This window comes from Electrona antarctica (assembly GCF_951216825.1).
Source record: "Electrona antarctica genome assembly, chromosome: 23".
In the NCBI taxonomy this organism is placed as follows: Eukaryota; Metazoa; Chordata; class Actinopteri; order Myctophiformes; family Myctophidae; genus Electrona; species Electrona antarctica.
The window spans coordinates 10151973-10269472 of NC_136804.1; the positions used below are offsets into that span (position 1 = coordinate 10151973).

Consider the following 117500-nt stretch of genomic DNA (forward strand, 5'->3'; position numbering starts at 1 on the left):
GCGAAAATCAATCAATAGGCCCGAAAATTAAGGCCCGGCCCTACCTGGGCCCTCATTCAAACCTAGTACATTCAAGACACTGCCCCCGTTGCCACCTTTAGATCTCCATATATGGAGCTGACCTGTTCTGACATTCCATATGTTGATCTGACCTCATCACACCCTGTACACTCAATACACGCTCCATATATGGCCAGTGCACACGACAGATCCCTGATGTCATCAATATTGGCCATAGTAAATGCGACCTGCTGTCTCAGTTAAGCCCATATATGGAGATCCCTAATGTCATCAATATTGGCCAGCAACTCTACATCTGACTTCAAACCCTTATATCTCCATATATGGATATATGTCATAACCTGTTCTGACATTCCATATGTTGATCCTTCCCCATCCATCCTTCCTCTTCGATGTCTCCCTTTTGACTGATACCTGTCCATTTATGGCCTGCCGCAAAGTGATTTGTGCAGCCGCAAACTAGAGTTCTCAACAGGCCTGAAAATTAAGGCCTGGCCCTACCTGGGTCCTCGTCAAACCCTGTACATTCAAGATCTCCATATATGGAGCTGACCTGTTCTGACATTCTATATGTTGCTCATCACATTCTGTACACTCAAGATCCATATGGCCAGTGCAAGGGTGAGGTCCTTGCACAGGCTTCTTACTGGTAACATGTGTGTGAGTGTGTGAGTGTGTCTGTGTCTCTGTGTCTCTGTGTGTGTGTGTGTGTGTGTGTGTGTGTGTGTGTGTGTGTGTGTGTGCGCGCGCGTGCGTGCGTGCGTGCGTGCGTGCGTGCGTGCGTGCGTGCGTGCGTGTCATTTATGTAGGGGTATTTACTACTATTATTAATAATAATAATAATAATAATAATCGCCATATATATTCGAAGAGCGTAAACTGTGCACGGCATGCGTGCGTGTAATACGCAGGAATGCGCTATTTGGTGCGTCTCCCTTGTGCTGTGCGTAACGATGACAAGAGGTTGCCTACGTGAGAGAGAGAGAGAGAGAGAGAGAGAGAGAGAGCAGCTAGCTACGCAGAGGCGACTCCGTGGCAGTGTGTGTGCTGCTCCGCCGGAGGAAGGAGAGATGCGCGTAACGACACGCAGCGGAACAGAGAGCGCTGATCATTTTCTGCGTCTCCGCCGCGCGCTCAGAGACGCTCCGTGAGAGAGAGAGAGAGAGAGAGAGAGAGAGAGAGAGAGGGACCAAAACGAAGGCTGACTGGCTGGGGGGAAACGATCTGTAACAATGTCAGTCCTAGCCGAAGCGGCGGTGGAGGTCTGATCTCCCCCCACCCACCCACTCTCAAAGCCCCGTTACTCTGACTGGCTCCTACCCGTGGATTTTCCTCTGTGGCGCGTGGTGTGTCCTAATTCATCTCTGATCAAATCCAAATCGGACTATATTCGGGGATTTCTGTGTGTGCCTCTCGATCCTTTTCCCTCCACTTTCTGCGGTGTGTGTGCGTGTGCGTGTGTGTGTGTGTGTGTGTGTGTGTGTGTGTGTGTGGTCCATGCACTACCTGGCAGAATGGGAGTGTGCGTGTGTGCGTGCCAGCCTGCGTGCGTGAGTGAGTGAGTGAGTGAGTGAGTCGAGTCCCGATCAGGCCGTCACTCACACATCCCGTCGCATCCTCCTCCACGCGAGGATGCAGCTGCGAGGAGTCGCGTGGGCGCTCACCGGAGCAGCGCTGTGCTGCCTCCTAATCCTGCTCATCCACTCCCGTCTGCTGAAAGAAGGTAATTCTCTCTACAATGCGTCAAGCTGCTGCTGCTGCTGCTGTTGTTGTTAACATTAGTACTATTATTAGTCTATTATTATCAGTTATGAGTTATGACTAGTATACGAGCTCATTGGTTATAAAGTTTAATTCCGAGAGTGTAATGGGTTCCATTTGGTTCAAGGTGTACACTTTGCAGTTTAAGGTTTTTGGTGTATAGGCTATTCGTGAATTTCAAATGTAGTATACACCTGCCATGTTGGCGACCAACACAGGTGTTTCAATTTGTCTGAATGCCCTATAGATAGAACATTAGTTGGTTCTATGCCAGTCAGACAAACTGAAACACCTGTGTGTTGGTCCCCAACTACATTTGAAACTGTAGGCTATAGGCTATACTGTAGTGTATATTTAAAAAAAACAACAACAATACCATACAATAAAAATATATATTATGCAGAGCTCCTGCACAAGCATGGTTGTGTTGTAAGATATATGAGGCCGAAGCAAACCACAGTGCAAATGTTTTGGCCTCGACAAAGGTCCCCGTTTTTTAGCTGTAATTTCAGTGACCTGCTGACGTTTGTTACTTCAATCACACCTCACCAGACTCTATAGCCTACTCTATCAGAACCCTATCAACAAGTCATCATCCTTCCCCCCGAGGCTTATACGGATCCATTTCTGTGGGATTTACGCATGACAGATCTAAAATATTGCATTGGTATACCACACACACACACACACACACACACACACACACACACACACACACACACACACACACACACACACACACACACACACACACACACACACACACACACACACACACACACACACACACACACACACACACACACACACACACACACACACACACACACACACCACAAAATACAGCAGGCCCACTTTTTTAGGAACCAAATATTAGGACCCAAAAGGTTTCAATAGATGGCACTATATATATATAGGGTCTATATAGCATAAGGGTTAACATTGAGGTCAAGCACTTACAGGGGGTCCATTTAAGCCCCCTGCATGTCCCCAGTCCTCCTCAATTCCAAACCAGGGATAAACATTCACAGAACCTGCAGGGCTGATTCTATAATAGTGTTTAATGCTCTCTCCCAAGCATGCTCCCGCACTGGCTTGTCTGTGTGAGTGAATGGCATGCCTAGCTCCGCAGCATGGGACTCATGTGGTCGCTGATGCTATGGGGGGTAATTCATTGATTTTTCCCATCTTGCTGACAACCCCAGAATGGCCATTAATGACATGTAATTTGACGACTCCCGCAGTCATCAGAAAGCAAAAAATGTCACCCATAAAAAAAGAACTTCAGCGAACGCTGTGTGCCGTGCATATTCCCTCTCGTTGCTATGCGCCGTCAATATCCCCCCCCCCCCCCCCCCCCCCCCCCACACACACACACACACACACAGCCACCCCGTACAAACGCAAATTCCAATTTCCAATATCATATACTGTACGTGCCCTGCCCTGCTATAGGGGGGATGTGAAGGGGAGAGCGCTCCGCAGCGGCCATGCAACGCAGGCAGCCTCCTTGTGAAAGTCAAACGATTGAACCCCGAGCATTCGATAGGGTTTTTGTATTCGTGATGCATCCCAATGGGCCCGGCATGCAGAAACAGCTCTCTCTCTCTCTCTCTGTGTGTGTGTGGCGTGCGTGCGTGCGTGCGTGCGTGCGTGCGTGCGTGCGTGCGTGCGTGCGTGCGTGCGTGCGCATTCATGTCTCTCCCTCTCGCTCTGCACTTAAAAAAAACCTATACATTGGCTATTTAGAACTATAGCTGTTTGATTCTATAAACATATTGGCACATTCTAAAAAAAACAACTAATCTTGTGTGGGGGGTTCCTGGCACAAACTATTTTGGAATGAGTGTGTGTGTCCTTGAGATGAACCACCTGTTGCTGCGCCTGCTGTGTCTACTGTCTACCCACAGGAGTAATGCTAATTTAAAAAGATATTGTTACAGTAGGCATATATTCCTAAATGAATAACTTCGCCAACATACATATTGTTTTCGTTATGTTTTGTTTTACACAAACCTGCTCTGGTCGCATGATGCTGATTGCTTAAAGGAATCATTCACCCAATAAATGACTTCATTGCTATTGTGTACTTAAACCCTGTGAGGTCTTGAACACGAGGAGAATTCTCGTTTGTAAAACATCGCTTAACTCATTCTACTGCCAATCACGTGTATTGATGCGTTTTTATTCCAAAGCCCACACCGCCAAATCACATGCTTGCTATTGCTATTGCTATTGCTATTCACTAACCTATGAATCATTGTTTGAGTCTCATTGAAACCATGGAAGCAGGAAATCACAATGGTCGCAAAAACACAGCTGCCATCCACTCCCACGTTAGAGGATTTTCAGAAATGCTTCAAACGTTTTTACACACGTCGGGGGCATTTTATTTGTATTTTTTTTTGCATGACAGTTTAATGTGGAAGTGTTTAAAACAAATATTTTCTTCTTATTCTATGGCAGTGGTTCTCAACGCTTTTCATATCAAGGCCCATTTGTTATTTGACATCTGACCTACGGACCACCATTTGATAAGATTTTGCACCTCAGACTCAAAACTTAGAATATTTTGTTATTGTTGGATACATTGTTTGTCCACAATTCCATGCTGTATTGATGTGGTTATTTTGGTATACCATTGGGAGAGATAACAGGAAAACGTTCAAAATATTCTAACTCTTGAGGGCGTAAAATAAAACCAAATGGACCCATAATGGTCCATTTGGTTTCATTTTACGCCCTCAAGAGTAAAATATCTAGAAGGGTCCACTTGGTTACCAACTCTCCCATCATTTAGCTGGGGACCACCTGGAAGTTGGAACCCCCTCAAGGACCACTGGTGGTCCCCGGACCACTGGTTGAAAACCACTGTTCTATGGTCATATTTTGGAACGGTAAACGCCTCGACTCTATAGAATGCATACTGGACTAGTGGACGAGTGTTGATTTGATATTGTTGTGCTCATTTCCTTCGTCTTTGGATTATTCATTCACCATATGACCATTTAGGACTGACGCTGCATGGCTTCTGAATCTAAAGTTTTCTGAAAAACCTAAATAGTTAGGCATATTTACTTTGGTGTTTTAAGCATTATGTTATACTTCGGCTATTGAAAAATAGCAGATCTACAAGCTCATAGCGCAAGAGCTTGTAGGTCTGCTATTTTTGAAAAATCTTGAAAATGTGGCGCACATCTTTGCATACGTATATATATTCTTTCAGAGCGAACGTTTTTAACTCAAATCTTTGCTTCTGGGGGGTCCCTGCAACAACATAATATTTTCAGATGGGGGTCGCCCGGGTCGGTGGCCAATTTATAAGGTCCTTGACATTAAATATTGAGCACCACTGATATAGAAACATAGGTATTTCAGAAAACTGTCAGGATGTAGAAGACATTTTTTAAATTTCGACGTCAGGCCTAAATGGGAAGAATTTCCAAAATGTTATGCCCATGCTTTAGCAACAAGAACTCCCAAAATGGGCCCCCGTCTTGAAGGGTGAAAACAAAGTACTAAAAACCAACACGCAAAAACACCAAAAGGGATTCCCGTCCACAATGGTTGACGTTTAACAAACCGAGATACTCTGTGTGTCCAGGACGACACGGCCTAGTGAACGATAGAAATAAAGTCTTTTGTAGGGTGAACTGTTCCTTGCAGCAGGATATGGACTATAGGTCTCACTACACGGAGATGTCTCTCTGCATCCGTGCCCCGGGGCGGGCGCAATCTGCACGGGTCACGGACTTATTCTTCGCTTGTTTTAAAGAGAGCAACGGCTCAGAACACGGCTGGTGAGGCCCCGCCGTCTCTGCCGAGCGCATATTCAGGTCAAGCTGTGGCAAACATATTCTCTCTCTCTCTCTCTCCCTCTCTCCCTCTCTCCCTCTCTCTCTCTCTCTCTCTCTCTAGAATTAATCTAATTAATTCTATACCATTTTCTGTACACATGCCTTTAACACTAGACAAGCATGTTTATTGTTAACCCTCTTTTGCATTTCAAACACACCTATATTGCCTATGCACTTAGAAATGTTTTTGTTTTGTTTCTTTAAACCATTCACATTTTTTTTTTTTTTTGCCATATCGGCCCTTTACACTGACACTGACGGCATGGTACGAAGTGCATTGCAAATATCAGCCCAATATCAGATTGGCTCTGGCTACCCATGTCGCCCAGAGTCCCAGATTCAGTGGGTGTATTTGAATGGACTGAGCAGCTGAAGGATGCACGGGAACCTGAGGGGCTTTGGTTCAGGCCATCAGTGTTGTCGAGCTCGTCGGAGTGGCAAGGCAATCTTTTTGACCTTCGAGTTGTGTGTGTGCTGTGTTATTTGTCAGTATCATATTGTGCTGCCTTTATATATTTTTTTTTACAGAGAGGTGATTTGCTTTGCTTTGCTTTTTTTTTTTTTTTTTTTTAAGCCGGCATTTTCCTTTTGCTCCTACGGAATAGCGTTTAGCCCCGGGGCCTGGCGGCCTGGCGGGGGCCAATTTAAGTTCATTATACAATGTTACGAGAGTCGGCTCTCAATGAAATCTATTCAGGGGAGAGAGAGGGAGAGAGAGAGAGAGAGAGAGAGACGCAAGCGCACGCACACACGCACACACACACACACACACACACACACACACACACACACAAAGGAGGACAGAGAACATGCTCACTTTGGGCTGTAAGAGTTGCCAAGGTCACTGGCGGCTGTAAGGGGCTAAGACGTGTGCTGATATAATGAATTCAAAGGACTGCATTAGCGACAGTCTTTTGGGGATGGTGATAATAAAAGGCAACGCTGGCTGCTGCTGCTGCTGCTGCTGCTGCTGCTGCTGCTGCTGCTGCTGCTGCTGCTAGCACTGTTGCAATGTCTGCTTATTATAAGAGACTCTGGAATTGTTTCTCTGTAACGTTGCTTGTAAATTATAGGCAGTTTGTTGTGGGTTTGCGTGCGTGCGTGCGTGCGTGCGTGCGTGCGTGCGTGCGTGCGTGCATATATGCATGCTGGTGGTATATACTGTATATATATATATATATATTACACTCCCCCAATATGTTAATGAGACGAGCTATGGGCTCGGGCTGTCTCTAGAAAGAGCATGGCTACCACCAGCATGCATATATGCACGCACGCACGCACGCACGCACGCACGCACAGCACATACATTAATGCAAGGCTTCATTGCTTGTGTAATAGAGTGAACTAATCCCTTAAGGCAGCCAAGCAAAAGTCATGAATGGTGTACTGTACGGCCATTTTTGGGAGATCATCAGACTCCTTGAACTTGGAAGGTATAATCTGTGTCATTTTAGATTTGTGCGTTGGCTGTTCAACAATAGCTGATATACAAGCTCACAGCACGTCACATTGTGCCGTGCTGTGTTGTATATCTGCATTTTTGTTTTTACATTTTTTTTAAATATTTAAAGTGTGAGAACTACTTATTTAGAAGGCATTTGTAGAATTGTCCTCTGGTCTTATCTAAATGAACTCCACCTGCTGGTGGGAGCTACCACTCTAGGAGGGTGGACTAAACCAACAGGCCTTTTTAGCAGTATTTGTCACACAAAGGTGGAGGGGGCCCGGCCCGGCATTCAAATATTATGCATGGGGAACGGGGCTGGATTGAGCACCACGTCACATTTCTCAACTCCCCATTTCAATTATTCAAGCACTGGAGAGAATCTCATTTGTGGCGTTCATCGGCTGTGTTATTTGTCACATGGCGATAGAGTCCATTGACAGGCTTGTGAAGTAATAAGTATAGTTTGTGACATACCGAGAAATCACATTCACAGTCCCGTGAATGATGGTTAAATGCGAGGAAATATGGTACTGTTCATTTCATTAAAAGAAAACAATATCAGTCCTTCAATATCTGTATAAAGAAGATATACGCCTCATGGCATCATGCCTCATGACATCACAAGGTCCATATATGGGCATCCCCAGACAATGCCCTAATACAATTCCTGTTAAGCCCATATATGGGAATGCACTTCTCAAAACTCAGAGACATGCCACCACCCTTCAAACCCAACTCTTCAATATTGCTTTCCCCAGCCATCTCATTCCACCGTTTTAAATTCCTTAGTCGTAGTGTGTTTCCCCTAATAATGTTTGTATTTGTTTTCTCATGTTCCCCTTGTAAAGCATCTTTAGGTACTCAGAAAAGCATTTTATAAATGTGAGATATTAGTATAATTATAATTATTAGTGTTAGTTAGACTAGTTATTGCACACTTATTATTATTCTGGTTTGTCGTGCTGGTTTGCGAGCTGGATGGGGGTCTGATGAGGAGTACAGCTGATGTCCTTGACTCACTTGACTCTCACATGTCACAGTTTGAAAACATGTACAGTCAGTACTAGGCTACATCAATATTACACATTTTGATGGTTTGACTATTATCTAATATGTTGTAAATAGTACCACTGTATTCCTCATCCATGAAAATGTGTGATCAGTCACCAGAATAAAGATCCTAAGTTGTCTAGAACTTGAGTTATTGGTAAAATAACAGTAGGTTGGCGGCCATTTTGAAAAATGGCTGCAATGGTCACAGGACAAATCTAAATAGTACCAGTGTATCCTTGAAAATGTATGATTAGCCACCAGAATCAAGATCCTAGGTGGCTCTAACTGTGTGTCAGATTTCATACACTTATCGTAAAGTGCACGATTTTTGCCTGTAGGGCCTCCGCTAATATACATGCTGAGAACAGGGATACTGGTAAAAACTATTTATTTTCTTCTTTTCCTTTCGGCTTTTCCCTTCAGGGGTTGCCACAACGAATCATCTGCCTGGTTCCATCTCACCCTGTCCTCTGCCTCCTCACATTTGTCATGTCATAGAATCCCTTTAACATCTTTCAAGTGGACAGATCATTCTTTATTCTTTATCAAGTCCTGACCTGTGAAATATATAGGAGACCAGAAAGTAATGAATTGAATTGAATTGGAAAACAGAGATTTCCAACCCCGAGGTCTGGTTATCCAGTGAGCTGGTTGCGGGCACCGCTGATCTGGGAAACAATGAAATGGATTGAGATCCATGCTTTCAGATGCAATCACTGTCATCCTTGAATGATGAATAGCTCATAAGTTATGTATAACAATGTGTTAATCAATAATTGACCTTGTCCTTGGACCGCCAAATTGAACCATACACTATATCCATTATTGAGTTAGAGAGCTAATATGAGGCTTCATGGTGCTGTGGTTTGACAGCCATACAGTATTGAGTGATTGCGGACAGTGACGTACAGTGACACCGACAGACACAACACACTGCTCAACTATACTAACGGCTGGCATCCGTCTAACTAATTTATAGTCTTGCATCTTGGCCATTTGTAAAACATGTTGGATTATATCGTGCCAAACCTTGTGTGCACATTGCCAGTAGGCTACAGAAAATGTTTCATACTTATTAGCATTATTATTGATATATTTATAATGGAAGGCTGTGATCAGACTAAAGATGACACCAGTCATCATCGCAGGCATTATCGCAGCGTGACAAGTTTCGAGCTCTCTATTTTTGCTACTCTGGATTGAGTGTGGAAGTATATAGTGGCCCTCTCCATCTTCAAAGTTGCCCACCCCTGGACAGGGCCAAATTAGCCATTGGGCCGGTGGGGCTGTGGCCCAGGGGCCCTTTGAGGTACTGGGGTTGAGGCCCTGAAAAGGGCTCCTGGGGACCTTCAATGGCCATTGATTTTGTTAAAATTAGGTAAAAAAGATGATACAAACACGAAAAAAACGATTTTGACACGTTGTGAGCTTGTAGATTGGCTATATTCAGCATGCAAAGCAAGTGTAAAATGACTTATACTGGATCTCTTGTCCACTAATCCCTTCCTAATATGTTACTCTGGTTTTAATTTGTTGACGAAATTGTCAATATATTTAGTCTTAGTTTTAGTCAGCATTGTTGACGAAATTGTCAATATATTTAGTCTTAGTTTTAGTCAGCATTTTGTTTCCATTTCGTTTTCATCAGTTGAAAAAGGTAGTCGACGAGCATTTTTTGTCATAGTATTAGTCGACAAAATCAACACTTCAACTGCAACACCAGGCTGCATAACTAACTATACAGCCCACAATCCAGCTGATGGTAGAACTTGAGAATGGATGTGATGAGGGCCATCACATCCAACGTAAACAAAATATCATGTCTAGCCAAAATGTAATTCATTTAATGCATTCATACTTTCAAAAAACGTAGGCGATCTATACAAGCTCACAAAGCAGCACAATGCAATGTGTTGTATAAGGTTGTAGATTGGCTATTTTCATACATTTTCAACATATATTGATCATACAATATAATTGTGATTAGCTCAAATACTGGCTATCATTGCCATTATAATCATGTTGATATGTGACTCGAGAAGTGTCAGAACGTGGTCCCTACAGCTTAAATGGCATACAGACATGTGTGCTTAAGACGCCAATAGTGGGCTTGGGGTAGACGATTTATGATCGCAGCAAACACTTAGCCATGTCAAATCCCGCAACAGGCAAGCCAGGTCCCCCCCCCCCCCCCCCCACCCCCCACCCAGAGTAATCTGCTATAAACTGATTTCAATTGGGTGCAATTTATCTTTAATGGTTAGAATCAGCTGTAATCCATAAGGGCAACGCACATTAATCAATGGGCTTAATTGATTCATTACTTAAAAGGGCTTCGTTAATTAATTTGCTCGGATGAATCAATCACGGTCTGAGCGGAAAAGGCGCGGCCCGGTTTGTCAAGGTTTAATCTGAACCGCTTCCAAACTATACCCCCTCGTGTCTCGCCGTGGCCGCAGGGCAGTTTTTCATCACCACCTGTTTGAAATCTCCAATATTTACCTGCCCGCCTGTTCTTACGACGAGGCCCTATTGATTACACTTTGGTCTAAGACAGTAAAAACTGTTTGCACTGCCAGACGCACCCTGATGTCCTGGGGGTTCCTATTGATTACGTCCCCGGCCACGTCAAGGGACTGTAAAATAAAAGAAAAAAAGAAAAAGAAGAAAAAAATACACTGTCGAGGAAGTGGACGGTTAATGAAAAGCTGGCTGTACGTTGAATCTATCTGGGTTCCATTTGTCGGTTTATTGAAGAGCCTTGAAAGCCAGCAGTGGTGAACATTTATTTTAGGTACTTTTACTTGACTCGAGTAATTCCTGATATAATAATAATACATCTCAGAGGCAAATGTTGCAAGTTTTACTCCACTACAATTATTTTATATCAGTTACTAGATTATCATTATATGAAACGTATGCTTAAGCCCCGGCCTATATGTTACACTTTGGCTATTCAAAAATGTTTTTTTAAGCATCTTGATGGCAATACTCTTGAGTACTTTCACTCAAGTCAAGTGTCAAACACATATGTCTTTTACTTGGTTCCATGGTTCCACATTGTGGTATTAGCGTCTGTTTACATTTACTTCCACTGAAATCCAGTGCTGTTAAAGAGAAATATCTAACCACAATATTGTATACACCTCCTCCCAGTCATAAAGATATGATGAAACCCCCCGAGGCCCTGCAGTATAGGCTACCAATCAAAGCTTGGCAATGCATAAAATGAAGTCACAGCGAGGAAGGGAACACACAGGGTCACAGTGTCACACTGTGACCCTGTAAGCAGTGCTGTACTGTGGATTATATAGTGGAGTGCTGCATCGGGCCAACGCGCACATTGCTCGCGCACACACGTGCGCGTGGGTGATCACCGACTGAAATAACCTGTTTTATAATGTAGGCCTATGTATTAACTCACGGAAGGAGGTGGGGCCCGCACGCCATTCTTTAGGCAAAGGAAGTAGTTTAGAGAAGACAACGTTTCGATCTCACAGGATCTTCATCAGCTGGTCAGTATAAACAGATGCACACATGTTCCATCACTGTTATCCACATTAGCCCTCAGATTGATTGCAAGACGCTGTACTCTGTCGTCAACACTAAGCCATTCCAGCCTGTCAAAATGGACAGGGGTATACAGTTGGAGGCCATCGATATTGTCCTTTTCTTTTTGCTGAGGTTTGTGTGATCTGCGCAAAAGGAGAGTTAACCCATTTTGGGCGGGAACCCCTTTTGGTGTTTTAAACATTATGTTATAATTTAGCTATTGAAAAATAGCAGATCTACAAGCTCATAGCGCGCCACCGCGCTACGAGCTTGTAGGTCTGCTATTTTTTTTAAATCATGAAAATATTTATTTCAGAAAACTGGAGGATTTAGAAGATTTTTTTTTAAATGTTGAGGTCAGGCCTAAATGGGTCAAATGATAAGGGACAATATCGGTGGCACCCAACTGTATGAGGTGGGAAAAGGTTTGGGAACCACTGCTTTGTCGACCACTGCATGGCCCCTTTGCATCATATCTCACACAGGGCGGGAGGTTAGGGGCTCAATGATGTCATCACAGATTGGCCCCGGCTTCGTTGGGCTGCATGACTAACACACCGTGTCAGCGCCGTGCCCTTCCGCGTGGCGTAATGGCATTACGGAGTAAATAAGAGACACAGGTTATTGCCGCCGATAACGCTATCGCTCGTCCTTTACAGTGAGCTAACCAATTTAGACCTGAGATCAGATTCTACAAAATGTATTCTAAATCATGAGATGTTTTCTGAAAGAAAAAAAAACTATGCTTCTATGTCAGTGATTCTCAAACTATATGTATATATTTGCCATCTGAAAATATGTTGTTCCAGGGAACCCCCATAAGCAAAGATTTGAGTTAAAAACGTTCACTGTGAAAGAATATATATTCAAAGATTTGCACACATTTTCATGACTTTTCAAAAATAGCAGATCTACAAGCTCATACATAGCCCGGGCTACGAGCTTGTAGATCTGCTATTTCTCAACAGCTAAAGTTTAAAAGAATGGACAACGTGGTTAAAAGCTATAAGGTGACACAGATGCGTACTCAGGTCTAAATGGGCTAAGCCCATTATCTGGCATTGCATTAGACGTGGATTTGGAAATCGTGCACCTCGAGATGCAATTTATTCAAGGGCGCGTCGCGCTAAGGGGATGTGACGTGGCCAACGTTTCTCGTGCCTGCCTGCCTTCACAGAGCAATCACCGCTATCACAATCACATGCTAAGTATATACTTATAGCACGTGCCGGTGTTCCGGCGGTAAAATACCAGATCTACAGGCTCACCGCGTGTTGTGCTGCGATGTGTTGTGTTGTGAGCTTGTATAGATCTGGCATTTTGGAGCATGTGACACCACGAGTGCCCCACGAAAAGTAAGTCAGGCGTTAGAGTTTTTCATTAGGTGTCATTCCTGCTCTAATTCTTTCTTCTTTTTTGGGGGTGGGGGGCACGGTGAGGCTGCCACCGTGAGTGGTGGGATGAGGCAGGGAAGAGGGCTCTAGAAAAGAAAATAATGATCTTTATGAAATCGCCCTAGACACAATCTGACAGCATAGAGACCAAGCCAGGCCTTGTTAAAAATCAATAAAGCCTCCATTAGGTTCCTAAACAGAAAACATGCAATCGTTTGCCTCTTTCAGGCGCTAATTTACGGCAACGTCTATAAACCTGACCCGTGTTGCTGTCACGGTGGAAATGAAAAAGAAAAAAAACGGCGAGATATCATGAAGCACCACGGAGCCCGCTGGCACGGGGACACACATCACACGTCGGCGGGGCGGCTTTAGGGCCAAAAGAGGAAAAAAGCTGCTGGATTTCTTAATCCAATCCATTCAGATGAGACAGCGCTTTGGTGTGTGTGTGTGTGTGTGTGTGTGTGTGTGTGTGTGTGTGTGTGACTGTGTGTGTGTGTGCGCGCGCGCACGATCAAAAGCCTTTAACAGGCTATTGATCAGGTGGATGAAAACGGAGACAAAGACATTGATCCGGAGTGGATGGGAAGGAGGGGGTGACCTGCAAGGGGTTCGCCTTTTAGACACAACAGAAAACGTGCAACACATCTGCAGGGGCCGGTGGGCGGCCGTGTGGCTTGATTGGTTGGTTGGGTGGGTCGGTGGGTGTGGCCGTGTTCATCCCCCTTTTAGACCTGAGGACGCATCTGTGTCACCTTATAGCTTTTAATCACTACAACCATCATGTTAAACGTCAGCTGTTGAAAAATAGCAGAGCTACAAGCCTGTAGCGCGGCTTGTAGATCTGCTATTTCTTGTTTTTTTTGTTTTTTTTGCAAATCTTTGAATATATATATTCTTTCACAGTGAACCACATGTTTTCAGATGGGGGTCGGCGGCCAAATACATATACTTGTGTCAGTGGGTCCTTGACATGATTTAGAAGACATTTGTAGAATGTGGTCTCAGGGCTCAATGGGTTAACCACTTCCAACCTGGCGCCCCATGCCATTAACGAAACATATGTCAATTCAATTCAAAGGAGCTTTATTGGCATGAGAAAACATACGTTTAACATTGCCAAGCCAGTGTCAAAATATAATAAAAACTGGGAGGTATATACAGTTGGGGGTACAGCATTTTGTAAACAGAGCTATGTCACATTGCGTCGTTATATAAATGTTAAAAAGGGTATAAAGCATTTTTTGAAGTAGCAGCGATTTTTTTGCAGTCACTTTGGGACAAATAGCAAAAAAAATCCTCAGATTTAAGATGTGTTTAAAGGTAGCAGCTCTGATTACATGTGCAGTAGGTCTAGCTTGGTACAGATAGTAGTCCTTAGGGTGGTTGTATTCCATTGGCTGACCTTCTTTTGTCGCAACAGTTCACAAATCTTGCTGCTGTGTTTGCACATTGTTGTATGGGAGTTTTTTTGCTGTTGGTCATACAGTTTCAAACTCACTTTGGGTGTGTGTAATTTCTAATGTCAAAGACATTTTTAAAAACAAAACAAATCATTCCCCCGAAAAACGTTTCTTTATCAATTGTCATATACATTAAAAACATATGCATTTTCAAAACATGAAAATAGCTGACCTATACTAGCTCACAGTGTGAATTATGACGATGTCCATAGGGCTTAACTTTACCATTCTGGGGGGAACATTCACCCAAAATAGCAGATCTAAAAGCTCATAACATGTCGCATTAACGTGCGTCAGGGTAAGACTTTGTAGATCGGCTATTTTCGGCAGAGAGAGATTTGGTGTAGACGTAAAAGAAAAGGCGCTCCTGTCTGAAGTACAACTCTGGTCTGTTTGACTGTGAATAGAACCCATTCTGGGCAGGAACCCCTTTTGGTGTTAGCATTATGTTATGCTTTAGCTATTGAAAAATAGCAGATATACAAGCTCATAGCGCGCCACTGAGTGGCGCGCTACGAGCTTGTAGGTCTGCTATTTAAAAAAAATCGAAGAACGACTGACATAGAAACATATCTTTTTCAGAAAACTGTCAGGATGTAGAAGACATTTTCAGAATCTGATCTCAGGTCAAAATGGGTTAAGTGGTGAAGTTGGTACGTACGGGTCGCATAGACGCACTGGATCAAAAGTGAAGTCACAGACATTCCCAAAACTACCTCTTGAAGGATGCAGGTGCTGGCCCCGCGGTGAACTGACATCAAAGGAACCGAAGCAGGACTGCAGCACACTCTACCTCCCTAACGCTTATCAGTTAACAAGTGACATCTCGAGCCATGTCTTCTCCAGACATAGACGCATCACACGCCAAAGAGGGAGGCAATAAGGCCCCGGACCGGGCCTGTCCGTCCATCGATTGAACGATCGATCTTGGTCTTACGAACAAGACAGACGGCTTCGGAGGTCCTTCTCTTTTTGCTCCTAGATCAGCACCCCCGCCCCCACCACCCCTCTGCTCTCCAACGTGTAGACCTTGATAAATATGGAGTTTATGAGGCCCTGGAGCATTGCCATATTATTTACCCGGTTTGCGGGTGGGGGGGACAGGGGACGTGTACAATGTTGAGGTATACTCTTACTTTGCGTGAGTATTTCCAGATTTCTAGATGATTCATACATCCACTCCAAATTACAACTCAGACATTGCACTCCACTACAGTTATCTGACAGTTAGTTACTTTGTTTGTAGCTTTAGACTAGAATTACAAAACAGACATTAAGGACGACTCCACCCAATGTCTCCAAAATGTTACTGTATTTTGGGCTTTGTAAGGCAGAATATAGTTATGAGTTACGTTGTGAGCTTGTAGATTTTTTTGAAAAGATCACACATTTTGACCAAATGTCTTTATGTTTACTTTGGTAATGTATAGGTATATTTGGCCACCAGGATAAATTCATTATTCGTCAGGATTTTCCCCTGTTTTACCCATGGAGTGGATGATAGTTAAATAGAATTGTTTAAATCGGAGGGTGTTCACACTGATTCATAACCTGACTCCGCCAGATGGGGCAGGAGAGAGTACACTAGGTTCCCCCCTCCTGCTCCCATCTGGGAACTCTCAGGCAGACTTGATGCTCCGGCCACCAAACGGCCTGGCCAATCAGCGGCAGCTAGAGGCGGGATCAAGGCATACACAGTGCTGCCTTGATCCCGCCTCCCACTGTCCTGCAGGACCACTGCCTGCAGGGCATAGCGTTAAACTGCATCCGACAGGGCACAGCATGAGGGTATACCAGCTCACAGCACGTCGTGCCGCGAGGCATTATGAGCTTGTCGATAGGCTATCTTCATAGAACACCTTCCCCACAATAACAGAAAACCTGTACAGAGCCCTGAGGGACACCGTTCAACCATATTTAAGTGATTTTAAGTAAAACAAATATATAATAATATTAATCTGAATTCCACCACGTGTGGAACTGAGAGTGCAGATTAACCTTTTCTCTTGCTCCCTCACTTGTCTGGTTTTCTTTCTTCATCTCTCTCTCTACAGAGTTTTTTTTTTACGTGCTACGTTTTATAGCTCCGTCGATTCGACAGGGAGGGAGAGAGAAGGTAGAGGAGGCAGTGTTGCAGTTCCGTCAAAATCGTTACAGTCCCGCGCGCACGCGCGCACACACACACACACACACACACACACACACACACACACACACACACACACACACACACACACACACACACACACACACACACACACACACACACACACACACACACACACACACACACACACACACACACACACACACACACACACGGAGAGACTTCATTATTGGACCTGCAGGGCCTGTTAAAAAACAAACTCATGAATACAGAGAGCTGTTTCTTTTATCATGTCCTGTTGCCTCGCAGCACAACTGTGAGAGCGGAAAGCAGCGGCCCGCCTCACATAAAGATAACGCTATACGTACCGCACCGTACAAGTTAAACATGTTTAACCCATTTTGACCTGGGAACGATTCTACAAATGTCTTCTACATCCTGACAGTTTTCTGAAAAAGCTATGTTTCTATGTCAGTCGCTCTTCGATTATTCAAAAATAGCAGACCTACAAGCTCGTAGCTTGTAGATCTGCTATTTTTCAATAGCTAAAGCATAACATAATGCTTACACCAAAAGGGGTTCCCGCCCAGAATGGGTTAAAACCTTGTATGTCCATGTTTTGACTTCTATGCGTTTTCCTTTAAATCATCACCCTGCATTAATTCAGTGGCAAAAGTAGCAAATCCTTGCCAATCTGCAAGCTGTTGAGACGTCATGATGTGACATGTTGGGCTTTTATTTTGTGGATTTATTATTTCAATTGTTTTACCGTGAAAGTGTCTTGTGTGGATTGTATGAGTATGAACAAGTGCTTGTGACTAAATAAAACCTACACTGAAATAGGATAGTCATGGGTCTGCAACAATCATGAGTTATAGGAGTTTGAATGAATGTAGCCTACATTTGTGTGAAGGATGTAATTTGTAGATGTGAGTGGACTTCATTTAACTGACTAAACTTTTTTGGAATATTACATTTTTTTAAAACATTTTTTTTTTTTTTTTAAACAAAAACGTCTCTCTCTCTCTCTCTCACGTCTAAACGTCCAGTGGTGTAAAGCAACTAAGTACAATTACTTAAGTACTTGAGTACAGTTTTGAGTTGGACGTATTTGTACTTTAGTATTTCCAATTTCCTATACTTTTACTTCTACTCAATCATATCTCAGAGCCAAGACTTGTGCTTTGTACTGTACATTATTTGAAAACTTTAGTTATGAGTTTATTTTTGATTAGAAACTATTTTCATTAGAAACTATACATACTTCAACCCTATACACATTCCGGCCAATTGAAAATAGCCGATTTACAAGCTTGTAGATCGGCTATTTTCAAAAGATTGTGTACACATTTGGAACTTGTGAAATTAGACATTCTGCAATATGAGTACTTTAATTTTGAGTACATTTTGAATACGGGACTTATATGCTTGTAAACGAGTATACATCTACATTGCAGCATTGCGTTTACTTGAGTAAAACATTGTGTTTTTTCCACAACCGCAAGCTTGTTGGGCTATATTTTCACCCTCGGGACACCATTGTACGACAAAGCACAAATCAGGGTTTAGAGAGTGCCACATAACTCTCGTTAGGGTTGTCCCAATCGGATCGGGTGATCGGAAATCGGGGCCAATAACTCCATTTTCAAACGTGTTCTATGAAATATAAATATCGGATCGGAAAAATTGATATCGGCAGATGCACAAAATCAAATGATCAGGATCGGGAGCAAAAAAACGCGATCGGGACATCCTTAACTCTCGTGTCAAAAACATGTAGTTATCCTGGTCTCTAAACTGCCTCCCCATGGAGGGGAAACTCCCCCTCTGTCAGGTGAAAAGAAGCGGCTTGGAGTACTCATGCATTGAAGAGGTCAGTCCGTTGCTCTCCCCAGGTTGGCAGAGGGAGTGGATTACATATTGACACTGGGTGTAAAAATATATTATATATTATATTATATCGTGGTATAAACATTATGGAAACAAATAATAATAATAATAATAATTCCCATGTCAGCGGTTCACGTGCCGGGTGATAATGTGGGACATTTGGCTGTTTGTTATGCATTGATCCTGCCGACAATGCCCAACCGGATCTGCCGACGCCTTGCTCTCACAGCGTTGACTTTAGCCTGCCACTCCGCCTCCACACTGCATGCGATGTACACACACACACACACACACACACACACACACACACGCACACGCCCTGTGACATTTCATATTTCTGGAGGCTTGTTATCGCCAAGGCACTCGGGCGGCGGTCAGGACATGAATCAGATCATGGATACCTTTTTTTGGTTTCCACACGAAGCACACACACACACACACACACACACACACACACACACACACACACACACACACACACACACACACACACACACACACACACACACACACACACACACACACACACACACACACACACACACACACACACACACACACACGGGTGGGAAAAACTTCACATTTTAATAACGGTATGTATTCAGCGAATGAAATACGCCTGGCTTGCACATTTGCCTTGCTGAACAGACACTAAATTATACCTTGTGCGCCGCCACACAAGCCCAAGGATAATATCACATCCAATGAGTTGAAATAAACTAGGGCTTGTGGGATGCAGCATGTAGGGAGAGCGATGCCCTTGCTTAAATCAAAGTGTATTATGGTGGTTGCGTGGGTCGGTGGGGGCTCTGGGACAACGGACCAGAGGGTGGCACACGGGTACACAGCTGGTCCTCGTTGGTGCTTTTTACGTAACGATAGTATCAGTACAAGGTGGTCAAGGTGTGTAAACACGCAGGCGTGGCGAATGCACGCACACATGCACGCACGCACGCACACAGACACACAGACACACACACCGGCGGCGGACAAAGTATTGAACTCAAATACTTGAGTCCCATAATAATAATAATAATAACAATAACAATAATAATTGTAATAATTATAATAATAATAATAATTATTATTATCCTACTATACATGTGCCACGTCTCTGCGTGTCTGCGTACGGTTGTAATGGACGTAACTCAGTGCCCGGACTCGAGTCGGTCGGACCAACGGCTCTCCAGAACCACCACAAAAGGCTCTGCTCAGGCTCTGCCAGTGGACCTAATCAGCCTAAATCCCCTCACCTGTGCAATGTCCAGCCTCTGCCTCAATTGATTACCATGGCAACCCCACACCTGACAATTGATTAGCCTACTTAACCAGTCCACTTTTCACAGTCAGTCAGCCCTCTTCAGACACAGGCAGATACAGAGATCTCCATTTGGGACACAGACAGACAGTTAAAACGGGTGCTATGACAAGTTGACAACGGGTATTATTTGGTTCCCAAGGTGCATCGTTCTCAAGTAGGCCAGTAGCCGACGGGCACGTACAGGTCTAGTTATTATAATAATAATATATTTGGGGGAAGGTCTGTGGATCTGCTACTTTTGATGCTTTCATGTGACTGTGCTGTAGTCATATAATTTGAGAAAAAACACAAAAAGGTGAAAATATGGAAATAGGAAGTTTTTGCAAAACGAAATGATTAGATGATTAGATCCAGACTAGATTCAGACTTTACGGCTTTCAGGCTTACATTTCAGTAAGCCTAACTCCCAAAATTGGGCTCACACTCTCAGGCCGTGTAAAAGCCCCTAATAGATGTGTGAGAGGCACAAAACCGAGCGGAGAGACGCCCATGCACCTGCCTGGTGCGGCCCAGGTGGAGCAAAAAATATAAAAATAAAACATGAAAAATTGAAATATGGAGAGGGGTCTGACAGAAGGCTTTGCGACAGTGACACAATGGTGGCCTGGCGTGCATTCACGTTAGTGTGCCTGTCTGTTTGCGAGCACATGAATGTGTGTGTGTGTGTGTGTGTGTGTGTGTGTATTGTGAGGCTGGGAAAGCCGGTAATTAAATAATTGGCACAAGCGGCTACTCGCAGACAGAGATGCACTCACATGTACACCCACTCACGTCAATTATGTCTCTCTCTCTCTCACGCACGCACGCACGCATGCACAGACGGACAGACAGACAGACAGACAGACAGTGTGTCAGAGAGAGAGAGGGAGGGGGGGGGGGGGGGGGGGTGTTATAGCCATTTTTTAAGGAGTGTGTGTGTGTGTGTGTGTGTGTGTGTGTGTGTGTGTGTGTGTGTGTGTGTGTGTGTGTGTGTGTGTGTGTGTGTGTCGGGGGTGGGTGGGTTGCCATGGTGACTCAGGTAACGGCAGGCAGGGATTGGCTAAGGGCCGGTAAACTACGCCAATGCTAGGAGAGAGAAAGATAGTGTTTTAAAGTCTTTGTGCTCGTCTCAAACGTGTTCCACTGTAGTGACACTTCAATGCCTCGTATCAACTGTTCAATTCTATTCATGGCCTGCTTTTTATTCGCTTCCCGTACAGTACGGTCACAGTTTAAACCAGTGAACCTTAAACTTCTTCATGTCAAGGACCCCTAAAGTGATATGGTGTAGGCTATACAGACACCAATCTGGAAAGATGCCATTGAGAGAAGATGTAAAACTGAAAATATATAATTCTTTGAAAATCTACAAGCACAATTCATGTGAGCTTGTAGATTGGCTAGTATTGCAATACTACGATTCTTAACATGTTAAGAATTATTTTAACTTGCCTCATGTCTAGAGGGTGTACATCATGGCTGGGGCATGTACTTGTACATCAAGCCATCTGATCTCACGCTGCTACAGAAACAAGAGATTTTGAATTAATGTTAGCGCTGTGACTAGATGTGGCTCTGTCCATGGTGCTGAACTCATGTTGTGGCATTGAGAGACTAGCTGTGACTCTGTCCATGGTGCTGAACTCATGTTGTGGCATTGAGAGTAGCTGTGACTCTGTCCATGGTTCTGAACTCAGGCTGTGGCATTGAGAGAGTAGCTGTGACTCTGTCCATGGTTCGGAACTCAGGCTGTGGCATTGAGAGAGTAGCTGTGACTCTGTCCATGGTTCTGAACTAATGTCGCATTGTGAATAGCTGTGACTCTCTCTGTCCATGGTGTAAGGCTGTCCCCAAACATTCAAGGTTCGAATGTTCGCTCGTTAGGGTTGGCACTCGAATCTTAATTAATGGGCTTGAACCATTCGTTTTATTTTTTTTTATTTTTTTATTAAATAAAAAATATTATTATTTTTTCCCTTTTTTTATTAACTCGAAAATATATCTCGGCGAGAATGCGATATGAGCATGTAAAAAAAAGTAAGTTTCTAGTGCATTCCTGTCAGAAGTTATGATTTTTTTAAAGAAATATCTCCTAGTTCTGCTGTCCCATCTCCCGTGCTTGTAATTTGGTGATTGGCCTGCAGCTGAGGTGAATTGAATGGAATGTCTGACGCGTCTCTCTCACACACACACACACACACACACACACACACACACACACACACACACACACACACACCTAGCCTGGCTAATAAGCCAGACTAATATCACACAACACTGTCGCGGCAAATATCTTTTTGCCAACGGCTGATTCGGTCTGGTTTATTAACCAGGCTAACACACACCAGCATGATCGCTGACAGGGGCCATGATATATTAGCATATGCTCTCTAGCATCACATCACAAAAAGTAGGGAACTCTGATCATTGTTAAGCAAAACGGTCACGGAGGATCTGCTTTTGCCCTGTGCCCACTTCACTTCAATGCGCCTCCCAGAATACACAGGTGGAACAAATAACGAGCAATATACGCTGTTTTAGCTGCCTGCCAGCAAGCTCACGTGAGCTTGCAGATCAGCTGTTTTCGCGTAGCCACTTGACGGTGTTTGTGTGTGTGTGTGTGTGTGTGTGTGTGTTGGAGTTGGAGTTGGAGTTCAGCACCATGGCATGGTGCTGAACTCATGTTTTGGCATTGGGAGTAGCTGTGACTCTGTCCATGGTTCTGAACTAATGTTTTGGCATTGAGAGTAGCTGTGACTCTGTCCATGGTGCTGAACTCGTGTTGTGGCATTGAGAGACTAGCTGTGACTCTGTAACCTGACTCCGCCAGATGGAGCAGCAGAGAGTACACTGGGTTCCCCCCTCCTGCTCCCATCTGGGCAGTGCCAATCAGCGGCAGCTAGAGGCGGGATCAAGGCATACACAGTGCTGCCTTGATCCCGCCTCTAGCTGCCGCTGATTGTCCAGGCCTTTTTGTGGCCGGGCATCAAGTCTGCCTGAGAGTTCCCAGATGGGAGCAGGAGGGGGGAACCCAGTGTACTCTCTGCTGCCCCATCTGGCGGAGTCAGGTTAGTGACTCTGTCCATGGTGCTGAACTCGTGTTGTGGCATTGAGAGACTAGCTGTGACTCTGTCCATGGTGCTGAATTAATGTTGTGCGCAATGCGTGCGTGCTTGTACACGTGTGTATGTGTCGCCTTAAACCACACACGCACCCATGCACCCCCCTATCCGCCCTCTGGTTAGCGTGGAATTTCAGATAAGGATTTTTCCTCGCCTATTCTACTAACAGGGCTCTGCATTGGTTCTGACGGAGCCAGAATACCAATGAGACCTGGAGACGGAGAGAGAGAGAGAGAGAGAGAGAGGAAAGGGATTTATGATCAGATCTTTGATGTTTATGTCCGGTGGGTGATAATGTTTTATCCCTGTGTCTGGTCAGACTGAATTAAATACATCTGATGGATTTGAAAAGTATGTGATGAAAATATCACAATTTCGGAATTGGTCCAAAAATTATAATAAAAAAAGGTTTTTAAAAAATAGCGAAAATAGCAGATGTACAAGCCTGTAGATCGGCGGGTATTTGTCATACGTATCTTGGGCTTAAATTACTTTTTTCTCCCCCTGCACATTCTCCTCCTCTGCCCCACCCCCTCTCCCTTCTCCGCGGTCACACACGTGCGTTTATTAACTCCCAGCCAGCGTGCCTCTCCGCTAGTCGGAGTGAAGTCTGACCATCAGTTGGTCATAACGCCCCCCACCCCCCACCCCCCCACACACACTCCCACCGGTGCAGGCGGCCGCTTTCGGTGCCAAAGTCCATGAATAATTTACGGCTGCCGACTGCATTAAAAAGCTGGGCCGGTCGTCTGCCCGTGGTGGAAAGTAACTGTAAGTACGTGTACTTACGTTCAATTTTGACATACTTTTACTTTACTGGAGTATTTACAATTTACAGTTATTTAGCTTCCACTCCATTTTATACCTTAAATTGTCACTTCACTGTCACCCCCCCCCCACACACACACACACACACACACACACACACACACACACACACACACACACACACACACACACACACACACACACACACACACACACACACAAGCCAATCGAATGAAGCTATATGGATAGAGGACTTGTGATAGGAAACAGCTGTGTTTTCGTGGTGGGAGCAAAGAAAATGCACACAACGTTCACTGCATGGCAGCACCAGGAAGTACAATGATTGAGGCAGGTGTACTGTGTGCTTAAATGAATGTGTACCTCTGTGTGTGTGTGTGTGTGTGTGTGTGTGTGTGTGTGTGTGTGTGTGTGTGTGTGTGTGTGTGTGTGTGTGTGTGTGTGTGTGTGCAGTGTGTGCAGTGTGTGCATGCACGTGTGCATGCGTGTGTGCACGTGCGTTCTTCTCTGCCTTCCCCAACATTCCCTGCTTTCTGAGACGCAAGATTGAGATATCTTGGTAACCACGGGGCAGGCAATAGGTGTGTTATCGCTGTTGACACACTGTGAGAGGCACATGCGCGCGCACACATACACACGTGCACACATACACACGTGCACACCCAGGTACTGCAGTGCAAAGATAAAAAATATGGTCACATTGGGAGTTTCAGTGTACCCAGGAGGCCACACAGACACACACGCCCTGGAAACAACATCCCCATTTTATAGGTTTTCCACTGGCTTTTGGTCTGCCCAGCTCACCTCTTCCATTCCCTCCCATTACCCTAGACGACGATCTGGGGCTAGTGCCAACAGAATGCACGGAAAAGAGCCGTGATCCGGCCGCATGACCCGGAAGTGATAATCAGCCATTTTCGAGCCTTATGGTACGCGGCCGCAAACTAGCGATAGAACCACTAATTTGCTAACTATAGGAGATCGAATTCATGTTTTATTATAAGCTCCTAACATCTCGTGGTTGGCATATATTTGGCTAATATTGGCTATTTTGTGGTGCAACAAAAGGAAAGCCCATTCATTTTCCCCATAATTATACTACAAGCTCACAGCGTGGCACAAAGTGACGTGCTGTATAGCTCGTATAGTTTTTGAGAAATCATCATCATAGTTTTTCGACCGCGGTCGAGATCATGGATTTCACAATGCCACGCCAGACTTTCCGGTCCTTCATTGCCATCCCCAGTTCCTGCTTACTGATGCATGTGTCCCTAGTGATGACATCAGTGAACGACAGTTTTCTACCTCTGGTCTGCTTTGAGGCAGGACTCCAGAGAAGAAGGGAAGATATAACCTCATTGTCAGCTCTGTAGCAGTGGCCGGAAAACTGTGTTCTTCTGGATCGGACTAGTGAAGAAACACGGGGAAGGTTGCCGTATATTAGATTAGTCGACGGGTGGCTCTTCTAAGACAGATTTTACCCTTCCTAGTTTGAAAGTAATTTTGGGAAGAAGATATATATGAACCCAAATACTAGAAGGCGGGTGTAAGTGCCATCCAACCGTTTCTCTAGTTTCTTTGAAAGTGTCCATGTCTCGGAGCCATAGAGGGAAGCTGGAGGTACCTTCACTAAAAAACGCCGGGACAATGCTCCACACGTCCCAAACTCTTCTCCCTTCTGGCTCCAAAACTATGGAATGCACTTTCTGCTAAATGCCTAAATTGTAAATTGTAAATTGTTATAGAGTAGAATCGGCTCAACGGTCGTCCTAAATATTTTTACTTTTAACATCTTACTACCAGATCTTATGCATGTCATTGCAGGCTGACCAGGCCATACCCTTCCTAGTTTGAAAGTAATTTTGGGAAGAAGATATATATGAACCCAAATACTAGAAGGCGGGTGTAAGTGCCATCCAACCGTTTCTCTAGTTTCTTTGAAAGTGTCCATGTCTCGGAGCCATAGAGGGAAGCTGGAGGTACCTTCACTAAAAAAGCAATGTACTATACTATATGTATAATATATTATATAGTATAGTATGTATAGTTTACATAGATACTCCACTGTTACATTCTTAGTTTACGCATGATCCATGACAACTACTTTTTATATATGTGATGTATGCCATGCTTTTGTTATTGCTTAATGTAAAATGTAAGTCGTAATGTAAAATGTAAGTCGCTCTGGATTAAGAGTGTCTGCTAAATGCCTAAATTGTAAATTGTAAATTGTTATAGAGTAGAATCGGCTCAACGGTCGTCCTAAATATTTTTACTTTTAACATCTTACTACCAGATCTTATGCATGTCATTGCAGGCTGACCAGGCCATACCCTTCCTAGTTTGAAAGTAATTTTGGGAATAAGATATATATGAACCCAAATACTAGAAGGCGGGTGTAAGTGCCATCCAACCGTTTCTCTAGTTTCTTTGAAAGTGTCCATGTCTCGGAGCCATAGAGGGAAGCTGGAGGTACCTTCACTAAAAAACGCCGGGACAATGCTCCACACGTCCCAAACTCTTCTCCCTTCTGGCTCCAAAACTATGGAATGCACTTTCCATCACAGTCAGAACTGCAGCCTCACTCCCAATCTTCCGCCGTAGTCTGAAAAGCCACCTCTTCAGACTCCACCATGGCCCGTAGCACTTGCCCTAGCCTAGCCCCTTAGATAGCACATTATGTAGACTTAGATAGTATTTTAAACAGACTTATAGCTTGTTACGTAGACAGCTCTAGAATTGCACTTTATGTAGTCATAGCAATGTACTATACTATATGTATAATATATTATATAGTATAGTATGTATAGTTTACATAGATACTCCACTGTTACATTCTTAGTTTACGCATGATCCATGACAACTACTTTTTGTCTCCACCAGGCCGAAGGCATGGGGAGAGAGTATGTTTTGCACTCCGTCCGTGTGTCCGTCCGTCCTTCCTTCCGTCCGTCTGTGTACAGCTAATCTCCGGCACCGTTAACCCGGTCGATGCCAAACTTTGCACACACACTCCCTGGATGCCAACGATGAACCTCTGCCCCACATTTTCCAGAACAACCTGTTATAGCGCCACCATGAGGCAGCTTTTCACATTTTTTACCACCGATCTGCGTGAAACGTTGCATGCACACTCCCTAGAGGCCAAGGACAAACCGTTGACCTGCATTTTCCGCATCTGCCTTTTATAGCGCCACCAGGAGGCCGACTTTTGTAAAACACATTTTTTTATATTACTCCTCCAGATTCTGTCCAAAAATCTCACAAATCGTTACACAGTATCTCTATGGTCATGTGCTCAAGTCGGATCTGTCCGATATTTCATATTCCATCCTAATTGGCTATAATTGGCTTTCACAGTTTGCAAGATTGCCCCGTTTTCAACAAAAGCCTCAAATCATGAACGCAGCATGCAATTTACGTGAAATCTTTCACACATTCTTACTAGGCTGAGGAATATATCCCACCCTTTTCACATTGGCCTGTTATAGCGCCACCAACAGGTAGATTTTTGCAAAACACCTTTTTGGAACAAAATGCCTCAAAAACATGTTTATATTAATCCTAAAAAGTTTGCCAAACATCTCACACAGTCCTATCCTCCTGGTGGAGACCTGTGCCCAGAAGGGCACTTTTTCTAGTTATATATGTGATGTATGCCATGCTTTTGTTATTGCTTAATGTAAAATGTAAGTCGTAATGTAAAATGTAAGTCGCTCTGGATTAAGAGTGTCTGCTAAATGCCTAAATTGTAAATTGTAAATTGTTATAGAGTAGAATCGGCTCAACGGTCGTCCTAAATATTTTTACTTTTAACATCTTACTACCAGATCTTATGCATGTCATTGCAGGCTGACCAGGCCATACCCTTCCTAGTTTGAAAGTAATTTTGGGAAGAAGATATATATGAACCCAAATACTTGTAGTCATCAACCTGTTTCAGAGGAGTGTTGTTAAGTGTTTTTGAGCAATAGATTTCCTACAAAAACTTTGACATCTTTTTTCCAATGGTTCTCCCTGCCGTTGACGTCCGTTTGAGTTATTTATTGATTCACAATACTATCGCTTATATTCACTGATCTCAGATCAGATTATTATACTTTTACTCCACTACCTTTATTTGAAAACTTCAGTTACTAGTTACTTTGCCGATTTTGATTATTATTACAGTTTACAACACATAGGCCACTTCAGCCCTATATATGCATTTCGGCCACTTGAAATTAGCAGATCTACAAGCTCACAATGTGTCGCATCTCGACATTTGAAAACTTGAAATGAGACATTCCGCATAATGAATACTTTGACTTTTGGTACTTTAAGTACACTTTGATACCAATACTTTTGTACAAGTACATTTTCAATTCCAGACTTTGCCTTGTAACAAAGTCTTTCTATATTACTGCAGTATTGCTACTTTTACTTAAGTAAAAATGTACATCTCTCTCTCTCTCTCTCTCTCTCTCTCTCTCTCTCTCTCTCTCTCTCTCTCTCTCTCTCTCTCTCTCTCTCTCTCTCTCTCTCTCTCTCTCTCTCTCTCTCTCTCTCTCTCTCTCTCTCTCTCTCTCTCTCTCTCTCTCTCTCTCTCTCTCTCCCCCTCTCTCTCTCCCTCTCCAGCTCATAAATCTCAGCGCCAGTAGCGGCTGCAGCATTGCTCCGTGCCTCATGCATATTCATAACACCCATCATCTAAATATTCATGAGCAGAACATTCATGGCTAAACAGCTTCCCCAGCCATGAGACTGAAATATAAGACACTGTTTGCTTATTATTATTAAGGGACCAAGAAGTCACGAAGTGACTTTGGTCACTTATTGTTTTTGTGTTTATTTTTCTCCTTCTTCTTCTTCTCCTCCTTCCGCCAAAAATTGCAGTTCTGACTGAACGGTGCAGTCGGTTTCCGCGAAACGCGGTAATCTGCTAGAGGACCATGCCAAACGGTGACTAAGCGAAGCCCATGACGATTGGCCAAATGGTGGCGCTATAGCACTCAATTGAAAATGCAAACTTTGAACGTGAATATCTCATGAACCGTTTGACCGTTAGCAATGACACTCCTCATGCAACTTTCGTGTTCTGACTTTTGACCTCTGACCTTTAGATCACCCGTCATTTTTAATTATATGAAAAACAGTTAAAATGTATCTCCTCCCAGGATCTTTGATCAAAATGAAACATGTCTACACGTGAACTTTGGACTTATACGGACAAATAATCGTAGTACATTTCTTTTAAGTCAAAAAGTTTTTATTAGCCAATGAAAAGTGCTGGTTTGTGAAAATTCTTCTTTTGTCCCTAATACATACATGTAGCGTCATATGCTTTTGCAACTGTACAGTATGGTAGAGGGTCATGCCAAATAGCACTGAAAGCGTACAAAGAGAAGTTTGTACGTGAAAACACACTGTAGTAATGGATAAAGACCAGGACAGTTACCAAAAATACTGACTGTGTCTGCATAGCTCAGTCGGTAGAGCTCTCACCTGGACCACAGGGGCACTGGTTCAAATCCAGGTAGTGACAACTCAGCCTGTGATTCTTATTTGTGCATATTGTTCTTATTGCGTATTGTCTTCTTTCTTGGTCCCGCCTTATCGCTGCTTGCAGCTATATTTATTATTATTATTATATTTTATTTTATATTTTTGTATGGTCTTGTGTGTGTGTGTGTGTGTGTGTGCGTGCGTGTGCGTGCGTATGCGACGTCTCAGGAACATATTTTAGGTGCAAGAAAATGTGGTTGTACACTACACAGCGATTGTTATAATTCAAAGTTCCCCCATCATATCCAACGTGTCTATGTTAATTTGGTGTATGAATTATGGTTTGATTATCCCTCTATCGCTACTGTCGTACTACGACTAAAATACGTATAAATGCCCGTCTAAAAATGGGTTAAGGCTTAGGCTTAGAGGAGATGTTGAAAAAGTTGTTTCAACGTCTGGGTCTATATATAGACGGTCTATGTATAAAACGTTTAAAAAAGTGCTAATCAACGTCTAAGCTAAGCCTAGACCACACAAAAATAAAGTGGGATATTCCTTCATGAATCCTATGAAATAAAATACAAGTTTACTGCTCTAGAAGTGTCATGAAACAGAGCAAATTCTCTCTCTCTCTCTCTCTCTCTCTCTCTCTCTCTCTCTCTCTCTCTCTCACACACACAAACGTGCACTTTTACTTTAGCTGCCCGTGAACATTTTGGAGATGTCTTTCCAAATAGCCACTCGAAAATAGAGAATCTTTGTCTGATACATATTCTCAAATAGGCTACAATGGTGTTAATCCATTGCGTCATTGCATGCCATGCTTTATCTGCCTTTGTAGCTCATAATTGCCACTAAACAGACATTTTGCCAGAAGCCTAAAGTGCACGCATGCAGGTGTCATACAAAACTGAGATTCCGGATCTCTGTTTTCCTCTAATCAGCCTAATCCAATTTAATAAGTGTGTGCACAATTGTAATTGTATCAAGATTTATGCTGTTTGTTCCAAACCATTCCACACACCAGTCAGTGTGTGGCTACTTATAGGCTATATATAGCCTAACCACACATATATGTAACACATGTTGCATCCATCTATTATCTTGCACAGTTCTTACGGTAATCTTGTAATTGAATGTTCTCAGCAATCAAACGAATGTGGGTGTCAAACATGATGAGGTTAAATCAAGTGTCATACTGTAGTTCTGAATAAAACAATATCAGAGCTTTCTGGCTTTCTGTGGTGGAAGAAGGGAAGATATAACACACAGTGTTGATTTCGTCGACTAATACTATCACAAAAAATGTTCGTCGACCTCTTTTCACGGACAAAAACTAAAGTGAAGTCAATGAAAACTAAGCTATGATGACTAAACTAAGACTAATTGACAATTTATTTAAACTAGACTAAAATGTTAGAAAGGGACTAGTGAAAGATATCCAGTATAAGTAAAACAAGTCATTTTACACTTGGTTGCATGCTGAAATTAACACATCACAATTTTCATCAATAGCCATTACAACGGCATCAAGGCCCGCAAAAATGCATTTTTGTCGACAAAAAAAAAGCATTTCAGAAAATATGACAAAAAATAAATTATACTATATTCAAAAGACTGACTAAAACTAAAATCCAAATGTGCCGTCAAAATCAACACTGCAGCGTACCTTGATCAAAACCCAGATATATAGGCTACAGTGCAGGAAAAAGTACTCAAATGTTTTACATAAGTAAAGATGTAAATACTGAAATGTAGAAGTATTCTGTTACAAGGTTGGTTACCAAAAGAAAGTAAGTAAATTACTCATTATGCAGAATGCCCATTTAACAGGTTTTCAAAACTAAACGAATACTTTGAGAACTACTAATGGATGGTGTTGTACAGCCAAATGCCTTCTAAATCAATAGATCTCAATGGGAATGACAGTCGATACTGTGATTAGTTTGATTGATGTAATGCCCAGACTCCATCCATGAAATAACGGCACAGAGCGGCGCCCTCAACATAGCGACGAGTTAAGACCTGGCGGTAATTACGACACACAAAACAGGCCCTGAGAGTGTACAAATGTAACCTGTATTCTGCGCTGCGAAACGTGAGTTAGATCTAATGAATTGCCCGCGGTCCATTACTACTGCTATAACAGCGAAGACAATTAGTTCAAAGTCATTAGCCCCCAAACGTCCTATGCTTGGTCACAATTTCTCCATGAGAGAGACGGAGCATCGTTTGTGCATAAACGGCAGACATCCAAGCTGTTTTGCGTTGTTTGGTGACATTGCCGTTGTCCGCAGTATTGGCCAGTTTTGCCATCTGATGTCCAGTGTTGTCAGCACAGTATCCGGTAACTGTTGTGTTTGGTCATTACTAATTCAAACGTCTGACTTTACCGTTTCGCTGCCAATGTTATATGGTGTCCACAATGTCTGTCCTAGGTCATCCTTATTGGACGTTTAAAGAATGTCACTGAGAGAGACAGACAGACAGACAGACAGACAGACAGACAGACAAGTCATAATGGGTTATTATCACAATCAGACAAGGCCACTCAGCGTTTTATCTCCATCGCCGTCGCAACAGATGTTTTCCTATGATCTAATATCTGCAGAGTGGCCACATGCATTATGCCCAGCATGCATTGCGGGGAGGGTGGATCATCAGCACAATCTGATCCCTATAGCTGCGTTGGTAGATCCACATCAAAAGAAATCAAGCAGCTTGACTGAGTGTGCAGTAACTGATATGTCACAGGTATGATCCCCCCCTCTGCGCGGAGCCGAGAGGTGTCAGGTGAGTCCCCGTCCCTCGACAACAACAACCATAATCGTCCCTGTCAGGTGGTGGAAACCTCATAATGTCCAAAGCTGTGACTTCCCAGGATTCAAGTTCATTACAGCAAAAGTAGCAGATCTACAAGCTCGAAAGGCAGTGCAAAGTGGATCTGTTACTTTTGATGCTTTCGTGTGACGCTGTAGTATGATCAAGTAGGGAGTTAACTTACGGAGAAAACGCAAAAAGGTTTGGAGTGTATGGAGATATGAGGTTTCTGCCCGACAGCAATGATATGATATGCTGCAGTCAGCACAACATCGCCAGAGAATTATAAAGTAATTATGTCATACCTGCATTGATACCACCACTTCACAAATGGCTTACCCTTTTGTAACTGTGAGACGGTATACCATTGGGGGGAAGAATACTCTAATAAAGAATATGCGCATGCATAAAGTGAGTGCAGGCAAATTGAGTGGCAAAGTGAGTGGAAAACTGAGTGGCAAAGTGAGTTTAACGTTGTTTAATGCAATCAGATATAGAGCTTTTCTGTTTGGATGTATGGGCTGTCAAGGCCAGAAAGTAGTTTTTTGCCACTCAGTAGACATTCCCACATAACTTCCAGATATCGTTGCTGTTGGGAGGAAACCACCCAACTCCATTTTTGAGGTTTTTGATTATTATTATTTTGATTTTATTATTTTCATAAATCAGTGCTATTACCCTTTACGTCTGTGTGTTGGGACAAAACACAGACTGCGCTTGGGACAAAACCTCTTAACTCCATTGGACCCTCAAACTGTCTGCTAAAGCAGATAGCTTCACCACCTCTCCACCTCTCAATATATAAAGTCACAGCACCAACTTTGATGAGGCGGTATTGCTTTGTTTTCGAAATATACGGTTTTCTTCATTTCCTGAAAAATGTATATTTTTCATTTCCTCAAAAATGAACATTTTGAGGCCCGGGCAGCTGGCGTAGCTGTCTGGGCACCTTGGCTGGCAATCCAGTCTGGCAGTGTGCCGCTGGTTCGACTCCTGATCCCGACGGCCTTCACTGCGTGTCATCCCCCCATCTCTCTCCCCATTTCCTGTCAGCCTACTTTCATATATCCCTCTCTATCAATACAAAATAATAAAAAAAGAAAGCCATTTGTTTTTAATGGACATTTTGGAGTTAGGTGGTTTCTTCCCGACAGCAGAGATATGATGATGATATCACGCGCATACCCTCTATTGTTTCATGAAGTAAAAGTAGCAATACTACTGTGTTAATAGTAAAAGCACTCATTATGCAGAAGGTGTCATTTCACAAGTTTTCAAATAGCTTGTAAGTGAGCTTGTACATTGGTTATCTTTCAACAGACCAAGTATGACTGTATATACTGTATATACATATACTGTAGGGCTTCATCGGTTAATGCATTTTTTTTAATATGCCTGCTATTAAATCTAAATTTACAGAGTAACTAGTAACTAAGGGTTTTCGATTAATGTGTCTGAGATGTAGTGGAGTAAATGTGGAGTATAAAGTGCTTGAGTAAAGTAAAAGTACTCTCTCCACCACGACACTACCCGTTTGTAAAAGAATGTTATGTTCTCTCAGATTTCTTAAGAGTGAAACAATCGTTAAACGGTAAACACATTTGTCAGCACCACCTGACGTGCCTTAATTGTGCCTTCGTTGCATACGGATAGAAATAAAATAAAATCATCAACATGGATGATGCAATTGCGAGCAATGGCATCACTGTTGTAGCCTTCGTTTAGCCAGGCAACTTCATTAATAAGAACACCCTGCTTTTTAAGATGACGTGTGTCTGTCTGTCTGTCTGTCTGTCTGTCTGTTGTAACCCAATAGCACCGAATCGCAAATAATGTCAAACCGGATCTCACCCAAACACGGGCACAGATTGACAATTCCATACATACATACATACATACTAGTGTGGACCTTTTTAAAAAAACATTTAAAGACCCACCTTTTTAGACGGCCTTTGCAACATAGTGCTGTTTGCTCCGTTTTCTTTTTATTTGCTTTATTGTCTCCACCAGGCCGAAGGCATGTGGAGAGATATGCTTTGCACTCCGTCCGTGTGTGTGTGTGTGTGTGTGTGCGCGCGTGCGCGCGCGCGCGCGTGTGCGTTAGATTCTGCTGAACCCATTAATACCGGGGAAAGCATCTGTGTCCTTTTAGGTTTTAGCAACATATGTATTTATTTATTTTCAGAAAAATAGCACATATAAAAGCTCACAGCGTGTTACTTTGTGGCGCAATGCAAGCTTGTACATCTGCTATTTTTTGCAGATTTACCACCCTCAATTGGAGCCATGAGCACTCATCGCCTGGATTTATGTAGGAATAGGGCAGATGTTCCATTCACTCCCTGCCCACCCACATTGCATCCAGTCAGGCCAAGGGGCTGCAAGGTGGCTGCATGGTTGCACCTTTGAATGTGTCACCTGAGTTCACCCTTTGGTCTGTGATTCTCCTCACGTACGTACACGGGTGATGGAACCGGTATTAACTCTAAAGTCTTTGCTGGTAATTACCACCGAGCGTCATGGAGCTGCCAGAGGCCTAATTCAACAAATATATCGGCGATGAAACCTGCCCACTTCATAACCCCGGCTCAACCTACCGTCTGATTCATATCCAAGCCGGGTCTCGGCACGGGCACTTAGCCCTGTTTTATGGCGCTATATTTTTGGCTCTTTTTTTCGAAGAACTATAAGCAAACTGTGCCTTGTCATTATTTAACGTATTTCACGTAGGTTCTGGATGTGGTTTTAGTTTTCAGAACCTAACCTGGGCCCTGCTCAGGAGGTAACACTGAACTCAGAACGTAATTTAAATTCCTTTATTTGTATTTATTCGTATTTTCTCTTCACTAAGCTATACTCCCTAGTTATAAAGACAACATTAACTACATTAAAAAACTTCACAGGTTTTGGAAAGACTCAGGCTAGAGGTCAGTTTTTAGAAGAGATTTAAAAGAGGACACTGTTTGCCTGCCTGAGTTCTCCCGGCAAACGCCTGGTCGCCCTTTGTGACAAGGCAAGACTTTGGAACCGTGGATGATCTCAGGCAGCGGCCTGTCTTATAGGGAGTTAAAAGATACAGTATGCAGGAGCCTGACCATTTAGGTCTTTAAGAACAAGCAGAAAAATCTTTAAATAAATTCTAAAACTCACAGGTGCAAGGACTGGTGAAATGTGCTCACTTTCTTTTCTATATGAGCCTGCATGACAGCTATGTTTTGCATCAGTTTCAGTCTTTGTCAATATTTCGCTGATATCCGAATTCCGAATAATGTGCATTGCAACAGTAGCACAGTTTGGAGGAGATCAAATTGTGGATGACCTTTTCTAGGTCTGCAGTGGGCATGTGCCTGACCTTTACTAGTTGTCTCACTGCTTTGGTCACCTAGATGTCAAAAAACAGCTCGGGTCAAACATGACACCAAGGTTACCAAGGCCTTCTTTTTTTGCATTTTTGGAGAGCTGATTGTTAACTCTTTGTGTGTTCGGGCCGGGCATGAAGGAATGAACACAATTACCTCAGATCTCGATTCATTTCGTTACAGGTCGTTTTTAGTCATCCATTGTTTGAGTTAATTGAAGCAGGACTCAATGCAAGTGACATGGGTGTAACCAGACCAGGCGGCTGATCAGAACACTATGGTCCACTGTGTCAAATGTCCTAAGGTCCAGGTAATTAAAAAGGAGTAGAGGCCTTTGTCGGCTGCAAGCAACAAGCCATTTGTGACCTTGACTAAAGCAGTCTCTGTGCTGTGTCATGGGCACGGAAGCTTGAAATGCTTCAAAGACTTTGGTTGTTTAATAATATAGGAAATGAGTTGTGTGGAGACCACTTTTTCTAAAATCTTTGATAAAAAGGCAGCTTGGAGATGGGCCAATATTACTTATATAATTGTCTAGAGAAGGCTTCTTCAAAAGGGCATGTTTAAAATAGGAGGGGGAAATGCCAGAAGCCAGTGAACAAGAGATAAAAGGTCTGGATCAACTGACAGAAATGCAGCTTTTAAAAACCAGGTGTGCATACAATCTGAGCAGCACATTGAAGATATGGAAAGTGCAACAGTGCATTCCCGAGTTAAATGGGAGATTTCACTGACTGAAGCGAGTTAGTGTTGAAGTTGGACGTGAACCAGCAGCACTTTCTCTGGTGTTAAAATGCTGTCGAATCTCGATTACCTTGTAAAAAAATAACATTCTTCACATTTCTCTGGGGAGGATTCCACTGGCTTACTAGGGGTGGACCCTATGAAACCACCAACCCTCAGGCATGGAGGAAATTGTATTTCTGTACATGTTTATATACATGTGGCAGTGATTCAATGCTTATATAAAACAGAACTGTTGCGCGTCACCCTCTTTATGAACCCACTCTGCTTTGAAAACGTGTCTTTTATATGTTAGAATAATATCTCTGTCTGGACTATGGAATGTATATTTTCATCAGTTATACCTGCTGATGAAATAGAAAACTAGGTTATCGCCCATGTATTGTGTGTGTGCGTGCATGTGCGTGTGCGTGCGTGCGTGCGTGCTTCTTTCTGCGCACGTGTGTGTGTGTGTGTGTGTGTGTGTGTGTGTGTGTTTTGCCTTTTAGTATGACATGAACAAACAAGACACATTCAATATAGGCTATAGAAACCTAATGAACCCATGCAATAGTATACTGTCTAAGCTTGTGGGGAAATACACTGGAATTGTCTGTTGCTCTAAAGGGCATGTGTGCGCTGTTTTTGTCTTGTTTTTGTTTTTTGTTGGTATTTTTCATCCGTTATAGCTATGTTGAATATTAAAAGGGCTGGCATTATAAGCTGAGGCTTCTGCCAAACACTCCCTTTTGGTCAACAAAAAAATATATACCCTGAATACATTGTATAAGGTGTGTTTATTAAAAAAAAAAAAAAAAAAAGAAGACCAATCTGAAACAGTGGCCGCTGTGTGAGTTGTGAATTGCAAAGTTGTTTGCGTGGCTGGAAAAAGATGGTGTGAATTTTGTGCAGTTGAAAAGGCCCCACGGAATGAAAAGCGCCTCTGCCTGCCTGACAGCGTATGGCTGAGCCACATTTCACAAAGCTTATAGACGCTCTCATATCGAGCAAAGCTTAAGGAATTAAATCAAAGCACTTGTGTGGATGATAAAGAAAACGTTGAAGGAGCAGTCCGTCTCCATGATGAAATGACTATTCAGTCTCCTCTTCAATGCAAGAACGAATGTTACCTGAATTGCAGTTGTAGACAGTAGACACCAGTTTGAACAGCCTACTAATGAAATAGTGTTCTTTGGCACACTTCATTCATTAGTATTCATTGGCAGGTCTATTGTTAGGTTAATGTCTGAATTGCCTCGAAACTATGGCTCACAGCCAGCCATTATCGCCTCAAGAAAGACATTAGCAACACATTCCTTCACATCAGACATTACATTAGGAAAACAATAATAATAAAATAAAAACACACTTTTCATATGAGGGTTCAAAGATGTTGGGTTGAGGGGTAAACTACCCCTTTTGACCCCCCCGTGGCGCCGGGTCTCCAAATAAAAGAGACGCCCCTCTTGTTATCTCCAAGCCGACAACTGAATATTTAGTTGTTTGAACATTTATTATTGCAAGAGGTGTATGCGATAGGTCTATGCGGCACATACAGATCAGTTCAAAAGCTGAACAGAAGTGAATAACGTTGATTACTATGAGGCCTGTAGCTCACAAGACGGAAATAATGCTCGCAAAAGGTTGACCTGCGCTCCCCGAAGCTTTCAATACCATGAGCGCTGAGTGCACTGCCGTTAAAAGACAATACTTTGGTTGCTTGCTCACGAAATAAGACTCATGTTCTCGTCTCGACAGTCCCACGCTGTTTGAACCCGTGAGGTAGCAATTACTGTCCGATTGGAGCAACAATCCAGTGACCCCACGAATGTTTGTGGAAAGTAACTATAAGTGCATAAAGTAGGCCCACTCTACTTTTACATGTTGATGTGTACATACTTTAACCTTACTTGCATATATACACTGCACTGAATATAGTGTTTTTTTTACTCCACTGGGTTAATTTGACATCTTTAGTTACTAGTCACTTATTTGCAGATTTAGATTACTTAGATTAGTATTTCAAAACATACACATTACCAATTTACTGTAAGCCCTATGTTATACGGTACTTTATCCAAAAGCCAATCTACAAGCCCACAATGTGTCGCAATGTGACGTGTGTTGTGAACTTGGGAATCGGATATCATTAAATACATTTACTTTGGTATTGTAACTTGTAAATTAGCACTACGCTCACTGCCAGTGGCTACATACAGCTCTCTTTAATGACACACTCATATGGCTTTGTAGAATGCACTGCCCCCGAGGGCAAAAACTGCACTACCATTGTATTACTATTTAACATAGTTTAATTTAATGTAATTATGAGTCACGCATAATGCACTTCAGCCTAAATGCTGGATTATTTTGAGACGTGGTGTTGGCGTGGTGCCCTGGGCTTAATAAAACTTAATTGGGGGAAAACACAAAGAGAAATTTGTTCCCAAGCTATTTTGCTCACAACAGAATTAGCCTGGGTTACTGAGCCCAGTGAGCCGTTGACTGCAGTCATTTCAACCCTGGTCACATTGTTCAGTAAGAATATATGTCATATATATATTGCCATATATATTGCAATATATGTTGCAATCAGAACTGCAGCATCACTCCCGATCTTCCGCCGTAGTCTGAAAACCCACCATCATGGCCCAAGCACTTACCCTACCCCCTTAGACAGCACTTTTTAGACTTAGATAGCATTTGAAACAGACTTATAGCATGTCATGTAGACAGCACAATAATTGCATTGTATGTAGTCATAGCACTTCATAGTATATATGTACAGCATAGCATAGCATATATGTATAGTGTCATTGTATAGATATGTTCTAGTTACGTTCTTAGTTTACGCATGTTTCTTGATAAATGCATTTTACATATGTGATGTATTCCCATGTTTTTGTTCTTGCTTAATGTAAGTCGCTCTGGATTAAGAGCATCTGCTAAATGCCTAAATTGTAAATTGTAAATTGTATGTCCATCGGAGACCATTTGATTCCTTTTGTACACTCCCAGAGTTAAATTTACACTGGCAAATTGACCTTGGATGTGTTTTATGTGCCTTCAAACTAAACAGGTAAAAGGAGAGTAGTCAGTAGAGGGAGAAAAACGGTGTGCATCTTTGACAGCTTAACTGTACGAGCATTATAGTATTATTTAGTCAAGAAATAAACCATCCAGCCTTGATACATTTCACACCTTGCTGCTACACAACTGCTACTAAGACCTAAGTCCAATTCTACAAATGACTCCTAAAATCATAGGTTCTGAAAGTTGTTCTGTGCCAAAGGCCCCCAAATTGGATTGGATTAGTCGGTTGGGATTTGAGCTCATTTTCTCAACCCGGAACAAGGTAGCTTTTGCACAGATTTCATTTATAATTCTGAGAGTGTACACATGGAACCAAATGGACCCATGCGAATGGGTCCATTTGGTTCCATCTGTACACTCTCAGAGTTGAATTAATCAACAAAGATTGTGTGTCGCCTTCTCACGCTATTAACGGATTACAAGCAGTGCTTTGTATGCGAGTATATCTGAGAGACAAGTGAGACAAGCTTTCATATGAGAGTTTACTGTACACGAGAGAGCTGTAAGAAAGGCTGTCAGCACACGCACGCCACCCCGTCCCATTCATCACCGATGATGAAACAATGCTGAAACCATTCATCTACATGTGCACAAGTGAAATGAGAAACAAATGAACGAGAAAAAAAACAAGGAAGTCTCACGTCACGTGCAGTGTGGCTCTGTGACAGTTCCTATGTAGGACACAGGTCGGGATATATATGGGTCTAAATCAGTGATACAACGTTTATGTACAACAGACACACTCATGCACGCGCAATCTGCCCAAAAACAGAGACACAATCGTGCGTGCGCGTGCGTGTGCGTGTGTGCGCGCGTGTTGTGGTTGTTGAAGAGTCAAGAGAAGTGTCTGTATTAGAGATAGCCTGCACCTTTGACCCTAGCGTAGAGGAAGCCTTTATGAAGGTCATTAAATACCAACAGTGCACTAGAAGTGTAGAAATGGTTGATTTAATAGGTGCAGACTATTTGTTTCCATATTTGGCTGCCTAGGACATACCCACAGACATACCCACAGACATTCATGAGGACTATGATTTTGTGAATGTAACCTTATAACCGTAATATGTGTGTCCTCGCTTGTATGCTCTCCTTTATGTGGACATGGATTCATTGTTATGTGTGCGTGCACATTCTCGTGTGCCGAAAGGTCTCAAGTCAGTGAAACAACAACAACACAACTTTGATGCGTCCTTTCTTTGGCGGTAGTGTGGATTGTTAGATGGAGCTGGCTGGCTGATTTTCACTAGACGTGCCAGCCTTGAAAAGGCATGCGTCGGTACAAAGGTGACCTCGGCACTCTGAAGGAAATGAGCACTGCTGTTTGTTGGAGCATGTGTCGGCCGTCCTTTCAAGGGTGGCTGTCTGGTCACAACTGGAGCAGACTGGAGGAGAGGAGAGGAGAGGAGAGGAGAGGAGAGGAGAGGAGAGGAGTGGAGTTAACGTGCAAGAAGAATTCAAAAGCACATGCGTTTAGTAATCATATTCAAAAGGCTTTTCCTCCCGTCCGCTATAATGGAAGGGGGACACTTTTGATGACACACAAACCGGAAATAACGTTGAAGGTTGCACAACAGGCGCTCCTAGACTGTAGTGTATCGCTCGCTGATATCAAACAATTAATTCTCCGTCTTTGGGCCAATCTCCGTCCTGGGCAGTGGACGCAATTTATTAAAAAACAGAGATCTCCGTACCGGGCAATTGAGGTGTTAAATATTGTGACACAAGCCAAGCTACAGTGCAAGCTATTTTCGGCTATTTCTCCTCTTATATTAGGCCTATTTGACAATTTGGCCGATTTTGACCATGCAGTTTTTATTGTTGATTTCTTTCTTTCTTTCTTTCTTTCTTTCTTTCTCTTTCTTTCTTTCTTTCTTATCAAAAGGCCTTTAAAGGCCCCAAATCATGTAGGCTATGTGGGGACCCACTGCTCTAGATGTACTACATTGCTGTCCACCACTGCCGGAGAGGAGGAGAGTATGGATGGGGGATAGAAGGGAACTAGATAAAAGGGTGGGAGTTAAAAGGAAGGTATATGGAGGAGCCGAGAGAGAGAGAGAGAGAGGGAGAGAGAGATGAGCGGATGAGAAGGGGAGGAGAGGGGAGGATGAGAAGGGGAAGAGAGGGGAGGATGAGAAGGGGAAGAGAGGGGACCGAAAGGCCAGCCAGAGAGGAGGTGATGACAGGAGAAAAAGGAACGAGAGGACACCGCGAAGGCGAGGTGAGAGGAGAGGAGAGCAGTGGTTTAACTTTAAACCTTTTTATACCAAGTACCACCACAGACAATATCAGGCTCTCCAAGTACCATACTATATACTATGAATACCTGATGTTAAAATACAGGAGCGTTACCCCATCCTATTCAGCTATTAACACAGGAGGAAAATGTAATTTATTCATTGAATTGTTTTGTTTTTGTTCCATTCCTAAGTCAATTTAGCTGCTGCTCTGATGGAAGCTCTGTCTAATCACCAGAACTGATAATATTTCTAATGTGATTAATCCTTCGTCAAATCTTCTATTTACGGCTAGGTGTGCTGTCATGCTCATTTCAGCACGGCTGGGAAGCCTATTTCAACCAATTGCTTGGTTAGAAGAACCACCTGTATTCATAGAAATACATATAAATATGCTACTCGCCTTTAAGGCATCTTACTGGTGGTACTAGTACCAGTGGTTGGGAACCTTTGGTTTAAACACAACTTACACAATTGTGGTTGTCGTTGTATTTTGTCTCCATACAGTTGGGTGCCACCGATATTGTCCCTTATTATTTGACCCATTTAGGCCTGACCTCAACATTTTAAAGAATCCTTCTAAATCCTCCAGTTTTCTGAAATAAATATTTTCACGATTTTTCAAAAATAGCAGACCTACAAGCTCGTAGCGCGCCACGCGCGCTATGAGCTTGTAGATCTGCTATTTTCCAATAGCTAAATTATAACATAATGTTTAAAACACCAAAAGGGGTTCCCGCCCAAAATGGGTTAACTGTCCTTTTGCGCAGATCACGCAAACCTCAGCAAAAAGAAAAGGACAATATCGATGGCCTCCAACTGTATATATACCCTTCTTCACCGAGGCATTTAGATCGTGTCAAAGGTCATGTCTCACCTAGACACAGGATCTGACACATATGGTCTTATAAGCAAGAAAACGGGTTCAAATCCAGGGTAGAAGAGGAAAGTTACATAGGGCATGCTTTAACTGTATTTTTTTATAGTATTGCTATACTTTTACTAAGAGTAATCCGAGCATTTTTCCCCGTATACTGGAGGTGGTTAGGATGGAAGGAGAGGAGGAGAGGATTAAGAGGTCTGGATGATGAGCATGTCACAGCCAGAGTGTGGAATGTGTCAGAGAGGCAGCCGCATAAGCGGGGTCACGGCCACAGATGAGACCCTCTGAAGACTCTCTCTGGCTTTCACATGCACGCACGCACACGCGCGCGCACGAGCAACGGAAGTGTTGAAGGAAGTGACAGCTGCTGCCCGCTGGGCACTTTCTGCTGTATCTCCTCTACTACTGTAGCTGGGCGATTACGGGGCAGATACACACAGGCAGAATCACACTTAACTCTGAGCCATATTATCCCCTCCTCCCTGGTTCAGCATGCGCCGCTGGGATCGTGACAGGAAAGGCAATGACTTTGTCAAATAAGGTTCTCTAACTTTTCAGGCCATGAACACCCACAATTATCATATTATTTGAACTGTTGACCCTTCCACCACTTGGAATGTATCTATCTTGAGGCATTATATTTACTTATTGACTCGGTTCCACAGAAAAAAAAGGCAGGTGAACAAGCTCACAGCGCCTAGCATTGCGAGGTGTTGTGAGCTTGTAGAGCGGCTATTTTCACAATTTCTGCCTCTTTCCTTAACAATTTGGCCAATGTTTTGTTTTTTATTTGTATGCAGTAAAACAACCTAGCAGCAGTGCTATGCTTCATTGACTTCAGGAAGGCCTTCGACTCAATCCACAGAGGAATGATGTTGAGAATACTCAAGGCCTACAATGTTCCTCCGAACCTGCTCCGAGCCATTGATACCATGTACACGGGAACGAGAGCCCGAGTGACAACGCTGGATGGTAACAGCGAGGAATTCAACATCCAAACCGGAGTGCTGCAGGGAGACACCCTAGCCCCCTTCCTTTTTATAATAGTATTGGACTATGCTCTGAGAAAAGCTATTAATGGAAGGGAGACAGAGCTCGGCTTCACTATCGTACCCAGAAGGTCTACGAGACACCCTGCAGAAACCCTCACAGACCTGGACTACGCTGATGACATCTGCCTGCTATCTGACAACGTAAGGCAGGCACAGGCTCTCCTGACCAGAGTGGAGTTGGAGTGCGCCAAAGTTGGCCTCAGGCTAAATGCAAAGAAGACTGAGGTCATAACCTATAACATCCCCCAAGGACATCTGCCCCTAACAACAATAGAAGGTACTGTCCTAAAGGAGGTCAGTGACTTCAAATACCTGGGCGCATGGGTCGACTCCACAGAGAAGGACCTTAAAGTGAGGAAGGCACTTGCCTGGCGAGCTCTTAATGGCATGACCAGTGTGTGGAAATCCAACCTCCCTCGACATATCAAGATCAGTTTCTTCTCTGCTACCGTGGAGTCTGTTCTCCTCTATGGCTGTGAATGCTGGACACTAACACAAGCCCTACAGAAATCCCTGGATGGGTGCTACACCAGAATGTTACGTCTGGTACTCAACACCAACAGGGACGAGCACATCACCAACAAGCGTCTGTACGGGGCATTACCAAGTGTAACAGAGAAGATAGCAGTAAGGAGGATGAGACTAGCTGGCCACTGCCACCGACACCAAGAACTCCCGGCCAAAAAGCTTGTACTGTGGGAACCAACACACGGGCATCGATCGAGAGGACGTCCCACACCTACCTACGTGGACGTACTAAAGAAAGATACTGGCGCGGAAAGCACAAAGGAGCTGGCCAGATGTATGGAGAACCGAGATGACTGGAAACGCCGATGGAGGGCTCGTCTGAGGACGACGTAGAGAGAGAGAGTAATGGACTGATGTATATAGTCCGAGAGTGGAAGGCTGTTTTTTGGCTGAACGTGGTTTCGTCAGTAAAAGTTTTTTTCTCAACTGATTCTTGTAGCTTGGGGTCACCTCTTAAGAATTCAAGAGGGTGCCCTGCAGTGATATGCCTTGGGCATTTTTAGTTATTAACCCCTTAATGCCCGAAACACTAAAAATCCAGACGAAATAGAGTTTTATGGCATTTCATGCAAAATACTTATTTGCTTTCTACACAGTGCTTATGAAAGTGGATATGCACAACGTATTTGATTGATGATGAATGCATTATTAATTAAAGCTCATTAATCCCTTCATGCCCGAAAATTCCATAAAATATATCTTTTGAGATTGTATTGCACGATAATCATGTCAAATGTATCAAATTAGCTTTTCTACAATCTGTATGAGTGGAACTGTAGCATATTTATTTTCAGGTGGTTGCATAAACCTTTCAGGCGATCTATCGGACATCTTGCACCAAACATTTCCCACAAAAATAGTTATGAGATTTCATGCAACGATACTATCAAATCCAATAAAATGTACTATTTAATACAAATAAAGATGTATTCATACATATGGTCTTGTTCATTGTTTTTAATTGACAGAACCCCATTAAATAATAGGGCGACTGTGGCTCAGGAGGTAGAGCAGGTCGTCCAATGATCCATGGGTCGGCGGTTCGAATCCCGGCTCCTCCTGTCTACATGTCGAAGTGTCCTTGGGCAAGACACTGAACCCCAAATTGCTCCTGGTGTGCTGGTTGGCACCTTGCATGGCTTCCGCTGCAATCGGTGTATGAATGTGTGTGTGAATGGGTGAATGTAATGCACAATCTATGTAAAGCGCCTTGGATAAAGGCGCTATATAAATGCACCATTTACCATTTACCATTTAGAACACAAATATTATTCCATCGAAATTAATGAATAAAGTCGCTTTTTGTAATTCATTAGGCCTAAATCATTACAGCTATGAATATGATACAACCACAATTGTGTAACGTTTTTCCTGCTATGCATGCCTTGATGATTTTGTTATATAGATAGGACTACAGTAGGTTCACTATTAGGTGAAAGTGGGCTTTCTGGTGTTCTGTCAGATGTTTTTGCCAAGATGTTGAATGGGAAAGAAGTTCCTTCAGAATGTGCGTGCGTGCCCTGCAGTTCATGGCTGAGCTACATTGTGCATATCCACTTTCATAGACACTGTAGAAAGCCAATTTGATGCATTTAGACCAAGTATTTTGCATCAAATGCCATATAACTCTATTTTGGGTGGATTTTGTGTGTTTCGGGCATTAAGGGGCTAAAAACTAAAAATGCCCAAGGGATATCACTGGGCACCCTCTTGAGTCCATGGACATCATGGAGTCCATGGACACTTTGAAATACTGGAATATCTAAAAACACAAATTACGCACAGGAATAAATAAAAAACCCAGGAAAGGGTTTCTTGTCTCCCAAACATCATTAAAATAAGATCTGGTTGCAAATGGGGTGAAGTGGCCCTTTAAATGAAATCTATGAAAAAGGTTTAATCTGCAACACAATAATTGTATATATGTATATATATATGTATATGTAGGGAGGGATAGGACATGGTGCTTGGAATGAACACGTTATTCCAACCAGCTCCATTCCCCTCCATCAGGCGCCCCGGCTGACCAGTAAAGACACCAGGATTACTGCATTTGTGAGGGTATACCTGCCCTAGGGGACATGGGGAGAACACGCCAACTCCACACACCTTTGCTGTGGGCGCCATCTTGCCCCCAAGGGTGCAGAGACAGAGAAAGTGATGCAGGGTGGGCGTTTCACACGCGTTCAACACACTGGGGTTTCCCACCTGTGAATTCATGGCGGCGTTTAATGTATACTTTCCCCTCCTCATCACGACCCCGTTATACAATGCATCTATCCCCCAGGGGGCGCAAAGCTGTGCTTAATTGCAGCGGGGCGAAATGACCTGGTTCTGTGTAGTGTATACAGTGTGCATTATGCTTGTAAAAACACACATGCTGGTCTATCTAGTGTGTGTGTGTGTGTGCGTGCGTGCGTGCGTGCGTGCGTGCGTGCGTGCGTGCGTGCGTGCGTGCACTCGTGTGCATGCAGTGTATTACCGTGTGTGCGTGCGTGTGCATGTGCGTGCCTGCTTGCATGCAATTTGCTTGTGCGTGTGTGCGTGTTTGCAATCCCGCCTGTGTCACCAGGGGTTTTCCGGGGGTCATTTGTTTCTCTCTGTGTCCCATGCGTTTTAATTGATGATTGCTCTTTGTCTCTCCCCCCCCCCCCCCCCCCCCCCCAGTTATTAAGCACACTTCATTATTCTTAAACATGTATAACGGCCAGGAAAACAGGGGGTGGGGGGTGGAGTGCATCTCGTGGGACCCCAACATTCTTTACGACGGTTTACCCAAGGTCACGGGGGGTGGAGTGCATCTCGTGGGACCCCAACATTCTTTACGACGGTTTACCCGCAAGGCCACAGGGGGTGCAGGGAGAGCCTCGTTATGAAAAGCCCATTCGGGCTTTGGATTGGGACTTCGTTTTAATCACGACTCACCCACCGCAATGGGAGAGGAGGAGGCAATGCATACATTAACACAGCAGCCTCTCGCCCCTCCCCCCCCCCGTCACCTGTGTGTGTGCGCGGGTTACACAACAGCTATACAGCCAATCAATGCGGGCCTGCAGCTCAGAGCAGCGGTGGATAAAAGTGTGTAAAATAGGAAAGTGGTTCATGTCTTACAATATAATAATTTGCAAAAAACTGTATTTTCGTTCGAATTTCGACTCAAAAAGAAAAGCCTGGGGAATCGAGCCACATTTCCTGGTCTAGGAGTGGGAGTGAACAGAGGCAGGGGCAGATGTGGTATCGTCAGTGTCGTCTGCTGTTTTCTACCAGGGAGGGGAGGGGCCGGGGTGGGGGTGTGGGTGGGGTCGGTCGGTCCCTCTATACCAGAAATCACGGTGGCTGGGTCAGGCTGCAATACCGGTAACTAAAGTTTTCAAATAATTGCGTATAGGTGTAAAAGTACAATATTTGTAAGTAAAAGTATGGAAAATTGGAAATAGAAATACTGCAGTGAAGTAAATGTACCTCACAATTGTACTTAAGTGCAGCACTTGAGTACATGCACTTAATTACTCTCAACCACTAGACATAGAAAGGTTAGTATAACGTTAGAGAACATAATGAAAGGAAGGGACGTGAGTCACGTGACTGGATGGCGGGGATGCACCATATAACGAGTAACGACGCACTTCTGCCCTCAGTGCGACACATGTTGCTCCAATGAATTGCCTCAGCGAATGAGGCGTCTACCTTTCTATGTGTATGCTTTCAACCACTGGCTCAGTGGCGCTAAGCCGGATGAGGCGCCAATGCAGGTTCAATATCGGGTTCATGACCTCTGCTATGCACGACGCCCTCTCTATACCTCCTAATTCACTGTCCATTGTGTCTGTGTGATGATCGTGTTGTCATGTTATTGTCTGTTCTTCTTTCGGTTTCCGTTTTGTTTTCTTTATCATTTTAACCACCACACATCGTTTTCCTCTCTCTCCCTTTTAACCACTTTCAACACATCGTCGTAGCCACGGGTGAGTCTGACTCATGGGCAGTCCCCCTACAGACAGACAAATACACTCCATAGAAGCACCGCTCAAAAAGTCCATTCTGTATGTTTATATCATAATACTATACATGCATCATTGCAATGGGAGAGGGAGTTGTATTTATTCTATACTTGTTTGTGTTCAGCATTATTGCTACTCTAAATTAAATACCCATTCATCCATCACTACAGGCTATTGCCATCACATCAAGTAGCATTGTGTAAAAAAAGAGTGAGGGGTGCTCTTGTCATCGTACACATTTATGTCATATTTGGCGGACATTTGACCTAGTTTCTCCTTTCATTGTCAATGGCAAATATGAGACGTGTGGGGACCAGATTTACGTCATATTTGGCGGACATTTGACCCAATTTCTCCTTTCATTGTCAATGGCAAATATTGAGACGTGTGGGGACACAAGCTGTATAGGAGAGGCTAGCGCCCCTCCAAAAAAGAAAAATCTCTGAAAGTGAAAGCATCGTCTGTCCCTTGTTGTGCTGCAAAGTAAAACAAATCACATGGACTACTACAGTATTTCAGAGAGGTGCAGACAGAGAGCTGGAACAGTGAATTATTTCTGTGCCTAGCGTGGAAGTTTCTTGCAGGAAGTTTGGCTAGGTTGTGTGGTCGCATAGCAACAACCAGGGTGCTATAGCAGGCATTACAGGACAGAAACACAAATCTGGGGGAGGGAGGGGAGGGAAGGGGGGTTCTTGAGAGAAAGGGGGATTGCACCAATTCACATTTTGTTTGGTTGGTCCTGCAGCGAATTGGTTCTCAAAATTGGGGTCCGGGGCCCCACTTCTGGGGGTTACCAGGGGGTCGCTGACATCAGCTACAGCCGACAGCAGGGCAGAGATTGGTCATGATCGGCCGGCTGATGTAAAGCACCCCGCGTTATAAGTACATAAGTACATGTCTGAATCTTAGTGCTATGCCAATTATTTGAGGGCACTTATAATCATGGTCTACCAGTGGTTTCCGGTGCTTGTAAAATACACCTTAACCGTAATGTGTGAAGTGAGGGGCACTCTCGTCATCGTACAAATTTCAAATAGAAGACATTTGGGAGTTTCATGGACGGATTTTTTCATATCGCTTTGCTGTTCTTAAATCAAATCAAAGTTTTTCTGCGACTCTGTGACTGAAAGACATCAATGATTCAATGTGTTAATATGTGATATTTAGCAACGGCCGTGTACACATCGCTTCGCCGCCGTTTGAAAGAATCCCCCTTTGGTCTGTTTCCAAACTGCCTTCACTTCACAGAAGAGCTGTGTTCCCCTGTGCACGCACGCACGCACGCACCTCAATATCTCACAACACCGGCGAATGACCGGGGCCTCCATTTGTGCTGGCGCGACTCACCGAACTGGGTGGAGACGAGTATCGTTAGGAGGGTCATCTCGCAAGACAGAGGGAGAGGAAGAGAGCGGGAGGGTGGGGGAGAGGGGGAGAGAGAGAGAGAGAGAGAGAGAGAGGGGGGGGGGTTTGTAAGCCTGCAGACCGATCTATTTTAGGGGGAGATGCCTCGCTTGCTATTTTGAGCGGCACTGAAATGCGATTTGCTTTCCTTCGCTGCCCTTTTCCCCAAAATGCTTGGGCAAGCAACACACAGACACGCTCATAGTGTAAGCAAGTATATATGCATACACACACACACACACACACACACACGCACACAGGCTGGAAAGAAGAAAGTATACCGCACAAACAATGTTTATTTAGTTTTGACATCGAAAAAATATTGCAGGTAGAAAAAAACTTTTTTTTGTGGTTCTCAGTGGGTGCACCATCATGCTCTCCAGAGGATGAACCCTAGGTGGCTCTGTGACTCTGCCTCTAGCACCACCCTTAGGCCAAAATGCATATAATAATAGTTTTGGACAGATTTCTACGACGGCACGGAGTAGAAATACATTTGCAGCACACATACACACATAGGTACTGGTAAGATCACGCACGCACGCACGCACGCACACACGCACAATTCACATTCACACACTTTGTATAGTATCTCCACAAGCGCAGGTGTGGATCTAGACTTCCATAACTACACAAAGACAGAAGTTTTAATTGGAAAACAATTTTTATGAGGATTTTTATGCACATCCTGGCTTTTGATGTGCAGCAGAAGACATCTGTTGATGGATTCCATAATTGCAGTGCGTCATTGAACACAACTTACCGGTATAATTTATATTACTATTTACTACATTATGAGTAATGAAATTAAATCCACAACTGAAGGTTTCATGTATACCAGTGGGCCATCCTAGCGGTCGTATCTCTCTCAGCGAACGGGTCCCTTGGCCTGAAGAACGTCAAAGAGCCCTGCTCTAGATCTACAAGGCAAGCTCACAGTGTACTGCAGCACGCTGTGGAGATACAAGCTCTCTGCCAAAAGCGACAAAATGTCTCCTCCCGTCATACATTAGCCCCCACCCCTCCCCCCCTCTCTCTCTCTGACTCTCTCTGACTCTCTCTCTCTCTCTCCAGCCCCCCAATAACAAGAACATATACGCTGTGTTCCGTGTCGTTTCGTATCGTTTATAGCCGAGCGTTTGGTAAATGGAAGGGGACGGGGAGGACGGGCGATGATGTGAGGCATGTGTTAACCCATTTTGAGCGGGAACCCCTTTTGGTGGTTAAATACATTGTTATAAATTAGCTATTGAAAAATAGCAGATCTACAAGCTCATAGCGCGCCACCGAGTGGCGCACTATGAACTTGTAGGTCTGCTATTTTTGAAAAATCGTTAAAATGTGCCTCAAATCTTTCAGAAAATTGTCATGATTTAGATATTTTTTTTTTTTTAATTTCGACGTCAGGCCTGAATGGGTTAACGCCAGGCGACACTGCAGCGTGAAAAGAGCGCATCAAAATCTCACGTCAATGTCATTGTGCTCCTCCCTCCCTCCCTCCCCCCCTCCCTCCCTCGCTCCCCCCCTTCATCTTCTCCTCCCTCCCTCCCTCCCTCGCTCCCCCCTTCATCTTCTCCTCTTCTCTCCCCCGCTGTGCTCTCCAGCATTCCTCCTCGCTTCTCCTCGTGTCTCGTTCGCCTCACTCCTGTCTTCTGTGGATGATGACTTGCCATGGGCACATACTCTCTGTGTGTGTGTGTGTGTGTGTGTGTGTGTGTGTGTGTACTTGTGTCTGTACTTCTGAGGAAAAGTTGTTCCTGGTTTTGGGGTTAAAGGGGTGGAGTTACGTGCTTTATACTTCAGCCCATTGCATACGGCACCGGACAGACAACATGAAATCATTCCAGCCATGGAAAGTCATTTCCACGGCTGGAATTTAAGTTACATTTTGAGGTATTTGTATTTTACTCGAGTATAATTCTAATTTCCAATACTTTTCCTTCTACTCCATGCACTATACATTTCAGAGGCAAATATTGCACTTTTACTCTAAGCTATTAGTTACTTTGTAGATTTGTATTATTATTGCAAACATACATTAACCTCTTAAGTCCTATTTCAGCCATTTGAAAAGAGCCGATCTACTCACAATGCATCGCATCGTGACACATTGAGCTTGTAGATCTGCTATTTTCAAAAGATTTGTATTGCATTTCAAAACATGAAACTCTCTCTCTCTCTCTCGAAAGTTGTTTCTGCAGAGAAGAGCTCCAACCCCCTCCGTCCCCCCGTCCCCCTCTGCTCCTCCCTGGCACGGCCATGTTGTATGTAATCGTGCCGTGTTATCGAGTCAACAAGCGCCGAGCAACAAAGAAGGCTTGAATGCTGATGACTCGGCTCCACAAGATGCCCCCTGTTGAGAGATCTCTCTCTCTCTCTCTCTCTCTCTGTCTCTCTGTCTCTCTGTCTCTCTCTCTCTCTCTCTCTCTGTCTCTCTCTCTCTCTCTCTCCATCCCTCACCCGCCGTCGCTGCCGCTGTTTGAAGTTCACGAATTGCGGGAGCGCTGCACACTCTGACATGCTCGCTCTTGTGGGCTTTTTCGAGGCGTTTGTGGTGGCATCACAAAGGAGACTATAAGCGTCCACAAAATGGCAGAGAAACGACGCGAACAAATGACAGAAAAACACATACGTACTAGCAGCCGCCGTGAAAGCCATATACTGTGAGAGAGGCTCATACGGTGTAGCTCTCACATGCACGTTGTCAGAGGCAGCGTTCCACAGGCCTATTTCATACAAAATTGTGCACGCACGCACGCACGCACGCACGCACGCACGCACGCACGCACGCACGCACGCACGCACGCACGCACGCACGCACACACACACACACGCACGCACGCACACACTTTAAGTTCCTTGGAACAATTTCCCATCATGCAGCTTAACGAGCAGGTTTACTGTGACACGCGTGTCGTTAACATACACATGTATTCAACATCCACACGGCTTTGCCGCTGGCGTTGCTGTAAAACTGGCTTGTGGAAGCACAGCAAACAAAATCCACAATTTGACTGATGTTAACAAGCCAACGGGGTAGGCCAGTGTTGCTATAGGTTTTGCGAGAGAAACTCGCAAAACCTACTCGCAAAATCTACGAAAAGAAGCCCAAAATACTCGATCTTAGAAGGAAAATAATGAATTACAAACAATCTTGTATGGTGGGATCCTGGCACAACATATTTTCAGATGGGGGGTCTGCAGACAAATAATTTGGCGTTCCTTGACATAAAAATGTTGGAGAACAACTGGTTTAAAGAACATTTAGGAATCAAGCCCAAAATAAAGTCTAAGTGGCATGCAGTGGTGGCAGTGTCTTGAGTGTACAGGGTTTGATGAGGGCCCAGGTAGGGCCGGGCCTTAATCTCCGGGCCTGTTGAGAACTCTAGTTTTCGCCGGCTGCCGGGCGCGGCTGCACTAATAACTTTGGGGCAGGCCCGTCTAGAGTTTAAATGCAGGTATCAGTCAAAAGGGAGACATCGAAGAGGAACGATGGATGGGGAAGGATCAACATATGGAATGTTGAACAGGTTCTGACATATATCCATGTACTAATATTGATGACATCAGGGATCTCCATATATGGGCTTAATTGCGACAGCAGGTCACATTTACTATGATATGATCCGTGATTTACTATCATCCTTGATGATGTCATAGTGATGTCATGAGACCAGCTGGGCACAATATATGGGGGCTTTCCCCATGTATGGGGATTTACTGTCATCCCTGATGATTTACAATTTAGGCATTTAGCAGACGCTCTTAATCCAGAGCGATTTACATTAAGCAAGAACAAAAAGCATGGCATATACATCACATACATAAAAAAAATCACACCCGTGTGAACTGAGTGGTGTAAGGTCTTATATATAAGCCTGTCTGACGTAATGAAATCATGTCTGACGTAATGAAATCACACCCGGGTGAACAGGGTGAGCATAGCAACCATGCTCATTTTTTCTGCACAGACTAACAAAGCCAGTTGTAGGAGTGGTTTACACCACTCAAAAATCATGTCTGACGTAATGAAATCACACCCGGGTGAACAGGGTGAGCATAGCAACCATGCTCATTTTTTCTGCACTAACAAAGCCAGTTGTAGGAGTGGTTTACACCACTCAAAAATACAATATATGACATGACGTGACAAATTGAGTGACAAAATTGAGTGTGACATGACGTGATAAAAACGCAAGGTTTCATAGTTAACTGCGACCTTCAGTCGCAACTAATCAAGCAATACGATTGCACTGTTTTGCAAGTATAGTCTGTGCAGTCTGCACAAAGAATCACAGTTACTGTTTAACAGTTGTAAGGGAAGCCCTAGTGAAAACTTGTATTTGCAATATCGACCGTGCAATGAATCGGATATCAGCCACATTTTCAGCGAGGTGCATCCTGGCTCTAAGACGTTCATTGTAATAGGCCCGTCGGCTCTAGTAACCTTCTAAAGCTGTGTGAGGGAACTTGAGGACAAGGTTTTAAAACCAACCCCCCTCCTCTATGCCTCAGGGCCCGACTTCAATCCTTCCTTTTTAAAACAAATTGCTCCGAGCCTCCCCGCGGTTCAGTCGGCCGGGCTACGGCGCATGCATTAGCCGCTCTTAACCCATTCAGGCCTGACCTCGTAGCTTGTAGGTCTGCTATTTTTCAATAGCTAAAGCATAACATGATGCTAACACCAAAAGGGGTTCCCGCACAGAATGGGTTAAACTCAACACGGAGCCAATGAACGGAGAAAACCCACATCTCCTTGACAAAACAAAAGCATACACTGTTTCAGTTTAACAGCTCGGCAGAGGAAGACAGAGGAATATTAAACGGCTCACGAGGCCTCACCTGGGAGGTGTTCCGCGGGAAAGAGATTTCACAGTCGGACAGATAACTTTATAGCTTTCAGGGAAGAAATACCAACGGACATGATGCTGTTTGTGTGAAGAACTATTCCCGGCTGGTTACATATGTAGTTTAAAACTCAATGTTGTTCTTATTGTTGCTGCTTGGTCTGGACTTTCTTAGTAAGATTTTATTTTGGGCTTGATTCCTAAATGTTGTTTAAACCAGTTGTTCTTGACCCCCCCGTCCGGGTCATTCCAAAGACAAAACATGTAGTGCCTATATGTGTATATATATAATTTTTTTGTGGGATATTGTGAAAATGTTCCCCCAATAAGGTTCATGTGATTAACACACATTCTTTATCAAATTGTTAAACTGAACTGTGATTTTATACATTTAAAAAATATACATTTCCCAAAATGCATGTATTTAATTCAGCCAGATCAGAATCAACCCCCACCACCCTGACCTGAAGTCTGTCTTTCTTTTTTTTTCTTTTTTTAGAAAACCCACACGTCAAGCTTCTATCGGCGACCATATGATTTATCATCGGCCCTTATCTGCGGCTGTTGTCGAGCAGTTTGTCAGCTTGGCCGGCCAAATGGCTGATTAGAATGTGTGTGTGTGTGTGTAGTGTGCGTGTGCGTGTCTGTGTGTGTGTAGTGTGTGTGTGGCGTGGCCGGTCTAGAGTGAAATGAAAGTGCGGTCGGTCGGTCGGTCGGCGGCAGAAGATGGATTCATGTGTTCTGAGAGAACAGCTTAATACTAACGTATAATATTATTGACATGCTCCCCTGCTTTATTATTCTCTCGGGCTCACTCACTGGGGCGTATTACAATCCCATCTTCCATACAAGTGAGCGTGTGTGTGTGTGTGTGTGTGTGTGTGTGTGTGTGTGTGTGTGTGTGTGTGTGTGTGTGTGGACCCATGTCCACCACAGAGGGCATTTACGAAGGTGTTGTTATGTAAACGCTATTCATATTTTCTTGTTACGATGAAAAGAAGTGTCGAAAAGGGATACTGGGAAAACAAGTATTTCCAGAAAGAAATTTCCAGAAAGGTCCTGTAACGTCCACCCAGTTGTGGGTTCATTCCTCACTGACAGGTGAGCCAGTAGGGATCAATAGCAGTGGGAGGAATTCATTGGCTTAATGACTATACTTTGGGAGAACAAAAAGGTCTAAAAATAAGTAATTGGCTGTTCTAAAAAAACAACCAGACGAAATCTTAGCCACAAAGGCTCTGCCAAACAATTACCTTGAGAAGTCAGAGCAGAGTGAACGGAAATGTATTTTTTCTTTTTTTCTTTCAATTTCCGTCGTATCCGTGGCATTGCACCCCATATTGCAAGACCTCGTGGAGGTGAAACGATGAGAGAGGGAACCTACCAAAAAGGAACACGTGTTTGCTGAAAAACGTCTCCTGATGGGAGATGTGGGCCAAACCAACTTCCCAAGCCCAGAGCAATAAAGGAAATGTGATTGACTCCAAATGAGTGCAGTGCTGCTCCGGCTTTCACTAGATATTGGTCTGGCAGTAATTGAGTCACGGTAGCTCATAACAACAGAGAGAGAGAGAGAGAGAGAGAGAGAGAGAGAGAGAGAGAGAGAGAGAGAGAGAGAGAGAGAGAGAGAGAGAGAGAGAGAGAGAGCAGGGGAGGGGACTCAACTTTCCTTTGACATCAGCAGTGTTGACGGAAATATATTAATGAGTGAAAGTCAAAGTGCTGTGGGGTGAATGATGTTAAACGCCTCAAATCCAATGTATTGATCTGTGGCTCTGTGGAAATAGAATAGTTCAAGGTATCTGCATGAGTGAGGGGTCGATCGCAAGGCTTTCGTTGAGTGTATGTGTGTCTCCGTAAGTGTGTGCACGGCCACACTCGCTTATTTTCTCCCCTAGAGCCTGGCTGATGATGCCAATGTGAGGCTTGGCCAGTGTCCCTTTTTTATTTCACGGTTCAAGTATGTTGTTTTTATTATTATTTCAAATAAATAAAAATATACATTTTAATATTAATGTTAATGTTAATGTTAATGTTAATGTTAATCAAAATCTAAACATTTTCAAGATAATTTCAAACCTTACCTAACCCTGTAGAACGTACGACTAGAACACCGATTACCAAAGTTTTACAATTCAGGCATTTAGCAGACGTTCTTAATTCAGAGCGACTTACAGCAAGATGGAACAACACAAGATAATGCATCAAATACTGTACATAGAAATAGTCATCTAGGAATAAAACCTAACATCTGTCTTAACAGTAGAATATCTGTACAATAGACTATAATACACTATAAACTATATGCTATGTATACAAAATATGAATACGGTATCCTATCTAAATGTAGTAAGTACCTATGAGGTATAACTGCAGGTGAGCTATTTTTGGCACGCGATGCTGTTGTACGATGGAGCATATAAATTACACATTATCCATGGGTGAATGCATTGGATATATATATATATATATTGGTTATATATACTTCAAGTTTGTTTGCATCTGAATACAAATCATTTAAGGCTTCAACGTTTAAGCCTTGCTCTCAACACACCAAACTGCTCACTATGTACACTCTTATTAGCTTTAATGTGCAAACCATAATACACGGTATAGACAAGAGCAATGGCAGTACACAAAATTCAATAGTGCACACACATGCACGCACACGCAAGCGCACACGCACGCACACGCACGCATGCACGCACAACCCATCCATTCCTCAATCATGTTTAGTTTTTAAATCCTCTTTCCATCGTTTTATTCCCCTGTCCACTCGTATTGTCCTTCTATTAATGGTGCAATTGTGCATCGTATTGTTGGATTATTCTGTTGTTCGCTCTTTGCTGCCAAAGTGTTCCAATAAGCACTTAAATCAATAAATAAATACGGTTACGGCATGCATGCCGTCACTAGGACCACACCACACACACGCAGGCACGCACGCACGCACGCACGCACGCACGCACGCACGCACGCACGCACGCACGTACACACGTACGCACGCACGCACACACACACACACCGGTCCCGATTCAATATCCACAGACAAGCAAGCGTGTTCACTTCACCATGAAATCCTGCATGATCATTTTAACTCTGAGAGTATTGCAAACACTCTCAGAGTTAAAATGAGCATGCAGGATTTTGAACCGCGTCGAGCGGTGACAGATCCCCATTACCCTGGCCCTGACCTCAGCAGGGCTCACTTCATTAAGCCGGCCACCGAGGTGAGCACGACTTTAAGCCCCCCAACCCCCCCAGATTTAATCATGACTTCCGTCCCTGTGCCAATCACAATTATGGCCCTGATAATACCGTCCCGGGATGACTGGAGGTCCCCCCACCACCACCCCTCCCCGCACACATAGATAGAGGTTAATTTGTCAGCAACACAAGGGAGGGCCACCCCGGTACAGGGGGCAAAAAGGTCATCTCACCGAATCCAGCGGAGAAATGTGGGCCAGCAATTAAAAAGTCCATCAGTATGCATGCTTTTCGCCCGTGGTTTAATGAGCACGTTTGCCTTAATGGAGTCGGGCCCCGATAAGAGGTGGACGCGGTAATGGACGCAGCGACAGGTATAGCCTTAAAGCTGCAATCCGTTGGTTTTGTGTCCCTTGTTTCTCTCCCTCCCGATGTTGAGAGGTAATGAGAGGGTGGTGGCGCATCTAGTGTGTACAACCCAGTGCACTGTCCACTTCAAATAACTTTGACTGAGAGGTTTTGTCAGACAATGAAGACACAAATAACACCCTGATGACATTGATAATTCCATGGACATTACATGGCATACATAATTACCCACAAGAGGTGGGTCTTCAGTTGGTGGCACAAACATTGCATGAAGCCAGGCAAATCAGTTAAGCGGACGGGTCTATATAAGCACTATTGGCTGAGCATCACAAACCTGACACAAATCTCTGAACACACTGGGAATGTGTGCGTCATTCTCAGACCCACAGGCCGACAGATATTCGTGATGCCGGTGGGAAACACACGCGCCCAGGTTTGAGACCGAACGGTCGGGCGCTTTCGCGCACACACACACACACACACACACACACACACACACACACACACACACACACACACACACACACACACACACACACACACACACACACACACACACACACACACACACACACAGTTACTCAACAAGTGTGAGTGTTTCAGCGTCCTCCCTCCCTGACTGACCGGCTGCCATGGTTTTGGTGTGTTGTGCCTTGCAGGCCAGTTGGCGGCGGGGACGTGTGAGATCGTGACGCTGGACAGGGACAGCAGCCAGCCGCGGCGGACCGTCGCCAGACAGACCGCCCGCTGTGCCTGTAAGAAGGGCCAAATCGCCGGGACCACGAGAGCCAGGCCCGCCTGCGTAGACGGTAAGATTGCTGAACGGTGTAGGTGGTGGGTGGGGGGTGTGGGCATTGGCTGTTTTCTTTTGGATTACATATCGTTGCTGTCGGGCTTCTTCTCTTCTGGGGGTCTCTGGAACAGAACATTTTCGGATGGGGAGGTGGGCGGTCCGCCGCAGCCAAATATATATAAATATATCAACTTGGAGATTCTTGGCACAAAAAAAGCAATAGAAACAATATTGTGAGCTATGAGGCCAGAGGCGAGTTGAGGAAAACTCCACTCCGGGGGCCCGATTTGTATGGTACTATGCTATAGGGGCCGAGTGTAATATTGCAATTATACAACAGTTACCCTTAAAACTAAGAGAATCGCTGAAAAATAATAATTTTTCAATGACAGATATAGTCACTACGACCACAAATGTCCCAAGAAACTAGCTAGCCTAGCCACCGAGTCTGCTGCGCTCTGAGAGAAAACATCACATTGCTTCCTCAAAACGACCTGTTGTATAATTAACAATACAGTTATTACAATTAGATACACAATGGGTAACTAGGATTTAAACTGTTCAAAAGGTGGCATTGAATCAAATTTTAAAGTTTGTTGAAGTCCATCCCAGGAGTCGGGGGAATTGAAAGAAAAGGACCATTTCCACACGTGATGAACAGATATGTGTGTATGTGTGTGCGTGCGTGCGTGCATTACATTTTCTTTACCTCCCTGAAATGCATTTCTCCAGGGTGGGATGTCTGTATGACTGACGTTTGATTACCTACACTACAGTAACTGTTGCTGTGCTCGAGTGTCGTGTCATCGGCATTGACACAAATGGCCTAGTTGAAATAACAGTAAAAATGGACATTCTCGTGCTTCTGGCAAGGCTTCAGGTCGTAAATGACCGGGTTGTTTGTCAGATCAACCACAGGGGAAGGACAGTTCTCTACTCAGTCCTTTCTCTCTCTCCTCCACCACCCACTGAGAGGCCACATACACCAGTCGCGTGCACAGATTGACACTAGGGGGGGCTAGAGCACCTGCCCTTTTCCCTCTGGACAGCAATGTGCCCTTTTGAAAAAAAGGTATGTGGACCATGGTGACATCGATCAATTCTTGATAAAAAGCTTCTAATATATTATTTAGGCGGCCCAAAAATCTATAAATTACACTCACACTATTAAGGCAACCGGCCGGTTCCATGCACGCGCTGCACAAGGTGCCCTTTTTTCACTTGAGCAGCTGCCCCTCTAAATGTCTTTGCACGCCACTGACTTACACACCAACATCACCACTGCCAAACCCTCCAAGTCTCAGCCTCATGAGTCACTCCTTCCTTCTGAAGCTCTGCCACCCAAATGGGAATCAATATACGGCTTCCCAACAAGTTGCCCAGATTACTCCACTGCATCTCAGAGGCAAATATTGTTCTCTTTACTCCACAACTTATATATTATGCATGCTTTATTGTGTTGCCAGTACTGCAGCTGTATTTAAACAGCAGGTGCAATATTTAGACTGTTTGCTTTCACTTTTGTCATATCGAACGGTGCCTCCAATATTCAGATTTAGAGTTTTTGAGTTTGTTATTGCGTCCTAGCTCTAGGCTAGCTGTTTTAGTGAGTTCCACAATTTTGTTTCTATGGACCGTTTATGTCTGTCTGTCTGTCTGATCATTTTGTCAGAGGAAGTGTAACCTTTTCAGTTGGATATTTAATCAACAACACGGCTAGTTCTGTCCTGCTTGCTCCCTCTCCCAGTACTTTGGTACTGTTTATTGCACTATAACAGACACAAGGCTGTTGGTTTCATTCCAGTGCTGTCATCCTCCAGTCATTCTCTGTCACACAACTAAAGCCAGAGAGATGAAATTGGTCGCTGTCCCCCAACAAACTATGACTATAAGGTGACGAGGGAAATTAGCAAAGAACTCGCTTTGAACTTTGCATGCTGCTTTTTCTTTCTTTTTAATTTTTTTCCCTGTGCTTGTTGGAACCAGAACTCGAGGGATCCGTGTCAAGGAGGTTGTGTGTGTGTGTGTAGGGGGGTGTTAATTCAACTCTCTCAAGAGTATAAACGTAGAGTATTTATTCTTGACTATATTCTTTGACTATATCAGCACGAGTGTCTGTCCAGCACGACCCACTGACCTGCAGCACGCACGCACGCACGCACGCACGCGCACACGCACACACACACACACACACACACACACACACACACACACACACACACACACACACACACACACACACACACACACACACACACGTGGGTGTCCCTGGCACGAGTTTGCAGCTAAATACATTTCAAGTTTGAGAAGCACTAAGACAGCTCAGAGGCACAGTATCTGGGTGGCAGGCTGCCGCTGTTAGCTCGTCACCACTGGTACAGTATAGTTTCGAGGTATTTGTAATTTACTCGCATACCTGTACAGTACGTCCCTTTGTTCAATACTTCATAGTCTATAGCCTACTTCTACTTCTAACCCACTACATCTCAGAGGCAAATTATGTTTTGTTTGACTTTTGACTTCACTACAATGATTTGACATAATAGTTACGAGTTATGATACAGTATCATGTTATTTTGGCGTTTTGGCGCAATTTATGCCATTTCCACGGGTCGCACTTTAACAAACTCCTCCTAGCACTAGCGCGTCGGAGCGGTCTGGCTGACCGATTTTGAAATTTTGAAGTGGATTTTCTTTGCCCATGAAGTCCTGAGAAAGTTCCCCTTGCATGACTTTTTCTAAATGTTCGATTCAAACCATCTGTTTTTTTTTCATCTGAAACGTTTTGGAAATATGATTTTAGACATAATTCTACTACTAAGTCTGCTCTTTTTCGGTCCGTGGGACCACTCTTAGACTCCTCACCCTTTCTCCCCCGCAAGCAGTGAAGTTCACACCTCCCTCCCGGCTGGAGACGGGCATTGTTCAAGCTAATGTGTCATTTGCATTCCAACTACTTCCACATGTATAGGCAAACTTACATTACGAATGTACTCACAGCATAGACTAAATGTTGTTTAATAATAAAGTTTATAGCATGGTCTGTTTGACCCGACCGACATTTCCTTTCCTTGGAGCGAGAATGCTTGCCGATGCGCGATTCCAAATAAAAATGACAGTGTTTGAAATCAGTCCAACCCGATAGACGTCCCGAACCTCTAAATGTTTTGTCAGTGAAAAGATAACAGTTCTGTCCGTCCTTCTTTGTCTGTAAACTTTTCTGCACGCTACCAGTGGAACTGTGGAACTGATTTTCATGCATCACGTCTCTCTTTTTTTTTCTCTCTCCCTCTCTGGAGAGAATATGTTCATGGATCCAAGTAACTGCCGGTGAGGTATGCGGAAGTGCATTTTAGATAACGCTGTAGCACTATTTGTGGCGGCGATGCGTCACATGACTTGTTCTATCCTATGGTGTATATATAAACCGTGCTGCTATAAAAATGCTGCTACGGACCTCTCTGCTGGCACAATCAATCAAATATATATAAATTACATCGATCATAGGCAGCGGGTCTGTAAGGCTAGGCAAGGCTTCGCCTTCACAAAAAAACTTTCGGGAGAAATAAACAGACATTGTTTGTGACACGCTAAACGAACAGTGTAAAAATGACATCAATGACATGAATCATTCCAACGCGATAGACCTCCCTCCCTATAATGTTTCCCCTCTATATAAAAATGACAATATATAACGCTAATGCCGTATTTCTCTGTGTGTGCCTGGCTCTGGCTGTTAGAATAACGTGTGTTAGCCTATTTTATTGTCTCAATACAAAGTCGGACAGTGTTTGCTACGCAAGGGTAATTAATTATAGCGACGATGTGAGCGCTATATTGAATATATAGCGCTCACATCGTCACTATAATTATAGTTTGGTAAACTGAAATGAAAAAGGAAAAATAACTTGAGTTGTCCTGTCAGTTGAAACTGCTGCCTTGAATTAGTTGGAATGTAACATTTAGAAGACAATGGCAAGCCGTCAACGGGTGCAGGACAGAGAGGTGTGAAGAACATTAGACGAGTGGGGGAGATAATGGCCAATCAAATCACATGAAAAACACGGTCAGCCCGACCGTTAGCCGTCTTACTAGTAGAGATTTTAAATCAGGCATGCTAGTGCTAGCAGGAAGGTTCGGTCCACGTCAAATTCGCTCAGCGTACACAAAAGACCTTAACGATGACAAGTTATCTGCTCCCTGGCCAGTCCTGATTGGTTAATATTTGCCTGCAACTTGCACGCGCGAGGGCCCGGTCATCGCTGCTTGCAGCTTTAATGATTATTATTATTATCCATACATTAATTAGCCTAGTAAGCCATATTTGATACTTCAGCTGTTCAAAGAGAGATTGCTGACAGTGGTATTTACCACAATCTGAAAGGTTTTTAACAAAACAATCTTCTGCATATAGTGAGTGCATTTACTTTTGGTATATAGACTAATTTCGAGGCCATTTACTCTATAGTAAAGTCTTGAAAAGTCTCGGTATTTCTGCATAGTGGTATTGCTGGTAAAATAATAATACAAATACAAATAAGAGTAGTTCCTTCCCCAAGATAGTGAGAACAAATGAAAGTCTGGAACGAGTTGCTCTGTATTATTTTGTTCTTGGGTACCCTTAGATTTGTTTCCGGAACCTTACTTTACTTCTCCAGAGCTCCAATTCTCCAAATTGTATCAAAGTGTGTTCTCAGTGTGTTCTCACGCACGCACGCACACACACACAGCTTCTTTTTTTTGTCTGCTTTTTTTCAGCACGACACGACAAAATATAATACAAAGACGACAGCCCTGTATGTTTTCCCTGTAGGGTGGAAGCAAACTGCCACGTAGTGCAGCACATTAGCATGAAAATAATACAAACGCATGCCATCGCAGCCTTTCATTCTGTGCCAGTTACAACACAGCATGCAGTCATATCCCATTAACCTTGCCTTGTTGTGTTTCTCCACAGTCAAATGCAGTGTTACCATGGCATGGATTTACTAAGAGGGTACAACATGTAAATCAAATAGAGCCTTTTTATACATTGACAGATAACTTAAAGTGACCGTAACATTTTTGGCACTACTTTCTCCCAATTTAATTGTGTGAAGACAAAAATGTTGTCAATACAATAGTCTCACTGTGTCTACTTTTGGAGCTGTCAGAAGAAGGAGGTTACAACTACCAAAGCACCGCCCATTCACCTCGGAAAATGACGAGTCAAAATGGCGTGTCATCACGGGAATCTTTTGTTGCCCCCCCCAATTGGAATACATTGAAAAGTGGCTGTGGGAATTACCATATTAAACACTCTACTAAGGGAGTAAATACCTAACTTTGTTAACGACCATGACCGGCAATATTTGGGCTATCACACGTTGTGTTTTATAATTGAGCATAATTGAGCAGACCGTTTTTGCAATATTCATAGTGAAACAGAGCCAGCGTCGGTGGCTAGTTGCGAGGGGCGTGTCTTAACTCTTCTCCAGGCTGGTTACAGCGGGCTACTGAAGCAACTATCCCAAAATGAGTGCTTCTCTGTGGGTAGTATTGCAGGTTGACTTGGCATGATTATGGAGGGTACATAACATAAGATTGATTAATACGGGACATGAAGTGTATTTGTGAGGGAAAGTTGATGATAATTAGAAGAAAGACTTTAATAACATAAAACATTTAAACCATGCACTTCGTCAATCGTCAGAGGTTTTCGAGACAAATGAAAGTTATGATTGTGAGTAATTTCGAGTGTGCATAAATCAGTAGGCTATTGATTAATAAAATAATATTAGGGTTTCCGCTGGGCGTATTGGGCCGGCCACCTTGGCCGACAGGATTGTATTTTACCTGACAAAGACATAATTGACATAATTGACTCCACTATATCTCTAGGAAAGGAAAAAATACAAGTGCATATGAATATAATTTACCAACCTATTTCAAGAAATTAAATAATGCAAATGATTCAAATAATAGTGAAAATATCTGGTCTATAAGCTCACAGTGCATTGTGATTTTCACTTTCTCTTTACAAGTCTGGAAAATATTGGTTTTGGAAAACATCTACATTTCAAGACAGCAATGCATGGATATAAAATAAATGTAATGTACATAATAATTACATAGTAATTTTGAATTATTCAATAATACATTTTAAGTAAATCGGAATAGGCCATATCGGCCATAAAAAATGCCATATCGGAACGGTCTCAAAATAATACAGATTATTTAATCGATTTTCACCAGCAAAAATATTTTTAAACGAGTTCACTAAAAATCTAAAGTGTCTAGCAACTCTAGTCTAGAGCAAAAGCCAAATCAAATATGATGTAATATTTGTAAATGTAAAACTAAACTTTAAATTTTTCTACATTTAATGTGCGTGCTCATCTCATTTAGTAGACATTCAGTTGTGAAAACAGACACTTGGAAAAGAGTATAGGCTATGTATTGATTGATTTAATGATTTAATTTATTAGCAGGCTTTGGGCCAAGCCCCTATATGGCCTTGGCTTGTTTCCATTGTGGTCCTCTGTGTAATCTCGGAATCGGTCAGAATCGGTATCGGCAGATATGACCCTGCAAATAATCGGATATCGGTCATAATTTCATAATCGTGCACCCCTAATTTTAAGTACTTAACTCATGCACAAATTTGACAGAGCGAATTCCACTTGCATGTAAGCAATATTTGACCAGGATCTATGCTTTAATCTGCAATCCATCACTGCAATCAGCCGTATGTGTTCAGTATGCAGTAGTAGCTTGTATGCATGTTTTCCCAGATGGCAGTTAGTAGCAGTAGTGGCAGAAAACAGTGTACGGGTCATACTCCGGGTGCATGGATACACCAGTCATCATGCTATATATATATGCATACTCTCACACTAAATATTGAATACCTCGGATGATAGCCTATAGCGTGATGCCGTGATGCCAGCCAGGCTGTCATCGTTGTTGTTGCTTGTAAATAAAAAAAGGTTACTATAAAAAAAAAAGGGGGGGGAATCCAATGGACCCAATGTACAGTAGTTATTTAGACACATGTTCCTGAAAAAAATAAAGCCCTAAAAAAATAACAAAACAAATAAACAAAAACAACCAAAAGGTTAGAGTACATTTATCTGGTTGAATATTTATTAAACCCTCTGACGGTCGTAACCACTTTCAACCTGGTGTCCATATTTTGGGGATATCATCTCTTTAATTTTTCAAAAACAGCTCACATGCAGGACTTTGTGGGCTTCTGGAATGGCTATTGTGTGGCTGTGTCATACAACGACATATTCATTTATGGGCAAAGAGAAACATGAATGGAGATACGAGGTTTCTGGCTGACCTATCCCCCTACCCTCTCTCTGTTAATAGAACTGCATTACCGACGTAGCCCTTCTGCCCAGAACCGGTTGTACCTCCGCCGTCATAAATCTGGAAGGTGTTGCAATGATGAAGTGGGCCCAGGTGTTCGCAGGTTCCGAGTTGTTGATAACGTCATGTGTTATTGATGCCCTATTATTGTGCGTCTTCGCTCTGTGTGTGTGTGTGTGTGTGTGTGTGTGTGTGTGTGTGTGTGTGTGTGTGTGTGTGTGTGTGTGTGTGTGTGTGTGTGTGTGTGTGTGTGTGTGTGTGTGTGTGTGTGTGCGCGCGTCTTTTTTTTCTCCTTTTATTTTGTAATTAATCTGGGTCGAAGAGGAAAGAGGCCACTGGAAGTTGCTTTTATGTTTTCAGAAGTGCTTGATAAGCACATGAGAATGCCGTGAAAAGCTCTTACATTCAACATATTCCACTAATTGCTTTCAGCCACGTTATTCTTCGATCCATTTTTTTTCTTTGCCGTGGGTAGGTGGATGGGTGGGGGTGGGGTGTTCTCAGTTACAGGGGGCTCGAGTCGCCCTAATAAACAGTGTTCCCTTAATCTGCGCCACCTAAGCTATTGGTTCCAGGTCCGAGGATCCCCAGGGGTGAGTCCTTGGGGGCGAGGGGGTTCCATGTTCAAAAGGCATGTGAAGTGATTTTGCTTTTGTACAAATGTGGCATTTCGTTTTGGTGTTAAAAAAAACCCTCACACCCGTGTGAAGTGAGGGGCGCTCGTATCATCATACATCATCATACATCGCATTCCGTGCTCAACCAATCAAATCATCACAAATATAATTCCGGGCCAATCGCGTCTTCACTTTTCTGTCCTCACTTTTGGCTTCTATTCTTGTGTTTACACAGACCAAAAGCTGGACATGCCCCTCAAAAAAAAGGGGAAAAAAAGAAAGGAAGTAAACAACACATACAAACAAAAAGAACTAGGGGTGTTCAGTGTTCAGTGTATGTGTGAGTCAGTAAGAGCAAGCTTACTTAAGAGCAAGGGCGGTATTGCAGTCGCTGTTCCGCACTGTTGTGACGAAAAGAGAGCCAGTCTCCCTAGGGAGGTCCTCGGGGCAGACCAAGGCGCAGATTTCTTTTTTCCCGCGACCCGACTACAGTTGAAGATGGATGGATGAGTAAGAGCAAGTTGTCTCTCTCTCTCATCAGCATTAAATCAACGTATTGGCTCCTCTGCCCGTATAGCGTTTATAGGTGGTGGTGTTTTGATTGTTTTTGACTGCATTGTGGCGAGATGGTTGATGTTGAGGTGCAGCTGTTTACAGCCAGCTTAGAGCCAGAGAGAATCTTTTTATTTACTGTTTTGCTGCCTGTCACCTCCACATTTAGCTTGCTCCCAAATATCAGTGATGTCATGTGGCAGCCAAGTCTATGTTTTATTTTGTTTGCTTTAAGCATGCCCCCCGTATAACGTACAAAAGCAAACAAGGGCGCGTCACTTCACTTGATGTTTGAGAGGCGCTCTGCCCTCCAATGTCTGGCTTTTGAAATTACGTCGTAAGGCAACCAAGTCTATGGACTCTTAATGTTTCTTCACTTCACACGAGTGTGATTTTTTTATTTTTTGTTTCATCCTTACACTGTACCTGCACATTAAGTAAAGGCTTCCCAGCCATCCCCCTCCAAAATGTAATGTAGTAGTGTTCAAAATGTGTTATTCTGTTTTTTGTTTTTTTTGTTTTGTTTTGACTCTTTCATAAAGAGAACGGCACTTTCCCATTTGTACGGTATAGGGCAGCTACTCTTCCAATGCTCTAGCAGCTATACCTGCTTTCACGCGCACGCACGCACGCTCTTGTAATAGTCAGGCCTAAACGACACTCTCGTCATCTTTCCCCGACAATGCTCTCTTGTCCTCGATCCCCCGGGACTTCATCTCCGTGTCTGGGGACATGTCCTCCAGGTGATGGGCACCCCACACGGGAGCGGTCAGGCGGGCCCAGCGCTGCTTGAGCGTGCCCTCGGCGTGGCAGAGCTTCCAGAGCAGGACGGCGGGCATGCACACCATCGAGGACAGAGACAGGCACCATCCGATCACCTCGGCCCACCACGGATACACGTACGTATTGTTGTAGGTCATCGGTGTGTAGGTTACCAGGTAGAAGATGAGGACGCCTGCGCAGATGCCGGGGCTGAGGAAGGACCAGCAGCATTTGATCCCCGGCGCCAGCCGTGGCTTGTAGCCGATCATGTGAGCGACGTCGTCCATGAAGCGGTCGGCGCCGTAGACCCAGGCCACCACGATGCATTGCCACGACGCCTGCCAGAGCAGCGTGATTCCCGTGACGGCGTAGTAATCATACAGCTGGAACACATACAGACCCCCCTCCGTGATCATGGAGAGGCCAATGACAAAGCACAGCAATGAGTACAGTCCCGCGAGGACCTCCCGCCGGTAGCGATGGTTGAACCGCTTGGGAAGCAGATCCAGCGTCGCCGCGATGAACCCTTCCACGGCCGCAAACTGGCTGCCCACGCCCAGCAGCAGCAGCATGAAGAAGAACAGCGCGGACCAGATGGCCGCTCCGGGCATCATGCTCACAGCTTTGGGGTACGCTATGAACGCCAGCCCCGGGCCCGACTCGGCCACCTCGGAGATGCTCACTCCCTGCTCGTTGGCCATGAATCCCAGTATGGCGAAAACGACGAACCCGGCCAAGAAGCTGGTCCCGCTGTTTATCAGGGAGAGAATGTAGGCGTCTCTGTGGCAGTCGTAGTGGAAGCGGTTGTAGCCTCCCAAAACACTCAGGGCTCCCATTCCGATGGAGTAGGAGAAGAAGATCTGAGTCGCGGCGTCGATCCACATCCCCGCATCGCCCAGTTTGGACCAGTCCGGGTTCAGGTAGTACACGATGCCTTCGTAAGCTCCGGGGAGCGTGAGTCCTCTGCCCAGCAGGATGGCGAGAATCACGTAGGGGAACATCGCCGTGAAGTACGCAACCTTGCCGACGGACTTGACTCCTTTCCACACACAGAAATACACGATGACCCACGCGACCAGCAGACACAGCGTCAGCTCCCAGCTAAGCATGCCGGGCTGCTCCAAGCCGTCCGAGATGCTCAGCACCTTCCTCTCCCAATACTCGGTGACGGGCGATTGCGCGTGGCGAGCGAGGTCCTCGCACGTCGCGTTGATGTTCCCCAGAGTTCCGTTCAACAGGCACTTTGCCCTGCTGGAGTCCAACACGCACATCTCCGTGTTCCACGCATTGCCGCAGGTGCTCCAGGGCAGGGCGGACCCAGTGAAGGCGGAGGACAGGGACGCCATCAGGTAGTAAAAGGACCACGCTATGATGATGATGTAGTAGGTGTTGAAGAGCAACGTCAGCACCATGGAGGCGTACCCCAGGCCGTTGAACAGAGGGGCGATGTCCCACACCTTGACGCCCCCCGCCTTCATGAACTGACCCACGGCGATCTCCAGGAAGAAGATGGGAATGCCCGCCAGGAACACGAGCAGCAGGTAGGGGATCAGGAACACCCCTCCGCCGTTCTTGTAGCACAGGTAGGGGAAGCGCCACACGTTGCCCAGGCCCACGGCGAAGCCCATGCATGACATGACGAAGTCCAGCTGGTGGGACCAGGTCTGTCTCGCCGGGATGTCATCGCCCCGCACCAGTGATGTCTTCTTCGTCGCCAGAACCTCCTCCAAGCCATCTTTCTCCTTCTTCGTCACCATAATCTCCTCCAAGCCATCTTTGTCCGGTACCGCCATTCTTTGTCACCTCTTACTGTAGAGATACTGTAAGAAGTGACTATAGCAGGTTGCACACAACCCCTCTTCGGTCTCTATCTTCTATATTCAGCCTTATGGTCCCTGTTAAGTGTAAGCTTCGGGTTGTCTCTCCTTAAACTAACAAAGTCCGGGCTACTGGCTATCAGTCGATTGATGTGAGTCAGTCAACGAAATAATCAGTTTCACTGCAGAAGACGACGCGCAGCCTTAAATTGCGGCGTCAAGATACGACATCACTGGGAACTGTGATGTCACACTGCTTTAGCCATCTATGGTGCCAGTATTATGACGTCTGCGTCAGCTCCATTTTTGGCAACAAACCGTAGAGGCACAAATGAGATGCACAGACATAGATTTGTAAGATGTGTAACCCAATGCTGTATATTATAACCAGTGTTCATTTTCACAGAAATTTTCGATTTAGTTTTAGTCACAGTCTTTTGAATAAAATTCCAATTAGTTTTAGTCACATTTTTGTCATCTGAAATGTTTTCGTTTTAGTCTAGTTTTAGTTGACTAAATGACATAAGAGTTTGGTCAACTACATCTGCAGTTGATTGAATCGACTATAAAATGTATTTTGGTGGGTCGCCATGGCTCACATCACATTGCAGCACGACAAATTGTGAACTTGTAGATCGGCTATTTTCGGATCATGACACCCAAGCACAACCAAAACATAAAATGACTTGTCTTAGTTCTACTGGATCTCTTCTCCACTAGTCACTCCATAACATTTTAGTCCAGTCTTAATTCATTGACAAAATTGTCAGTGTATTAGTCACAGTTTTATTCAGCGTAGCATAGTTTTTATTCAGTTTCTATTTACTTTTCGCCGGTGAAAAAAGGTATATCTGACCAATCTGGCGACAAGGATGGCTTATATTTCTGATCGAGAAATGCAATGAAGTGCTGTTTAACTTTTGCAATGTTTTAAGCTGGTTTAGGGTAAGATTACTGCAGCCGTGCAGCGAAAAAATTAAATAATAATAATAATGTTGAGCTATGTGCAATGCAATCGGACCAAATTGTCACGGCCGGTCCATCCAGGTTTGATTTTCTGATTTGAAAATGTATTTGGAACGTTTCAGAATTGGATTTAATTTCACATATCCATTTCAGGTCCTTTTTATTTTTCTACCCGTAAGTTGCTCTAGTTGTGAGCTCGTCTTTCCTGCTATCCTCAGCCCGGCACCACAAAGTGTGAGTGGAGCTTTGTTCAGCGGTAACACCGGATGTAAATGTGAGGTGTCTCTGTGATTATTCTTTATCTCCCTCATTAAAGGCCGTGGGGGAACAGCTGTGTGTATACACCGGCCGGCGAAAGCAAAAGCAAAGCACTCTATTGTGACCGAAATGATAAAATGCATAATTAGGTAGTCAATGTTGTGTTCCCGTCTCTCTCTCTCTCTCTCTCTCTCTCTCTCTCTTTAAATTTACCTTCATTGGCTGGCTTAGCAGTTTAATCTGTACACCGCTTTCATTTCATCGCTGTCGGGCAGAAACCTTGTAGGTATCTCCATTATTTCAACTTAAAAAAACAAGAAAAATCGGTAAATTAAATGCCCTACTTTCGCCGTACAAGTGTGTCCCGCAAAAGTACTGAAAATAAAGGTTATACTATTTTGCAATGTTCTGTTTGAAAGTTAATGGACGTACATGATTTTCACCCACAACAACTTAATAATGAATGTGTCTGCTTGCTTCAGTCGTGTTAAGTACCGCCCGATCTCTAGTTGTCATGCATAAGTGTGTGTGTGTGTGTGCGTGTGCGTGTGTGTGGGTGTGTGTGTGTGTGTGTGTGTGTGTGTGTGTGTGTGTGTGTGTGTGTGTGTGTGCATGCATACACGTGTGCTATTATGTGCGAGACACTTTCTATGAAGCCTGTGTCCACAATGTATAAACCCACTTTTCCATAGGCCCTATACCCGGCCTAAAGATTTAAATCAAATTCAAGCGTGCAACAGTGTTGATTTAATCGACTAATACTATGACAAAAATATTCGTTGACTACCTTTTTTCACTGATGAAAACTAAATGGAAACTAAATGAAAACTAAGCTACAGTATGATGACTAACTGAGACTAAATATTTTGACAATTTCGTCAACAAATAAAAAGTAGACAAAAAATGCTAGGAAGGGACTAGTTGACGAGAGGGACTCTAGCAGTGATTCTCAACCCGTTTAATTTCAAGGACCCCCAGTTTCACATGCATTAGTCTACAGACATGACATTTCTATCTCGGGGACACCAATTTATATTGTAAAATCAATGTTAATCTAACTCCGAGAGTGTAGGCCTACAAAATAATGGAACCAAATTGACCTGTACTGTACATGGTCCATTTGGTTCCATTTGTACACTCTCAGAGTTACAGACCCATTTGGTTCCAAACTATCATCTAGCTGGGGACCCCCTGGAACTCCCTCAAGGACCCCTGGGGGTCCCTGGACCCCACTTTGGGAACCACTGTTCTAAGTGACCTTTAAACAATGCTGAATCCTGGAACTGGTGGCAAACAAACGGACACAGCACAGCTAGGAGGGGGAAGAGGCCCACCACCTACGGTAGACGGTACGACGGGAGCAAGGTTATTACAGTAATTAACCTAAAACATGATCATCAGGTATTATTATAATATAAGAGGAAGAACGTTTTCCAAAAAGTGTACAGTATTTGTTAAAATCATGCTTTTATGTGGACACACCCACCAGTTCATTAAGTATGCCTGGTTTGCCTGGTGGGTGGTGAACTGGTGACCCACCTGAACTGAAGCCGCACCCACAGCTGTAGCTGTATGATAAAGGGGGAGGGGTTAGGGGAGGGGCTGATAGTGTGATGTCACTATATTACTGTTTATTTCATTGGCCCGTTCAGCCTCCAGGAAGAAACCCTAAATACAAAGTTAATACACCATTGCACATAAAAATGACTCCAGGGTGTCTAATGAAGTACTGTCACCTCATAGACACATGAACTGGAACTGGAAAAATACAAAAATTGTGGCACTCCATCTTTAACTGAACTAAATAATAAAAACTATATTAACCAGTAAGACGCCTGCAGGGCGAGAAGCGACCGCGCCCTTTAGGGCGAGAAGCGACCTCGCACGCATCTGCCAGGGTGACAGCAGACTGCTGGGCGAGCGCTGGCGCTTTGGCATGTGGGGGGGGGGGGGGTCAGGTCAACATATGGAATTAATTCTATACTGGCCAGTGTTGTTTTCGTCGACTGAAACTACGTATGACCAAAAATGTTCGTCTACTACCTTTTTTCACTGACGAAAACTAAATGGAAACTAAATGAATACTAAGCTATGGTGACTAAAACTATATGACTAAATATACTGTCGATTTTATCAACAAATAAAAACTAGACTAAAATGTTAGGGAGGGGCTAGTGGACAAGAGATCCAGTATTCATTTTACACTTGGTTGCATGCTGAAAATATCAGATCTACAAGCTCCACACGTGGGCTTGTAGATCGGCTATTTTCAGCAAGTGAAAAAAAACACAATTACGACGGCATCAAGGCCCACCAAAATACATTTTGTTCGACTAAATCAACTGTAGATGTAGTCGACTAAAACTAGACTAGAAACTATTCAAAAGACTATGACTAAAACTAAAATCAAAAGGTGCTGCCAGAAACGACACTGACTGGCCATATACGGTATCCATCGGGACTGAAGTCACATATGGGTCTATAGCCTACATGTACAATGTGTGAAGACAATACATCGTTATCCTCGCCCTTCCCGACCCCGGGATCCTCTTATAGTCCTAATCCCCTCGTTGAAGGAACAAAAAAGAAAGTGAACGGATTCAAATGAAGAAAAGTAATAATACGTATAACCTTCGTCACTTTGCTGCTCTGCATCCTCCTCCGCTGTCGCGCTGCAGGGAGGAAGGGGAAGTGGCTACCATTTATTTTTTACAAGAGCGGTTATGGGAACACCACATGGCCAAAATAATATTAGTGCCGTGGCTGACAGGCATGTGAAGGCAAGATGAATGTGGGATAAAAATAAAAGGCAAATGAATACAAATGCCGTCTCCTTCACCTAGAGGGGAGAATAAATCATATGGAGACTAATGTGGTGAGTCTCTCTCTCTCTCTCTTCCCCCCCTCCCCCTCATCTCATTCCATGTGATTGAGTTACCTCCGGAGTGTGTCAGTGTGTTCATATCAGCGTGGCGCGTCGGGGTGGGGGTGTGTGGTGGTGTCGGGGGGGTTCAGCATCACTTATACTCTGCGTGTGACGAGTCACCTGCGCGATGCGGAGAAATGAAGTCGGGCGAAAAATGAAGTTGGGCCGAGTAATCTGACAATATGAACGGATGCCGCCCACCGACCCGCCCTGTCATGCGCGCACGTGCGTGTACGTGCGTGCGTGTGAGGTGAACGTCTTAGTGCCATGAGCAGCCTGTTTGGACCTGCCATGCGGATGATTTTTCTTCTTCTTCTCTAACCTCTTTTATGCCCTGTGTGTCCTGCTCCGTGTTTATTTTCCCTGCACCCCATGTCTAATCATACACATATCGGCAGCAGTGGCGGCTCTACAGGGGGGCATTGCGGGGCAATGCGCGCACATATTGGACTTTGTGCACCCCCAGTCCAGATTGGCCAGTAGTACCCTACCCTACCAAGATTTTGTTTTACAAATATGAACATTATGTTCTTCATGATTATTATGAATATTTTCTAATTAATGTAAAAGTTAATAGAAATACAGGGTAATACGCAGAAGACATCCTCAACATTTGTGTTTGTTGTTGGTGGCGTTCAACGCATCACTGTGCTTATAGTATATGCGAGTAACATATAGGGTTGTTGGAAAAATAAAGTACCACCTTTGGAAAATGTATGTACCCATGCTGATTTGTGCCTTGAGCCGGCACTGATCGGCAAGGCTGCCACTTATGTGGAGTGGACTATAACTATACCAATGTGTCTTTCGCACCTTGCAGCTTAACCTCATGTAGGCTACAGTTGGGTGCCACCGATATTGTCCCTTATCATTTGACCCATTTAGGCCTGACCTCAAAATTTTAAAAATATTTTCACGATTTTTCAAAAATAGCAGACCTACAAGCTCGTAGCGCGCCACCGAGTGGCGCGCTACGAGCTTGTAGATCTGCTATTTTTCAATAGCTAAATTATAACATAATGTTTAAAACACCAAAAGGGGTTCCCGTCAAAAATGGGTTAACTGTCCTTTTGCGCAGATCACGCAAACCTCAGCAAAAAGAAAAGGACAATATCGATGGCCTCCAACTGTACATATGCTGTATCTGCCGATCTTCTGCTACAGTATGTGTAGGCGTAATGCAGATATCTTGACTTACTTTATGCTGTCTTTGACATGCTTTGCTCTACCTCCATTTTCTGTCTGTCAGGGTGGAAGACCTGCATGTGACTTTTCCAGGAAATGGAAGAAAATAACCTTTTTTGTCCACTTTCTGGGAAGAAAATAACCTTTTTTGTCCTCTTTCTGGGAAGAAAATAACCTTTTTTGTCCACTTTCTGAGAAGTTAACAGGTTCTCAGAACACACATTTTTCCCCGTCCGCTATAGCGACGATATGGTCACATCTAGCTTGATGGGGGGTGGGGTTGGGATTGCATCAAGCCAAGTGCTGTGTGTGTGTGTGTGTGTGTGTGTGTGTGTGTGTGTGTGTGTGTGTGTGTGTGTGTGTGTGTGTGTGTGTGTCCACGGCCGGAGGCAAGTGAGCGCCACTTGGCCGGGCACACGCAAATCTCTCCCGATTCTAGAGCCATGCCAGTGGGGTTGACGTCCCCGGGGGAGGTGACTCTCGGCCTGAGCACTTAACCTGGATGTGGTGCTTCAAGGGCCTCAGCTGTCGAAATGGGTCGCGGACTCGCGTCCCTCCAACCGAGCTGTTAAGTCACGCCAAGTGCACGTCGTCTGGCCATGCCTTCTCTGGGGTTTTGCAGCTGTTGGGTGTCTATGGTCAAGGCAGTGATGTTGAGTGTTGTACAGTGGTATTTTTTGAGTGGTGCTAGCCACTCCTATAGAGAGCTATGTGTGTCCCTGACTGGCTGTGTCTGTATGTCTGTCTGTCTGTCTGTCTGGCCGAGTATGGAAATAGCGTTGACCACACACACAGGCCAGGGAGGAGGACCAGTACAGTACAGTACAGTACAGTACAGTACAGTACAGTACTCAGTTCAGGTGGGTCTGATTTTATGTTTTTTTATGAAGGTATAGCATGCTGATTCCCCACCATGCAAAGCGTTAAGCCTTTCGGCTGTTTTGCAGATGCTCTTCCTCGACTCGGGATGACTCAACAAAGTCAGAAGGGAGTTCGGTCTCCCTCTATAAGATGGAATGGTTATTTATACACAAATGTTGGCTTTATGGGAGGACATGAAACTGCCTTATGGTGTTACAATAGCCTCTATAACAACTAGGCCATCCACCCCACCCCTCACCCCCACAGTACCGCCACGGTGTTAAAATACGGATGAATTGTGAAAGCAGGCCATGCAGGGAAAACAATCCACTTTGGACTCCGGCTTTGAGCGAGCTTGCTGGCCAGATACGAGCTATAGGACGCAGGGGCTGCCAAAGAAAGCTTTCTTCCTGAAAGAAAAGACGACCGCTTATAGTTCATTATTTGCGGGGTAACTATCGCAATGTTACTGTAATGTCTGTAAACAAAATGTGTAGAGCGATATTTCCGGTTAGAATGTGTACAGATATTTACACATGTGTCCTTATAGCAATGTCCAGTTTGGCAACCTGTTGTATATTTAGAACAAAATAGTTCTTAGGTGATGGCGATGTCATGACAGCGGTTTTATATGCGTTGGTCTTGCTCTATCAGTTTTCTGTGTGCTTCGCACAGTGGGCATGGGTTTTATAGTGAAAGTTAAAATGCTTAAGTGTGTGTGTGTGTGCGCGTGTGCGTGCTGTGTGTATATGTGTATATATATATATATATATATATATATATATATATATAGTTGTGACTAAATGATATAGCTAAATTGGATCAAATGGAACACGGATTATTCTCCCCCCGTTCGTGTACCACACCATTGCAACACAATGAACGTACCACACAGAGACTCACACATAACAGACTCACAGAGCCCCATGTAATTAGAAAACAGATCAATATCCGTCCTTTCAAATCCTCTCCAAAATGCTCCCATACCTTTTCATGTCAAGGATCCCCAAAATGATACTCATTATCCTGCGGATCCCCCTTTTGAAGACATATGCCTTCATAAGAGACCACTCTCCTAAGAGAAGAGTGGTTCACGGCTCTAGCAGTGATTTTCAACTATTTTCATTTCAAGGGCCCACAGCATTTATGTCTCTGGGACCCCAATGTATATTGTAAAATCAAAGTTAATTTAACTCTGAGAGTGTACGAATCGTACACTCTCAGAGTTACAGACCCATAAGGGGCCATTTGTTTCCCAACTATCATTTAGCTGGGGACCCCCTGTAACTCCCTCAAGGACCACTAGGGGTCCCCGGACCCCACTTTGGGAACCACTGTTCTAGGCCACAGCCATGCCGACACGTACGTGCAGGTGTTTAGGGGCGGACAAAGAGAGCGCCACCGAACGAGGGCTGCAGCGGGATGTGTGTGTGTGTGTGTGTGTGTGTGTGTGTGTGTGTGTGTGTGAACACCTGCAAACACGCGTGCTCGCAGTCACAGAACGGATAAGGAGACAAATTGGAGAACCTCGCACCCGTAAACGCACTAACGCACTTTGTCAAAGGACTTTTGGCTGTCGAGGAAGAATTGTCGGCGATATAGATATGGCGGCATACAGTAGGAACGGGAGTACCTGAGGACCCGCGCATGCCATTTTACACAGATGTACACACCCGCACACACACACAGCACACACACTTGCGTGCGCGTGCTTCCGTTTGGATTAGCCACTTAACAGAAACGGATCTTCAGCCAATAATTGCTTCTTCCCCAGATCGCCGTGGCAACGGATTGAACAACATGCACACAGCACAGTAAAGCCCTCCCCCCCCCCCCCCCCCCACCATGCACACGCGCGGCACATCAGAAGAACCCGCCAGTGGAGTCCAAGGGCCCTATTATGCATGTCTTAAGTACCAGGTCTTATTACTTAACTTAAGACATGGAGGCGTGATCAATGCCATTTGGCTATTCTGAGTGGCCAAACAGCATTGACCACGCCTCCGGGTCTTAAGTTAAGTCATAAGACCTGGTACTTAAGACATGCATAATAGGGCCCCAAGACTTCACTCAGTATACCTGACAGCAGATTAAAGTGGAGCATACTGGTCGTTTGTTTGTTTTGACACACGCACGCACACGCACACGCACACGCACACTACAGTTACAGTTCTCTCTCGTTCAAGTTGCCCCCCCTGCTCAGCACAAAACCCCCTGTCTCTGGTGGCTTGCTCCCAGAAGGCTTGGCGGCGGTACCTCCTCGTGTTGACTTTGTCCTCTCTCCTGAGAGGAGCCGACGAGTCTCCCACAGGAACACACCCCCCCCCCCCCCCCACACTCTTTTTGTCTGGTTAAAACGTTCCGTCTGTGGGCCTTATAGGCATGCTTTGCGTGCCGCCGGCGCTGCACCCCGCAATGCCCGCATCCCGCGCTTTCATGCTTTAATCTCTCTTTTGAAGCACACTCCGAACCGTTTCCGCGAGGAGAAGCCCCCTGATGCGTTTGTCTTCGGTTAACCATGAATGCTGAGGTCCTCGCACGCACCCATGCACGCACACACGCAGGCACACAGGTCTACATCGCAGCTAAATTAATGGCTTAAAAAAGTGGAGGTCTTTTATCTCCACTCCTGGAGTACATGTGTGCCCGCTTGCGTGCGTGCGTGCATGCCCATTTGTGTGCGTGCAAACTTTTACTTTTTCCACACAGAACGACCTTTCTCCCATCATTACATTCTCCTCGTCTGCCACGCGGCAAACGGCCATGCTGTCACCAAGCAAATGAGCTCATTAATATTAATGCTGGCAGTAATTAGTCCAGTTGATGAGGGGGCGGGACTGCACCTCCCACCCTGTTGGAGTCTAAATGACCAAGCTATATATGTGCTATGTGTGTGTGTGTGTGTGTGTGTGTGTGTGTGTGTGTGTGTGTGTGTGTGTGTGTGTGTGTGTGTGTGTACGTTCGTGCCAACGTGTCAGCTCTTGATACCGATGCCCTGGGAGCTCTTGACCACTGAGCGTCTGAGTGTGTGCACGGGATGAGAGAGAGAGAGAGAGAGAGAGAGAGAGAGAGAGAGAGAGAGAGAGATGGTGCATGCATGCTCATTCACTTTTTTTCTATTGTAATGCGAAGTTCACATGTGAGGCACTTAGTGCTCGGGCAATTATTTTGTAGTCTTGTTTATGTTAGCGAGAGAGCTAGAGCACACCGCTGCGGGAGAGGAGGGCAGGCAGGTATTCAGCTCTGTCTGCGTGTGTGTCTCTGTGTGTGTGTGTGTGTGTGTGTGTGTGTGTGTGTGTGTGTGTGTGTGTGTGTGTGTGTGTGTGTGTGTGTGTGTGTGTGTGTGTGTGTGCGTGCATGCGTGCGCATGGCTGCAAGTGGAGCTATGCATAGACTAGACATGCAAATGCATACATGCGAGAGTGCGCCTACCTCCCGTATCGATCCAAAACAACCATTCACACCTCATATCGATGCTTACAAAAGCTGCGTGTCAACAGTGTGAATTAACATGATAGGAATAGGAATGACCCTGGCTGGATGCATATCAATGTCTATAGTGTGATGTGACTATTAAGTACTGTACGTCTACAGGCATACAGTCAGATGTTCTGAACTTAAGCCGTCCAAAGAGAACATTTGGGTGACAGTGGCTGGCGATGGATTCATGAACTAAATTACAGAGGTTAGCAAGGTAAATACAAATGAATAGAACAGAGGGTATGCGCATGCATAGTGAATGGCAGATTCAGCGGCAAATCGAGTGGCAAAGTGAGTGACAAAGTGAATGTAATGTTGTTTAAAGTCATTTCATGCAATGAAATAGGACTTTTCTGTTTGGATGTATGGGCCAGAAAGTAGTTTTTGCCACTCAGTAGGCATTCCCGCATAACTTAAGTTCCTGGTATGATGATGATGTCACGCGCATACCCTCTATACAATTCATATGTATATCGAGGCTTAATAAGTAGGTGTAAAGAGATTATTTCACCTGCATGTGTGTGTGCGTGCGTGCGTGCATGCATGCAAACAAACCACAGTGCATCTCTCTCTCTCTCTCTCTCTCTCCTCAAACTTCCTCTATGGAATATCAGTACAACACGATTGGGGACTGGGGAGTGTGGATTGGGGGGGGGGGGGGGGAGAGAGAGAGAGAGAGAGAGAGAGACGAGGGGGGGGCCCGGAGAAGTGGAGATTGATCGTCAGTGCAACAAAACAATGGCAGGATCTCATCCCCGCCAAAAAAAAGAAGAGAAAAAAGAAAAGAAAACTACTTTCCTTCCAGACCAAAATGACAAATGAGTTATCGATCTAGTTGTTTACAATCTAGACGCCGTGGCAACAATGGGGGTCCCCCCCCCCCCCCCTCTGCAGCTTGTATGATGGACCTCGTAATGGGTCCCCGGGTTGCTGCCCGACACACACACACACACACACAAACACACACACACACACACACACACTTCTGTGTACAGACAGAGCGGCCACCCTTTGCTGCACATGCACGCACGCACTCACGCAAGCACATCCCCTCCCTGTACTCTTTAAATGAAGTACACTGACCCAAGCCTCATATCGCAACTCCCCCCACCCCCCCCCCCTATTTTGAAAAACCTTTGAAAATAGTTCAAATAGCCGATCTACAAGCTCACAACGTGTCGATGTAGATCGGCTAGTTTAACTATTTTAAAGGTTTCTCAAAATAGTAAAACATGTCAAATAAGTTTAGGGATAAACGGTAAGCGTGGCGCAAGATAGGGCCCTCTCTCAATCTCAATCTCTCTCTCTCTGTCTCTCTCCCTCTCTGTCTCTCTCTCTCTCTCTCTGGCTCCATGACCCCCAACGACCACAGTGGGCGATCAATGTGGATACGGAGCATCAGAGTGGCGAGGGTGCAGTCAATACGGGCCCCTCCTGCACTCAAAGTGCCTCAACACGGCCCCCGGGGTGCCATTGTTTCCCTATAACCTGTTATTATTGATCCTCACTGATCCCAGGAAATGCTGCGTTAAAAACTCCCCCCCGCAGCAATATATAGACATCCGCAATCCGCTTCACAGTGGGGAGTGATGCGGCTCAACTCTAGTTGCGCTGCGGAGCCAATGGGAAGAAGGAAATTGCCAGTACATACCAACGATGCTACGACTGGGAGAACATTCTTCTTCTTCTTCTTGTGATTTCCGGCAGACTAGATGCCTCCCGGCACATTGCTGCCTCCCACTGGTCGGGAGTATACCTCCTTTCTGTCCATTATAACTTCTATGATAGCAGTCGTGTTGCTGCCATGAAATTAAGCACCACTTTTACAGTCTTTGCCTGGTTTTCTGTTGGGTTGAGGAGATTCTTGAGCGTCACATTGCTTGTGTGGTCACTTAATTGCCACTGCTGCATACATCGACTCTCTCTCTTCGGTGTACCGGGTGCACTCCATAAGAACGTGTTCCACTGTTTGGTCTTTTTTGCACGTGCTGCACAGTCCATCTGGGTGCTTCCCCATTTTTGCCAAGTCCCATGTCAGTCCACAGTGTCCCATCCTAAGTCTTGTCATTGTCACTGTCTGCCTTCTCTCTGCCCCAAGGTAGCACGCCCCTTTTTTGACACTGTTCTGGATTTTGAAGTAATGCCTTCCTCTCTTTCCCCTTTCCCACTGTTCCTGACTGGGAGAACATTTGAGCAGATGTTAGCAGATCAGAAACAGGAGCCTTGCTGTGCTCATGTGGCATGAATTGTTTGCAATGGAAACTAGTGCACTTCCTGAAAGAAGTCACATGACCTGTGTCACATGACAAACTGAAACCCAACTTCCTGTATTTGTTAAAGGGATACTACCCAAGAGGAGAATTAGCAAGAGAGTCTATTCATTTCCAATGGGAGAGTGAACGTGAATACAGCTTCTGAACCTTTCCTTAACTCCATGGTCACTGAACTAAATACTGGACCAAATCATCACAAGGCACACAATATTTACAAGATATTCATAGTAAAATGGCTTCTTTTAGCGAGACAAATCAGGAGAAAATCTACTTTGTTAATAACATTTCTTTATCCCAGCAACAAACTCTCGCGAGATTTGAGATGAGTCTGGAAGCCTCTCTCTGTCCATCTGCAATTGCACGTAGGGACAACACATAGGGGGCTCTGACCCCATATTTAAGATGATAATATGTGAATATTATAATGTGAAATGAATGGACATAAAACGATTAGAAATTATCCTTATGTGCCCAAATTAGAGCTGGCATACTTGGTTTGCATATTGAGACAGGCAGATATGTAGGCACGGTTGAGGAGGATAGATTATGTAGTCTGTGTGATCTAAAGGAAATTGAAAATGAAAAGCATTTAGTTTTTTATTGTCCATTCTACAACTCTATTAGGGAGAGACTTTTTAATGAGATAGATCCAAATCATGAATATGATTTGGATAATACTACCTTCCACAAGAAAACAATGAATTCACATATTTTCAAAATAAAACACAAAACATGAAATAACAACCGTAACAGAACACGGTGTGTAAGGATGTCACAGTGTTTTAGGTGTTTGTAAATAGCCTGTAGAGTACGTTGTTTTTGGGTTGTTTTCGTAGACCTGGCTGCTTACATCTGTCACACAGTATGGCAACAGTGTTCCGCCCCCCCCCCCCCCCCCCCCCCCCCCCCCCCCCCGTGTGTGTGTGTGTGTGTGTGTGTGTGTGTGTGTGTGTGTGTGCGTGTATGCGTGCATGCGTGCGTGCGTGCGTGCGTGTGTGTTCCGGGGATCTCCCTTTTAGGTTGGGGGAAAAGGACTTTTCAGATGGAATTATTTTGTTTGGAACAGTAAGACACGCAGCAGGAATGCAAGTTGGAGGATTTGCACATGGTCTTTGTTCAACAATCTAAAAAAAAAAACTATTCCAACATTTTCAAAACTATTTCATGAGTAACAGCAGAAAATCTTCCAATCTTCCATAAAAAAATAATAAGAAGTAATAATATAATAGAAGTAATAAGAAGAAGAAGAAGAAGAAGAGGAAATATAGTGAAAATAGCAGATCTACAAGCTCACAACGCGGCACAAAGCGACGTGTTGTGAACTTGTAGATCTGCTATTTCCACTATAGTTTGGGCCCATGGGAAACCGTCAAATGTTTCTGTTGGGTGTCGAGCTAAAATGTTTGTAAACCACTGCTCTATACAGTATAGTGTCACAATCAGTTTAACCACTTTAACACTATAGGCTTTAACAAATAGCAGATCTACAAGTTCACAATGTAGAGCTGCTGCTCATTTCTCTTCTGGTGGCCACAAATCGTTCAGATCTTCAACATGAACATGTTTGAGAATCTGTCCTATAGCCTATTCTGTACTCCTGCAGTAAATGCAGACGGCAATTGAGTCACAGCAATGAAGGCAACCTGTGCAATCATTTTGAATGCCTGATTTGTTTTAATGTGAAATCATAAAGAGACACCCACACAATAATGCTAAAGTTCAAGCATGCATGTGCATAACAAAGCTAAATTCATACTTAATTGCCCTGCGCCCCAAAAAGCTTGATATACATGCACGCACAGAGAGACAGATGAAAGTGTAGTCCATTTAATTGTAATGTGTAATTATAAGACACCCACTGCTGTCTGAAAAGCATAAGGTATAGTGATTAGAGCAGTTATCGCTTATCATCACATTATGGATATGAAATAATGACAATGATATCTCCTCATCACTCTGTTCCCATGTCTATACACCGCTCATCACCGTCAGCGTTACTTCTCTGCAAGGGAAGACTTTATTATTCTTATCTTTTGCTGGGTTACTGAAAGCCTGCCCTGCATGCACTTCATCAATTCAATTCAATTCAATTCAATTCAATTCAATTCAATTCAATTCAATTCAATTCAATTCAATTCAATTCAATTCAATTCAATTCAATTCAATTCAATTCAATTCAATTCAAACGTCTGGGTTTCCGAGGCTAAGTCAAGTCAAGTCAAGTCAAGTCACTATGGGCTCCATTTTCGTCACCGCTAAACCCCTTATCCCTAAACTTCTTTGCCTTTTTTACTATTTTTTAACATTTTTGAATAGTTAAAATGGCCAGTCGACAAGCTCACAACGTGTCAATGTAGATTGGCTGGTTGAACTATTCAAAAATGTTTTGCAAAATAGTAAAAAAAAGGCAAAGAAGTTTAGGGATAAGGGGTTTAGCGCTGACGAAAATGGAGCCCTTTGTGTTGAACCTATAGTGTCGGGTCCTGGAACCATTATGGTCCAAATTTACCTTTTTACATGACTGTAACTCAGCAAGTGTAGAAATGGAAACTCAATGAATTGTGCTTCCGTAAATGATTCACACTAATGCTGAGACGTTGGACGTCCCAACTCACATCCCACGTCCAAGCATGATTTGTACTTACCCGCGTGCCCGAACTACAAGCTCATACATGTGTTGTCACACGTTGAGAGCTTGTATATTTCTTTTCATCATGCATTAATCCGTTTGACCAGCTAGCTAACACCGTGACCGCTGGCGCTGAGTCCCATCGATGCCGCGCTGCGGGTCAGAGGCATGGAGGGCACCGTTGGGAAGCGGGAGTGGGGGTGAGAGGTATACGTTATTCATTGATTATTTATTTATTTTCATCTGATTTGGCCAGATTTTGATCTGTAAGAGTCAGCAACATTTCCAGCGGTGCCTGGGGGGATGGAGAGGAGAGGAGATTGATTGCAATGCGTGGGCAGTATCACGATACATTTACTTGAGTACTGTTACTATGTTAAGTACATATTTTGAGTATCTGTACTGTGCATTATTAGTATTTTTACGCACGCACGCACGCACACACGCACGCACGCACGCACGCCATTGTATACTGTTAAAATGCTTTGGCAATATGCAAAGAGGGGAAGGAGAGTAGAGCAGAGCAGAGCAGAGCAGAGCAGAGGAGAGGAGAGGAGAGGAGAGGAGAGGAGAGGAGAGGAGAGCAGAGGAGAGGAGAGGAGAGGGGAGGGGAGGGGAGGGGAGGGGAGGGGAGCGGAGGGGAGAGGAGAGGAGAGGAGAGGAGAGGAGAGGAGAGGAGAGGAGAGGAGAGGAGAGGAGAGGAGAGGAGAGGAGAGGAGAGGAGAGGAGAGGAGAGGAGAGGAGATGGTACCGAGCTCAGCAAAGCTCTACTCTAAATACATAACTAATGTTCCTGTGCGATGCGACCACAGTCCAGGCTCATTTATTGTCTGGATAAAGGCTGCTACTGGACTGCTTCAGCTGGGCGTTATCAGTCACCTGAGCATCCTAACTGGGGCAAGACCGCCGAGGTGGGGGGGCGGCAAATCACTTCCACCTCTCTGTTCTCTTCTGGTGATTTATACTCCGTTGGTGTGCAGGTGTCAAGCTCCCGCTGTGGCCAGCTCACAGCGGGAGCTTGTGTAGATCGGCCATTTTCAACCGAGAATAAATCAGCCATATAGGCTAGACTTCAGAGCACCTGAGCGCATCTCTCTACATCGTCCTCAGACAAGCCCTGCATCGGCGTCTCCAGTCATCTCTGTTCTCCATACATCTGGCCAGCTCATTTATGCTTTCTGCACAAAAAGCTTTCTTTTTTTTTTTTCTTTTTTTTTTTTTAAGATATTTTTTTGCAGCTTACGCCTTTTATTGGTTTTTGAAGGGACAGACAGTAGGCTGACAGGAAACGGGAGAGAGATGGGGGAAGACATGCAGTAAAGGCCGTGTCGGGCTCGGGAGTCGAACCCGCGGCACACTGCGACTGGATTACCAGTCGGGTGCCCAGACGGTTACGCCACCGCCTGGGCACAAAAAGCTTTCTTTAGTACGTCCACGTATGTAGGTGTGGGGCGTCCTCTCGATCAATGCCCGTGTGTTGGTTCCCACAGTACAAGCTTTTTGGCCGGGAGTTCTTGGTGTCGGTGGCAGTGGCCATGCAGCTACCTGTAGTCTCATCCTCCTTACTGTTATCTTCTCTGATACACTTGGTATAATGCCCCGTACAGATGCTTTTTGGTGATGTGGTAGTCCCGGTTGATGTTCAGTACCACACGTAACATTCGGGTGTAGCACCCGTCCAGGGATTTCTGTAGGGCTTGTGTTAGTGTCCAGCATTCACAGCCATAGAGGAGAACGGACTCCACGGTCGCAGAGAAGAAACTGATCTTGATATGTCGGGGGAGGTTAGCTTTCCATACACTGGTCATACCATTAAGAGCTTTCCTCACTTTAAGGTCCTTTTCTGTGGAGCCGACCCATGCGCCTGCACTGGGTATTCATAGTCCCTTTCTCTCTCTCTCTCTCTCTCTCTCTCTCTCTCTCTCTCTCTATCAGTCTCGCTTACCCGCTCTATCATCAGAACAGTGGCGGTGACAGAGGAAGCACAGCTGGTTCCATGGCTCTCCTCTCAGCCTATAATAATGAAACCGCTTCTCCTTTTCAAATGAGCTCCTGTGTATGGGGGAAAAAAAGGTCTCTAATGGCTCTTTTCTACTATGGGTATAGCTAACCCAAAAACCTATACCTGACATCTTCCAGAACCTGTGAAGTTCTAATTGAATACGAGAAGAAGGCACAGTGTGTTTCAGTGACTCGAGAACTTCCGTTCCTGTTCACAAAAAAATGTTTTGCTTCAATGATTTGTTCACCTTCCGGATCGTGGCGTTCCGCCCTCCCCGAGTTCAGTTCGATAACAAAGTGAAGGAAGAAGTACTCAGTGCTGTCCCTTAACGCGTTCAAAGAACGATCGTTCACGAACGCGTTCATATTTTGGGCGAAGGTGAACTGAACGTACTGTATTTCTACTTGATGAACGTCATTGTGAACGCGTTCATTTCTGGCGTGTGTGAACGTCACTTTATCATGTTCAACTGAGAAAGTGTTTCCATAGATCCTTCCAGGCGAAATCCCCGGTGCTAAAACACACCCTAAACAGTCCTTAATATCTAGCGGAAAACCCACCAATAAGTCCTTATCCGACACAAGTTAACTAATCTTTCTCAGCCGTACAATTTCCCTGGAATGAATGAATGAATGAATGAATGCATGAATGCATGAATGAATGCATGAACATTCTAAAATGATGCAGGGCAATCAGCATCATTTCTTTGGTGTGTTTTGTCATGGGTTGTGTGGCCAGTGGCAAAACAAACAAATAACTAAACTGCATCATGGGAATGGGTGCATGGTAATGACACGAGTAAGTTCAGGGAGAGAGACTTTCATTTATTTATTAAATCCTTAAAAAATAAAGGCACTTGCCAGAGTCACGCACGCACACACGCACGCACGCACGCACATAATATAAGCCCTTGGTAAACTCAATGGCAACAATTATAGCCTTACCTGCATATAGAGGCCTGTAGTTGAGTTGAGTTATCATCCACACTGTACTGCTATTTGGCTAAATTGGAATTTGTTTAGCGCAGCTTTGCGCGCGCGCGTGTGTGTGTGTGTGTGTGTGTGTGTGTGTGTGTGTGTGTGTGTGTGAACAGGGAATAAACAGATTTATGGGCAGCTCTGCCAAGTAAAAGGTTATGCATAATTTAAGGCGGATTAGCTTGGGTTGCAGAGGTCACCGGGGTTAAACAGGCGAGAACATACCAGAGAGGAGACAGCAGGATGTCTGCGGGGACTTCATTAAGATGTGTTGCGCATGCACACATGCTCTCACACACACGCACGCACGCATGCACGCGCACACGTACATCGCTCTGTTTGTAAGTGCGTCACTCTTTGTCCTCCATCTCGTGTCTTCGCCATGTATCATGTCCCTGTCATATGCCTGGCTCGTCCATCATCACTGATCACTGTTGTCACCATCGTCACGGTGTCAATCCTGACATCAACAGCTTCGTTCTGTCACATCGCTAAATCCTCTAGTCCAGTGCTTTTATAACTTGTTGTGACCAGGCCGGGCGCACTAATCATGTTGTACGGTATCAATCTGGCAACCCATTCGGTAGGAAAAAAAGTACAACATTCGGGGGCACCTGCTTTTTTTGTGTAGAAACAGGAAGTCAGTTTGGATCCTCCCCTATCTTAGTCCGAGTTTTCATAGACCTGGTTGCTGATTTCTCTCGCACAATCTGGCAACACTGTTAGTGGCACCCCAGTGTGCCTTGGTGGCACACCATTTGGTAAACAATGCTCTAATCTCTAAGCGCAGCATTGTACACAGAGAATAAATTACCCCTGCTATTGTATCTCTATGAAGATGTAATATTTCAGGTTTGTTTTATTGTAAGCCGACCGCAATCACAGCAAGACAAATGAACTACGCCACAATACATAATCCAGTGGGTCACTCACTACCTAGCCTCGGAAACCCAGACGTTTTTATTTCCAGGGAGAAAAAAAAAGTCTGGATAGCGCAAACATCACTCACTCTCTGCTGATTTCTGATCGTCTGCACCTTTGTTAAATTGACACACACACACGCACACATATACACACACATACTCCTCTCTCTCTCTGTCGCTCTAATGAATTAGTCTCATGTCTAGCAGCTGCGCATAGTTTCTGCCGGCGGATCCTGCCGGGAGCTGCCTATGCCATAAAAAGCATAGGTGAGTTCCAGGCTACTCACTACCTGTTGAGGACTTGCTGGATGGTTGAATCACCAGGCAGTGGTTCTCAACCTGTGTCAGAACGCCCAGGGGAGTCCCCACATGATTTATTTTTCTTTTGTTTTAGGGTTATGCATATAAACTGCATTCAAGATTTGTGGCTTTTTGTGCGAAAGGTTCCGGGATTAGCTGTTCACAGACACGCTGTCTGACAGACGGACAGGCAGACAGATGGACGGAAGGATTCACCCAGAGTGCAAACATAATCCCTCGCATTTCAGCTATTGGGGCCTCATGTCAGGGATAATCCAGGTGCATAATCAGTAATGCGAAGATAACAATTAAATGCAAACATCTGTTTTCGCACGCTATCATGTTTTCCCCGAATGTAACTCTTGATTGCGAATAAATTGAAGCAAAATGGACCCGGGGAAATCCGACCCCCCGGCTCTCCATTTGCGAACGCAATGGACACACCTGGCAAACGTAGTAGGCCTAATGAAATCTCAGGGGAAATAATTGCATTGAACCTGAGTTGTTTTAACAGCTCAACACTACAAGTTACGCTACAAACCAAACGCTCCCTGTTTGCACTTGTTATGTCCTGGGACCTGTTCTTGCCAGCTACGTTTATAAGCGTAGACAAACGTTTACTGTATATATGAACGCGCCGTCCGTCTGTTTACCTTTTAGCATTTCTCTGGGTAGAATAGCCCTCCTTCTTCACCAGCAGCGATGTTTTTTTTAAAATCCAGCTCCGTTGAGCCTCCATTATAACCAGATTTTCAAAGCGCCGTATCTCCAAAGGTTAGAGAGCTGTCCATGGGGAGCCGCCGCGCACCCGACGATCATAAATCATTTGTCTGTCTGCCTGTCCGTCTTGTCAGTCAGCGTGTCTGTGAACAGCTAATCCCGGGGCAGAGGCTTTTGTGCTGGTTCGGGACAACCATCTATCCGACGGACTCGACACCGGGTACACCCTGTGGTGGTGTGGAATGCCTGTGTCGAATTTGAAGTCGGTGGGGCGAACGCTTCTCGCATTACGTGGATTACAGACGTACACACGTACGTACGTATACATACGTACGTACTGTACACACATAGACTTGGTGCATTTATAGATAGGGGTCTGGAGGGGTCTCCCCGTCCCTCCAGATTTTATGTTCTTGATTAAACATAAAATGCATTTTCAGCTCAGGATGCCAATTTTAGGAGTGAGAGAACTTGTACAGGATACAGATTAAACAAGTGCAATTGGAAGTGACATCTGACACAAAGAAATGAGCAGGACCAATTGAAGCTGACAAAATGTGTACTTACTCCTGATTGGCTGTAGATTGGCCAGCCACCTGGAAATGTATTGTTCTGTTCGATTTAAAAAGATATTGCTTCTAAATCAGTTTTCTGAAAACCCTATCTTTCTATGTCAGTGGTGCTGGTGCTCAAACTTTTTCATGTCAAGGACCCCCAGAATTTTCTGTATTTGGCCGCGGACCCCCATCTGAAAATATGTTGTTTCCAGTTTCGGGGACCTCCCAGATACAAAGATTTGAGTTAAAAACATTTGCTCTGAAAGAGTATATATGGGCCTACCTTGAAATGAATTAAATGATTTTTAAGATCTCTGGGATTAGGGTCCCAGAGATAACTTACTGAGCCTTACAGACCCGTGAGGGATCCATTTGGAGGGGGGGGGGGGGGGGGGGGGGGGGGGGGCAGAAGGGTTGAAAATTCAATGTACTCACTAACTTATCCTTTATTGTAATAAGAATTTAATTACGTTTTTTACTGTTTAAGTTGCTCTCACTATAGCAAGGCGTTTGGGGAGGGCTGCCTCCAGGGCTCCCCTATAGGGTGTGCTATAGCGTGTCTCCGAATTACTAGATGGTGCTTGTTAAATGATCGCCTTCCCCTGTGACTCTGGTTCACTGTGACATTTCTTCCTCTGGCATGTTGTTGTATGCCTGGGTTCTGTGCGCGCGAGTGCGTGCGTGCGTGCGTGCGTGTGTGCGTGCGTGCGTCGTGTGTTTATGTTGCTCTTGGCGTTGAGCTGAAGGGAAATGTCAGAGTACATCTGCGAATGAACGATATCACCTGTGCCTGGTGGCCTACACACTCCTACACACACACACGCACACGCACACGCACACGCACACACACACACACACACACACACACACACACACACACACACACACACACACACACACACACTAGCAAGCACGCCCAGGGCAGTGGCATGCCAAGCAGCCTGCCAGTTTTGCACCACTGTGAAGCAAGCATAAATATACAGTCAAGTATAAACATACAGTAAAGCATGCATATCCGAACCAAAAACAAGAAGAAAACTACTTGTGATGTAGCCTCAAATTGCTTGCTGATTTGTATTATTAGTTTGTTTGTTTATTTGTTTGTTTATTTATTCCAATTCCCCATTCCCAAATCGGGATGGGATTATGGGATCCACAGAAAAGGACCTTAAAGTGAGTAAAGCACTTGCCTGGAGAGCACTAGTAAATCCACTAGTCGACCTTGTTGGTACTAGTTGACTAGTTGATAGTTTTTGTAGGCCTTAAGATCAGCTAGATTATAGTCACAGTTATTAACTATTATTATTATTATTAGTAGTAGTAGTATTATTGGTATTATTAGTATTATTAGTATTATTATTACTATTATTACATAATAGGTAGGCCTAGTTAAACAACTAGTCGACTAGTAAACTAGGCAACTAGTCAACTAGTAAAAATCACTAAAGCCTCAACGTAGAGAGAGATAATACCATTCATCAGCTTCATTGTTATAATGTTTCAGTTCCACTTTTATCTGCTAATTTATCTACTTCCACTTAATTGGATAAAATTGGTACCCAGAGAGATACAAACAACCAATCTATAGTCTATCTATAGAAATGATTTCTACAGTAGCAGAATGTATAGGGCTATTTAAAACATATTTTAACAAAATAGTATAGCTGCAGCTTTAATTGCTGAGTGAGACAAGCACACACACACACGCACACTGCGGCACACACGCACGCACGCACACATGCACGCACGCACGCACGCACGCACGCACGCACGCACGCACGCACGCACGCACGCACGCACGCACGCACGCACAGTGTTAAAGAAGAGTAACTACAGTCATATCTGCTCTCTTTATTCAACCTATAGCTGTTTCTTTTCCTGGAGCAAATAGAATAGTCATGAAAATCATGTGAGGTGATCTTTATATGTTTCATTATATTAATACTTTACACTATCAATCAAATCATACTGTTGTGCCAATTAATTAGGGGGCCAGTGGGCCCACATGCTGAGAAACACTGGACTAGAAGATATAGAGAATGGCACACAAGGCGAGGAAAGAGGGGAGAGCGGAAGAGAGGAGAAGACTGCAGCGGAGAGGGAGAGGAGGAGGAGACAGAGAGAGAGAGAGAGAGAAAGAGAGAGAGAGAGAGAGAGAGAGAGAGAGAGAGAGAGAGAGAGAGAGAGAGAGAGAGAGATAGGGGGGAGGGGGAGGGGGAGGGAGAATATCGGATTGTTACAGGTGAGTAACTCTGACAGTGTGCAAATGGAACCATTTTGTACACTGCAGAGTTAAATGAGAGCTCCACATTTTTACAGTTTATAGGAAAATGAAAGGGGATACATTCATTGGAGGAGTAGATCAGCAATTCCTTTTCATCTCCAAAGTGTCGGCGCCGGGCCCACCCATCTTACTGTCAGACTTTCAGAGCTCGTTTATTTTAACCAGTTAAACCGCAGCTGTATAGGAAAGCCGAGTGGCTAATTACAAAGTGCCGGGATTTTCTCTGTCGCTTGGGGGGGGGGGGGGGGGTTCTCTATCGGTTCCACGCAGTCCTGCCGCTCCCATCTTAATTCCTAACAGCCCCCCCTCCCCAGGTTCACAGTACAGGGAGGCAGCCATGACAGGCCAGATAGTAGCAGTTAATTATACACACAGTAATTCCACTCTAAGAGGGGACGTAAGACAGGGATTTATATGATGAAAGGGCACAGCTCGTTTTGGACCCTTTGTGAGACTTTTCCTTCCTTGCTGATGGTGTGAAATGTGCACGTGAAATTGTGCATGCCCAACTTGACCCTTTACGGTGTCTAGTTAAGATGTCTTGTTGTTGCCCGGGTCAACTAATGTCCCATGGGGGTTCATTTGGTGACCATTTTGAATCGATTTCCGCGTGAGTGGAGAAAACACTAATTTCTAACACTAATCTATTAAACCAAACAACGTACAATGACAAATATACCCACTTTTCATCGAATTCTATCACCAGGAATCCAATGGAAATGGACATTATACATGTTCATAAAACCATTCTTTATCGGTGCAAAACACAACTTCCAAAACACAATTTCACTTATCAGTATCATCCATCTCATTCATCATCAAAGAGAGATTACAAGCTTGCGCTGTGAGCTTGTAGATCTTCAGCTTGCAACCAAGTGTAAAATGACGTGTCTTTTAGTTCTACTGGATCTCTTGTCCACTAGTCCCTTCCTAACATTTTAGTCTAGTTTTATTTGTTGTTGAAATTGTCAATATATTTAGTCTTAGTTTTAGTCATCATAGCTTAGTTTTCATTTAGTTTCCATTCAGTGAAAAAAGGCAGTCGACGAACATTTTTCGTCCTAGTATTAATCGACAAAATCAACACTGTTGAGCACCAACTGGCTGTCAATTATTTCCCTCATTGCCCAGAAATAACTTAGTCTTGGGGTTTCCATGGTGGCTGGACCTTGCACTATGAATTTATCTGAAAGTCCTCACCTCAGCCTCTCCTGCACCTTGATGGAATCAAGAGTGTTTTTTTGTTTTTTTTGCTCGCTTGGCCCTCTGACAGGACGCACTCATCTGCCACATCCAGCGGGTGAACTATAGTCTAGAGCAGGGGTTCTCAACGTTTTTGGCCGGGGACCCCCGGAAATGCTTTGGCAATGTCTCGGGACCCCCGCCCCGCCCCCTCCCGACCCCCAATATAAATTGACTGCTACAATAACCTTAAACCATTTTGGGCGGGAACCCCTTTTGGTGTTTTAAGCATTGTTATAATTTAGCTATTGAAAAATAGCAGATCTACAAGTAAAGTACCCACCGAGTGGCGCGCTACGAGCTTGTAGGTCTGCTATTTTTGAAAAATCGTGAAAATAAAAATTATTTTTTTATTTTATTTTTTTGAAAATAATTTGGGGACCCCCTAAAATATTTTGGCGACCCCCCGAGGGGTCGCGACCCACGGGTTGAGAACCCCTGGTCTAGAGAGTGGACCGTTACAAGCCAGCAGCTGAGCCAATCTGTTCGACGCCCATAAACCCATGATGAAGGTCAGGGGTGGCAGAAGATGGAAGGAAGGATTTGGGAGCATGTCATGGTCTTCTGGGCCAATTCTGCCCCAATCTTTCTTTGAGCTGTTGGCTGGAAGAGGATGAGGGGGAGTTTGATGCTGAGATGGATGATTGTGATCAGTGAAATTGTGTATAATAAGTATCTGAATAATAAGTACTTTGACCTTGGGTCAAATATACAAAATGTGTACATTTTCTGTTATATCCATTGTATGCTTTGGGTTGGTGTTAATGTGTAGAGAAGAATGGAATGAACCAGGGTACTTTACTTGAGTATTTCCAATTCCCATTACTGCTACTCCACTACATCTCAGAGCCAAATGTTTTACTTTTACTCCACTACAATTATTTGAAAACGTTACTAGTTACTTTGGAGATTTTAATTTTGATTAGAAAGCATACATTAACCACTAAAGCCCTACATCTCGGCCATTTGAAAATAGCCGATCTTGTAGGTCCGATTTTCAAATCGGCTATTTTAAAGATTTTGTACACATTTTAACTTGTGAAATGGGACATTCTGCAATAGGAGTGATGGGCGACGGTGCTCAGGGGTAGAGTGGCTGGATGGTAACCGCAAGGTTGCCAGCTCGAATCCGGGCTCCCCCAGAGATGTGCTGGTTGGTGCCTTGCATGGTTACCGCCGCCATCGGTGTATGAATGTGCCTGAATGGGTGAATGTAATGCACAATCTATGTAAAGCACCTTGGCTTTAGCAGTGATTCTCAACCATTTTAATTTCAAGGACCCTCAGTTTGATATGCATTAGGCTACGGACCCCCATTTAATGGCATTTCTACCTCTGGGACCCCCATTTATATTGTAAAATCATATCAATGTTAATTCATTTAACTCAGAGTTACAGACCCATAAGGGCCCATTTGGTTCCAAACTATCATTTAGCTGGGGACTCCCTGGAACTGCCTCAAGGACCCCTGGGGGTCCCCGGACCCCACTTTGGGAACCACTGCATCAGAGCATCATCAACTCACAACAGATTACACCTGCAACGTTATCTGCTGCTGCTACTCAATGCTCAGACTCTCCTGTTCATTTTTCTCTTCTTCTCTTTCTTTCTTTCTTTCTGTCTTTCTTTCTTTCTTTCTTTCTTTCACGCACGCACACGCGCGCACGCACGCGCACACACACTGCAGGCACATAAACAGTATAGCATTATAGTATTTATCCATCCACGTTACAGGCCGTTGACGTGTGTGTGTGTGTGTGTGTGTGTGTGTGTGTGTGTGTGTGTGTGTGTGATCTATAATTTGTTGTGGAGATAAGTGTGTCCCACCGTGTCTCTACTCATTGTTGTCTCTCCCTAGCCGGCTAGCCCTTTGCGTGCATGCATATGCGCGTGTGTGTCTATGCAAGATTGTGTGTGTGTGTGTGTGTGTGTGTGTGTGCGTGTGTGCGTGTGTGTGTGCGTGTGTGTGTGTGCGTGTGTGTGTGCACTGTGCATGCATGTTTGCGTTTGTGCTGTACTGTATATGCGCCTGGACATTTCATATCAGTAATCGACCTTGAATCTTACCAATAAGCCAGCCATGCGTGTAACACACCAGGCAGCTAATAAATAAGGACTGTAATTTCCGCCTGTTGGGAAGACTAATAATTAGATGAAATGCGTACTATCTCTGCAATGCCGCCTTGAATAAAGCAGTATAGCAATATCATGTGGCACAAATGCACGAGCGCCACACACACACAAAACAGGTGTATCCTACCATGGACATATTGGGGGGGTAAAGTGGGTTGTTAGTTAGTTATTGTCTCCACCAGGCCGAAGGCATGGGGAGAGAGTATGTTTTGCACTCCGTCCGTGTGTCCGTCCTTCCGTCCGTCTGTGAACAGCTAATCTCCGGCACCGTTAACCTGATCGATGCCAAACTTTGCACACACACTCCCTGGATGCCAACGATGAACCTCTGCCCCACATTTTCCAGAACGGCCTGTTATAGCGCCACCATGAGGCAGCTTTTCACATTTTTTACCTAAAACTGCACCGATCTGCGTGAAACGTTGCATGCACACTCCCTAGAGGCCAAGGACAAACCTTTGACCTGCATTTTCCGCATCTGCCTTTTATAGCGCCACCAGGAGGCCGACTTTTGTAAAACAAATTTTTTGATATTACTCCTCCAGATTCTGTCCAAAAATCTCACAAATCGTTACACAGTATCTCTATGGTCATGTGCTCAAGTCGGATCTGTCCGATATTTCATATTCCATCCTAATTGGCTATAATTGGCTTTCACAGTTTGCAAGATTGCCCCGTTTTGAACAAAAGCCTCAAATCATGACCGCAGCATGCAAATTACATGAAATCTTTCACACATTTTCTTACTAGGCTGAGGAATATATCCCACCCTTTTTCACATTGGCCTGTTATAGTGCCACCAACAGGTTGATTTTTGCAAAACACATTTTTGGAACAAAATGCCTCAAATCATCCAATTGCCATCAAAGGCAAACATGTTTATATTACTCCTAAACATTTTGCCAAACATCTCACACAGTCCTATCCTCCTGGTGGAGACCTGTGCCTGAGTTTTACTCCTTTTTTACTCCATTCTCTCTCTCTCTCTCTCTCTCTCTCTCCCCCCACCCCCCACCTCTTCTCCTCCTTGGCATATAGTGCTATTTTCAGTGCACAACGGTGTCAGACTTGCAGTAAGCATGCTGTTGAGAGGCTATATAGTGGTGTTTACTGCCATTCCTGTCTTGTGGCCGCTTGCATTACTTTGGCGTATTCATATTTCTCTCGCAGATTGATTGATCTATATGGAAATGGCGGCTTTATAGACAGTGAAATTAGCATGGGGTATACGGAGGGGCCTGCAGTGCTGACGATCTGTATATGCTGGGGTGCTTGACAGGCACACTCAAGGTGCCCCCCTCTGAAAATTTATAGCGATGGAAGCCAAAGCTCGTGCTTTCACACGACCATATAGGAGCCATGGAGAAAATATAACGGTGCGTACCGCGTGTACGCGTTCAGGTAATTCACGCAGAGTTTCCTTATGCCCCGGTGTCTTATGCCGGTATCCATTATGGAATGTTATTCCCTGCTCCATAAATGCATAGTAATCCGCGCATGAATTTATGCAACGCGCTCTCTCCTTATCTAGCGCGTGTTCTGTCAAGCTTGTGTCATAACACAACCCCCCCCCCCCCCCTCTCTCTCTGCCGCTCTGTCGTTTTCTTTGTATCTTTCTGTTGCTCTCTCTCGTTCTAGCTGTCTTACTTGTCTTTTTTTGTCTTTCCTCTTGTCTTTCTCACCTGATTTGCATATTCATTTCACAGTGCAGCCTTATAATAATATGCGTACAATTGTTCCCGCTGCATAGCGACAAGCCCAAGTGCAAGCCATAGTGCCACACACACACACACGCACACGGGTGCACGCACGCACACACGCACACGGGCGCACGCACGCACAAAGGAGTCACGGCTAGATTACATTGAATCATTTTACATAACAGCGTGAAAGCCCTTCATTAGACAGCATAATTAATGACAAATTCCTATAAGACGGCTATTGAAGAGGAAACGGCCTTGTGACGGCTATAATTTCAGCGTCCTTTGACCTGCCGAGGGGATTATGTCTTCTCAGGCCTCCTCGGTCAGGGACGTGCACACATAGACATCAAAGGGGGCTTCAGCCCCGGCCCTTTTACCCGTCTGTAAAACAACTGCCCTTTCCAGACCACAAATGCAGCATTTACTATGGTGAAAGAAATGCAAATGCTACTGCTTTCCATGCCATACCGGAAGGCAGCATTCAGGAGAATTGCTTTTTTTCCCCCGAAGTCTCCTGAACTTGAACACAGTATTTTGCGTTGAACACATTTGCTTAGAAAGCCATGTCGTATGCCCCGAAAATAGCTGATCTACAAGCTCTCAATGCGTCACAGCGCGACACGTTGTGGGCTTGTAGATCTGCTATTTTTGTCCAAAAGTGCCCTCTTAGGGGATTTCAGCCCCTGCCTCTCTAACGCTCTCTGCACGCCCCTGTCCTCCTCGGCCATGGGATTATAACCGTGCAGTGTTGATTTCGTCGACTACAGCATTTCTTCGCCGACTACCTTTTTTCACTGACGAAAACTAAGTGGAAACTTACATGAAAACTAAGCTATGATGACTAAAAGTAAGACGAAATATATTGACAATTTCGTCAACAAATAAACTAGATGGGTGGCTCTGATATGTAGGGGCAAGTATCACAATATTTATTGGCCTCTGGTCTTGTTCACTCATAATAACGGCATGCCCAAGAGAGCAACGGCAGGTTCAAAGGCAGTCTGCTGTGGGTTTGATAAACATTTATTTTATCGATGTAGCCAGCCTGTGACATTGTTTTAAAAAAAAATTAAAGACATTCTTGACACATGCATGGCCATGGACGGACGCATGCACGCACTGGAACACAGCTTATTTTTTCAGCCTGAAAAATAACATTTTTGGACATACAGGTGTTCCACAAGACAGCGACGATATGCTAATTCGTAATTACACTGACAATCACTGGTGTGTAGAAGTCTAGCTGTGTTGATCGTCGCAGCACATTGGCTCGCCAAGAGCAGGCATCAAAATCCTTCTAACCCACTGCTGCACTGCGCTATACTAAGCTCCCTGGCTCGTCAAATTGCACTTCACACTTCGGGTGTTTAATTATGCGAGACGAGATCTATTAAAAAAAACACCTTTCTCAAATTCTCTCTTTTTTGTGTCGTTGTTTTGGCTCGGTAGGCCTATGACTTGATCTGCATTTGACATCCATCGACATCGTCTATCAAGTCACCCACCAGAAAGCAGTTATCTGGCAACGATTTAACTTCTTTCTTTTTTTTGTGAGAGAGGGTGTGTTTGTAAAGTGATTTAGTTCAGTTTTAAATTCTGAAGGATACTCTAGCCACTCTATAGCCGATCTACAAGCGCACAGCACGTTGCAGAGGTGATGTGCCTGTGGGCTGGTACTGTACAGTATATGTCGCCTATTGAAACTCCTTCTCACCATATACAAGGCTATACTGTAGGTCCGGTCTCGCTCCACCGTACATCTCCAATCTAATCTCCCCCTATGTCCCAACTCGCTGCCTGAGATCATCAACCAAAGAGATTCTAGATCCCCAAGTTTCATTGCTGAATGAAACATATCCACATTATCGGCTATGGCTTATCCATCTGAGAATAATTTCCATGATATCGTCGCTGTATGGGCGGAAACCTCTCATATTTCAACTTAAATAACCCCTAAATGAACTCACTCCTATGACGCATCGCAACATTAGTAGCCTATACCCTGTCCCGAAACCTATAACCCTAACTGCATGCAAAGCCACGTTGTCGGACTAATGTGCAGTCGGAATTATACAAGGGGATCCGGATTAGCTGCCGATTAACTCTCATAGATCAGACCAGCATTATAGTTGCCTCATAAACATACAATACTGTGCACTTCATATACAGCAACTCTCTGACTTGGTGAAAACAACATTCAAAATGATAACTCTCCCTCGATCTCTCTCCCTCTCCCTCTCCCTCTCCCTCTCTCTCTCTCTCTCTCTCTCTCTCTCTCTCTCTCTCTCTCTGTGCAGCCAGCATCGTGCGGAAGCAGCAGTGGTGTGAGATGGTGCCGTGTCTGGAGGACGAGGGCTGTGACCTGTTAGTCAATAAATCTGGCTGGACCTGCACACAGCCCGGGGGGCGAGTCAAAACCACGACGGTGAGTGAGTTCCCCCAAGCACCCCCAACACCCCCCCCCCCCCCCCCCACCCTCTCTCTCTCTCTCTCTCTCTCTCTCTCTCTCTCTCTCTCTCTCTCACACAGTTTTTTCAATTCCAAATGCTTTATTTGCATGAATAAATGTCTTACACTGCTGAAGCATATACTGTAAACAATAAGTGAATAACAAACAATGAGACGATGGTGGATTATGTTTCTTTTATTTTAGGGAAGAATGGGCGCTTTCTTTCTTCAATTTCTTTATATTTGTCACGTGGTAGAAGAAAGTGCAAGGGTCCATTTGGCTCCATTTGTACACTCGGAGTTACAGACCTTTTTTCCATTTGCACACTCTCACACAATCCTGTAAGGAAGCCCCCTCTAGGAACCCAGAGGGTCCCTGGACCCGACTTTGATAACCATTCGCCTATAGGGGACCCATTGGAATCTAAACAGTAAAATGTAGAGTTTAAATCCTCAGTACTCAGGATTTCGCAGCAGTGTTGAGTTTTGACAGCAAATCTAGTCTAATATAAAATTCTATTCGATACAGTCGACTAAACATCATCGGGATTTCATTTTAGTTGAGTAAATCCAGAGTTGATTTTGTCGACTAAAATGTATTTTGGCAGGCCTTGATGGTGTCTTAATGCCAATCTAGAAGGTGACAACGCATCGCGCTGCAAAGCAATGTGAGCTTGCATTGTAAATCTGCTATTTTCAGAGTGCAACTCCCAAGGTCAACCAACCATCAAATGACGTGTCCTATAGTTCTACTGGATCTCTTCTCCATTAGTCCCTCCTTAACATTTTAGTCTATTTTAAGCTGTTGACAAAATTGGCAATACATGTAAGTAAGTAGTCTAGGATTTAGTCGTTGTTTTAGGCTGTAAGACAAACATAGTAGACACACACACACACACACACACACACACACACACACACACACACACACACACACACACACACACACACACACACACACACACACACACACACACACACACACACACACACACACACACACACACACACAGTGTCCCTATCCCTTGCTGGAACGCTACCAGTCAGCCTGCTGATTTTGAGTTGTTGATTTATTGGATGGCAGATGTGTGTGTTTTGTCACTGTTAAAGCGATCCTTGGCAGCCCTGGCTCAGAACAAGGATTGATGGGATGTTGCTGATACACGCCAGTAAGCTCTCGGTCGTTTTGAAGCGAAACAGATGTGATTTTTCTGATTTAATATCAAACAAGATATCGTCTCATGTGGGGTGGATAAACCTCATATATCTGAAACTGTTACGTTTCAGCATTCAAATAAAAAAAGTAGCAAAAGTAGCAGATCTTCAAGCTACAAACCACCGGTGTAAAGTAACTAAGTCTACATTTACAAACAATACAACCAGGTGCTCGTGCTCACACAAGTGGCGAAAAAGTATGAATTGTGCTCCAGGATCAAACAGGATAAAACATGATAGAACTGACATTCCGGGCGCTCAGTAGTAAAAAACAAATTGCAAACAGCCTTTATTAATCACAAGGAAAACGGCAACATGCAGGGATGTCGCTGACTATTTCATTGCCCTATGCGCATATGTTTGTGCTGCATGCATCTAAGGGTTAATCTTGATTTTTGTAGCTTTATAACTACCACCTTTGGATTCCCTGATGCTGAAAATGTAGGTTTAGCAGTTAAAATCAATATTCCAGCTTATTTAGAGGCCGAGATATTACAAAATGTACATTTTACAGTGGCCATCTTGTAAATTCCAATATGGCCGCCACAGAAAACTGGGCAAATGGGAACATTGATTTTCTGATTCCTTACACAATACCCTTTCCAAAAATGTATAGTTTTGCAACTCTTCAAAAAAACTAGACACAAATACATAGTGGAACTGACTAGGAGTAAAAATACAATATTTGCCTCTGAGATGTAGAAGTAAAAAAATAAAAATAAGATATTGGAAACACTCCAGCAAAGTAGAAATTCCTCAAAAAAAAAGTATAGGCTACTTAAGTAAATGTATTTAGTTACTGTCCACGACAGACAACACGCCTAGAGTTACTTTTGAAACCGTAGCCTCACATCATGGAGTGGAGGAGAAGGAAGACAGCTTCATTCTGTCGTTACCTGCAGTGCTAAACAAACCCTCGCAGTCTGCACGCACGTCATGCTTGCGCTGCGTGTCATGATTTCCGGGTGATACTTTACAGAATGCAACGATGCATGGGATCGATCTCTCGCATGTCTCGAAGCGTCCTCGACCGCACGCACACTTGCGTGGAACATGTTTCACTCTGCAGGTGGTGGCACAGGGAATGAATGCTTGTCGGGAGGAAACCTCATAACTCCAAAATGTTCATTTTTCAGGAAATCAGGAAATGAAAAATATTATTTTTTCAGGAAATAAAGAAAACCTTATATTTTTAAAACAAAGCAATACAGCCTCATCAAAATTGGTATTGTAACTTTATATATTGTCAATTACTTCCATGAGAGGGGGAGAGGTGGTGAGTTAGTTGCTTTAGCAGATATGTTGAGGGTCCAATGGAGTTAAGAGGTTTTGTCCAAAGGACCTATTTTACTACTTTCCATTGGTTCAATATTTTCAAAACAACACACAAACGTAAAGCTTGTCCAATAGCACTGATTTATGCCAAAAAAATATCTAAAACCTAAAAAATGGAGTTATGAGGTTTCCTCCCGACAGCAACGATATGTAGGTCTTCCGTTTCGGCTAATTGGCCTTCATCAGTATCACTTTCTTGACGTATGTAAAAATGTCAATTAAAATGGTGTGTACTAAAATATAGAATTTATATATAGGCTATATAATATGGTTATTAATTGAATGGTTATAGTAAATGAATAAAACAAAAAATGTTGAATCGGCACTAACTTTCTTTTTAATGACTACAATGGCTGGGCTTCCCAGAGAAATTTTGGGTCGCACGTAGCTTACACAGGTGTGCAGCGCATGCGCACATGCCCTCTAGGCCGCACACAGAAGTCACTATGTCCTTTTTGGGAAACGAGACAACATAGATTCCGTATTTTTATTTATTTGTATAGTCAATAATCAGTTTGCAGGAGTGTGCAATGCCAACGGAGTCTGAAAGGTGAGGGCCAGTTAGTTGTCTTTTTAGTGGGTAGACGGCTTAACGATCTCAACAGATGGGGAGTCAAGACGCTCGTTGGCGCCCGCCTGCTAGTCTTTTTTCTTCTTCCTCAGCCCTCCTCTCCCTTGAAGACCCTTGAATGCTGCCTGCCTCGCGCAGTTGATGCCAATTAGGTGTCCTTTTTGTTTAATAACATGTTACACAACATGCATCTATAATCACACACACACACACACACACACACACACACACACACACACACACACACACACACACACACACACACACACACACACACACACACACACACACACACACACACTGCAGTGGGGGCATACTGTATATTAGGGCGTTAGGGCCTAATGTTATTAATTAATGCGGCTGTCATTATTTAGTCATCAGCTTACTAACATGTATACTTAACGGCAAGACACACACACACATACTGTACATGCGTGCTCTCACTCGCGCGCGCACACACACACACACACACACACACACACACACACACACACACACACACACACACACACACACACACACACACACACACACACACACACACACACACACACACACACACACACACACACACACACACACACCTATTCCGCGGCGTCCGAAGTTGACATGTTCCACCCAAAATGCAATGTGTTATCTTTGTCAGGCAGATAGCCCGCGCGCATGTACAGGCGACCCAGAGGTTGGGCTCCATTCGTTATTTTGCTTGACAGATATAAGCAGGAATCTTGGCCAGGTGGGTGGGGTTTCAGTTGACTGCGTGTTCCTTTGTTTTGTGTGATGGCAATGTGCTAGTAGTGTGTTCTCAGTGAGCATACGACAGGGTCCTGTGCATTTAAGGCCTCCAGTTCGGGCCCATTACTGTAAGACCAGACAGAATTTGCTATAGCAGTGCATGGTTCTCAAACTTTTTCACGTCAATGACCCCAAAAATTATATGTATTCGGCAGCGGATCCGCATCTTAAAATATTTTGTTCCAGGGAGCCCCAGAAGCCTAGATTTCAGTTAAGAACATTTAAAAATATTTAATATTTTAAAACATTTTAAAATAGTTCATAAAATCAGTTTAGTTTTAATTGGGTTTTTTTTAAACTGGGATTGTTAATTCAGTACTTTTTGATATAATATTTTGAAAGGCTCAGTTTTACCTTAGTTTTAAATAGTTTTAGTGTTAGTTTCAGTTAACTATAATAACCTTGCCCTTGTCAATGTATGTATGTATGTATGTATGTATGTATGTATGTATGTATGTATGTATGTATGTATGTATGTATGTATGTATGTATGTATGTATGTATGTATGTATGTATTTGGTTAAAATGGGTAAGGTTTTAAAAAAAGGCAAAAGCATGCTCTGTTGCACTGGCCTAAAAGTGGGTCCTATAAAACTGCTTTAACTTCTGAGATGTATGTATGTATGTATTGTATGTGTGCCCCTCTGCTTGGGCTGGTGTGTCACATTGGGTTCAGGCTGCCTGTTAGCAAGGCTCCCCTTGCAGGCTCTTGTTGATACCATGTATGCAAAAGGTATTATTCATGCCTGCTTCACTTCACAAACATCAAGCCGCAACCAGTGGTTTGGAGAAATGTACAAGGCATAACATACTGTATGTACCTTCTCCGGCGACCAAGTTAGTAAATGTCCTTCCGACTTTCTCTCACATTCACTTTGAACCGTCCGCGCACTCCTTTAGTTGTGTTCTTTCTCCCTCTTGTCTTGTGTTTTCTTCCTCCCCCCCCCCCCCCCCCCCCCCACAAGGCCTCTCTCCCTACACCCCTGCTGTCCATTATCCATCACTGTCTGACCCTGCTGTGAAGTGTACATCTTGTACATGTTGGCTCCTGTCAATAACAACGCTTGTGTATAGATGTATTTTCTCTCACTGTCTTCTTCAAGGCCGACTACATAGCAACCGCCTGCCAAGGTTCAAGGTTGAACTTTATTGCCATCAATACCAGTCAGAAAGAAAAAAACTTGCGCACGCACGCACACGCACACACGCACGCATTATTTGTGCATAATTGTCATAATACTGGTATAGTTTTCATGTTGAAAAATGTTCATACATTTTACAAAATGGTCAGAAACTGTGGAAATAGCTCAAAGCTCAAAATGCATCACGATGTGGCACATTTTGAGCTTGTGATATTGGCTATTTTCACTATATTCACAAGTTATTAAATTGTGTACGTAATTTGTGTTATATGTCCCTAGTGCACCTTTTGTTTATGAAGCCTAAAAGCCAAACACAGAAATGTAATTCTTATTCATAATGTTCAACAACAGAAGCACAATTAAATTGATAATCGCAATAATTTGAGCAACAATAAGGGCCTTTCTCGGCCCCACCCCTCTCCCATTGTTTATATTGTGTTTAGGATCCAAGATGGCCACAGCACGAGGAGGGGGGTGGGTTGGAGGTGAGCGGGCGGGGTCGACATATGCCCTTACTGGGCTGCATTCAAGACACTTGCCTTGTGTCTGACACCTGACTTGTGTCTGAACACAGCTTTGATGGATGTGTTCTGCCCCCCTCCCCCCATCAAACAAGATGTTTGGTCAAACCATATGGGCTTTCATTGGAAATGCATTGGAGCGGCCATTATTTATTGTATTGCCATCTACGCTTATAAACGTACCCCCCCCCCCCCCCCAGGGGCCGAGAACATATATATTTAGTTTTCTATCGCTCACTACAGCAAGCAGTCTTTACCTTTCCAAAATATAGAAGAATAAATAACACTGGGCTAAATCGTCTTATGCACAAATGAAATAATCTCTCAAGATAGATTCAGAGCTCTGCAGGTGAATCTGTCGGCAACTCCCATTACAACGTGTCGAGTTGTTGTTAGTAATAAAGAAAACAAAGGAGCACCACCGGAAGAGAAGGGCTGAGGGAGAGTAAACGGGCCGACTTCCGGTCTTGAATTGGGAGATGCCCCCAGAGTCAAATTCAATTGCAACTTTCAGCTCCTCAAAAGGCGGCTATAATCACCCTTTTCAGCTTTGAACTGGACTAGTAAAAAAACAGATGCTCAGTTAATCTATCAACACAAGTCTGCTGAAATTAATTTGATATGAAGGAGCCACTATATGATTATATGCTTAACCCGGCTAACTGACTCTGAAACCAACCGTTAATTAACAAAGTAATGTACAAAATGGGAATAGTAAATGGATATGACATTATGGCCTTCGCTCTCTGCGGGTTTTTACACCAGCCAGTGAAGGACGGATGCTAAGTGAATACACATTTCATCCAGGCTGTTACCCTGAGCTGAGTGCTGCCTTTGCTCCTCCTATGGCGATAGGATCCTGCAGGAAAGACTTATCGCTGTCTCCCTCTCTCCCTGCTGATGCCCCTCCACCGCTTAAGATTGGCAGATGAAATGGCACAACAAGGAGCTCTCTTCTGCCTTCCTCGTGTGCCGGTGGGGTTGGGGTTTGGATGGGTGGTGCGCAATTACCTCAGTTTATCTGACTTCTCTCATGACAGCATGATCGGATGAACACTTCAAACGAGACGAGAGAGAGAGGGGAGTGCACGAGAGTGCAGGTACAGGCGAGTATGACACTAGTGACAGAGCAAGTAAGAGAAAGAGGGGTACTTGAGCTTGTCAGACACATCCTATTGAGGCTGTTGAAGTCACTTTGAAATTGGTACGTGCCGAGTGTCGTTGATGCTGCTTTTTTCAAAGCCCGTTATGCTGAATTTATACATAGCTGTACATGCTAGCAGGTGTTGCACAAGCAAATATAGCTGATCGCCTCACAATGTGTCGCCATGGGACGAGTTGTGAGTTGTGGGCTATGTTTGCTGCGCGACACCTGCGAGGCATGCAGTCAAGAATAACCCCTTATGCCTAAACTACTTTGCCTTTTTATTTTTGAAAAACATTTTTGAATAGTTAAACTATCCAATCTACATCAACACGTTGCGAGCTTGTATATTGGCTATTTTAACTATTCAAAAATGTTTTTCAAAATAGTAAAAAGATGCAAAGTAGTTTAGGGATAAGGGGTTTAGCATGGACGAAAATAGAGCCCTAAGTCTAAACTAAAGCAGCAATTTTCTCCGTGCGATAACCGTGCGCGTCAACTCCAAGTCCAAAGAGAGAGCTGTTTATTTGAGCGTGCTGTGTAGCGATCTGAGCCCCTCGAAACACTGAAATCCTCTGTCCTGTCACATTTTGCGCATATATTTGAGTGCATATACAGTAGCGTCCATTATACTGTAAAGTGTTTGACTAGAGCGTTTCTATTTATCTGTATGTGCCACACACACACACACACACACACACACACACACACACACACACACACACACACACACACACACACACACACACACACACACACACACACACACACACACACACACACACACACACACACACACACCTCTTAATCGTGTCATCCGTTGGGACTGATTGAGCCATTTAGGCGAGATGTATTCATCCAGAAAGAGAACGACCATGACTACTGTCTGTAATCAAGACCCTTTCTCTGAGGAGAGGAGAGGAGAGGAGAGGAGAGGAGAGGAGAGGAGAGGAGAGGAGAGGAGAGGAGAGGAGTGTTTTAGAGATCTCTGTTGGTCAGGAGCAGTGAGTCTTCCTTTTTACAACCTGACTGTCGTCTGTACTATAGCTTTCCCTCAATAAGCACTTTTATTAATGTGAGTTTATAGGCTACACTGTGGTGAAAGGCCCCTCCCCCCAACCCAATCCTTGCAGGGAGGCCTCGGGATTTTCAGCGATACCACTGATATGCCCTCCCGCCAAAAAATACAAAACAAAAACAAAACAAAACACACAAATAAATCCATCCATTCAAACATTATTTGAGGCCTATACCAGACTGCTTAACTGATCCCTTCCCTCATGAAGACAGAGCCAAGGCGCCAAAGGCGGCTTGGACACGACCATAGAATGACCACTGTGGATGGCAGCTGCTCATGACTGCGAGAGAAGAGGGGAGGGGAGTGCGAGCAAGACAGAGAGCAAGACAGAGAGAGAGAGAGAGAGAGAGAGAGAGAGAGAGAGAGAGAGAGAGAGAGAGAGAGAGAGAGAGAGAGAGAGAGAGAGAGAGAGAGAGAGAGAGAGAGACCTGTCACTGCTAACCATTAGCTTTGTCTGCGAACTGTACACCTGGAAGGAGTTGAGTCAGCAATATTGAGTCACTCCATTTCGGTGGAGGGCGGTGGGGGTTGAGAAAGACAATGTGCTTGTCAGTAGAGAGAGGAAGAAAGGTGGCTTTGGTGGTGGGGGGGGCGAGGTGGGGGGAGGGGGTGCCAGAGAGAATGAGGACGTGTGTCTTTCGGAGGGCTGAGATTGATCTCCTAAGTGATCAGAGCTGTGGCGGTCTCTCCAAGCGGGGCCAGTTGAAGTGTTTCAGACAGTCCCGTTGTCAGCGCAACTATACTCGGCATCTGGAAGCCTTTCATTGGCCAAAGCCAGTGCCATTGTCTTTTAACGAAGGGAGGAAGCAATTACACGCTTTGTCGTGCCGCTTGCCAGCATGTCCGATTTCAATAGAGGGCTACTCTGTCAAGTAAGCAACACGTATGCACGAGCACACGCACGAGGGCACGCACGAGCGCACGCACGCACGCACAAATGCGCACACGCGCACACACACACACACACACACACACACACACACCACACACATAAGCGTAGAACAAGCGTAAAACTCACACGTGTGCATGCAGGCACAATTGAGTATTGTGTACTCAATCATAAATATTCATGAGCGAATATTTGTATCCGTGCGCAGATGAGGGAAATGTAGACTTATTAAAGTTCACCTTCTTGCAGCACATTTCTCACATGTTGCGTTCATTCTACCATTCATTGTCAATGGAAGCCAGCGACATGAAGCTACGAAGCATGAAGCTGCCGCAAATATATGCTGTGATGCGATTTTGCATCGTTTCATCTGAACGCACCAACAGACTTGGCAGACTGGCACACACACACACACACACACACACACACACACACACACACACACACACACACACACACACACACACACACACACACACACACACACACACACACACACACACACACACACACACAACACACACACACACACACGGTGCATTTATAGTTAGATTATTATTAAAGGACCAAGCAGTCCTGAAAGGACTTTTTTGAAATTGCTATTTATTTTCTTCCGCCAAAAATAGCAGTTCTGGCTGAACCGTGCAGTCGGTTTTCGCGAAATTTGGAGATATGGTAGAGGGCCATGCCAAACGGTGAGGATGCGAAGCCCACAACCATTGGCCAAAGGGTGGCGCTATATTGAAAATGCAAACTTTGACCAGGCATATCTCATGAACTTTTGACCTCTGACCTCTAGATCACCCGCCATTTTGAATTATATGAAAATCAATTCAAATTAGTCTTCAAGAACCTGTACCTGCCCCCCACTATAAAAAACCGACCCTGTCACAATTCCATGGTCTTTTTCTCAAGTTCAGTCTTCCATGTTTCTTGTGCATATTATTCTTATTGCCTTCCTGCTTGGTCCGGCCTTATCGCTGCTTGCAGCGATCCTTTTCTAGTTAGTATTATTATAATTAGACATATTCGTCTACATAGAACTCCTTTCAATATCAATAACATTTAATCCCCCCCCCCCCCCCCCCCCTCCTCTCTTCCTGCATGCCCTTTCTCCCAGGCTCTATGACGTGATAAGAGCTCGCCCCCGACCCCGCCCTCGATCTATGGCGGAGAGCATTGATGACCTCTTGACAGACAGCCGGACAAATCATCTACCGACGCCACAACCAATCCACACCACCGCACCCAAACCCCTCCCCCCCAAACCGACCTCCAACCAGCACCTCTGTCCCCCGGAACAAGGCAGGGAGAATCACAGAACAGCCGCCAAGGGCAGAGGGCCCTGATGGAGAGACAGAGGAGGACTGCGAGGTGCGTATAGGCCCCAACCTTTTCTGCATCGCGGCCCGCCCCGGCTACCATGTTAAGTGCTGAGATGGGTGGGCCGCATGCATTTTCAGAGCATGTTTATTTTACTGATCAAATAAATCGATTGTAGGGGGCATGGTGGTGGAGTCGGTATGTCTGTCGCCACAGCTAGAAGGTCTTGGGTTTGATTCCCGCTGTGGGTGCTGGGGGCGTGTTCTCTCCTCCACGTCATCAGCGCCCATACCCTAGGTGGGGTTGACGAAAGGGCCTTTCTGTGTGGACTTTGCTTGTTCTCCCCGTGTCCCCTAGGGTAGGTAGGTACCCTCATAAAAAATCCTGGTCTCTAAACTGCCTCCCCCTGGTCAACACCTGATGGAGGGGGAAGGAACGGGTTGGAATAACGTGTTCCTTCCACGCACTACGTCCAACCGGGGAAACTCCCCCCCTGTCAGGTGAAAAGGTACGGATTGGGCTCCTAATGCATTGAAGGAAGCATGAGGTCAGTCCATTGCTCTCCCCAGGTTGGCAGAGAGACTGCAGCTTCCAGGATTACATTAGAAAATGGACACTGGGTGAACAAAATGCGTTACAGAAATCGTGGGATAAAAAGGTAAAGAGGAAATCAATCGATTGCGTTCCGCCTTGGATCAATGGATCTGGCATTGTATATACTTTATCGCTATCACAATGAAAACCAATTTGTCAAGGTTAGAATAAATAAATACCATGGAATTTATTTATTTTTTACAAACATTTTATATTAACTTTCCTCCACCCAACTCGTAGAGCGGGTCTCTATGCAATTTTGATCACATCAGCTGCTCGAAGCTAATCTGACATCACGGCAATAAACAAATCCTTTTTGCCGTTTTTATGCGTGTATGTGTTGTTTGTTTCTTGTTTTGTGTTTGTGTCTCTCTCATTATTTATATCTGAATATGTAAAAAAAACACACACATCTAAAAGAATTTAATAAACAGAATGTTAAAAAAAATCTGTTTGGTCAAAGAGTTAAATTTATATTTATATTTATATAGTTATATTTTTAAGTGCTTATCTATTGGCGGATCACTGACATCATTCGATTTATTCTCCTCATTAATAAATTCTACTTCTAATCCAAAAGTAAAACGGACTCCACACTTTTCCTGATTTATATAAACAAGTGAAAACCGCCAGTCCCACGTGTGTCTTTAACCACTGAAAGCAATCCATGCACTGTGGCAATAACGGGAAGCGACATTGATTTGTGGTTTTTCCTCCATTATATTGGCATGCCTTTATATGTTGTCTTGGAAGTATTGTGTCAATTACCAAGATTGCCGTCCGGATATTCAGTGTAAACTCAAGGCGGCAGACAGCCTCTGATAATAATCCATGGAGTCAGGAAAACAGCGTATAGCAGAGCCGTGTTGTAAATTTAACGTGCAGTGCAATAAAACGAATGGGTAATAAAAAAAAGAAAGAAAAAATACGAACCCATGTACTATTTCAGAAAACCATGCAGGCTCTTCTGCCGGTCAATAATTTCAGTGTTTATTGCCGGAGTTATTGTTCGCTGTGGAAAACGTCTGATCCCGGCGCTCTCCAGTCCAGACAGCATGTCTGCTGTACATTTTGGAGCTATAAATAGACACAGGAGATGGCAACGCATGCTGGCTGTGTCTATAGAAGAACATCATTCCCATCTATTCAGTAGCCCCAATAGTAGACTATAACCTACATCATCTTCAACCCTGTACCATCTATCTAAGGACACACTGCTTTATGGCAGGTACATTGGCAGACAGTATTAACACATTGAGTGCCACCTGGTGGACGGAAGTGGTGGTGCTTGGGTGCCACCGTTAATGCTAGCGAGCTAAAATAGGCCAATACTTGCTCCAGAAAACACCAATGTTACCATCGCGATCACCGGATAATCACAAATGACCTCCGAACATCGCCGATTAGTTCAAAACCACGGACAGTGCCATAGTTTCCGAGAAAAGCTTGCAAAGGCCGCCGCTAATACAGAAGCTAATGGCCATGGAGAAACAGATCCTGTTGGGAGGACATCTATGGCATGACGACCATGCGCGAGTCCGTACATATAACGCAGAGTGTAGATTGGGGGAAACGCGTTGATGTGCTGGAGCATTGCAGCGCGGCATAAAGGACCCTGCAGGCTGTGATGAACCCGATAGCTTAGAACTGTCTCTGCATGCAAATCGGTTCGTCTAGGGGCCAACTCGTAGAGAGCGGGTCTCTATGCAATTTTGATCACATCAGCTGCTCGAAGCTAATCTGACATCACGGCATATAATAAGCAAATCCTACCCCACCCCCCCCCCCCATCCACCCCCCTCGTTATTAACCTATGGATCATTATTAATCTATCTCACCAGATAGTGTTCATATGCGTTCCCTGTGTTTGACAGTGGGGATAAAAAAAAAGTTTACACCAGTGGTTCTCATCCTGTGGGCTGGGGCCCTCTGGTAAGACCCTAAATAATTAACAAAACACTAAAGCCTCGTCCACATAGCCAAAAGCGGGGGGAAAAAATCATGCACGCATATTTTCGAAGCAGCTTTTTCATTCAGAAAGTGGGCGTGTCCAAGGTACCTGTCACTCAACTCGCAGCCAGCTGGAGTGGCCTTGAGACGAGGCAAACAAAATTGTTAGTTTGAACAGGCGTGCATTTTGAAGTCTAAAATGTAAAATAGCGTCTGTAGAGGAGAAATGACTCTATATTTAGTTACTACATAACCTATTTATGGATAAATAAATAATACCAGTAAGAGGGACTTGAGGGAAGACTGCTGGACGAGCGCTGGTGCTTTGGCATGGGGGGTCAGATCAGTGTTTGATGAGGTCAGATCAACAAGAGTTGCTGGCCGGCTCCCACGTGTGTCTTTAACCACTGAAAGCAATCCATGCGCTGTGGCAATAACGGGAAGCAACATTGATTTTGGTTGTTTTTCCTCCATTATATTGGCATGCCTTGTATGTTGCAGATCTAGGTGTCTTATGGTTATCCAGATCTTATTGTGATCTTCATATATGGATATGGCCATAAGGGTGGTGTGATGTGTCACGAGGCATCAGGGCCGGATGGGACCTAGGTGGCGCTGCAAGCGAGATCCGTAGCGGCCGCCCCCGGTATAGAATGGTTAGAACCGTGCCAGATGACATGTCCTAGAATTCGACTATATAACCGGGAGATACCCGAAATCGTGCATGCTTTTGGTTAGACATACCATTGGTCCGATATCTCAAACCCTCACACTAACCCTAACCTCCCACGGGGCAGCACACACAAACCTAACCTTAACCCTCTCCCAACCCTTAACACACCCCTCACCAACCTTAATCCGGTCGTCTTAACGCACCCCTCACCAACCTTAATCCGGTCGTCTTAACGCACCCCTCACCAACCTTAATCCGGTCGTTTTAACGCACCCCTCACCAACCTTAATCCGGTCGTTTTAACGCACCCCTCACCAACCTTAATCCGGTCGTTTTAACGCACCCCTCACCAACCTTAATCCAGTCGGACAATGCTATGTCTAACCAATGCTACAGTATATGTCTAACCAAAGTATGCCTCCCCTACCCACCTATCCTTGTGGAGAATTTAATACATTTTATTTTTAACTTACCATTTTTGTGGTGCAAACCACTCCAACAACCAGCTTTGTCTGTGTCTATGTATGTGTGTACCTGTACGTGTGTGTACCTGTACGTGGGACCCAAAAAATGAGCATGGTTACTATGGTCACTGACATTACGTCAGACCACAGCTGATCAGGCTATATAAGAACTTGCACCACTCAGTTCACACGGGTGTGATTTTTGTTGAGTGATGCTTGGAGTTGGACGCCTTATGCTTGCACTTTGCAGGCACAAGTAAAAGCCACGCTGGATCACCAAACGCACTTTCATTTAATTAATTCATTCGGCATCGGCATCATCATCCCCTCCGTCAATTATTATTAGTCCTTTTCCATCTACAAACAACTCGTCCATCAACGTGTCCATCTTGGTCCGAGAGTAACTTATTAGTTAGTGCAACCTGCATTGTTATGTCTCATGACATAACATTACGTTACATAACATTGTGTGTCTCTACACAATTCTGTTACCTGCTTCCTGGTACCTGTTTCTGGTCATGTGACCCAAGCAACCAATACACGACAGATTAACAGGGCTTTTTGGGGGTTGCCAGTTTGGTTAAGTGTGTGACGATATCCCCCACTTCATGCAAATAGTGCAGCAAATGAAACATTGTTGTTGTGAGGAGCAGAACAGGGGTGCAAAGTGTATTTATTCGTGTTTATTTGTTCAATGGGGAGGGGGCGCCTAGTCACCCACCAGAGATTTTATTTAGACGAGACACTATATGAATTAATCTCGCGTTACTAGACTCTAGCTCTAGCTCTATCATGAGTAAAGTAAAATATTAAGCGGAAGTGGAGCCTTTATAGCCGATATATATATATATATATATATATATATATATATATATATATATATACATATATATATATATATATTTGTGAACGGAAATGGCAGTTCCCTTACTCTGATTTTGAGGTGTAGTTCCAGACTCTGTATAGAAGTATCGGAGATTGTGGAATAGTTGTCAATACGCGAGACTGCATATTAATGGCCATTACACAAATATTCCCGGATTTACATCTGCAGTCCCCACACAAAACATAAAAACAAAACATGCAGACAATTGAATACATTACATTACAGTAGCAATGCTACTTTTGCTGCTTTTGAATTGGAATTTGAAAAAGTAGCCAGTTTCTGACATGAATGAGGTTCGCACCCGACAGAGACGATATGCACATCAAAGCATCACACTTTGCTGAGGGAAGGAAAGCCATATACAATATCACTTCATGCATGAGGTGTTTCTGTTGTTCATGTGTAGAGCATGGCAGTGGGGGTATAATGATAAAGTATTGGCTGGTGCGCCTGCGTCACGACAAAAGCCAGCAATATTTCAGACATCACACTCTCCTGTCACTGTGGCTGTTATAGATAGATACCTTTATTATCCCGTGGGGAAAAATCAGTCGCCCAGACGTGGCACAGCAGTTAAGGTTACGTCTTACATGGAGATGAAGAAGTACTGTTACAGTAAAAACAAGGCAAAAATACAATAATACTAAAAAGCAACGGTGAACGAGGGTAACAACAAATAAGGTGTCTATACAATCAGACGTCATAATTGAGTACCACAGACGAAAAACAGTCTAAGTCCAAATTTCAGACTGACCCCTCCACGAAAAGGCCTCGTTGTCCTGAACCCTTATCTATCATTTATATATTATGGATCAATAGTGTGGACTTAGACTGTTATTCGTCTGTGGTACTCAATTGTATATCATTGCGTCTCGTCATAAAAAAAGACAAGAAAGTTAACTGTGCAATGCCAAACAAGAAAGTGTCCATTGGTCAGTGCAAAAAAACAAAACAAAACAAGAACCCCTCCGGACCCTCCCACCCCTACAGTGTTATACTTTTACTGCACGTACAAACGCTCTGTCTGGGCTTGTTAAAGTGGGTTATAGCCAGCTAAAATGGCACTTGTACTCAAGGGCCATGGCCGCAAGGCTGTATATATTCCTTCTATACCTCTGGCATTCCAAGCATGGCAAATATATTCTCTTGCAGCTGTATGAAACTAGATCAGTGCGGTCATTTCCAGGTAATGATCACATCGCTGCTCGTGAATTTGTATTCATTGGCCAGATTAATCTCATATTCATTTGAAATGCATACGCCCCCCTCCCCGTTTATTAGGTGTCTATTCACCCGAGATGAGATGTGTGTGGACGATTCACAGAGAGCATTTTTGCCACAGGGTGAGCGTAACAAAAGGGAGACAGTGTGTATGCATGTGTAGTGGGAAGTAACTAATGTACTCAAGTGTACATATAAGTACAATTGTGAGGTACATTTACTTTACTGGATTTTCTACACTTCTACTCCACATACATCTCAGAGACAAATGTTGTAGGCTACTTTTACTCCAGTATACAATTATTTGACAACTTTAATTACTGGTTACTTTGCAGATATCAATTATTATAAAACATACATTGACCACTTTAGGCCTTTTGTATACACATAGGGTATTTGAAAATAGACGATCTGCAACCTCACAACGTGTCACATCGCAACGCGTTGGGAATCTGTAGATCTGCTGTTTTCAAACAATTGACTTAATTTTTGGTACTTTATTTTGATGACAATACGTTTGTACTTTTACTCACACTAGTAACATTTTGAACACAGGCAGAGTGGCATTCCGACGCACCATCATTCCAACTATGTGGGTTCCGCGTGCGGTGATAGGTTTAGTTTTTTTTTTTTAGGTTAGGATATTAATAATGTATTATCGTTCACATAATGTTGTTAGAAGCCCATTTCACTTCTGTTGAAATCAATTTGCTTCCAATCCCATCTCTCTAACTGCATGTCCTGGGACCGCCATTTTTCCCATCGGTGTATTCTCATGATCCCGCCCTAGCTGTGTATGGAGGGGTGTGTAGGAGGTGGGGCACTACTTCAGTTATATGAGTTAGTTTGAGCTGCACGTACGCGCACCAGCACATGCATGGACACGCATGACGCACATGCATATTCACCATCCACACAAGCCGCTGAGTGTCATCATGAATTTACATCGGAATGACCCTGGCTGGATGCATATCAATTGGTCCATTGTGTGACCTTCTAAGTACTGTAGGTCTAGGCATACTGTCAGATGTGCGTTTGGGTGACAGTGGCTGATGGATTCATGAACTAAATTACTAGCCTGGGTTCCAGCCTGAAAAGATCACAGGGTCTAATGAATGTGAAGGGGGGGGTAGGGGCTCCCATACTGTGTGTAATAGGCTCAATCACCTCCACATTCAATAGATCCCGTGATATTTTGTGGCCAGATGTAATTTCTTGGGGTCTAGTAGGGCTATAGTAAACATTAAAAAAGATAATCACCATAATCTTTTGTAAAAAAAAATACTCATCTTATACGTTCTCTAATAACAACCTAAAACATGAACCTTGGTTGAAAAAAAAATAAAGTTGTCCTTTACCAATCGCATCACATTGTGAGCGTCTAGGTTGTCTATTTTTTGAAAATAAATGAATAGGTAAAGCCACATTGACGGTATAATTTTCAATTGCAGTCTCATTGAAAAAGTAAAATAATGGCCACTATATCGGCCAAACCGATATTGGTCGGGCTTTTGGGAATGGTGGAGATTATTGTGAATGAAAGTTTCTTGGAAGGCATCCGTATCAACTTGTGATGAGAGACTTGCGGGGCCAGATGGCGAGGGGCATCCCTGATTCATTTTTCAGGCAGCAGATTAATTGTTTTTCTGTCTCCTGCACAGCAAGGTTTTTGGATATGGAGTTAACACCCCCTTAAGAATTTCTAAATGATTTGATCGACAGAACACTTGACTTATGAGTAAACTGTTTGGCTTTTCATCACGGCTATATCACAATGCTGCGAAATTAAAGCACACTGTTAGGTTGCACACACAATTCCTCAAAACAAAAAATATATATATTGAAAATAATTCACTCCGGTGACTTTGCTGATATTATCTGACCCCATGTGGGAAGTGCAAGTGTGATGCATGTTGTTTTTGTTTTGTCTGGTTTAATTTTGGTCATCAAGTTATGTTTGCGGTTAAAGTTGTGATACTTTTATTTATAGACAGAATTAATGTTAACCATTTATTCCATGAACGACAGCTATGTTATTCTTGTGAATTCAAAATGTCTATACTCTAGTGACCTACACGCTTGTGAGCTTGTAGATCGGCTATTTTATTTTAGGTTATACTGTACAATCATGTATGTCAGAGAGGATACATGCGGTTCCAGGCGCAGGGCTTT

The 117500-nt window shown here is 44.2% G+C and overlaps 2 protein-coding genes across 2 annotated transcripts; one reads left to right on the forward strand and one right to left on the reverse strand.

Moving 5' to 3' along the window:
• Positions 1–1653: 1653 nt before the first annotated feature.
• On the forward strand, positions 1654–109453 carry tafa5a (TAFA chemokine like family member 5a; the record flags this gene model as incomplete). Its single annotated transcript, XM_079494048.1, has 4 exons — positions 1654–1744; positions 58423–58572; positions 99377–99504; positions 109338–109453. The coding sequence occupies 4 exons, from the start codon at positions 1654–1656 to the stop codon at positions 109344–109346; spliced, it is 378 nt and encodes a 125-aa protein (XP_079350174.1). The 3' UTR covers positions 109347–109453.
• LOC306916295 (sodium- and chloride-dependent creatine transporter 1-like) lies at positions 67732–69636 on the reverse strand (the record flags this gene model as incomplete). Its single annotated transcript, XM_079494129.1, has 1 exon — positions 67732–69636. One exon carries the CDS (start codon positions 69634–69636, stop codon positions 67732–67734), a length of 1905 nt encoding a protein of 634 aa, XP_079350255.1.
• Positions 109454–117500: the final 8047 nt, after the last annotated feature.